Raw genomic sequence first — 144,179 nt, 5'->3', positions numbered from 1 at the left:
TGACGAGAGATGGTATGCTTTTATTCCTGAAATATTTAGCATAGCCATGCCATATTTTTTTCTTTATTTATTTCTTCTTTCTATTTTTTTAAAATCATTTGTAATTTTCAGAAGAAGGCTCTAGGAACGGGAACCTCTGTCGTAATGCCAGATTAGTACTGGAATTTTGTACAATGTTTGATTTACACATACACTTCATTAACGGTTGGATTTAAGATCAATACTTTGTGTTTTCCGTCTGTATTTTTACAAAGTTATTAAAAGGGATATTAAGATTAGTCGCAAGTTATTGCAGCTTATTAAAATACCTCACCCATTCACCCAATTGTTTTAGCATCTAACGTAAAATATCATTATAAATTACATTGTAATGTATCAAGATTGTCCATATATGGTACATAATTGATCGGTTGAGATTATTAGACATTTAGATGCTGCATATTATCTTAATATCTTAAAAAATGATGATGTATAGAAGCATACCATAGCTAGAAAGTGGTTTGTGTTAGAACGCCGCTTTAAGTAATCTGGAAAATCTCCTATTCCGGGAAAACAAATCTCGGATTAAGTAACGAGATCCCGTGCTGAATATTGTGTATATTGGCGATATTGTGTCTCCTAACACACTGCTAACTCGATGTGAGATTAATTGCTGTTGGAGGCAGCCCTTAGTCCCTAGTCATGCAATCAATTCATCAATATCGGCTTCAAGGAGCCGTCCATGGCGAGTTCCTTGGACAGGATCTGTCCGCGATTACTTTCGGAACACTCTATCACCAGCTGAGATGTTCCGATCGACCTCCCTATCTTATAAAATTGTAAAATAATGAGTGACAGAAAGACTGCCCAGACTACCGAGGTTTTGATATAAATGAGGTATATAATATTCTTATATACTCTGAACAATAGTCTGGAAAGTGTATGCAAATTGTGTCCAAATTGACGTCGGTTTTTGTCTATCAATCTAGATTTTTGAAAACCTGCTCTGAACAGACATATTCCAACGTTTTCGGGTTGAAACACTAGCCGGAGAATACCAGAGATGGCAAATGTGGAAATAAACTTAATTGTCACATCTGGCGTTAAGGAAAATGTTATATTATTTTGTCTTACTAGAAAATTTGACTGAAGTCAATATCATTTCCCCAAACTCAGTCTTAATTCAATTCAGATATGTTCTTAAAGATATATAAACAAATACCTTCGATCCAGAAAACAACACCATTGTACATGTGAGTCCAGATATGTATACGGTATCATTAAATGAAGATACATACTGGGTTTTTTTAATTAAAAAATCTAGTTTGATGAACAATTGCCTTTGGAAAATGAAAATCTGTTCTTTACACCGGCTTGTTTACCGAGTTTACCTCCCGTGCACAGCAATTGTCATTTTGAGACGGGGCCTCCCAATACATGTGTAGTAGCTGGTGGCTACCTAACTTAACAATACACATATGCGGAGGGCCTGCCGCATGTTACTCATACCAAATGGGTATATATTGTTTCTTTCCGAAGTTAAACATCGGTTAACATAAGTATGTAGTACACATCGGATTAACGAGATCGCGGTGTACACAACGGGTGAACGAAATTATGGTGTACACATCGGATACACGAGATTATGTTGTAAACATCGGATTAAAGAGATTGCATTGTACAAACCGGATTAGCAAAATTGCGCTGTATACTGTACATTGGATTAATGAGATTGTATTGTACATATCGGATAAACGAGACTGTATGGTTAACACCGAATTAACGAGACAATGTTGTACACTGGATTAACGAGACAATGTTGTACACAACGGATTAACGAGATAATGTTGTACACAACGGATTAACGAGATTATGTTGTACACACCGGATTAACGAGATAATGTTGTATACATCGGATTAACGAGACAATGTTGTACACCGGATTAACGATACAATGTTGTACACCGGATTAACGGGACAATGTTGTACACCGGATTAACGATACAATGTTGTACACCGGATTAACGAGACAATATTGTACACACCGGATTAACGAGACAATGTTGTACACCGGATTAACGAGACAATGTTGTATACATCGGATTAACGATACAATGTCGAACACCGGATTAACGAGACAATGTTGTACACCGGATTAACGAGACAATGTTGTACACCGGATTAACGATACAATGTTGTACACCGGATTAACGAGACAATATTGTACACACCGGATTAACGAGACAATGTTGTATACATCGGATTAACGATACAATGTCGAACACCGGATTAACGAGACAATGTTGTACACCGGATTAACGAGACAATGTTGTACACCGGATTAACGAGACAATGTTGTTCACCGGATTAACGAGACAATGTTGTACACCGGATTAACGAGACAATGTTGTACACACCCGATTAACGAGACAATGTTGTACACACCGGATTAACGAGACAATAAACACTGATTTAACTAGAATAGAACTGATATCCATCCTCAAAAACCAGTTTTATTGTGCACACCTGTTTAGGTCATCATACTGTACACGCACGCGCATTACAGATATTCTGTCTTACATACTGGATTTACAACGTTCTGTCATATACATCGGATTATCGGGAAAATGTAGTACAAATACACTCCGTATGGACGAATTCCACAGTAGGATGCTCTAATCAGCGATAACGAGTACTGTCCCTAACAAGCTTACATGGTCGATGGCGATCCCAGACTGTCAATTTTAGGAAATTAGCTCGCAGTGGTGACAATTATGTATATCTCGTCAGATTATCACGATAAAGGACTGGCTGGTTATATAATCAATACTCATCGATTTTGTTTTTATTAAGATGGATCAGTTCATCAAATCCTATTATGTATACTCGTTACTTTGATTGAATAGATTTTATTACGATTTTTATCTTATTCGAAATAGCCGATTGCCACATGCATGCACTGTAATTATGACTTTTATTAAAATCGGGAATAAGTCATCGCCATACAGGTACAATGTATTCGTGTTTACATATAGGTGATAGTGATCTTGACAGAAGCAATTCTACCACAATAGGTCGTGAAATAACATTTATCATTCAGATTTAATGACAATCTTCTTTTGAAATATGTTTTGTGGTTCTGTACACTGGGAGAGGTGGTACAAAAACCCCGCACGTACGTTGTGCAAAGAATACCGACATAACAACCAAACCATAATTCTAAATCAAAATCGATTAAACGAGGGAAAAAATATAAACAAAAAATGATTGAGATACCAAAAAAATGCATGAAGAATAAGACCAGATGATTCGGTAGGGTAAGCGTCTTCTGTTTCATCGACGACACCCGCCATACAAATCTAGGTCAAGACGACACCCGCCATACAAATATAGGTCACGACGACACCCGCCATACAAATATAGGTCACGACGACACCCGCCATACAAATCTAGGTCACGACGACACCCGCCATACAAATCTAGGTCACGACGACACCCACCATGCAAATCTAGGTCACGACGACACCCGCCATGCAAATCTAGGTCACGACGACACCCACCATGCAAATCTAGGTCACGACGACACCCGACATACTAATCTAGGTCACGACGACACCCGCCATACAAATCTAGGTCATGACGACACCCGACATACAAATATAGGTCACGACGATACCCACCATACAAATGTAGGTCACGACGACACCTACCATACAAATCTAGGTCACGACGACACCCGACATACAAATCTAGGTTAGGACGACACCCGCCATACAAATCTAGGTCACGACGACACCCGCAATACAAATCTAGGTCATGACGACACCCACCATGCAAATCTAGGTCACGACGACACCCGCCATACAAATCTAGGTCACGACGACACCCACCATACAAATCTAGGTCACGACGACACCCGCCATACTAATCTAGGTCACGAAGACACAAATCTAGGTCAAATCTGGGTTAAGTTACAATTTCAAAAGAGAGGGTATTGGCAAATGAACCATTAGGCATATCAACACGCTAACTGAGTATTGGTGAAGCAATACATGTCCCCTACCGAGCCCCGCTAAAAATAGTAACAATAACTTTGACCTTGGCACAAAAAGCTTTAACCTTGAATTCGTCCGAGATATTATGGGCCTTTATCATAGTTTTAAGTTTGATCAAAACCCCACATGGGATGAAGCCACAAGAGCGCTGACAAATTTTGGAGTTACGTATACATACAAAATTGTACATAAGATGTTTGTTTGGTTTGTTTTGGTTTAACGGCCCATCGACGGCTGTGTGTAGGGCCATGATGATTCGTGAACAATCTCATTATGAACAAACATCTGGGAACCGAAGACAAAATCAGATAAAATGTTCATTTTGAAAAGCATTCGAATTGTATACTTAGATCATTAAAATAAGAAAAGGGTTAAAATGATAAAAACATTAACAAACAGATGATGCGGACTATGTGATAAATAAAATGTCACAAGGGGTAAGGTGGGGAAAAGGACATCGGAGTCTATAAAATAGATCGATGTCTTTCAAATAGGTAAATAGTGTCCACGGAACTCACTTAAGAGGTTTTCATATCCGGTTTCGAAATTAGTTATCACGAATGCGTTTAAGATAGGACAATTATATTAAGAAATGCTCCACTGTGTAAATGGGGTGTCACATGCCATTTTGTCACATGCATGGCACGTGAAGACAACTCCTCTCTACGATCTTTCCGATGAGGAATTACGGTTTTAAGTTTCGGTTGTACTTCTTAAAGTTTGTTGCTGGTCTCAAGAGACCAGCGTTGCTGCCACTTAATTTGGAAGGCTGTACCAGTAACAGGGTTGAGATTTGTATATGGTACTTTGATATTTGTTTGCTGGAGATTTGAAGCTTTTTTTGCTTCCCTGTCAACAAGTCCGTTGCCTTTAATGTCGACATGGCTCGGAATCCAAAGACATTTGACATTTCTTTAAGGTACAAGATATTCGAAAAACAAACATTTGTACGAGTGTGTTTTCAGGAGCTCGTAACTGTAAACTTTGAAAGACAGAGAGTCAGAACAAATGATTGCCTTTTAATGCGGTATTCATCGATGTGGTCGAGGGCCAAACCGATGGTATTTGCTTCGGCGGATGAAGGCGGCGTCTAGTAGTCGAACTGACGTGCAAAAAGTAACAGTACAACAGGCTGCAGCTAATTTTCCTCGCCTTCTTTGGAACCATATGTGTAAAGCTCAATCGGAACACCTCGCCTCCGTCTGCGAACGTAGGCTAGTTTCGAAGAAAATGACGAGGAGTTCCGAATAGTGTAAAGCTGTGTATGAGAAGGATGATTTAAAATGCATTCCGAAAGGAGCAATTGTGCTCTTCGAACATTACACGTACATACGTACAGGACTTGCGGAAAGGAAATCTATAGTCCCGCCTGTTCCATCGGCTGGAGATTGCTAACATGCATTAAGCATATCAACTTCATATCGCAAAATGAAATAAAATATTCCCAAATAAGATCACGATGTCGGCCATATAACATTACTATGGTATTCATTAATAAAAAAAAGAACCTTCAATTTTCGACCTGACCACTGCTTTCCAACAGAAACTCTAAACATGTACAATTAAAGAGACTCTCCCTGAACCGAAAGGAACATAGCCTATAATTAAGAAACCATTTCTCTTACTTAATTATTGGGTCCACCATTATTACTAGAAAATACTCCATGTGTACCTAAGCAACCCTTGCTAAATGCACTCGACCAAAATCGCGGTGAAAGGTCACGAGGTCATGGTCAGTTGAACTCTTACAACGGACTCAAATGACATCGAGGTTTCTTCACCCTATCGGTATCGCGCAAGGTGAGTAACACGTACATTTAGCACGTTTAAATTTGAGATTTTGAGATTGGTTATTTTTTTGAATACATGTAAAAATTGTGTCAATCCGACCAACCATCCTCTTTAAAGTCCGCCATAAAAATGTAATTAAACGGGAAATAATTGTGACAATCGAATTTCTTTTCATTTATTTTTAGCATCATTATCATTTACTGAAATCATTATTTGCGAAGACTGAACTTGACGAAAAGAACATTTTCGAATGGTATGAATGTATGCTTAAATAGACTTAAGTTATCTATTTGTTGGCGAATCGATTTCTTGCAAAACTTAATAATTACAGTTTTTCCATTGAAATATCGAAAATTGTTCAATTCTACAAATGTGAGATTTTGACTTTTTTATTTGACCAATCAAAGCTCTGCTTAAAAACGACAATAGGAGAACTTTAAAACTGCCTACATATGTAAGTATATTTTGCTATAAAATGTTATAAATATAATATCTAACAGTATCTTTAGTAATATCGTATATACTGTATTTTACTCGTGTGGCTAACAGTTTGATACGCACTCTTGAAAAATATAAAAAATATTAGCCCCACTCGTGAAATATATTTGGTATTACTGACGACACTGTTAGATATCTTCTATATACATATATAATAAGATATAAAAATAGATCTATAAGTACATATACACTAACCTATGCATCAGTGGAATGGCCGTTTTAATCCCTATTGCCTCTCTCTTGCTGTCAATTCAAACCTTACTCTTCGCGATCGGATTATTGGGGCATGTGCTATCACACATTATCGTAAAGGACTCGTTAGTGTAACATTATACATAGCTAATATAGAGATGAATTCACTTCATTTGAACTAAGAAGTGCAGTGAAGATGTTGACTCTAGCACTGGTGGCGGAGTCCTCGCATTCCGGTTTCAGTATTTCGCCGCGTCTTTCTAAGGGCCCGCGTCTCGTACCGTAAACCACTTAAAGCGGGCATTCTCTACTGTAGAATAATTAGGGTTAATGAATATTTATTATCTTGCTACTTTAGAAGAATGCGTCTCAATACGGTACAGTTGGTGATTCAATTTTACAGAATTCGCGGTCATTAAATACAGCGCGAAAATAGAGATTCTGCTAATATTTATCTACATGTACAAACAAAAATATAGAAGTGTTTAATGTTGCAAAATGTTCACACGGGTTGGTTGTGCGAAATGTCATTCTCGCGAAAAAACGTCCGACTTGAACATTCGCGAAAATATACAATAATAAATCGCTAAAATATCAACATCGCAAACCATCAGGTAGATACAAGATTGAGGGGCAGTGGGAGGGGGTGGGTCGTGGGCTGTGTTTATGAATCGTACAGAAGAGTAGGGGGGGGGGGGGGGGGAGGGGGCTGTATATATATCTATATGAGGAAACGTACAGGGTAAGGTGTGTGTGTGTTGGGGGGTGGGGGGGGGGGGGGGGGGGGGGGGGGACAAAAACAAAAACAAAGCAAAAAGAACAAAAACCAAAAAAATAAAAACAAAATAAAAAAGACTCATCTCAGCTCCTGGAAACTACGGTGGTTGGGACCGGACATTATAAAAATATTGCGCTTGAGCGAAATATAATTTTCGTTCACACGCAAAGATAACTCGTTCACACCCAAAATATCTAATTTGCACGCAATCATATTTCGTTTGAACGAGACGTATTTTATGATGCCCGCTTCCAGTCGATGTACGAAACAGCTTTGATGCTTTATATTCATTATGCGGAATACGTCATATTTGTTGCTGTAATCACGTGTGTGCGATTTGAATAATTCTTTGATGAGTTTTAAACTTATTCTCAACCTTATATAGAGACATGGGCAATATGACAGGACTGGTCGGATGGCGAGGAGGCGAGAGGGTTGTTTAAACTCCAATTCTATGAGAGATATCAATGTACAGCGAGGCTGGGCTGGTCGGATGAAGAGAGGGGCGAGAGACAGTTTAAACTCTCTTCCAGTACATATTTCTTTTTCATGTAGTTATGTAAAGATAATTTCGTTGCGTTTCGAAACGATCTTACCCATGTCGGCATTGCTGGTACAATTGTAAACAGTATTGTTGAGTGCCCGACAGGAATCGAACCCCTGTCTCCGGCGTGAAAAACTACGACTACTGGGTGTAAATATGCGATCTCCGCAGATACCGCCTATCAAACACTGTGTACAAGCCACGCTGACCCTTTCCATTTTCAAAAAAACTGACCAGCCTGTCAGGGCTTTATTACACATAGTCCTGCCATTGTCTAAAATCTACCAAAATTTACTTAAAATCGACACACACTGGGTTTTGCTCATTATTCCACAGAAGGAACCAACTTCCTTTGTATTCAGGTCGGCCATTAGCACTCTTATAAACGAGAGAGTACCAAACCCAACATTGGACATAAGTCGGCTCTGAAGATCATGCAATAATTATCATGAGATTGTCTTCTCTATATGTCGTCTATCTGCATGTTTGATCAACTGTTGGTTTTGGTTTATTTTTTTAACGTCCTATTAAGAGCCATAGTCATTTAAGGACGTGCCGGGTCTTGGAGGTGGATGAAAGCCGGAGCACCCCGAGAAAAACACCGGAGTACGGTCAGTACCAGGCAACTGCCCCGCGTGGGTTTCGAACTCGCGACCAAGAGTTGGAGGGCTAGTGATAAAGTGTCGGGACACCTTAACCATTGGCCATCGCGGCCCCTTTGACTGCCGGAATCCCTCCAATAAACGTCTTTTCTTTTTTTTTAGCATCAGAGTCGCAATTAAGATGAATTATGAACGAAACAATTTGGTTTTATAAATATTATTGTAATGAAATAACATATAGATAAAAAAAATCCTTCATTTTTCAATTTCCTGAACGGACAATTTCCTCTTAAAAATTCCTATGCAACTAACCAAAAGAGTCGTTATAAACAGCTTTTTAAGCAATAAAAATGCTTGTTTCAAGCATGATCAAATACTGCCACTTTAATGGCAATTTACGTTAAAAAGTTCATAAATAGTAGATGCATAATAAAAGACCCATCAAGCACGCTTGTTTGGTGACAGAAAGCGTGATATCTAAAATGTCTACAACATTAACCGATAGCAGGACACTTCCTCGGGGAGGTTACCCAATATACATACACAAATGCACAATTACAACTCCAATCGATCTGTAATTTCCTCGCCATAAGCTCTTGTCTGAACTGAATAATCCTAATTACAACCGCCATTTCCTTCTTTAAGACTCCAATCTCTGTTCATATTACATCAGCGCGCGCTCGCGTGATATTTAGATTCCTAATATTATCTAGAATGGATAAACAGGAGGTAACTGTTTGAAATATCCGGACGGCTGTTAATGGCGGTATTTAAGTATTTGGCAACGGATACACAGACGTTTTGACAAGTATAATTCAGTTATCTTATGAGCTATAAATTGATACAATAATTCTTCTATTTTGAATTAATGTTTGAGGCGCGTAATATATCATCGATCACCGCAAATTATTGATATTTCAACGCTGCTCTGTACAATACTATTCATTATGGCAATGTTTAGGGCTGAACTTAACAATAATCAAGCAAGTCTTAGGCTACTGTTGCAAATACACTGCATGGTTTATTGTACAAGGAATGATATACCTCATAAGCCAACAACATCTGCAGATTTATATATCTCTGGGGGCAAAGAGAAGATGCCAGCCATTTGCAAGGTTCATTCCAACATTTGAGATCGTTGTAGTTTTTTTTCTCTCTGACCTAACCCCCCACCACTCTCATTGCGAAGTAAGGCTCGATGCTATGTTACGCTAAAAGCGATTCCATTGTCACTACCCCGGTTCTTATTTAATGAACACGTGACATTACCTGAATATGACCTAGATCTACATGGCAGGTGTCGAGGACGTAAATACTACCTGAACGCCTGGTCTTACTCTCCATTGCACGTTTTGACTTCGTTAAAGTACTGAGTATAAGCTATCTTACCAGCTCAAGCTAGCGTGAATTTTCCTTTAGCCAAATAGTAGGATGTTTGCTTTGAGAGCCAAAGGTGGCTAGTTTGAGCCCCAGTGACGGTATGGTATTTCCATAACCCCAAGTGAAAGCTATAGGAGATTGAGAGGCTTCCGTGGAGCGAATTAAAGAACTTGGGTTGTAGTTGTCTTCGGGGGCGAAGACTTTGTGAAGGAGGGAGTAGTGTAAAAGTAGAGAGTATAAGGTCACTTTACTAGCCCAAACTAGGGGTAACTTCCCTTTAGTCTAGTGGTAGGATGTTTGCCTTGAAAGCGAAAGGTCGTTAGTTCAAGTCCCGGTGCGGGCTGGGTATTTTTGTTACTCTTTCCCATTACAGAATTACGGTTGCGTTAAAAAGTCGGTAGTGTCTTGTTGTTCAAATGCAATGTTACCGATCGGAGGTTGATAAAACCGTGTCAAGGTTTCGCCAATTTAGACTGTAGTCGCTTTAAAAGACCCTTAAGTGGTATGGCCACGCCATCAGTGGACACTGACGTCATACCTTCTCAGCTTGTCCTAAGGCTGAACAACGATAAAACCCTGAAAGCACGTGTAGTAGTTTTTGATGTTCATTGCGCTGTTTTACTTACAATTAAAGGTTTTCGACATGAAATACGTTTATATTGATTAAAGGCAACGTCCACGTCGTATGCTGAACAAATACGGCTCCTCGTTTGTTTCTAGGAAACTGGTACTTACTCCGTGCAAGAACAGGCAGATAAATTGAAAGTCGAGAAGCAAATCGACGCGAGGCACTTCATTTTCTATATAGATTTTTGACACGTCATACGAATTCACGTTAAAGAACCATATACTCTGGTTAGTTTATCCGGTATACACTTTCCGAGAAATCTTTATTTATTTTCTTAGCTTAGGAACAAAATGGTGTAACCCAAGAGCTATCCATCAACTCGCCCAGTATTCACTAAAACTTTCTATTCGACATCTACACCTGATATCTTAAAGGGTTGTTAATTCAACTGTACTCACGAACCGCGGGAATCAGAAAGGGCCTTTCTCTGTAAACATACAGCCCCTAAAGTAGATCTCGGTATTTAACCTATTCAAATTTATTACCTCACTTATAAGAATAAATCAAATCCGATGATAAATGTAAAGTTACTTATAAACATTCAATAAGTGATTGTCATTTTGCAATATAATGTTAACTATTTCGGAGAAATTACAAGGGTTAAAAGTTGATTTACTGCCACTAGAAAAGCAAGAAGCACTGTGAGTTTTTTTTCTTTTCGTTCTTTCCAGTTTGTTTATGCTTTCTTTCCTTTACTGATATCTCTGTTGCTACAATGTATCTGCTACATATCCACCTTCAAATGACCCTGGCTGTCGTAATAAGTTAAAACTCTACATGTTCATCTTCAAGGTTTATTTGCATTCTGCAGAAAGGACGTTGACGTTCCACAATGTAATATTTCATTTTCTATAGCTCTTGTTTAAAAAAAAAAGTCTGTCTGTGCTATGGAGAAAAACGAAGCTGGCGTCCTAATACAAATTGTAGCTCATTTTCCATTTTATCTAAATAGTTAATGGCAAACACATACAGTCAAACCTCGATGATTCGAACTTCGTTGATTCGAATTTCTCGCTGTATCGAACTTTTTGCTTGGTCCCGAATTTTCTCACTATATAACACTACTAACGAAACTATGTATGATTCGAATTTTTATAAATCGAAGTTTTCGATGTATCGAACTTTTTTCATGACCCGTTAGCTATGATATTATAGGTAATTGACATCTCATGATTCGAACAAAAAATTTACCTGTACTGACCACTGGACAGGTGTTTGTCGTGACCCCTGCGGCAAGATTTCACACCTCTCCCCCAAATGCCCTGACTGACAATAGGGATAACGATAGCGTGTGTTGTCACTCCCGGTCATGGGGTTTATTAATAATCAGATCAAATTGATAGATAAAAAGTGTATTTAGAAGCCATGACATTTAATCGCTCCGGTAAAACATTTCGGTAGTCGTCTCTGATCATCTCCGCCGCCATTGAAATCAGCGTTCGGTGAGTAAATTTTACGGAACTATAAAACAACCGGACCATTTTTAAACACAAACAATTAGCGATGGCTTCACTCATATTCAAAGTGTCACGTTTCAAACTTATACATAAATATCCAAGTAAATCAATTATTTGTCATTCAATCATGCATTCTCCAACCGATCGGCATTCCGTATTTTATATGCACATAACGTAAACGCACGTGTCTTTAGCAGAAAAGCCTAACGACTTACGTAAGTGTGCATTGTACTTCTTTTGTTTTATCTGTTAAACGCGATATAAGTGTTTTGTAACCGATACATATTCTGTTTAATTATCAAGAAAACATCGATCTATTGTCAACCATGAATAATTCGAAGTCCCGCTGTATTGAAGTTTTTCTGTTAGTCCCTTGAACTTCGAAACATCGAAGTTTGACTGTATTTTCTATATACATATTTATGCAAATTCACTAAATATGTTGTTATCCTAGATCCTTAAAGGGTATGTATAGAGACAAAACGCGTGTAACTTCTATCCAAATGTACACAATTATTTGATATTTTGTAATTATAGACTCTGAAATTGTTTATGTGTGTTCTGCCAGATGAATCTATGTTAAGAACACACTATTTGATGCTGTAGATTCATCGACCCAGTTCCCGCCATAATCTGTTCCATTGTTCTATTTACGACATTCTCCATCACCCACGCCGCAAATCAAGGCCAATTTATGGCATAATGTCCCCCACATCAACTCATTCTCCTGTTATCGGGTATTGTAGATTTGCTCGGGAGACCTCACAGAATTTTTACAGCAAATTCTATAATCGTGATGAACTATGTACATTTATTATTGATGAGGCAATGTTCGTATTTTAATGAAGTAGCATTGCAATACAAAGCGCTCTACATCATTAGAACTGGGTCAAAGAGTGTTTGCAAAAATTGAAATATATATCAATAAATCTCTATTACTGTCGATTACAAACACAAATAAATTGCTCTGTGGACAAATTAATTATTGAAAGACATTATCTTAAATTTATTTTCATTTTATAAGTAAATCAAAATATTTAATTGGTTTTTCTCACTGCTTCCTCAGTTTATAATAATATTACAAAGTCACCAAGGAATTGCATTTAATCAAACGAATGATTTACAATATAGCCGATGTCATTGAACACCGCTTGCAGGAAAACTCGCTTAAATACATTGTACGTGTGATTTCTTATCTCCGTGTTAGTAGGTAAGTGATTGTCGGCGCTTTAAAGTGACATTGCTGTCACTGTGCATGAAATAACTGTCTACTTTTCTTTAGATTTTAATTTTGGTATCTAGGAATAAGTATTACATTATCTTGGTGTCAGAATTACGTTGCATACTATATTTCGGGTCATCCCCCTAAAGTTGCGCGATATGATCGTGTTTCAGTAGTGGCGATCATGATGATTGGAAGAGAAAAAATACGGGGATCCATGAAAACTACAAAGAAAATAAGTCTTTACGTTCCAGTTACCAATCTCTTCGTTGTAAAAGTTGTTCGACATATAAAAACGAATATCGCGTTTTCAAAATGTCAATGACTCGAGGTAGCGAAAGCGAAATTATCAGGCATGTTAACTGTCATGGCACGGTATTTTGTCTTCGGAGAAAAATTCGATATTGGGTAGTAAGTCTTTGGTTGTCTCCTGTATCTGTATACACCGGAAATGTAATCATCGTCTTAGCTATGCTAAATCTCGTTAGGTCGATTTTTTACAGGTCCAGATCATCACCCTATGTATCACAGTCTCAGGTTAGGATTACTCCCGTTATGTCGAATTTTTTCAGGGTCCAGATTTTTTCAGGTCCAGATCCAAACCCTGTGTATCTCGATCTTGGTTAGGATTGATTTCGTTATGTCGATTTTTTTTCAGGTCCAGATCACCACCCTGTGTATATCGATCTTGGTTACAATTAATCCCGTTATGTCAATTTGTTCAGGTCCAGATCACCACCCTGTGTATCTCGAACTTGGTTAGGATTAATCCCGTTATGTCGATTTTTTCAGGTCCAGATCACCACCCTGTGTATCTCGAACTTAGTTACGATTAATCCCGTTATGTCGATTTTTTTCAGGTCCAGATCACCACCCTGTGTATCTCGAACTTGGCTACGATTAATCCTGTTATGTCGATTTTTTTTTCCAGGTCCAGATCACCACCTTGTGTATCTCGAACTTGGTTACGATTAATCCCGTTATGTCGATTTTTTTTTCAGGTCCAGATCACCACCCTGTGTATCTCGATCAGCTTGAGTGCTACTGTGGCCCTTCTGTGTCTATTTACACCCAAAATGTATATAATCGTCTTCCAACCAGAGAAGAACGTTCGCCGCCTCACAATGAACTCGGCCAGCTATAACAAGAAGCCTCAGACCACGGCCAGCTCCATTCTCACCAGTAACAATCACGGTATGTCAGCATTTATTGTCGCAAAAAGGATTTTCTAATACGAGTTAATGATTTTGGATGGTTTAAAAAGAAACGATTTGTCAAATCACATATCTGTTGATCGTTTTATTTTTTTGTTAAGTTCGTTGATTCAGGCGACTAATAAATCTGTACTAATATTTAAACTCGCTGAAAACGCTAAAGGGGAGATAGCTCTAGCAATTTTATCCGCATTTGAAATAGAATTCCGAGTCCTATTTTATGATACGCCTCAATACTCTTAAGGAGTTCCACATAAACAAATTATTGATAAGTATTTAAAGATTCCATCGCCGACAAAGGGTCATTATGATCGATTTAAAACAAGAATAGACTGTTGTACAATTTAAACAATACCATAAGTTTCATACTTAACAGTATCACCACCCTCCAAAAGTTACATAATTTACACTATTACCACCCTCCGAAAGTTAATTAGATTATTTCCATGCCGTGTGTGTCATAATAATTAATGCAATTTTGTGACAAGCTGTGTATACGCTGTCGGCGACGTAAAATATTTAACGAAATCTGGTGACATTTCGTTTTCATCCACATTTGATTTGGAAATCGCGCAGAAAGTTGCGCGTAATCAAGTTTGATGGCGGAGCTGGGATTCTTCACAATCGCAACATCTCGGGGAAATTTCCGGCAACACTCGGAAATCTTCTCCGAGTGTTGCCGGAAATTTCCCCGAGATATTGCGATTGGGATTCTTCATTTTGCCATGCAAAAGCACTTTTTGTTAAAACGAGACGAGGACTCTCCATTTGCGATGAAATTTTTATAAATTATATAATCAAATGTTTAACGCAACTATTCAGGTTTAGATTTTACATGCGTTACGTTGTAAAAAAAAAAAAAAAAAAAAGGGAAAATAATAGGTTTTTATGTTTGAAGCGAGCGCGACAGCCGCCATCTTGGGAACTTGCCTGATATTCAATTGCGTCCCATTATGTAATGCCGTACCTATTTGGTATAACTGGTACGAAAGCCGATAAGGGAACGCACGGATCATGTTTTGAATTTTAAAATCGTCGAAATCAATTATCGATAACAGTTGATTTTAAAAGAAAATAATAATGAAGTTTATTGTGTAGCCTAAGCAACATGACCCCGCTGGCTGCAGCAAACACAATTTGCTCAGTAATATGATTATCATAGTACGTTTTTAACATAACTATGTATAATTTTTTACCATTATCAAAATTGATATTGGTAACATTATCCTTCCTAAACAACAAATGACTTTCACGTATTTTACGGTATGAATTTTATCTCAACTCGCCCAAATTTATTGAGTTTATTTAAGCGAAGCTTTTACATAATGTGGCACAGTGTGTCGGATGCAATTGGATAAATCAAATCGAAACCAATATAGATCCTAGCTCTCTGATAACGTTCAACACTCAAATAATTGTAACGGTACATTGGTACTCTATAGAGTCTATTTATTCAGCCCATCATGGTTAAGAGGACATCCCCAATTTAACAACATAAAAAACATTATTACGTTTTTACTATCGGCAGTTGATCTAGATTATAAATGAGCTGAAAAGCTGCATAGTGCTATTAGACCGCTCTTTTTATTGATTTCGTGGTTAAAACAAAAATGCTGCACAAAATCCAGATATTTGTTCTTGTCGGATAAACATCGCCATTTCGTCTCGTAAAGGTTAAACCCACATCATGATCACGTTTAACAACGAGATTACAACGAGATTAAAACAAAGAGTGTGAACACCTTTGATCAAAGCAACTCAATTTACTTCAAATCTTCGCAAACAAACCAGATTCACCAATTTATATAATTTTATCTCTTATCGGGTCAAGGATGTTTGCTATAATTAAACCTCATACTTTGGAAGAAAATGCCAACATGGTCACAATATAAATTTAATTTTCCCTTGAAATTAGACGGAATTTTCCCTTTACGATGAAGCAGAATTTATTGAAGGGTTGTTTTAGGAAGACGATATTTGATCGATGCTTAAAAAATAACATATATACAAAATCGCATTTAGTCGTGATTTGATAATAAAATTAATTAACATGTCATTGATTTCTTAAGAAAAAAAAGTAACAGATACCCCTCTTGAGACTGAATATCTTTATAAATGATCTATAATACGACATATATATATACAATGCATGTAACATTCGAAATTGTATAACAGGGGTCTTTACATTAACTATCATTGATTTCCATTTCTCAATGGTAACATGCCAGCCTTTCCAGCTTGAGTTTACCTACCTTTATTTATGATGTTCTTTTCTTATCAGAGATACTGAAGAAATGTTGTTGTCGTCATCATAGTAGTCTTAGGCCCTCGACCCATGTCATATAATACGTTTTTGGTATCTGTTCATTTCATTTGATCTTTCTTTTTGTCTAAAATATCTCTAAAGTCCTTTGTATCTTAGTCTCCGAATTCTCTCTATATATCACTATTTCTACACAATTCCAACATATTCGTTAAAATGTCCCCATATTAATTTTAAATCAAAACAACTTGTCTTAAACGTCGCAAAAATATTTCAGATATGGCATAAGTCTAATACATACGTTAGCACAGGGCATCAACTGTTTCTATACGAATCTTCAGTAACGCAATGGGATGTACCATTAATATGTGTTTTTTTGACAAAAATAGCTGAAAGGCCGTAAGGCCGTAATAGCGGACGTAAAACCCATAAATAAATAAATAAAGACAAAAAATAGACATGTTTTGACAGGATTATTAAACAAATGTTGGCTAGAATAGCAAAAGACGACAGTCGGAGATTGATCGTGGTAGAGTCCTAAAAAATCGACTTAACTACCAAAGTAAAGTTGGAAGGCATTCAATTTCACAAAATATTCGCAGCTTATTGAAATTTATCAAGCACAAGTGACACATCGCTTAGATCATATATATCTTTTGAAATATACGTAAAACAGTATGTTATTGTACGGCTTAGTGCTGAATAAAATCACAGTGATGGATACGTATTCAAGAATGTTGCTTTCAATTCCACTGTTTTGCTTGTTTTTTTTTTTCAGATGCGTTTTCAGAGAGAATTAAGCTAAGCGTGAATTATGACCAAAGATTCGGTGTTACAACTACAGCCGAGAAGGATGACAAAGAAAAAGATACGCCGGCATCATCTCTTTAAATCACACGGTGATGGTGGCAATTCGGATGAGATATTTCTCGCTTTTCCAAGCTTGGTTTCGTGGAATCTTGAGCAACACACCGATACTATATGTATATTCATTGGCCTTGTGACACGTGTTTTTCTTGTCGTATTTACTAAGAGTCAGTGCACAACAAAATGCAATTCCGAACTGGTGTGGTTCAATTTACCTTGTAGCTTACGTGTGTATATTTTTACTTGTGAACGCATTAGTTTCCAAACTAAGCATCCAAATCATTTATTTTCCCATATACTTCTTGGCAAGTGAAGCTGGTGTTAATGATGATGATGATGATGATGATGATGATGATGACGATGACGACGACGATGATGATGATGATGATGATGATGATGATGACGATGACGACGACGATGATGATCAATGATGATAATGATGATAATGATGATGATGATGATGTGGTTTCTAGAAAGCAATGATTATGATTTAATATTTGGCGAAAATAACACCGGATATGACATATTCTCAATTATTATCGTGACGCAATGTCAGAACTCAAAAAAATACATCGACAAAATTCCATTTACTGTAGTTTTATTTGTCGCAGACAATCTTATTGTCTTTGTCTACGTCAAACAAACTCTTGTCGTGTTAATAAAAACGTATAGCCGTGCATCTTACCTATCAGCAGACCTGATGCCTCTCTGACCAATCACAATATTTCGTTGATTCTCTGATTCCAGCGAATAGCGGTCCAACCATTGCCATTCACGTGAGCCGGAACCGGAAGTCTTTGTTTGAATGTGTTTATGTAATACCATTATTTTCGTATGTGCTGTCATCGTGTAAATAAACAGTGTACATCGTTAAATGGTTTAATGTGAGTTACTATATGATTTAACATAAATATCCATAAGATAGTAATATGTTATGTAGCCGTGTATATAAGTTATATGTTTATATACCTGTGTATATAATATATATGATAAATAGATGTGTAAATAATGATACGACATAACAATGTATATATAATTGTGTATAAACTAATATATCAATAATAGTGAATGTATGTAGTTATATGTCTATAAATAACCATGTATAAGTCATTATCATTATCTTATAAAATTTGATTTATACCCGAAGTGATCATCAAATATCATTACTCAGTATATCAACTTATACTAGAATTATATGAAGTTTATTCACTTAATTATTTTATGACTGACCGCATTTTTTTTTAATAATCTATAATGTGTTACGTACATAAACTCACACATTCATATACATGTACACTTAACAACTATTATCTTAATCAGCTTTTTTTTTTTTTTTTTTGGAAAGAATATGAACGAACACTTATTGTATCTTAACACAGAATGTATACATGCTATTTATTGGTTTTAAACTTAACTAATAGTCAGTATTTATCACTGGGATTGATTTTTTTATATGTCTAAGAGCTAGGAAAGGTGAAAACATTGATAATGTACGGATTTCACCAACTCAAATTTAGCGCGTTATCAAACGTTTTTAATGGCCTCTCTACAATATATATATGATACAAAGCAACATAATTCGCGCAATCGTACAAACATGATTCAGCGGAATATTTTCTGTGCGAAATCACTAAAACCAGATTACCGCTAAAATGTATTCCCTAAAAGTGGTACACTTTCGTAAAAGTGACGTAGTGAAATGAGTACTAAATACTAATCTATTTCTTCTGCAGTGGAAATAAACGGCCGGTCTTCGAGTAACCGTCATTGTTCTTGAAATGAGTGCATTGTGTTCATTTGTCGTGATATTACAATAGCTGTTGACAAATTGTTATTTTGAAAATATGAGCATAAACTTGCCAGAGAAAATGTATCGTTACGTACTCCAACCAAGAACCATTCTAGTGCTTACATATACTCACTATGTTACCACAATATTGTGCCTCTGTATGTCTGTAAGCTTACAAATATTTGCGAGCAATTTATTTTCGCGATGTTCAGCGTAGGAAAATCGTTAAGATTTATCAATGTGAACATTTAAATTGTAAGTGAATTCAATTTCGAGACAATATGTCGCCACAAAATAGTTTGTTTCCTGGTCCATATGAATTTACGAAAAGTGGAAAAAATATTTACCGGTTTTTAATAAACAATTGAGTTAAACAGAATTTATGCTATTTACCTGCAATATATATATATTGGTTTACTGACTAAAATGGTGAACGGTCCCAATGTTTTAGATACTCATCGCGGACTGTTTTATCCGGCTTTTATTTCCGGAAATGATATCTTTGAAGGTATACATAGCTTTCAAGACTGTATTCATATTCAGATAAATGAGTTAAACCCTGTCAACAACAACAACATTAAATAGATAAATGAAGAAAAACAATAGAATAGAACAAAAGATAAATGAATGAATAAAAATTTAAAAAAAAAAAAAAAAAATTCCTGTACCTATTCAAAGACAACAATTTGAAACGACAATGCTTAGAATTGCAATCCTTTATTTGTAGTCCCAAGCTTTAACCTTGCCCCTGTGGTATAGATATTGTATTGAATATCAGATTCAGGCTCATTTCTCAGCTCTACGCTCATACGTATGCTATTTTAGGATTATAAAGCACAGTACATCCACGTACAGTAGTTTTTGAGAATTTGTGTTGCAGGAACTTGAATCTCCTAACAATCACAAGATTCAGCTAATAGTATTACAGAGTTTAGAGTAACATACGTCATAATATACTAATATGATATATCGATTGCCCCAACATATATATGTTTACCTATTCCCTGAGCAAGCATATATATATGTATTCATTCTTGTTTACTAACTACCTACCATTGCTTGTATTTTTTTTATACTGCCCTGCAATATTTTCAGTAGAATTTCGGATTAAACTATATTAACATTTTTTCCAGCTTCTACAGGAAGTAAAAACGAGTTTGTGATGATTAAAGTGTGTATGTAACTAATTAAATCAATCCAGTTATTATCAATTAGAATGATTATAGCGCGAATATCCATGAATATGATATGTGCTATGAACTGAAGTAATAGGTTTGTTGTGTCGGCTGATAAAACATCATGATTTGATTTTATTTTATGCTGATACAAAGCAATTTATATTTTTTAAAGCATAAACCAGTGGGTCGAAAAAAAAAACTACTATATAGCTTCAAATAGATATATATATTTGTGTATCTTAAATGTCGCCATGACCCAGTGTATTTCGAATATAGCCCATACCTAGTATATCTCGATACGTTATTTGAAATATTTCAATACATGTTTATCTCGAATTTAATCAGTACCCCGTGTATGTCGAATATTTCAATTATCTAGATGTCATTTTATAAGTACATTTTGTATTCATAACTGTAAATTCAGCAGGTTAATATTCCGGTTAACGGCAACACACTTAAAACAACAGAGTTTATTAATCGAATATACAAAAGAGGTGATCATATAAATTAAAATCAGTAATATTGATCAAAGTAGTACAAATTATACAGAAAATGCATAATGTTATACAAATCCGTTGGTAGATTTCTTTCCTTTTAAAGGTATTTCGTAGCATGCATGCCCACCGAATGTTTCTACATAAGCAAATATGAGTAGGGATTTCACAATAGTTAACTGATTTTTATACAGTGTTATATAATTTGCGGGTCATGTACTTAGAGATTTCTCAAATAATTAGCATCCCTACATAGATATGTCATTAGCACGAGTTAATATTACTTGAACACGATTTGAAGTTCTCGTGAATATCAACTTACATGGCGACCCATTTCTGAGCTGATCAATTTCGCGTGCGCATCACGTGATCAACATTCATGTACGAGAGTTTATGACACAGTATACATGTCGTTTCAAATTATATTATAGACGTGAAAATAGTTTTATAAAAGCGAAAAGCAGAAATTGAAAACTTTGTATTTCTTGATTTTGTATTTTACAAATTATAAGTATGCATACATATACTACTAACATTGGTGTAGATTTTATTGGTTCTGGTGAATTTTGCGTGGTAATCTTTCTACAATCTGTTTAAAACTTGTATCTTATATAGCAAAGTGTTAGAAAAATAGTTTAAACACACTCTTTCCCGTATAAAGATAAAATACATTCGTAAAACTTTCCACAGATTCCAGCTCGGCTGTACAACATTATTGCCAAGAACTTAGCCCGAGTTTCCTCTGGCCCTGACACCTTCATCAGATATATGGTGTCAGGGCCAGAGGAAACTCGGACTACCAAGAACTTCGAGATACTTCCCCATAAGATAATTTGCTAAGTATTATTTCAGAGAAGACAACCATCACTAGGGTTCCCGTCATATTGGTCAACACGTAATTCGAGACTGATTTTCTGAACGCAAGTTCATTTGACAATAACATAGGTAGTATATTTCAATAAGCTTACTTTATTAGCATGTGCACAATTCCTTTGTCTTAAGACAAAACAATGTTTAAACTCAATCTGTACAATTGTACGGCGAAATTAAAATTTCCATCACATTCTTAGAGATAAGATTTTCACGAGACTCGTGACTTGTAAATTTGTCGTTCATAAATTAGACTTTCAATAATAAAGAAATGCAAAATATAGAAGTAAAATACGGCATAGTCTATCCACAGGCGTCTGTAAGTAATGTAATGTAATGAAAAATAACCCCTACTCCTACTATTAATTGATATAGTAGGAGTAGGGGGCTGATATTTTTCTCTATAAATACTAACCAGAAGCAGACGCCTGTGATCTTTCATATCTAATAGTGATTTAAATCTGCCTGCAAGAACAAAACTACGAAATATACGTTAAAATTTTAATCATCGTTTACCTTGTGTTTAATTATTATCTTAGTATATCTACTTCAGCGTATATAATTTGATATATAATGTAACTCACGTAATTAGTTAATGGATTATTTTGTTTATATTGAAATTACTTTGAATAAACCTTGCGCCTGATAAACCTGTCGGAACTACCATACTACAATTTAACTTCATCAACCCAGCCAGCTTGATTTGTTCAGAGTTTATATGACGTTCGGTGAACAGATAGATAACTAATGTCAATATAAGTGATACATGTCACCAAACACTAACGGGATTATCGGTCAGATTAGTGGTGGCTTAACTGTAGGGTAACCGGGTTAGTGGTTTATCTGTAAACAACCCCATTAGTGGCGACAACCAGGTTTAGTGGTGACAACCAGGTTTAGTGGTGACTGGATAGTGGGACAATCAGATAAGTGGGGACTGGATAGTGGGACAATCAGATTTAGTGGCGACTTGATAGTGGGACAATCAGATTTAGTGGCGACTTGATAGTGGGACAATCAGATTTAGTGGCGACTTGATAGTGGGACAATCAGATAAGTGGTGACTGGATAGTGGGACATCCAGGTTTATTGGTGACTGGATATTGGGACATCCAGGTTTATTAGTGACTGGATATTGGTACATTCAGATTTATTGGTGACTGGATAGTGGGACATTCAGATTTAGTGGTGACTGGATAGTGGGACATTCAGGTTTAGTGGGGACTGGATAGTGGAACATTTACAGCAGTGTTTGTTAGATAGTGGGACAACCAGATCAATTTTGGCTGGGCAGTAGGACATCCAGATGAATGGTGTCTGAATATAGAGTTGGACATAACAGATCAATTGTCCCCAGTATCAAATGGGTGGGTTAAGTGACTAAAAAGTAGGTCAATCGAATGAATGGTAGCTTGATAGTAGTTCAACCGGATTAGTGGTTGCTTTATAGCTAGTCAACTGGATTAGTGGTAGTTTGAAAGTAGGTCAACTGGATTAGTGATACATGTAGCTTGATAGTAGGTCAACCGGATTAGTGGTAGCGTGAAAGTTAGTCAACCGGGTTAGTGGTAGTTTGATAGTAGGTCAACCGGATTAGTGGTAGTTTGATAGTAGGTCAACCGGGTTAGTGGTAGTTTGATAGTAGGTCAACCGGATTAGTGGTAGTTTGATAATAGGTCAACTGGATTAGTGGTAGAGTGAAAGTCAGTCAACCGGATTAGCGGTAGCTTGATAGTAGGTCAATCGGATTAGTGGCTGTTTGATAGTAGGTCAACCGGATTGCTGAATTATGAGTTAACCAGATTAGTAGATTCTGGATAAGTACAGGAGAGCCAGATTAGTGATGGCGGAACTATAGGTTAGATAAAGTATTGCTTACTTTAAAATGGGACATCCATACATCTTGTATAAGACTAATGGTGGCTACATAGTGGGTCAGTCAGCTTAGTTGAGTGGTCTTACGATTGTGTGTCAGCCAGATTAGTGGTGGCTGAATCGTCCGTCAATCGGATACATGCTATTACTGGACTATGTGAAACAATCGGATTTATCGGTGGATGAACTCTACCGAGGCGGAGCTGTATGATAGATATGTATGTATATATTGGGACATTAGCGACATATTTACTGTTTTAGCTGCTCTTTAATTCCTTCGTCAAAAATTCTCACTGTATAACACCTCTAGTACAAAGACGAATGTGTGCTTCATAGCATAAAATAGGATAAAAACACGGCGTTCAGTTCCAACCTGTTAATCATAAAAAAAAAAAAATGAAATCACAGAATCTAAAAAAAAAAAAAAAAAAAAAAATGGAGGGGGGGGGGGGGAGGGGGGGGGGGGAGGGAGGGGGATGGGTATTCCAAGATCCAAGAGCTAGATGTTCTCATTTGTAAATGTAGGTCTATGTAGTTTCTTGACGATAGACTGTGAATTATTTGTTGGTAGTTTATTTATTTTTATTATAAGTATGTGACATGTTTTAGTGCAGCTTATTCTGTTCTTTTGGGCTTCAAATAATTAAATAATTAAGACAAATTGATTTAGAACAAAATTTATAATTTCCTGTGAAAACAATTTTTTGTTGTTTAGTTGATATGGTTTGTGTCGGTATGTAAATAGTATGTTATTTAAAAACGTTTGGTTTCTCATCTCGAATGATCTTAGGTATAGTTTATATTGTGGAAGCATCAACTTATCACTAGCAATATATAAAATATTACATCTTGCACAGTACAAAGTTTTTTAAACTGTCATATCAGCTTGCTTCAAATCATATTTTAAGTTTGATGTAGATATCTACATTTTGTAATATCTTTATCGTGAAATGCTTCAAAATCGCATCGCGTTTTTTTTCTTTTCTTTTTCATATATACGCATAATAATTTCCAAAAGAAGCATATCAATTATGATTGAATTGTGCTGTTACAATTCCTCGGAAAGTGCGTTCTGTATATGTAATACCGGTATACATATAAATATTGCACATCCAAAATATTCAAGCATTGGACATCCGGAAAAAACAACCTTGCTTGAATCAAATATTATTTATGCACGTGTACAAAATTCATTTTCTTCAAACACATATTATATAAATGATTTAATCATAAAATTTGCATATGAAAAACCCAGAATTTTCATTCGAAATATTGTCTTTGTTATAGTTTAGCGTGTCAATTTCAATTTTGAAGTATTTTAATATGATTCAAAATATTTAATTGTGACCCACTGATAATGTTACGTGTGGATATCTTTTGGTTTTCAGTAATTAATTTCTTTTTCTTTTTGCCAAACGGACGTCAAAGAAAGAAAACTTCACCAAATGTGTATTTATATAGACATTTATGAATATACATTGTATGTTTGTATATAAAATGTATATAATAGTTAGTTATAATATATATATATATATATATACCATGACGTAACTGCATGGCGACCATAAACGTATTCCATTGGATGGTCGTATTTGCATTACATTGTATTACATTGTATGTACATTGTATGTGCCGGTATACCTGGACGTGTAAACATGTATTCAACATCATATACTTAATATGTACATGTATGTGTTTTGGAAATCATCATAATAAACATTTGATATTATATAAGTGTTTGAGTTTTGTTTCAGAAAAAAAGACGATATGGAAGACAAAGGGTTTTCGACGATGACAGAAAGTCATATAGTTATATCCTAAAACCCTTCTAAAGACAATCATTTATGAAATATCGTGGATGGATGAACAAATATATGAAATACTCAGAATTGATCTAAGGATATGGCTGCTTATAATAATAATTTGAAGATTTATATACCACTTTATCCTGCAACTGCCACCGCATTGTCGGAATACACCCACCGTATATATTTTTGCTGTATACGGCAGTGACGGAAAACAGCTGTATTTTGGAATCTTAGCACGTGCGTCAGTTCGACTGACCTACTTCAAAGTGAAACTACGTTAAAAGGCGAACATATTTCTGTCATTTTTGACACCGTTTCACTTCAAATGATTATTTTGATGATTATTTTTATGACTGTTGCAGGATAAATAGAATACATGGTCAGTGTCTTAAAATATAAGCTGTATTTTGGCTCGAGACAGAAAGACAAAAGTGGCTCGCCAAGGCTCGCCACTTTTGTCTTTCTTTACCATCGCCAAATACAGCTTATATTTTAAGACACTGACCATGTATTCTCTATATATCACAGCAATATAGACGTCTGAAAGCGGTTCACAAATTATTTCCATGATTATTAGGCCTTTAGCAACCAGCCAATTGATGGCTTTCTCAACTCCCTGGGGAGCATACAGACGGAGCTGCCATCTCCGCGCTAACAGCTTACACACGACATTTCTTACAGCTGAGCCAACTGGAACACAGCGAGGTAAAGAATCTTTTTCAAGGATACAACACAGCGCCGGTGTCTAGACTCATACGTATAATTTCTGTCTGGAATTGACATTACCCGAGTTATCTCTGGCCCTGTCACCATGTCTACACCAGACATGGTGACAGGGCCAGAGAGAACTCGGGCTAGAATAGACACAGCGTACCCAGAGACTCGAAGCTAGACGAGCTAAAATTGAAAATTTTGTGCATTTCTAGTAGGGCCCTATTCTAAGGATGACTCAAATTTACGAAATCAATTCCATTTAATGAAACAGGATACAGAGGTATCAAAACTAGAAAACGGGATACATAACTCCATGAACTCCGTGAAGTTCAGAAAGGCTAATGTCCGGACCGTTTGTTTTTAAAGCTAGAGCCAGTTATGTATAAATAAGTATAAATGTACTGTTAGAGACACATACAGGGTATATCAATCTCTGGTGAGAGACACATACAGGGTATATCAATCTCTGTTGAGAGACACATACAGGGTATATCGATCTCTGGTGAGAGACATATATTGGGTATATCGATCTCTGGTGAGACTCATACAGGGTATATCGATCTCTGGTGAGAGACACATACAGGGTATATCGATCTCTGGTGAGACTCATTCAGGGTATATCGATCTCTGGTGAGACACATACAAGGTATATCGATCTCTGGTGAGAGACACATACAAGGTATATCGATCTTCTGGTAGAGACACATACAGGGTATATCGATCTCTGGTGAGAGACACATACAGGGTATATCGATCTCTAGGTGAGAGACACATACAGGTATATCGATCTCTGGTGAGACACATACAAGGGTATATCGAATCTCTAGGTGAGAGACACATACGTGGTATATCGATCTCTGGTGAGAGACACATACAGGGTATATCGATCTCTGGTGAGAGACACATACAGGGTATATCAATCTCTGGTGAGAGACACATACAGGGTATATCGATCTCTGGTGAGACACATACAAGGTATATCGATCTTTAGTGAGAGACACATACAGGGTATATCGATCTCTGGTGAGAGACACATACAGGGTATATCGATCTCTGGTGAGACACATACAGGGTATATCGATCTCTGGTGAGAGACACATACAGGGTATATCGATCTCTGGTGAGAGACACATACAGGGTATATCGATCTCTAGTGAGAGACACATACAGGGTATATCGATCTCTGGTGAAACACATACAGGATATATCAATCTCTGGTGAGAGACACATATTGGGTATATCGATCTCTGGTGAGACACATACAGGGTATATCGATCTCTGATGTCTCAGACACATATACGGTTTTTCAATCTCTTGTGAGACACATACGGGCTATATCGATCTCTGGTGAGAGACACATGTACCGAGTTTATCGATCTCTGGTGAGAGACACATACAGGGTATATCAATCTCTGGTGAGAGACACATACAGGGTATATCGATCTCTAGTGAGAGACACATATTGGGTATATCGATCTCTGGTGAGAGACACATACAGGGTATATCAATCTCTGGTGAGAGACACATACAGGGTATATCGATCTCTAGTGAGAGACACATATTGGGTATATCGATCTCTGGTGAGACACATACAGGGTATATCGATCTCTGATGTCTCAGACACATATACGGTTTTTCAATCTCTTGTGAGACACATACGAGCTATATCGATCTCTGGTGAGAGACACATGTACCGGGTATATCGATCTCTGGTGAGCGACACATACAGGGTATATCGATCTCTGGTGAGAGACACACAAAGGGTATATCGATCTCTGATGTCTCAGACACATACGGTTTCTTATTCTCTTGTGAGACTCATACAGGGTATATCGATCTCTGGTGAGAGACACATACAGGGTATATCGATCTCTGGTGAGAGACACATACAAGGTATATCGATCTCTTGAGAGACACAAACAGGGTATATCGATCTCTGAGAGACACATACAGGATATATCGATCTCTGGTGAGAGACACATACAGGGTATATCGATCTCTGGTGAGACACATACAGGGTATATCGATCTCTGGTGAGAGACACATACGGGTATATCGATCTCTGGTGAGACACATACAGGGTATATCGATCTTGATGGTAGACATACGGTTCATCTCTGGTGAGACACATACAGGGTATATCGATCTCTGGTGAGACACATACAGGGTATATCAATCTCTAGTGAGAGACACATACAGGGTATATTGATCTCTGTGGAGATACGCATACAGGTATATTGATATCTTGTGAGACACATACAGGGTATATCAATCTCTGGTGAGATACACATACGGGTATATCGATCTCTGGTGAGACACATACAGGGTATATCGATCTCTGGTGAGAGACACATACAGGGTATATCGATCTCTGGTGAGAGACACATACAGGGTATATCAATCTCTGGTGAGATACACATACGGCGTATATCGATCTCTGGTGAGACACATACAGGGTATATCAATCTCTGGTGAGAGACACATACAGGGTATATCGATCTCTGGTGAGAGACACATACGGGGTATATCGGTCTCTGGTGAGACACATACAGGGTAAATCGATCTCTGGTGAGAGACACATACAGGGTATATCGATCTCTAGTGAGAGACACATACAGGGTATATCGATCTCTGGTGAGACACATACAAGGTATATCGATCTTTAGTGAGAGACACGTACAGGGTATATCAATCTCTGGTGAGAGACACATACAGGGTATATCGATCTCTGGTGAGACACATACAGGGTAAATCGATCTCTGGTGAGAGACACATACAGGGTATATCGATCTCTGGTGAGACACATACAGGGTATATCGATCTCTGGTGAGAGACACATACAGGGTATATCGATCTCTAGTGAGAGACACATACAGGATATATCGATCTCTGGTGAAACACATACAGGGTATATCAATCTCTGGTGAGAGACACATATTGGGTATATCGATCTCTGGTGAGACACATACAGGGTATATCGATCTCTGATGTCTCAGACACATATACGGTTTTTCAATCTCTTGTGAGACACAAACGGGCTATATCGATCTCTGGTGAGAGACACATGTACCGAGTATATCGATCTCTGGTGAGAGACACATACAGGGTATATCAATCTCTGTTGAGAGACACATACAGGGTATAACGGTTTCTCATGAGAGACACATACGTGGTATATCAATCTCTGGTGAGAGACACATACAGGGTATATCGATCTCTGGTGAGACACATACAAGGTATATCGATCTTTAGTGAGAGAAACATACAGGGTATATCAATCTCTGGTGAGAGACACATACAGGGTATATCAATCTCTGGTGAGAGACACATACGGGGTATATCGGTCTTTAGTGAGAGACGCATACAGGTATATTGATATATTGTGAGAGAAATAAAGGATAATTATATCGGTTTCTGTTGAGAGACACATACAGGGTATATCAATCTCTGGTGAGAGACACATACAGGGTATATCGATCTCTGGTGAGAGACACATACAGGGTATATCAATCTCTGGTGAGAGACACATACAGGGTATATCGATCTCTGGTGAGAGACACATATTGGGTATATCGATCTCTGGTGAGAGACACATACAGGGTATATCAATCTCTGGTGAGAGACACATATTGGGTATATCGATCTCTGGTGAGACACATACAGGGTATATCGATCTCTGATGTCTCAGACACATATACGGTTTTTCAATCTCTTGTGAGACACATACAGGGTATATCGATCTCTGGTGAGAGACACATGTAACGGGTATATCGATCTCTGGTGAGCGACACATACAGGGTATATCGATCTCTGGTGAGAGACACACAAAGGGTATATCGATCTCTGATGTCTCAGATACATACGGTTTCTTATTCTCTTGTGAGACTCATACAGGGTATATCGATCTCTGGTGAGAGACACAAACAGGGTATATCGATCTCTGGTGAGAGACACATACAGGTAATATCGATCTCTGGTGAGAGACACATACAGGGTATATCGATCGCTGGTGAGACACATACAGGGTATATTGATCTCTGTGGAGACACGTACAGGGTATATCAATCTCTGGTGAGAGACACATACAGGGTATATCGATCTCTGGTGAGACACATACAGGGTAAATCGATCTCTGGTGAGAGACACATACAGGGTATATCGATCTCTGGTGAGACACATACAGGGTATATCGATCTCTGGTGAGAGACACATACAGGGTATATCGATCTCTAGTGAGAGACACATACAGGATATATCGATCTCTGGTGAAACACATACAGGGTATATCAATCTCTTGTGAGAGACACATATTGGGTATATCGATCTCTGGTGAGACACATACAGGGTTTATCGATCTCTGATGTCTCAGACACATATACGGTTTTTCAATCTCTTGTGAGACACAAACGGGCTATATCGATCTCTGGTGAGAGACACATGTACCGAGTTTATCGATCTCTGGTGAGAGACACATACAGGGTATATCAATCTCTGTTGAGAGACACATACAGGGTATAATGGTTTCTCATGAGAGACACATACGGGGTATATCAATCTCTGGTGAGAGACACATACAGGGTATATCGATCTCTGGTGAGACACATACAAGGTATATCGATCTTTAGTGAGAGAAACATACAGGGTATATCAATCTCTGGAGAGAGACACATACAGGGTATATCAATCTCTGGTGAGAGACACATACGGGGTATATCGATCTTTAGTGAGAGACGCATACAGGTATATTGATATCTTGTGAGAGAAATAAAGGATAATTATATCGGTTTCTGTTGAGAGACACATACAGGGTATATCAATCTCTGGTGAGAGACACATACAGGGTATATCGATCTCTGGTGAGAGACACATACAGGGTATATCAATCTCTGGTGAGAGACACATACAGGGTATATCGATCTCTAGTGAGAGACACATATTGGGTATATCGATCTCTGGTGAGAGACACATACAGGGTATATCAATCTCTGGTGAGAGACACATATTGGGTATATCGATCTCTGGTGAGACACATACAGGGTATATCGATCTCTGATGTCTCAGACACATATACGGTTTTTCAATCTCTTGTGAGACACATACAGGGTATATCGATCTCTGGTGAGAGACACATGTAACGGGTATATCGATCTCTGGTGAGCGACACATACAGGGTATATCGATCTCTGGTGAGAGACACACAAAGGGTATATCGATCTCTGATGTCTCAGATACATACGGTTTCTTATTCTCTTGTGAGACTCATACAGGGTATATCGATCTCTGGTGAGAGACACAAACAGGGTATATCGATCTCTGGTGAGAGACACATACAGGTAATATCGATCTCTGGTGAGAGACACATACAGGGTATATCGATCGCTGGTGAGACACATACAGGGTATATTGATCTCTGTGGAGACACATACAGGGTATATTGATCTCTGGTGAGAGACACATACAGGGTATATCGATCTCTGGTGAGAGACACATACAGGGTATATCGATCTCTGGTGAGAGACATACGGGGTATATCGATCTCTGGTGAGACACATACGGGGTATATCGTCTCTGGTGAGACACATACGGGGTATATCGTCTCTGGTATTGCATCAACAAAAAAGTTGGAACATGCATAATTAACACCAGGACCAAAGTAATTCAGATCGAGTGTTTTATTTTCTGATTTTTTTTTTTTTTTTTTTACTCATTTTTGGACAATTAGCTGTTTTTGGTCAAAGCTTGCAGCAAAGATGTTCAGCATGTACTCAACAGTCAAAGATGGATATTAATATATAAGCTGTAACACTACAATTATAATTACGTTTCTTTATATAAGATCTGACATTCAAAGGATTGTTAATCCTGTATACAATGTATATGTTTTATGTATATTGTCAGAATAAATCTGTGTATAATCGACCTTTAACTATTACACATTTCAAACATCTTTGCTGGGATTAAGAGAAATATAATTTTGTGAAAATTGTCCTCATCATTATAAAGCTTTGAGGCAGTTGATTTAAAGTAATATATGTATCTGGAGTGATTTTGTATTGGAATTGGTAGACAAAATCGAGTTCAGTGAAGACAATTATTACCATGCCCTTGGTAAATGTTTTAAAACAAATATGAAAAAAAACAAAAATAAAAAAAAAGATAGATAAATAAATCAAAAAAAAAATTAAAATAAGAACATCAACTCTAAAACAAGAAAAAGTTCATATATTTATTACATTGAATATGAAACTTAACATGATGACAATATCCCTCTTAGACGCTACAATGAATTATGATTATGAACTTGACATACAACCTGTTTTAAATTCATATCTTATAACTCAACTTTAACAAAATGTACAGGCAAAATTGATTAGGAATTCATTTTGGAAAACAAATTATTTTGCATAAACTTTGGTTGATATTCAAATTCTTTGTTCCTATCAAATGTTTTGTCATAGGTGTTAGTTACACAATGAACATACATTAATACCCAAAACTTAATACAGACATTTTCTATCACAGACGTTTTACCTATAATAATATATATATATATATAAATTAGTATACATAATTTTATCATATTTCAAAACAAACCTGAAATGTATTTATATAAATAAAATCATTGCATAAAAGGCATTATCAAAATAAGTTTTTTTGCAAACAATATTAAGAATATATATATATATATAAGTGGTTTGGAAAATTTTAACATGTGACTTCAAAATGGTATACAAGAAATTATTTCATAATTTAACATTTGAATCCTCCAATGTAATATCCAAGATGTCTTTCCATTTTGAAAGTTCATACAAGACTGAATATTGTCCAAGTGTTGTTGATTTTTTTCCAGGACAGTCTGATATATTTCCTCTGCACATTAAAAGCACATGAGAAACAGGCTATTTGACTCTTATGTGCAATAAAATCCACCATCGTGTTTCCGTGAATATCCGCCATTGGTTCCAGCACTGTGAGGACTTTCTGTTTGTGAGAAAAAGTTAGTTGCAAGCTACAGTGTCTGTGCATGGCTCAAAAAGGTACGGAGGCTGACAGGGAATGCAGATAAAGAGGATCGGAGATAAAAAGGACAAGTGAGGAAAAGGAATAAAGGGAGACAACCGTGACAGTGTGTGGAAACTAGCAAGGAAAGTCAGGACATATGTATCATATTTGTAGTTTTAAATACCATTTTTGTATCTCTTCCCCATTTGAAATTATCACATTTCATAACATAAAATAAATTTGTTAGGCTCAAAAATATCAAATTTAATTAACTCAAAACATAAGTATTTCTAATAGCTGAGGTTAATATATAATTAAAGACTAGCTATTAAAATTAATATAAGCATAATATTTGTTTAAATGTTAAATATCATTATACTGGTAGTGATTAAAATTTCAGAAATTTCAATTTCAGTAGAGTTGAAATTAAAGATTTTTCTTATATGTAGTTAAACAATAAAACAGAATGAAAAAGTAAACAAACAAAAGAGCAGATAAAGACGAGTAAGATATAATATCACAGACTATTTAAAAAAAATTTAGCAGCTAGGAAATTGCATAACGTACAAGAGAAAGATGAGATAAGCTAGCAAAATATTTAGTAGTAATTTTGTCAAGGTGCTGTAGAAATGGAATCTATGAAATGCTACCTAGCAGATAGGTAACTTTATCTGCAGAGAAATATATCTATATGTATGTAGATCAAGCTGAGAGAATTGTATCGACAGGGTGATTTTTTATGAGATTATTTAGAGCAGTGAGTATAGTTCCTGGCAGTGAGAAATTAGTATACGAAGAAGCCGCCATCTGGCTTCCGGGAATACCCCCTGTTGGTGGTTTGTGTGTGGTGGCTATCTGAAAATGTGTTAATCAAGAAACAAACGTTTAATATTAGTCACAAGGAAAATCACACTGGCCTCAAATTTAAACATGTTAGATAAAATTTTCATCATTATTATTGAAATATTTAAAATGTTACTTTAACTAATTTAGGGCATTTTCCAAAAAACAAATACTAAAAATCAAAATTAAATTTGACAGATTTTTGTTTTTGTTTTATATTCAATTTTGAAATAAAAGGAATAAATTGTGAGACCTTGAAAATGGTTCATTCAAAAAAAAAAAGAAGATCACATAAGTATACATCACATCAATTTGTTTTCATTTCACAAAGATTTGGGCAACAGGCATGATATAAAGACATTTAGACTATCTCCGAGTCTCTGCATTTATAGACCTCACAGAAGATCTTTGTAAAATCTAGCTTTGACTTAGGTGATCTGATTGTCCTGAATTTTTTTCCAACAAAAAGAATTAAAAAAAACACGTTTTAATTTTATTAGTGAGGTGCTTCAGGAAAAAATCCTATTACATATTTTTGTTGGCAAAATTGTTAACTATTTATTAAATGAAAATAAACTGGTGATCATGTTCAAACACTTTGTTAATTTAACTGTATTTTTGGCTTTAGTAAAAATTAATACATTGACATACACACATATATATCATTGTAACTGCTAATACGTGTATCGTATTGACATTTTACATGTAATGAGGTATTTGTATGTTTTGTGAGAAATTCATTGTGTTGTCAAACAACTAAAAGTGGAATTAATTATCAAAGTGACTTTGAACATATTTTCAATCTGATTAATCAAATTGTTGAAGCTGATATCTTTTTTAATATATATACAATATATATTACTTTGCCAGTTAAATTTTTGGACATTTTTCTTTTTCCTAGTGTAATAGTGCTAATAGCAACTTTTAAATATCCTTTATGTACAACCTTTAATAAATTACAAGAAGCAAAATTTAAAAAAAAAGGTTATTGTTGTATATTATCAAAGAATAGGTACACATTATCATATTGAAAAAAAAAGAAGAAGTTTCTTAAAATAAATATGTTTTTATAGTCACTCTGACACTGGTGCTGTTACTTTAAATTGATTTTTAGATGATCAAATACCACATTATTTTATGCTAGCAGGTAACGTGTAGTTAATATGGGATTGTTTCAAACAGGTTATTATAGAACAAAGAATCCCCCATCTGGTTTTCTGGAATAACCATTGTTTGTTGTTTGTGTGTGGTGTCCGTCTGTAAGTTTTCAGAGAAACAAAGAAAAAAAAAAAAGATATATATATATATATATGGGGAAATAGTACAGTCAGAAACATGCAATTTAAATATCATAATATATTAAATATATATACTAGTACATACGATTGCGTATCAATGTAAATAGACAGCAAATTAAAGATGATGACCTGAGATTTTTAAAAGTAAGGAAACATATTCACCAGTGTTCTGGGAATTATTTTTATGTTTTACCTATTTACAAGTTAAATAGTGACAATGTAGTCACAAGAGAGTTAAAAGAAAAAATGTTTATTAAAATGCTAAAACCAAACTTAAATGCAGAATAAGTTTATTGAATGTACAGTATTCCATCTGTTCCGTCTTTGTTTATTACGTCATGTTATTGAAAACTGATGACGTCATCACAACTGATGATATCATACATATCTAAGCAACGTACAAATAAACAAATGTTCAGTCGGCCTGAAGAAGCCTGAGAGGGCAGAACGGCCTAGTGGCAAAGTCTGTATTTTTGTTTTTTCTTACACTAGTAGTAAGTACATATATATATATAAATAAATGTTAGATTATTAGTACGTCATATATAATATTTATTTCGATAATTTTGATATATATATTCATAGGAATGCCAGACCCATGGGATTTGAATGTACATGAACCCAGAAAGTAAGAAAGCCTGTCCATTTCAAATTTTATTTCTTCTACATATATATCTATATATAAGTAGTGGTGAGTAAAGAGGGTTGTTTGAATTCAAAAGCCATGCAATATATACGGTGGACATTTTTCTTAGCTAACTTGGGAATGGGGATTTGGAATTGTAGTAATAAGGTGGGGATTTTCAGAAACATGCATACACTTTGTTTTTCAAGAGAAGACAATCAAAGTACAGTAACATCTTGAAGACAAAAATAATACTTTTACAATATATTTACATTTGTTTTTGGTATATTTGATATACTTTTAGATATTACAAACTTCTCAAGGTACCAGATCCAATTTCTTTTATTTTGTTATAGAAATCATTGAAAAAAAAATTGATAAATTGATATCTACGGTATATTCCTTTAAATAGATACAGAATTTTTACGTTTAATTTACAGATAGAACTACCAAATTCAACTTTCACATATCAAATTATGTATAAAGGGAAAATACCTTATTGTATTAAATATCTTATATTCATTTCTGTAATGTTATGCAGTAATGGTAATTTATTGATTTGAATCACATGTTTTATGTAAAAGAAAGAGTAATGATGTTATTATATCAGCATACAAACCTATTGCATTTTCTATTGAATGAATGCTCTCCTTCTTCTTCTGAGCGGAGATAGAGAGAGGATGATTTAGGTAAGGCACAGGGTTTAATCACTTCCTTTTCACGATTCTTCAATACACGCCTGGAAAAAGGTTCAAGAGCTTTTTGAAAAAACAAAAAATGCATAAAATGGCACCCACATTATCAAAATTTATTTTAATAACACAAAAAAATAAATAACAGCTAGGCTCCTTTAAATGATCACATAAATGAAACTTACATGTTTAATACAGAGGTCAAGCACAAAAGAAGTTTTTTGGGTTGCAATTTATCGTTTATTTGCTTTAAATTTAAAAGATAAACTTAAGAAAATATTCTCGGAGAGTTGTAATAACATAAAAGTTTATAACTGTATGAAAAAATACTCAATCCTATTTTTTTATCAATCAATCATTATTACACTTTTGTTGGTTGGATATGTGTGTATATAGAGCTCTCTCTCTTTCAGTAAAATTTGGGGTAGGCCCAAAATACTTGTTTAGTCAGTGAAGTCTTACAGATGGCTTTTATTTAGCTCAATCACACTTACTTAGTATACAGATCATGTCTATACAGAGAATGCATGATCTGATTAACTGAGAAAGGCTGTCTTTGTTCATCTTTCTGTCTTTTACACTATGATTCAATTTCATACTCCAATAGTTGTAAACACTAATTTAACATGCAACAACTTCATTTGGCCAAATCTCAACATTTTTTCTCTTTTATCATTCCTTAAGTGTCTGGTTTAAAAAATTCTCTTCAACATCTACATTTATAACGGGTGAGATCACTTCAGATTTAACAAGCCTGAAATATTTTAGAATGTTTTGGCCTTATTAAGACATAATTAATCTGTTAAAAAATTATATTCACCCATGCTCATTTCCAACTGTTTCTGGTTGGTATAGGGTCTCATTGTGGTCTTTCAAGAATGCTTGATGATGATCGTATCTGGATTTTAAAATAAAGTCCAAACTATCCCTTGGAGCTACAGGATCATTGTGATATATCTCGCGGCGTGATGAAGCTAGAGTACAGGTGCTATTGAGTCTGTTCCAGGGATCATCATTCTGGGCTAGATGGGTTGGTTTCTGGTATCCTTCGATCTGCAAACAAATCAAAGCTCAAACATTGAATCATCTGGTCTGGAGCTGCTGGTAGTCTTTTCTACTTCTAACTAAACATTGTTTAATGACAGATTTTGACATCAAGCTTACATTAAACCATTCACTGGGCTTTTCATTTAAGCCAAAAATGCAGTAGAAAGGTCTGTGTCTGACATCAATCCAAGAAATTATACACAGATATCAAGTTCCAACAGACGAGTGATTCATTATGAAAAAGTAGTGGATCGATCTCACTGGTTTGTACATACATTGCATTATATATATACATAGTGTTATTTTAATGTCTCTGTCACTGACTCAGCTGACAGAGCCTGTAAAGCTGCTTCTTTGGCTCAGTTGGTAGAGCCAGGGAAGTATTGTGTATCCTGAACAAATATTCATACCCAGCCTATGTCCATCAATATATATAGTGAAGATGATTATTGCAGCTCTAGGGATTATCATAGGTGTGAGTTTGATTCCTGTTCGGGTTATTTTTCCTGTTCTTTCACAAATGTACATGTTTATGGTATCTGATATATTCAAGGACCCTAACTAAAGTGTTTGTAATTAAATTAGACAGTGTTGGATTAAGAAAACACCAACTTATGGAATAAATGCCAAACAGGAATCATGAATTCTGAATCTCTGGCATCACAATTTATGATTCATGTATCCAGTCAACAGAAAAATCTGTAAACTGAGTGTCATATGTATAGAATGTATTTAACACCTATTAAGTGATGTCAACATGTTCAGAGTTTACACCTATAGCTTCCTGTTCTTTCTTGAGTTTTCTAAATTCTTAAAGCAATTCATTAACATATATGTAAACAGTATTATGTACATGAATATGATATATGTACAACTGCAGAGTTCTCTGTCATAAGCATAAAAGACAAATAAGGGAAATTAAGTCTTCGAATAAATCAATAATAGGGATATACTGAAATTTATTTACCACAAATATAGTACTTCTATTATGTGGATCGATGGAATATTTATTTGATTTTTTAGTAGACGTTTTTTCTTACCCATGATGATAACGAAAATAAACTTTAATTGAATTTTACTTCTTGATTTTAGTGAAGTTACATAAAACAAATGTATGAGACTACAGTCTACTAGCTACAGCTGAAAGTAGTTATAAATTATAATGCAATCATATAACATTAAGAACATAAGCTTAGGCCTAACAAAGAACATAAGCAAAACGGACGGTTATACCATACAACTGACTGTTAATTTAATAGAATACATACATATTACAATGTATACAAAGTGGCAGTATATCGATAATAATTTCTTACCTCAGCTCTAAGTTGACCCATGAAGTTGTCGTCATTTTGATTCCGAGGGAAGGAATAAGGATCCCTGTTAGACATCATTTCTCTTGCAGCCATTGCACTGTTTAGATTTCTGACAGCTGCTGGTCTCAAAATACCGCGGATGTTGGTGACGCTTCTATAGCAACCGTGAGTCTCGCGGGATCTCGGGGTAACGTTGTTTTGCAGTGTAAAGCTAATTTATAATATCCTTCCACTAAAAATATTTCTTTTTTGTTTGAAGTCTTATATTGTGTATGTCTATCTAAATCAATCAAAATTAATTATCAATAATATTAAAACTGTATTTCCGTTCCTTTGCGCATGCCTCTCACATAATTTCCGGTTTTCCGTGGCCAACAACTCACTCATCACCATCTGGCTCAACCTGTCAACTGCATATGTGTGACAGTTTAACAACACACAGCCTGTTGTCGTTTGTGTCTTTGTGGTAGCAGCAACCAGGAACAATGGCCATCTTACCGTTGCTGATATTTTCGATGATTTTGACTGCATATACATCGGCTGAGCTTCTACCAACTTGTCAACCAGTAAGAGATGTTCGTGATGTTGTGGATGCATTGTTGGTTTTGTTTGTTTACCTGTTATGCCTACTGTAATGAATATACAGCATATCAACAACAACAACAACGAAATAGAACATATGATTATCTAAATGACGTGTATAGTACCTCATTAGCACTTTTTAACAGGTTTTTAAAGAGGCAGTCATTGAAAATTTACGTCAGTCTGTCACCGGATTCCATACTGAATATTTTTTGTTTCGAATTTTCTAAAATGATGTCGTTACATGTGTAATTGATTGAAACGACATTTTGACCAAATGTTTGATTTCAGCAGACGGAAAATTCTGAGGATGCGGTATCCTTTGAATGATATAAAGTCAATTAGAAACCTGCTTTAATTTCTAACATGTGTACATGTACTGTTTTGAAGTGTTTTCCTTTTCATCATTTTGAATGAATATGGTAGAAAACATGCGGACCATTAGTGACTGTATGGCCTCCCATACTAAGACTGTGAAATCCAAATTACAAAATATAGCCAATGACTCTGGAATGAATATCTATAAGATATATACAGCATGTGTGTAGAATCACCCAGGATTATGCTGGGTAGCTATAGCCTCAAAAAATCATTAAAATTTCCCCTAAGTCATGATTTGGTATATATCCTGAACCACTTATATTTGATCCACGGATTAGGGCAGTCATCCCTCATAAAAGTCCGGAAAACTCAGACACTTGGCCTGATTATGTAAAGAAAAGACATAAATAATTACAGTAGTTGTCCTGACCTAGGTCAGGCTTGGTGAGAGGATCGTCTGACACCAATAAGGCATGTGTGGTGCCTGTCTGTGTTTTGTGTTTCAACTGTACGTGTGCCTTGGTGGCTTCATTTGACACAGTCAGTTGATTTTGTGATTACAACTAGGGTACATCACTTCAAGAACAAACAAACGCTTATATATTTTTATCATCTTTCAAAAAGATTTACCGTAAAAACTAGTGTAATTTGCGTAGTTTTTTTGTACTAAAATAAAGTTTAAAGTTGGGGGTGCGCAAATTATACAGGTAGAGACGTTTTCAAGTTTTTATTACAGAAAAAAGATTGTCAATTTTCAATGTCTGCCATCTTGGAAAACGATGGTAATTCCTGTTAGGAACTTGAAGATAATAAACATACACACAGCAATTTATTCTTGTTAAATATGTCAGATAATTAATTGATGTATAGATACCTACTATATGTGTTGATATTTGAGTTAATTAGTATGTTGGAATTCAAGTGACTATAGCATTGATGATTCACAAAATGTAGCTTCTCTCTATCAAATTCCTTTTTTTTTTAAGAATCAATATTATTCTTTTTTTTTATCTTTCATTTTTTTTTTTGCATGCTTTTCAATCTACAGTTGTTGTCAAATTTTAATATCAAAATGTTCTTATAAACTGTCAGATAATTTGCACCTTGGCAATTTTTTCCACTTACATTTTCTCCCTCATTTTGGATATGGAATGATTGAGATCTCCTTGCCCTAGCTTATTGGAGGTCTCAGAGGTTGACATGTATGAAACAAAGATGTTGACATTTTGCAAATTATGTACCTGTATACGTATACAATATAATTCACCTGTATGATATATATACAACACAAAAATTAAAACACAACTTGTACAACACAAAAATTAAAACACAACTTGTCAAAAGACAAAACATGCAGTGAGCATTTTCACAATGTTACATAGATCAAACATAGACTCCATAGACTTCAGATCATAGAGTCAAACTCTTAGAGTTAAATATAGAAAAAAAATTACTGGAAAAATGCTTCAGTTTTTAAGGCAATCCAGCTTCTAAATTCGCAAAGTGTAATGAACTATGTGCATTAGGTAAATATATATTGAATCAAATAAGTTAAGAACTGCTTGAATATGTTTTGATCTGATATAATTGTATACTGTATGTCATAAGGGATTCATTCTCTATCCATTATTCTGCAGTGAATTCGAATCTCTGCTGTATGTTTGATTAATTTGCTCTGTTATATATATATATATACTGATGGGCTAAATGCCTAAAGTTTTGAATAAAACTTTAAATACATAGTAGACACAGGGTTTGCATTGAAGCCACCCCAATAGCCTTTTGAAGCATAGAAAATTGATCATGAAAGGACAAAATCATACCTGCAGGTGTATACCATGTATAGTTACTGGAAAATGCTTCAGTTTTTAAGGCAATCCAGCTTCTAAATTCGCAAAGTGATTGAAGGTGAGGATCAAAGTATCGGATATTATACTAGTGATCTAAAGGTGACACAAAATCATACCTGCATATACCATGTATAGTTTGGGAACAGGTACAGGTAGATACAACAGAACAATAAAAAATCACAGGTATATATATACAAAGGATAGACTGCAGATCTTTGCATAGATACACTTTTCTAGTATAACAATGATGTTGTAGAGTTTAACTGTAAAAATGTGGCATGTTATAGGGATCCCATTTCTATTCTCTCCCCACCAATCTTCGTTAAGTGATACATTTATTCAGATGTCATTGATGAAGTCAAATTCAGGTTATTATATATATACTGCGCATAGAATTTGTATGCCCGACGTGACTGGTCCCTTCTCCAGCTGTTGCTGATGTTTTCTATATCAGCTATCCTGTACCTGCCTAAGGCAGCATTATATTCTGACACCACAGATATAGTTGTCCCATGTTTACATTTGTAATGACCGTATGAAGTTGATCGTGTCTAGTTTTTACTTCAGTCTTGTTAGTTTGCATATTCTAATTAAATCAGGGATAAAATTAAATACAAGTCGCCAGATTATATATATAAATTACACGTGATTGATTTATCATGTATAAAGAGATTTAAAATTTAAATTCTGAAATATGTAGATGTACATCATTATCTACACTGAATTGAAGCACTATAAGATATAATACACACTGTACATAGAATTAGAGGATCTGAACATTTTTGTAAACATTACCATGCCCAGGTACTTCTTTACTATGTGTATTTAATTTGTGTAAGGCTATATCCTAGTAGTTAATATATATAATATATACACTTGTAAGCTGTACAATACATGTACCACCAATAGGTAACATATGTTGTTTGATGACACACATGGTATCAGCTTTCTTTTTTGTCAAGATTTGTTAGCTTTATAGCTTCAAATTTGTTCTTGTTTTGAACTTGTATCGTCAAAATGATTTATAATTTTCTAAGAATAAGTATCATGAGTTAGAATGATCAATATTAAATGCAATGTGTACAATTAATTTCTCCGGATCCGTCATCCATTGGGGTAATGGTTGCCGGTGCTTTGCTTCAGTAAAGATATATAGAATGTAGTAAATTTGTGCCATGTACATATACATGTTATATATACATGTCCCGGAATCTGTTTTGTTTGTCCATATATATATATCCTAGCCTGTTCTTCTGTTTATCCATATATGTCTCTGTTTCTGTTTTGTTTGTCCGTCCAGTTCTTCTGACTATCCACGTCCCTGTATCTGTTTTGTTTGTCCGTCCTGTTCTTCTGACTATCCACGTCTCTGTATCTGTTTTGTTTGTCCGTCCTGTTCTTCTGACTATCCACGTCCCTGTATCTGTTTTGTTTGTCCGTCCTGTTCTTCTGACTATCCACGTCTCTGTATCTGTTTTGTTTGGTCTGTCCTGTTCTTCTGACTATCCACGTCTCTGTATCTGTTTTGTTTGGTCTGTCCTGTTCTTCTGACTATCCACGTCCCTGTATCTGTTGTTTGTCCGTCCTGTTCTTCTGACTATCCACATCCCTAGGCCTGTATCTGTTTTGTTTGGTCTGTCCTGTTCTTCTGACTATCCACGTCCCTGTATCTGTTTGTTTGTCCGTCCTGTTCTTCTGACTATCCATGTCCCTGTATCTGTTGTTTGTCCGTCCTGTTCTTCTGACTATCCACATCCCTAGGCCTGTATCTGTTTTGTTTGGTCTGTCCTGTTCTTCTGACTATCCACGTCCCTGTATCTGTTTGTTTGTCCGTCCTGTTCTTCTGACTATCCATGTCCCTGTATCTGTTGTTTGTCCGTCCTGTTCTTCTGACTATCCACATCCCTGTATCTGTTGTTTGTCCGTCCTGTTCTTCTGACTATCCACGTCTCTGTATCTGTTTTGTTTGTCCGTCCTGTTCTTCTGACTATCCACGTCCCTGTATCTGTTGTTTGTCCGTCCTGTTCTTCTGACTATCCACGTCTCTGTATCTGTTTTGTTTGTCTGTCCTGTTCTTCTGACGATCCAAGTCCCTGTATCTGTTTTGTTTGTCCGTCCTGTTCTCCTGACTATCCATGTCCCTAGGCCTGTATCTGTTTTGTTTGTCCGTCCTGTTCTTCTGACTATCCACGTCCCTGCAGTATCTGTTTTGTTTGTCTGTCCTGTTCTTCTGACTATCCACGTCTCTGTATCTGTTTTGTTTGTTCGTCCTGTTCTTCTGACTATCCACGTCTCTGTATCTGTTTTGTTTGTCCGTCCTGTTCTTCTGACTATCCATTTGTTCTGTGAATCCTAAACATTATATATGTCCCTGTTAATTATGTACCTTCTGTTCTGTCAGTCCATCTTAAGTTTGTTCTTCTGTTTGAACAAATGCTCTTGCTGGCATACACCTAAACACAGTCAAAAGTATGTGCACTAATTAAATAAGATTTTCTTTTTTGACAAAATTTTTTATCATGCATCATTGCATTGTTTTGTTGTTCCATAAATGTAGATGACATTTTACAAGATCTTTCAACAAATGCATGCCTGATAGATCTTTTGTAAGCATTATTTGAATATTGTATAATTTTGTAGTTATTAAATTTAAAGAAAAGCTGTCCTCAAATGAATTATTTGTTTTTTGTAGAGTGACTTTCACTATGAGTATACAGAATGTGACAGTGATGGTGGACGATGGCGTGTTTCTGTTCCGGAGCCCAAAAAGTGTGAAGGTGGGGCCCCACCACCCCCTGTCAGGGGCCAAAAGTGCAGTAAGTATCTGTCTTATAACTTCTGACTGCAAAGTTGTTGCAAGTACTGATCATGACTTATTCATTTTAAACTGTGTCTGAAAGAAGACATGTAATTACTGTTTATCTGTAAAAAGCCCAGTATATACGTATACGTAGGCCCAAAACAGGTAAAATTTTGGCTTGAAGAATTTAAGGGTTTAGGTTTTTCGCAGGACATTAATGAATTGCAATAGAAGTATTTTGGTGGCTATGCTACATTATGAAAAATTTGACCCTCTGTATGTTTACACTTTGTCAGACTATAGAAAATGTCAGAAATTAACATCATATTTAATATTTTCAGAATTTACCTGTGAAGCAGGTCAGTATCTGAACATGACTGACCAAGTGTGTAGCCCGTGCCCCCCAGGCACTTATTCCCTAGGGGGTGGGGCACGTTTTGATGAGTGGGACAAAATACCTCAAGGTTTCACAGCAGATGTAGACAGTTTTCTGGATTCTTTCGTTCCTGGGGCAGACCACGCTAACTGTACAGAGTAAGTAGATATTAATTTATCAGGTAAGGTTTAAGAAACAATAGTTCAGGTTCATTTTAGGATCTCATGAACAAGAAATCCCAAAATCAATCGGAAATATTGTTGCTTAAACAAAACTTTGGACATCAGTTTGTATTTGGAAATTCTAGCATAAAAGATACACAGAAGCTTTTTTATGACTCTATGTATGTACTGTATACCTGGTATTTTAGGATCTCATGCACAAGAAATCCCAAAATCAATCTGAAATATTGTTGCTGAAACAAAACTTTGGACGTCATTTTTGTATTTGGGAATTCTAGCATAAAAGATGGACAGAAGCTTTTTTTATGCCTCTATGTTTGTATAATGTATATATAATATGAGGTATTTGGAGCCATATAGCATTACCCTTCATCTGTCCATCCATCCACAAATTTTGTTAAAAAGCTATAAACAGAAATCACTATTAATTCATTAATTGATTGGATGTTGATATTTTACTTGAAAGTACATTCAGGATCTAGTTTGATCATAAAAATGTTATTCCTGTTAAAATAGGAAACGGTATTTAAATGATTCCTGTTAAAATAGGAAAAGGTATTTAAATGATGATCAAATTTAAGTTTTCAGCTGAAAAAATGATACATGTATGCTCAAAGAAAATTATGAGCACAGATTTTTTGGATTTTGACGGCATGAATTTTTGTGACAATGTTTGGAAAGAGATTCACCCATGTACTGCCCTTAGCTAGCCAACTTATGATAATGGAGAGAGATATACTGATTTCCAAGTACTTAATCAATATCCATCAACAAAACAAAATTACTTACCACAATGTTATCTTTGACAGCTCATCTGCATGACCGAAATGTTGTTGAAGCTACATCCGTTTGCACTCTTTACTCGAAAATGAAAGGTAACAGACATTTTGAAAGCTTGCAAACACAGTTTTCAGCAGGTATTCGTGTTTAAGGTAAATGTTTTGTTCTGCCTTACAGCACAGAATGGAAACCAAAAGGAGAATTCATAGCCTCCTATCCAGGTCCCTGTTCATCCAGTCTTGTGTACTCAGTGACCTTGGTCCAACCTGGATCCGTGACCTTTGAGTACCAGTACACAGATTCAGCATCCATGTTCCAGTTTAAGGTACATTCATTTTTAGCTCAAAGTCCAGGGAGGCTGTCGGTGTTGTCAGCATCATCTGCTTCACCCATAGACAGTGTGGTTTAAGTTTTATACCCCCCCCCCCCCCCCCCCCCCCCCCCCCCGCAACGAAGGGGGGGGGGGGGTATACTGGAATCACCTTGTCCGTCCGTCCGTCCGTATGTCACAAAATTTCACTCAAATTTGGGATATAATTAGAAGACCATATGAACTTGTGTCCCCTGCAGTGATTTTGCGATTTAGCCCTTTTTAACAGAGTTATGCCCCTTTTTCTTACAAAATGTGTCCTAATTTTGTCCGGCTATGTATTCACTTAGCTTTTGATGGATTTTCTTGAAACTTTATACAGAGTTGAATGATGGCATGAAGTTGTGTCTCCAGTAACGTCTTCCTTTGAAAAACCCTGTTTACAGAGTTATGCCCCTTTATGTAAAAAATGGTTACTAGCTTGTCCGGCTATGCATTTGCTTTGTTTTCAATGGAATTTCTTGAAACTTTTTACACAGTTGAAGGACTGCATGCACTTGTGCCTCCAGTAAATGCTTTTTCCGAAAAAATGCTTTTTACATAGTTATGCCCCTTTATTTGAAAAATGGTTACTAGCTTGTCCGGCTATGCATTTGCTTTGTTTTCAATGGATTTTACTAAAATTTGGTATGTAGGTAGAGGACCCTATGAGGCTTAGCTCTTATTACCAGTTCTAATAGAGTTATGCCCCTTTTTCTCTAAAAACGAGCAAAATTTTGTTCGGCTATGCATCACTTAGTTCTTGCCTAAACATAGAACATGTTTGATTGGGTTATAGTACCATAAATAGGCAGCTTCAAAGCGGGGGGGGGGGGGGGGGCGGGGGTAATACTTGTCACCCTCTCGGTGACATCTCTTGTTTCGTCAGTTGACCTGTTGTGATCACCTTTTGTCCTGCATGGTGCATTGTAGCAAATTTACATTTTCAACTTCTTCTCCATTCCCAACAGGCCCAGAGACCTGATATTGGGTCTGTAGTATATCACATGGGTCAAATAGGCTAAAATCTTCAAATGGACTCTTTTGAATAACCAAGAGGCCCAGGGACTTGATATTAGTCATGTAGCATGTCGGGGAGAAGGGCTACCAAGTTTGTTCAAATGAATGGCCTTGACCTTCATTCAAGATCACATGGGTCAAATAGGCTGAAATGTTTTAACAACTTCTTCTCAATAACCAAGAGGCCCAGGGACTTGATATTGGGCATGTAGTATACTAGGATGAAGGGCTACTAAGTTTGTTTAAATAAATGACCTTGACCTACATTAAAGGTCACAGGGGTCAAATAGGCTTAAATATTTTAACAACTTCTCAATAATTAAGAGGCCCAGGGACTTGATATTGGGCATGTAGTATACTAGGATGAAGGGCTGCTAAATTTGTTTAAATAAATGACCTTGACCTACATTAAATGTCACAGGGGTCAAATAGGCTTAAATCTTTAAAAAATGATTTTTTGATAGCCAAGAGACAATGAGACCCGATATAAGGTCAATAGTATGCTGGAATGAAGGATTAGCAGAAAATTTATTGACATGAATAAACCTAGCCTACTCTGATATTTGAATAAAATGGTAATCAGCATAGTATCTGCAGAAATGACCTAGATCAACTTCAAAGTTGCTGTAGAGCCAGGTGAGCGATTGTCAATTCAGGCCCATTGGGACTCTTGTATTTATTGTTAATTTGTTCATATACTAATACAATATTGCCGCTTCTGTTTAACATTATCAGAGTTTTTTCTCACTGGTTTTGGGAAGGGGCCTTTTTGTCTCATTTTGGGGGAAAAAATTGATGAATTGGGAAAGATTTTTTCAGGAGAAAAGGGCAAATTTTGGGAATTTGGCTTAAATATGAAACAATTTCTATTGGGAATGGGGCCCATTAACGGCCCCAAAAAGCCTCCAGAAAAAGCCCTGATTATATACATCAAATGAAATGCTGTTCTATCATTCTCTGATTTATTCAAATGTTTCATAAATTACCTCGTTTTTAATTGGACAAAGCTTCTTTGTTGACAGGTACAAAATGACCAGTGCCAGTCTGTTGAAGATGAGGAAGCCAACAATTGGCCTGGACCAACAAAAGATGGCGAATTCAAACAAGTGCATGTATGTACCTGACCACCGGTCATTTTGATGCTTTGGTGTCCACCATACTGGACTAATCATTAATTCTCTGCATACCTATGAAAAAGTTTAATATCTTCGCTATTGTTTTCAGACCTTTCTGGATATGTCATAGAAATAAAACAATTTGTCTGTATTTATTTAAGGAAACAAATGGTAATTTCTGCACTGAACATACACTGATATGGACAAGAAATAAAAGCAAATCATTTTCAACCATTGAAATGCTCTCTTTGACAAATACAAGTTGAAATTATTTGTTCTGTGATATAAAATGTATATTTTGAGTGGATTTTGTTATATTGCAGCTTGTCCTGAAGACCGGACTGAATGTGATTATTTGGAGGACCATGGGACTAAACATCGGAGATTCGAGTGCAAAATATAAACCTGTCATGATCCGTAAGATCGAGGTGACAGGTATGTTTTCAACATTTAGATATACTTGATCGGGGTTCACCCTGGACCCAAAAATCATGGGCCATTTTGACAAGATTTCAGAAATAGTATGGGCCAAAACATAGAAAATTGAAGAAATTTGTGAGTTTTGGTGGGCCATTTTGAAAAAAATGGAGCAAATGGCCCCATGGCCTCCTCCAGAGTTATCCCTGCTTGATCTTAATCTACCAAATCTCTGTGTGGCTGGCAAAAAGATTTTGTTGGTCTGGCAGGACCAAGTGTGTAGTATCCAGTCAAGTTATTCTTTCATGCCAAATTAAACAAAAAATGCATGCTATATGCAAATACTTAATATGGTTATATGCTATACAGATTTAAAAAAAAAATCTTGATGAGTTTAGATGAATTATGATCAGTTAAAAGTTCCTTAAATATCATCAGTATTTAATTTGGTTGCTGAATTCTCACAGGACTTTGGTTGCTGAATTCTCACAGGACTTGGTGTAGTTCCTGGAATCGGACTACATTGTAAAGATTGTAGTTATTATCAGGAATTTTTCTGTTTTTGAGGAGTTAATACAATCAGAAATTATCAGATATCAGAAACGTTAAAAAAAATTGATGGACCGCTTTGTTATTATTTTTTTTATCGTAATTTCTGCAAAAAAGAAATAATTTTTGCTTCAAATTTGTGGTTAACCTGCATATAAAATCTCTTACACTGTATCTGGCCTTGTTTTCCTTGATGCAGAAATGAATTCAATCCACCCTTTCTGTCAACAGGTGTTGCCTATACGTCGGAGTGTACAAAGTGTCGTCCTGGGACTAATAGCCCTGACCCGGGCGCTCATTTCTGTTCCCCATGTGACCTCAACACCTTTTCAGACCGTGGTGCAGCTTCCTGTAGTCCGTGTAACCAAGAAACCCAGTATTCTCGTAAGTAACTGTGACAGACTTGTAGAATCGGTATTCTCGTAAGTAACTGTGACAGACTTGTAGAATCGGTATTCTCGTAAGTAACTGTGACAGACTTGTAGAATCAGTATTCTCGTAAGTAACTCTGACAGACTAGTATAATCGGTATTCTCGTAAGTAACTGTGACAGACTTGTAGAATCGGTATTCTCGTAAATAACTGTGACAGACTTGTAGAATCGGTATTCTCGTAAGTAACTGTGACAGACTTGTAGAATTGGTATTCTTGTAAGTAACTCTGACAGGCTTGTAGAATCTGTATTCTCGTAAGTAGCTCTGACAGACTTGTAGAATCGGTATTCTCGTAAATAACTGTGACAGACTTGTAGAATCGGTATTCTCGTAAGTAACTCTGACAGGCTTGTAGAATCTGTATTCTCGTAAGTAGCTCTGACAGACTTGTAGAATCAGTGCCTGTATGTACAAGACCAATTTGTCTCAGCAAGGGCTGCATTCTCCTAACAAAATCTTGTCACGGGCAAAGCTGAAGTTTCAGAATTTCAGCCGAAACTGATTGAGTTTGAACACCATTGGATTATAAATTCTGTTGTACATCATTTCAGTAATATTAATAAAATATATCAACGTCAGTAATTTTTTATGAAATATAAAATAGCTTCAATTACTGAGTGTAATATTTGTGGCAGAAACACAATTAATTGGATAAGACAAAAAAATGTAGCACTGGGGAGGCATGTCAACTCTGTCATTTTTACAAGATATTCTATCATCATTCCTATCATCTTAAAGGTAGCATTCTATTTATAGATTGGTAAGTTTTCTTTTATGTATTTTTATGCAATTCTTATGGATATTTTTTTCAGGAAAAGGAGCTACTAAATGCCTGGATAGGCCAGTCTGTACTGAAAGGGATTACTATGAGACCCAGGCACCCTGTAATAGTGAAAAAAAGGTAAGAACAGTAGATAAATATCCAACAATATACCTTCAACAAGACTCAGGCACATTGTAACATTAAAAAGAGGTAAGAATAGTAGATAAATATCCAACAATGTACCTTCTACAAGACTCATGATCAGGCACATTATAACATTAAAAAGAGGGAAAAATAGTAGATAAATATCATACAATATTACTTACTTTGAGACCAAGACACACTGTAACAGTGAAAAAAAGGTATTAGTGTCTTATTTGGAAAAAAATGTGTCCTTATATTTTGAAAGTTAACCTCAAACATTTGTCCGATCACCAAATAATGAACAGTTGTTCAATGCTCTGAAATTACCCACATTGTTTGGCAATGGAAACAGACATTTCTGAAAGCTCCGTGACAGAATTTTCAATATTTGTTTTGTGTTTAAGATAAAGATCTTTCGAAATGGTATTTGTATTAACCGGATGTCTTAGGAAGTTTTGTTAAAGTAACCATACTCATTGCATGATGTTTATTAAATTTCATTATTTATCAGACATACACGGAATACAAGTGGATCCTGCCGCAGGTGTGTCGTCAAAATGTTGATGGAGCTGTAAGTCTGCCCCCCGAGGGACCCCCCAGGGACTGTCCACCGTGTAATCCTGGACATGAATATGTTAAGGGAATCTGCCAAGTGTGTCCGGATAACAAGTTCTCGGACGGCTCCAGTTTGTGTAAATTGTGTTCGGCCTCAACTTCCCCCACCTACGGCATTGAATACAAATGGTGGAATGATATGCCTGTCAACATGTCATCCGAATGCATTACATTCACTGGTGAGACAAATTAACAAAGTATCCACTTTAAAATGCCGTATATTGTTATTATAGGTTTTCAATTATCATACTTTATTGTTTCACCTTTAACCCTTTCCTTATTAGAGGCTTTGTTCTAAATCAATATTATACCTTGAGAATCCTTGAACAAATTTATTTTATATTTATATTATAGCTTCATGTTAGTTAAGTTCTCTATATCGGATCATATTCTGATGATCATTGGTCCACTCAAAGGTCACATCTGACCCGTTCTGAATCAAACGCAATGTGTTTCGTCCTGTTCCAAATCAACATCATACCTTAAGAATCCCTCAGCAGATTTTGTTCGTGTTTAAACCATCATTTCGTAACAGCAAATTCTTCTCATAGGATCAGGGACATTGTTGTCTTACAGACATTTTCTAATTTTCTACTTTTATTCAGTTGAGTAGAAGTGCATGAAGCCCTGCTTTGGGTTAAATCTATTTTTTTATTTTTCATTTCTTTAGAGTCTGAATGTGAGTCAGACTCCAGTTGGATGGTAGCAGGGGGCCATATCCACACCCACTATGGCCGCGGTGATGATGCCTACCTCATTCTACTCCTCAAGGTCGGAGGGTTCCGCACCTATGGGACAAGCAATGGAGAGGAGGTTTCTGCTATCGAGTTCGTGTTTGAAACCAATTGTACCGGAAAATGTGAATTCATCTTCTTGTCGGTATGTTCCCAAACCCTTCTTGATTACTATAAATAGCCTGCTGTGATATATACAAACTCTTAATGCCATGTGCAAATTGCAGCCTCAAAGGTTATGTTCAATTTTGCTCTCCACCTGTCTGGAGTGTCTCAGTGCAAAATAGAAGAAACACTACTTCCTATTTGATTGATGTCCGGAAAAAACCTGACCAATCTTTAAGCCCAGTCTGATGTATTTCTTATGAAGTTCTAAGTCAATCAATTTAATGGTATTGCCACATCGAGATTCATTACCTCTATTATGAACTCTGGTTTTAACAGGACGATACTGGTCACAGCACCATTATCAATACCTGGGAGGGGAAGCAGAAGAAAACAAAATACAGGTATTACTAAGTTAAAACAGTCAAATGGCTTGCTTTATGATTAGTCAAAGCTCTTTTGGACTTTCAATTGAAACTAAATTTCATCATTTTCAGTATAATTGTACTCTTCGTAATCTTGTTGACTATTAAGGGTTTGACCTAGATAAATAATTACCAATAACAAATATTCTTTGGAATCTTGTGTAAAGGATGTACATTTAAATATGTGTACTTTTGCTTCATTTGAAAAGATTCCTACAAAACGAAAACAAAATTGAATGCTTATTCATTCAGGCAAGATTGACATTGACAATCATTTAAATGTTTGAAGTCTCTGGTCTAGCTTGTTGTGAAGCAACTTTCAAATTTCTCTGATTATTATTGTAAGAGAAAAGCTATACATACTCAGTAGAGTTGGTGCGATATTGTTCCTGTTCCTTGATGTGTTTACCTGTTTATCACTAGATATGCTATACACTCTGCCGAGCCAATCACGTTCACCTGGGCATTTGAACACTCTGATTGGACAATTCAGGATACATCCGAGTCCAGAGAGAAGTTTGTAAACGATGTCGCTAAAATCTACAGCATCAAAGTGACCAATACACTACAGGGTGGAGCGTCGGGCTGTCAGACTTGTCCGCAGGGTGTAGCTCAGAACGGACAGAGCGGGTTAGTCATATGAGCTACGTGTATACGTAGCTGTAGTGAATCTGTATATTTTGTCACAAGGGTTTTACCCAGTATAGATAGAGCAGATACATTTTGTGTTGCTGTAGTACGTGAAATAGTTTTTTGATGCAGGAATGCCACTAAGATCAGAGAAAAAGACTTGCATTAAGTTTGTAATTATCTATGTTTTGTCAGTGAAGAAAGGGTTTTTCATAATAATGATCTGTTCTTTGAATTCAGTAATAATGGATATTTCTTTAGATTACTAAGTTCTAATATGTTTCCTTAAGATAAGGGTCACTTTCTATACTGCCTCTACTTTAACTGCTCCACTCTATTACAGCTGTGTGCCATGTCCTGATGGCCACTACATTGACACCAATGACACATCATGCAAGCCGTGCCCCCCTAACACTGTCATCCCTAACGGTCACTCTTGGGGTCTGGAATCTTGTGTGACATGTGGGGAAGGGCTTCGTGCAGTCAAGGGAAAACGATGCGAGACCGACTGTACATTCCGTGGCCAAGATGGACGGCAATATGACTTTTCCGCACTCAAAGGGTGAAGCATTTTACATTACAATAGATAACAATGTCATTACTTCTCATATTTTTTGTTTTTATACTCCCTTACAAAAGTGTCTGTGTTTGTATGTCTAAGGTCACATTGTGATAAAAGGTTAAATAATGTTTGGCACCATAACTGCCTACTTATTGAAGGTAGCTTGATAGACCTTTGCAATTCAATGGACATAAATAATACATTCAAAATGTAAGTAGGATACTCTTAAGGTGGTATGTCACCTGAAATTTAAGGGTCATTTTGTCCAAGGTCATTGAGGTCACAATTATTTAAATGTCCTATTCATTGTCCTGGCAATAGGTTATTCAATGGTGGTTAGACAATGAAAAATGAAAGTCAAGGCCACATTGAGGTCTAATTCAAATCATTGTCCAGTGCATTTCTTCTTAATTAATAAAGGTCAAAGACATAATACAAGTTTGACTTTTTTGTCTGGCTAATTGCAATAATTTTTCTTGTGTAATTTGGTTTGAAGATTTATAACTTACAAATTCTATTGTGGTACTTTCAGGCCCAAGATCATCCAGGGAAGCCCGCTGTTCACTGGCACAGGGACACAGTATTTTCATGCTTTCAACATCAGTCTGTGTGGCTCTGAGGACACTTTGGCCGTCTGTCGCAACAATGTCAGCTCTTCTGACAGTAAAGTAGGTCAACACAGGAATATATGGAAATAAGGCTGTGTATGGTACTCCTGTATTTTAAAAGATCATGTCTATTTATGTCTTACTTTCAGTGTGATGCTCTTGATGGATAAAAAAAATCGTTATTTTTATTCTGAGTAAGATCTGAATGAGAAGATTTTTTTAGTTATTACTGTAAAATATTAAGATCTTTTTATATATGCTGTAATGGTTGTTATTTTTGCGAGGGGATCTATTTTTTTCCTATTTTCACAGAAAGATTTAGATTAGGTATAATAGTTAGCATGAAAATAAAATCAATTGAGAAATTTTGGTAGTTCTTTTCTTAATTCCCACCAAAAGCAATTTAAAAAAAATAATAAATTTGTGCTTCAAACTCTTAAAGAAGCAAAAACATAAGAAACCCCTTGCAGTATTTGTGTTCATGACAAAAATTTGTGATATTCAATTTGATGTACTACCTGTGGTTGGTAACCAAGAACATTTTAATTTCTGTTTTGTAGAAAATGAAAACCCGTCAAACCTCAGCAATGGTGTGTAGGACTACACTGGTACCGGACCGTGATAGTGGCACCGTGGTATCTACCCAGCCTGTCAGGTACTTCTGTAACTAGGTCAGGGCTATTATAACCCTGGAGTTGAAATACAGCTAGGTTCTGTATTGGTAGTTACAGTACATGATTACCATGTTTGTCAGATTCTTCTATGTAGAGCTAGGTCATTAAAATATTTTTCCTGCAAGAGGACTCCAGAATTAAGAGTTATACCCATGATCGGCACAAGAGATATTGTGTCTTTTTTAATATCAATATAATCACTTGTCAGACGTTCCTTTTGACAAACCTGCAGTCCTCCTATTGGGTAGATGATTTAATGGGATAGCCCTTAGGCCCAGGAGTGTTATAATCCTTCATTGCGATGAAATACAGCAAGGCTGTGTAGTTTGTCAGTTATTTTCAGCCTCATGGGGAGTTATCCCCTTCAGTTGAGGTGTTGCAGGCCTAGTGTGTTACTATATACTTACACTGCTTCTAGTATTGATATCTATTGCCTTTTTGCCAGTGAAATATAGACATTTATTAAACTAATAAAACTGCAACGATGAGCAGTGAAAATAAAAGATTTTGAAGTGAAAATATAGTTTTGGAGTGAAAATATGTTTTCATTTTTGACCAATCAGAGCAAACCTTTGTATTCACCTCATCAAAATTTGCCGATTTTTCCAATTGAAGCCAAGATAGATAAATTGGTTAATTTGCTGTATTTCTAAGATATTCATACTAGTTTTTGACAAAATACTCATGTTAGCTATTCATGCACAGATTCTCCAATCACAGCAGAAAACGTTTAAATTGTGTTGATCAAGCCTTTTACTATTCAATATGCTCTATATACTGGAGATTCTATGTTTATTACATCATTACCATGTCTTAGAAAATATCTGTGACTCACTGTCTGCTAGTGTTATCAAATTGCCCTGTTGTCTGTGATTCATGTATACATCATCCATCCTTAAGCAATGTCTGTTATCATTTCTCTTTTGTGTGTAGGTTCCCCTTGGTCCTAAGTTATATATGCTTGATTTTGACACTGATTAGGGGAATGAATTGTCAATAGGCAGCCTAAGCTTGTTATGTTTTTTGGGGGTTGAAAAAAGATTCAATGTTTCCATATTTGTTGTAGTATTGGAAACACTCTGTACAAGATCGTCAGTAACGTGTCACTGGATGAGATGTACACCAGAGAAGGATATACAGGTAAGAATTGTATATATAGAGGTTACACAACCAGTGATGGTTGGATATGGAATTTATTTCACACGAGTATGTTATTTTTTAAAAGTTACAAAAGACGCAAGCTTTAGCGAGTGTCTTTTGCAACTTTTGAAAAATAACTTACGAGTGTGAAATAAATTCCATATCCAATATGTCGTGTGACATGTTTCTACCACGATAATATCGGCTTGAATCAAAAGGAAACGTGGCCAAGTATTATTTCGCGTATGCAAATTAAGTGTACCGGTGAAGTCCGGGACCCGGTGATGTGACGTCATTCAATTATTGATGACGTCAATAACAATTGCAGCTTGGGTCAAAGTTCGAATTCTAGACCAATCAAAAGACCGAAAGGTCTTATACCACTAGATAGTGGTATATAACATATATATATCCAACAGTCGGCACATTTATACAATGGCTTGAGAGTGGAATAACACAGCGTATTGTGGTAGAAATAGAGGTACATCTTTGTACCTGTACAAGGTCGTCAGTAATATGTCAGTGGACGATATGTACTCTAGGATATATATATAGGTAGGTAGTTATAGGTACGTCTCTGTACCTGTACAAGGTCGTCAGTAATATGTCACTGGACGATATGTACTCTAGAATATATAGGTAGGTAGTTATAGGTACGTCTCCCTCCTGACCTGTAAGAGGTCGTCAGTAATATGTCACTGGATGATATGTACTTTAGTATATATAGGTAGGTAGCTATAGGTACATCTCCCTCCCGACCTGTAAGAGGTCGTCAGTAATATGTCACTGGATGATATGTACTTTAGTATATATAGGTAGGTAGTTATAGGTACGTCTCCCTCCCGACCTGTAAGAGGTCGTCAGTAATATGTCAGTGGACGATATGTACTCTAGGATATATAGGTAGGTAGTTATAGGTACGTCTCTGTACCTGTACAAGGTCGTCAGTAATATGTCACTGGACGATATGTACTCTAGAATATATAGGTAGGTAGTTATAGGTACGTCTCCCTCCCGACCTGTACAAGGTCGTCGGTAATATGTCACTGGATGATATGTACTTTAGTATATATAGGTAGGTAGTTATAGGTGCATCTCCCTCCCGACCTGTAAGAGGTCGTCAGTAATGTGTCACTGAATGATATGTACTCTAGGATATACAGATAGGTATAGTTATGCCTCTTTACCTGTACAAGGTCGTAAGTAATGTTTCGCTGGATGACATTTTACTTTACAGAAGCATTGTAAGCGTGTCTCTACTGTACAAGGTCATCAGTGGTATGGTTACATGTTAACTTGCCATGCTTTGCCATTTCTGTTGATATATGATATAAATCCATTGTCCATAGTTCACGAGTTGATTATACCATAAATATTCGTGTATAGTGCGCACTCGCGTATAGTGCGCAGGTACGTTTTTGAGATTCATTTTCAAAAAAAAAAAAAAAAAAAAAAAAATTTCAATATTCAACTGAGCGGTAGATGAATTCTAAAGCATAAGATGATAGGAATTTGTAACTTATGAAAGCTTATTTACCACATTTAATTGGAATCACCGGTCAGATTTGACACATTGGATTGACAGGTTGTTTACATTATACCGGGACAGGCCTAGTCAGCTTGCAAATTGTAGCGGTCCCATCTACGCTGTTGTACAAACAAAATAATTAATCCTACCCTCAATTACCTTGTGATTTTCACGTAGGTATGATCTCTTGTGGTATCTGTCCACGAACATACAAAGCTAATTAAGCTCAATTATAACAAGATTGACTAGTAAGCTGACTGCTACGTAATGTAGCACAGGCCGCCATTTTGTAAACAGTACGGAAACAAGTCGGCTGTCGTCGTGCTGGTCACAACTTTTATGTCAATGAATTAACATGTGTAATGGATAAATCTACAGTGCAGACGATAAATAAGAGTACCCCGGTAGTTTTCACAGTCAGATCGTATTTGATATGGCCAAGTTGGTCAGTGACTGCCGCACGAGATCAAGGCATTAGTGTTACCCTTGCCTAATTGCGCAAGCGTGCTGTTACAGCTTTTGTAAATAAACAAGTTGAACGTTATCAGTTTCTGGCAGCACTCTGGATTTATAAGGTGATTAATTTAGAAGTATGAAATAACGAAGTACTGCTATATCATTTCAAGTTTTGTTTGATGTTAATTGAGATGTTATACATCGTTTTGGACCTGAATACGGGAACATGCTCAAGTGAGATCGTATGTGCACGGAACGTGTTGCTCACGATCGACTTAGATAAATCCACGTAATTGCTGATAAATACACAATTTCAAGGAATTAAACATCAAAATAACTATTCATTTCTTTGATTATTTGTTAACTATTACTTTCTAAATGCTTTATATGTGTTATACATATAAGTATTAAATCAATCCTGCTGTGAAAGGAAACGATCACAAATCTCAGTCAAATCACATTCATTCTGACTGGGAAAAGGCTTGTACTTGCGTATAGTGCGCAGTGGTCTTTTTCACTTGTCAATTTTTGAAAAAAAGTGCGCACTATACGCGAATATTTACGGTAATGATGGATTTTGTTGTTTGTACTAAAATTGATAACAATGTTTTATGATTACGAATTCAAAATCTTACTCTACTTTTTCATTTATTAGGATATATTAGGATAATTAATGGATGCAGGCTGGAAGCCTCTATATCCATATCAACAATATATGTACATAAAATAAATAAATGATTGATTTCCAGTATATCAATTGCTATGTTTCCTCAATATATCTAAAATGTTAAACTTTAAAATGAATATTTTTCCAGTGTTTATCTAGCATTACTTCAAAGTTGTATACAGTATCTGCATCTATAATGTGTTGCGGCAAATTATTCCATACATCTATTATTCTGTTACTGAAGAACATCTATTATTCTGTTACTGAAGAAATTCTTTCTTAATTCTAGATTACAACGTTTCTTAAAAATTTTCTCAGAGTGACCTCTCGTCCTACTAGAACTGTCCATTTGGAAAAAGTTCTCAGTTACTCTATAATCATAAAGTTTTTTTAACTATTTTAAAAACATTGATAATGTCCCCTGTAGTTCTCCGATGTTGTAAAGTTGGAAGATTTAGTCTCTCTAGACGTTCCTCATATGTAAGGTTTTTGAGTCCCTGAATAAGTTGTGATGCCCTTCTTTGAACGTTCTCGATCAGGTCGATATCTGCTACTCGATATGGGTTCCATACACTTGCCGCGTATTCCAGGTGTGGTCTGACGAGAGCTTTAAATAATAACTTGAACATTGACTCATCAAGATATACAAACGATCTTCGTATTAGTCCAACTATGCTGTTCGCTTTGTTTACAATGTTATGCAGGTGAGTTTTGAATTCAGGTCCTCATCGATGGTAACCCCAATGTCCTTTTCGTGTGTGATATTTTCCAGCTGAATCCTCTCTCCTTCCTGTCCATTCATATAGTAATGTCTTTTCTTGGAAGCTTTTATTGATATTACTTTACATTTGTTGGGGTGGAATTTGAGTAACCATTTGTTCGACCAAATTTGGAGTTTATCCAGGTCCTCCTGGAGGATTCTCACATCTTCCTCGTTCCTTATCCATCTGTATAACTTTGTGTCATCTGCAAATAGCAGATAATCACTGCTTAATTCTTTACACTTTTTTTTACAGGATCAGAAAAGGATATTCACTTTTACTACAAATCTGAAAAGTAAGTATTAAACCATGGGCATATCTGTAATTATGGAAGAATTTTGCAAGACAGGTTTTTAAATAGAAGTAATTTTAACAAACTGCATTTATTAGAATTTGAAATACATACAACAGTATTTAAATACTAATTTAAAAGTACGTGGTAGCTCTTTCAAATTGTAGAATATCTTCAGGGAAGTGTGGTTTAGTGTTTTATTGTTCTCTATTTTGATATAATAGCCTGATGCTGATCAACATTGTCAAAACAATTTTTACAGATCCACTGCCGCATGCATGTTAGGTCGCCAGACAATTATCTCCCTTCGATGTGACCCGTCCCAGTCCGGAGCCGGAACCTTAGAGGTGCCACCAAAGTGTGCTGACGGAACATGTGATGGCTGTAACTTCCACTTCCTGTGGAAAACACAGTCTGCATGTGCTGTGTGTCGAAAAGAGGACTCTGAGAAAATTATTGGAGAATGTCAGAATGGGGAACAACTTATACATTTCACTCCACCTCCGTAAGTTATACTTCTCTCCACCTCAATAAGTTACACTTCACTCCACCTCCATAAGTTACACTTCTCTCCACCTCAGTAAGTTACACTTCACTCCACCTCTGTAAGTTACACTTCACTCCACCTCTGTAAGTTACACTTCACTCCACCTCTGTAAGTTACACTTCACTCCACCTCTGTAAATTACACTTCTCTCCACCTCTGTAAGTTACACTTCACTCCACCTCTGTAAGTTACACTTCACTCCACCTCTGTAAGTTACACTTCACTCCACCTCTGTAAGTTACACTTCACTCCACCTCTGTAAGTTACACTTCACTCCACCTCTGTAAGTTACACTTCTCTCCACCTCTGTAAGTTACACTTCACTCCACCTCTGTAAGTTACACTTCACTCCACCTCCGTAAGTTACACTTCACTCCACCTCCGTAAATTACACTTCTCTCCACCTCTGTAAGTTACACTTCACTCCACCTCTGTAAGTTACACTTCACTCCACCTCTGTCAGTTACACTTCTCTCCACCTCTGTAAGTTACACTTCACTCCATCTCTGTAAGTTACACTTCACTCCACCTCTGTAAGTTACACTTCTCTCCACCTCTGTAAGTTACACTTCACTCCACCTCCGTAAGTTACACTTCACTCCACCTCAGTAAGTTACACTTCACTCCACCTCTGTAAATGACACTTCACTCCACCTCTGTAAGTTACACTTCACTCCACCTCTGTAAGTTACAGTTCACTCCACCTCTGTAAGTTACACTTCACTCCACCTCTGTAAGTTACACTTCACTCCACCTCTGTAAATGACACTTCACTCCACCTCTGTAAGTTACACTTCATTCCACCTCTGTAAGTTACACTTCACTCCACCTCCATAAGTTACACTTCACTCCACCTCCAAACGTTACACTTTACTCCACCTCAGTAAGTTACACTTCTCTCCACCTCAGTAAATTACACTTCTCTCCACCTCTGTAAGTTACACTTCACTCCACCTCCAAACGTTACACTTCACTCCACCTCAGTAAGTTACACTTCACTCCACCTCTGTAAGTTACACTTCACTCCACCTCTGTAAGTTACACTTCACTCCACCTCTGTAAGTTACACTTCACTCCACCTCTGTAAATTACACTTCTCTCCACCTCTGTAAGTTACACTTCACTCCACCTCTGTAAGTTACACTTCACTCCACCTCTGTAAGTTACACTTCACTCCACCTCTGTAAGTTACACTTCACTCCACCTCTGTAAGTTACACTTCACTCCACCTCTGTAAGTTACACTTCTCTCCACCTCTGTAAGTTACACTTCACTCCACCTCTGTAAGTTACACTTCACTCCACCTCCGTAAGTTACACTTCACTCCACCTCCGTAAATTACACTTCTCTCCACCTCTGTAAGTTACACTTCACTCCACCTCTGTAAGTTACACTTCACTCCACCTCTGTAAGTTACACTTCACTCCACCTCCGTAAGTTACACTTCACGTCACCTCTGTAAGTTACACTTCACTCCACCTCTGTAAGTTACAATTATCTCCACCTCCATATGTCATACTTAATTCCAACTCTATAATTATAAGCTATACTTAACTCTGCCTACATAAAAGATCCCTATACTTAACTCTGCCTACATAAAAGATCCCAGCTAAGAGCATTTGATGTTTCTTTAAAAAATTGAATAAAAAGACCCTTAGTTATAAGTTGATAATATGACCCTCCAGTGCTGTCTGTTTTTATCTCATTAAACTAAGTATAACAGCAGTAATTTTTAATTTTTTTTTAATTTTCAGAAACTGTGTATTAAAATCCAAGCTTGAGCCAGAAAAGCAGACATGTACAGTGAAGTTGTCTTCACTTCCATTTGCTGTAAGTAGACTTTTCTATTTAGTCCCTGACTTGTAATTGTTAAATCTGTAGTTAACCTTTGATCTGTACATGTATTGTAGTTATGTATTACTTCACAAGTGTGGTATGTAATAAAATGTTAATTTTTGGTTTACAGCTCCAAGTAGCCATACCTGTTGCAGCTGGTGTGAGTCTTTTACTGGTCCTTGTCGTAATGTACTGCTGGCACAAAAATAGAAGGTAATTACTCACAATCTTCTAGCCAAGTTCCTGTCATGGAATAGATTATCATGAAATTGAAGCTAAGGTTGGCTTTATAGATATACCAGTTTCTCTTCTATATTTTTATAGCATCAAGTCCTTTTTTCTGATGGCACAAATCTTATGTCTTTATGTCTGTAATATCCTTAGCTTGGAAGTGAAGTACATGAAGCTGGCCGAGAACTCTGACCGTAATTACGATGGTGAGCTGCCTGGTGTGGACTCTTGTGCCTTGGAGGATGGTGAAGATGACCAGTATGACTCGGTGACGTTCAAGGAAAGCCGTGGCGCCAGGTTCTTCAAGAAACTTCGTGGCAAGAGAGGAAAGGTAGGCTGACGATACACCACAGTTAGGCATTAGGCATGAGACAACAGTTAGGCACTGAGATAGGGACTCTAGGATCTTCATACCACTGTAACTAATTAGGCATTTCAGGCATTATGCATGAGACAACAGTTAGGCACTTAGAATATTCATACGACAGTTAGGCACAGAGGCGATTGTGATCACAGTTAGGCACTGAGATAGGGACTCTAGGGTCTTGATACCACTGTAACTAATTAGGCACTTTACATTTTAGGACATCAATTTTGATCATGTGCTAAAAGATGTAGGAAAAATATATATATCAGAAATAGTCATTGTTAACAAATTAAAGAAATGTTTGCATTGCTGTTGCAGAAACAAAAAACCAAAAGAAGCACACAACTCCAAAACATCAAACAAATTAATGAGGGCACTCCTTGCATTATCACACACGAACACACAGCGTACACCATTCCTAGTGGAAATACACCTCGGACACAGGCTCTACCCAAGGTCATACAAACTTAACACACAAAATATATACATACTACAACATATACATACTACAACATGTACATACTACAACATATACATACTACAACATATACATACTACAACATATACATACTACAACATGGGGTGTTACTGTTAGTCCAACACAAACATGTACTTAACACATACTACAACACGGGGTGTTACTGTTAGTCCAACACAAACATGCACTAACCACAAACTACAACATGGAGTGTTACTGTGTAGTCCAACACAAACATGCACTAACCACAAACTACAACATGGGGTGTTACTGTGTAGTCCAACACAAACATGTACTAACCACAAACTACAACACGGGGTGCTACTGTGTAGTCCAACACAACTATGTACTAACCACAAACTACAACATGGGGTGTTACTGTGTAGTCCAACACAAACATGTACTAACCACAAACTACAACATGGGGTGTTACTGTGTAGTCCAACACAAACATGTACTAACCACAAACTACAACATGGGGTGTTACTGTGTAGTCCAACACAAGCATGTACTAACCACAAACTACAACATGGGGTGTTACTGTGTAGTCCAACACAACTATGTACTAACCACAAACTACAACACGGGGTGTTACTGTGTAGTCCAACACAAACATGTACTAACCACAAACTACAACACAGGGTATTACTGTGTAGTCCATCACAACTATGTACTAACCACAAACTACAACACAGGGTGCTACTGTGTAGTCCAACACAAACATGTACTAACCACAAACTACAACATGGGGTGTTACTGTGTAGTCCATCACAAACATGTACTAACCACAAACTAAAACATGGGGTGTTACTGTGTAGTCCAACACAAATATGTACTAACCACAAGCTACAACATGGGGTCTTACTGTGTAGTCCAACACAAACATGTACTAACCACAAACTACAACACGGGGTGTTACTGTGTAGTCCAACACACACATGTACTTAACCACAAACTACAACATGGGGTGTTACTGTGTAGTCCAACACAAACATGTACTAACCATAAGCTACAACACGTGGTGTTACTGTGTTATCCAACATGTACTAACCACAAACTACAACAAGGGGTGTTACTGTGTAGTCCAACACAAACATGTACTAACCACAAACTACAACATGGGGTGCTACTGTGTAGTCCAACACAACAACTATGTAGTAACCACAAACTACAACACAGGGTGCTACTGTGTAGTCCAACACAAACATGTACTAACCACAAACTACAACATGAGGTCTTACTGTGTAGTCCAACACAAACATGTACTAACCACAAACTACAACATGGGGTGTTACTGTTTAGTCCAACACAAACATGTACTAACCACAAACTACAACATGGGGTGTTACTGTGTAGTCCAACACAAACATGTACTAACCACAAACTACAACACGGGGTGTTACTGTGTAGTCCAACACAAACATGTACTTACTGTGTAGTCCAACACAAACATGTACTAGCCACAAACTACAACATGAGGTCTTACTGTGTAGTCCAACACAAACATGTACTAACCACAAACTACAACATGAGGTCTTACTGTGTAGTCCAACACAAACATGTACTAACCACAAACTACAACATTGGGTGTTACTGTTTAGTCCAACACAAACATGTACTAACCACAAACTACAACATGGGGTGTTACTGTGTAGTCCAACACAAACATGTACTAACCACAAACTACAACACGGGGTGTTACTGTGTAGTCCAACACAAACATGTACTAACCACAAACTACAACATGGGGTGTTACTGTGTAGTCCAACACAAACATGTACTAACCACAAACTACAACATGGGGTGTTACTGTGTAGTCCAACACAAACATGTACTAACCACAAACTACAACACGGAGTCTTACTGTGTAGTCCAACACACACATGTACTAACCACAAACTACAACATTGGGTGTTACTGTGTAGTCCAACACACACATGTACTAACCACAAACTACAACACCGGGTGTTACTGTGTAGTCCAACACACACATGTACTAACCACAAACTACAACATTGGGTGTTACTGTGTAGTCCAACACACACATGTACTAACCACAAACTACAACATGGGGTGTTATTGTGTAGTCCAACACAAGCATGTATTGAAGAATTACTTACAAAAGCATGGGGTGAAGTTTGAAAAATGTCATCAATGAAAACCGGTTTCGTTCCTCAATAGGTTAAAAACCAATTTATGTTGTGTGTAAATGATATAGAATGGTTATTTGATGCAACCACTGTGTCCTGTGTCTGAATTATTTTAGTGAACAGCCATTAAAATCAGTATTCTCTAGATTATGAGATACATGACTTACATTAATTTCTCTAGAATATCATTGACTGACAGCATATTAATGAGGTTATAGGGTGTTAAGGTTAACCCTGAGGCATGCATTTCATCTCATTTTTGTGCAAATAACAGAGCAGCATATAGGTATTACTATGTCCGCATCGGTGGTGCATCTCTGCAATAACTCAAGCTCCCACTGGCTGATCAAACTCAAACATCATGTACATATCTATTCCCATAAGTGCTCGCGATTGCTTGGGATTGCTTTTCAGGTCCGAAGGTTGAAGGTCAAGGTCACTGACTGAAATAGAAAATTTGTTACTAAAAATAGAAAATGTGTTTCCTTATATTATGATAACACAAGTTTCTTGTGCCCATCAAACTCAATTTTCATATAATTTTTGTTTGCAAGGGATTGTTGTTTTTTTACTAGTCCAAAGGTCAAAGGTCAAGGTTACTGTTGCTGTGAAAAGAAAATCTGTTTACATGCAATAACTCTTGTAATCACCGATCTTTCTGTGCAGGTGACACGTACATTCACTTCCATGGAATTCTTGTAATTATATACAAATATCTATAATTTTGTATAATAAAAGATATGTATTAGGTTTATTTCAGTAAAATATGTATCCTACTAGAAGATTCCAGAAAAAAATATCTATGCATGGTGGGTGCTGGAGAAAAGGCAGCTTTCAATATTGAAATAATCAAATTAAATCTCTTCTGTAGGTAGTCCCTGCTTGACAAACCATGAGCCCTCTCGTGTGGTAGATATTTTACTGGAATAGGCCATAACACTTGTTTTTTTGTATGTGCATTAATATAACTGATCTGTGTTCGTGGTTGAGCCCAATATTTGATGTTTCTTCATGAATTATGGTACATGCAGGTGTTGTTTTAAACCATTTTGTTAAAACTATATGATATTTCCCACATTGTCACACAGACCAGTGCCGATTTCTTTTCTGTAAGTAATGATCCAGCTGATGAGTGGTAGCCATGGTGACGGGTTTACATCTACCACCCTTGTGTTCTGGAGTAGGTGGGAGTTTTTATTTCATTTAAAGCGATGTGACATTTAGCTTCCTTGATATATATATATAGATAATCATCATATGTATCTGATGCTACAGTCTCCCATTGCACCAATGTAAATCTCGGCAGCATCTATGAGCAGATAAAGATGCAGTCAAGATCACATGACGTTGTGACCAACATCATGGAGATGCTTCACTATGTCCTACACATCAATCAAATGCAGTGAGGATTCAGATTGAGAACAATTAGATTACAAATCATATGATGTCATTTTAGCGCTATGTTGATCACGGTCACACCAAGGCTTTGTACTGTGTGTCAGATTGGTTGTGAATCAGTCACAGAAAGGAATTTGATTTAAAGTTGCCATTCTTTCAAATGAACATACAGGGGGAATAGGTGAAAATAGAGAATGTATTTATTGAAAAAAGACAGAATTAACATAATGTTATAATACAACAATTAAACTTGGGCCGTTATTTTTATCTGTCCCCCAGATCAGATTTATAGTGACAATAAATTTATTGTAAAAAAGACAGCATTTTAGCATTTCAAATTTTACACCTGAACAGGTCCTGATTTAGCTGTTATTAATAAATTTGCTGTATTTACAAAATGCTGTAACGATTAATTGATTTAATCCGTGATTATATAATTAGACATTTAACTTTTGATTTTGAACCAAATAATCATGATTTTCTATGATTAATCATGGTTGAATTTATATATGAAAAAGAAATTTTCAAAAGTTATTTAAATTTACAGCATACTTATTAATAAATGAACAATATAATATCATAATGCATTTAAACAATCTTTGGTAACATATATATGTAACCCTTGTAAATACTAGCCGCAATATACCGTTTGACTAGCTGCATGAGATCTTCCCTTTAGCTCGCGATCGATCGGTTGAGCGTAAGACTAGTAAGCCAGAGGTCCCTGGTTGCGGTCCTTAGCGGAGACAGTGATTTAGATTTAATTAATCCTGCACTTTGTTACATATACAATGTACCTTATACATATCCTTGTACATATTCCCCCATTTTGGTGAATGTATTTGTAGACATTTCCCTTTCTGTTTATGGCCGATCAGTAACAGATCATGAAATTTTTTAGGAATTGTTTTGATCAGTTATGACCTTGAAGTGATTCCCGTCATTAAAATAATAATCCTGAATGCTTCCTTTCTGCAAAGATCTTTTTTCACATGGCCATTGTATTTGAATTATTATAGAATCCAGGTGCCTGAACATGCCTGCATGATGAGTTCATTATTATAGTAACTTAGAGATCGCAAACATGTCGGTACATGTACCTATTATAAATTCTGGTTTAGGTGCTTAATGCTATTTTATAATAAATGCATGTGGATGGTGGTATTATTCTCCTTATTTAATGCTTGGGTATAAACTAATACTTAATTCAGTAATTATTTCTATATCTCACACAATCAAATTAATTTTACATCCAAACATCTGCAACAGCACAATGTTGTACTTGTTCCTCTAAATTGTACTATTAAGACTTTTCTATAGTTTAGCTGGGTGAAAGCTTTCTTTTTCAGTCTGGAAGGTTAATATAAACTACAAATATACTTTAATTAATTAATTAATTTATAATAACTTCTTTCTTTAAGCAATGCATCTAAAGTTAAACTATTTATGAAAACATTAAGGAGCCTTTATTGAATTTTGTTCCTTTAGAAATTACCAATATTTGCCGACACAATGACATACAACTTGCTATACATATACATTTTCATTCTATTGTACATTTGCACCTGGTTTGTGTCTTAAAATTAATTCCACTTATCATTTATGCCATTAATTAAAGACTGTTATTGTTTGTAACTTGATTCCACTTATCATTTATGCCATTAATTAACACTGTATTATTGTTTGGGATTTAATTCCAGATATCATTTAAGCCATTAAGACTGTTATTGGTTCGGCATATTTCAGATACTCTCTTAGCCATTAAGACTGTTATTGGTTTGGACTAATTTCAGATATCCTCTTAGCCATTAAGACTGTTATTGGTTGGGACAACCGAGTAATTTCAGATATCCTCTTAGCCATTAAGACTGTTATTGGTTGGGACTAATTTCAGATAATTATCCTCTTAGCCATTAAGACTGTGTTATAGTTTAAATGTTAAATGTTAAATCTTCAAACACAGCACTGCTATCAATAAGTTCCTAGCTTTACTTGAACATCTTAATCGTCTGCTTTGTAACCCTCTCCTGTTTTTATTTTAGGATGACGAAAATCCATTTGAACCATCTAATGGTGAAAAAATCCCACTGACGTAACGAAAGAATCAGACATGTCTGTTCTGATGGGAAAGATCAACAGACAAATTGGGACCAAAGGATGTTTCACACATACAAGACTCTCTGCACCCCAAAAAGATTTTGCAGAGCTTGTTTAATGCACATAAAGGGAGACAACTTCTCTACCATTTAAATCAGGGTAGAGAGACAAAATCTCTACAGTGGTAAAACATCAGCTACAGTCACTAACTTCAACATCCATATGATATATAGTTGTGTTTCATGTTTGTCTTTCATATTGAATCATTTCAGAATATGTCGTTTATTGCTTTGTCACTTTTGTTAATTGTTAGCGAAATATTTTCATCATTTTTTTACACACTCCTACCAAGAAGTAGTAAGAGGCATAAAGGGTTAGCGTCCTCTGTCTGTCCTTTCACAAATCTGGCTTAGAAGTTTCTTAAACTTCACTGTTCATTAATTAATTGTTATATAATGTTGGATAAATTTACTTGAAAAATCTAAAAGGACCGAATGCCACTGTTGTGCGAAATTGTTAAGTAAACTTTAAGTTTTGCATTGAAAGCATATCATCTTGTCTTTCATGAAAATAACATTTCCAATTTTTACAAAGAGACTGATATTCAAATTTGCATTGCAAATAAGAAATTTCAATTTTAGAACACCGAGCCAACATAAGATTTCATTTGAAAGAATATCCACAAAATAAAAAATTATATTTTCTAAAAGCTAATAGATCAGGGTTTACATTTTGAGTCCTAAATGTATTTATAAGATAGGAGATGCAGAACTGGATTTTTGTTGTGTTTTTTTTCTTCTCAATTTTTATGTTCTGTATACTTTTCAAGTTTTGAATTTATAAGTTGTTGAGGTTGTGTAATATCTCCAGTAGATCTGTGTTATATTTTTAACATGAGATAGTGATCTCTGTAACACATGTTTGTTACTGGAATTCCAGTAGAAGTCTAGTATCAGAACATCCACATAAGATGTTCGACTTTTGAGATAAGGAGTCCAAGATTGCTGACCTTGGTAGAGCTGAAATGTTACATTTCCCTATGGATTCACATTTTCATAACAAGAGGGTGTTAAATATTTTGAAATTCACGATCTTATTCTTAATGTTGTGATTAATATGAATTTTATAGTAAATAATGACATATTTCATTTGTCCACAATTTCATGAAGCATGCCACCAATTCAATCTAAATTTTTTTGATTTTATTTTTTGTCTGTTATTTACCTTCTTAAATTGTTTTTTCACTACTTCCAGTACCTAATATACAATGGTGGATCTGTTTCACTATTTATACAATATAAAGTTATTTGCCTCATAATACATACATATATATCTTTTGGTGATACCCTGTAACAGTTAGACAAAAAGCACAGAACATTCATTAAGGATATATGCTACCCATTTTTTCTCAGGCATGTGATTTATGATTATTATCTCCCCTTAGGGAATATGCTTCAACTAATAACTTCAACTTTTTTTCTGCAAATTTCGACTATTTATCCACTTTAACGATATTTACTATATTACACACACCTTGATTTATACTTCAGTTGTAAAGATGATACATTTTATCACATTTTATCACATGCCTGCAATTTATGCTTGTTATCTCCCTTAAGGATGTATCTGCTATATTTTACACCAAGGCCGTCATAAACCTTAAGGGTGTATGCTACATTTCACCCCATGCCTGTGTGTTGAGGCAATTACATTATGTAATATTCATTCAATGTAAAAAAGTTGTGACAGCATGCCCACCAACACAAACGGGTCATACATGATCACATGGCTCACCATAACTGTTATTTGATGATTATAAGTACATGCCATTTGTGTTCCTTTCATATCATCAAAGTCCAGGCGAATATCCTTCCTATCAGAGGAATAGCTTGTCCGTAATATATTCCAGGGTTGAGGGAAGGGGGGGGGGGGGGAAGGGCAGGAGGAGGATGTTGTAACTTTTCCTTGCTCAGATTAAGTGATTTTGGGATGAGATTTGGAGAAATCTAACTTCATTTGGTGAAATTTCATCAGTATACTTTATCAAACAGAAATAAAAAAAACTAATTTTCTTTGAAAAAAACTCACTTTCTTTAAAACCCTGAAGTTCTCCCCTGATATTTATCATCTTGAATTGTCCCTACAAGAGTACAGATTTTAATACAATGTATATAGTGTGGATACATTTTCCACAGTTCTATTTATTGTTTTGATTAATGGTAACACCTCTCGACAGCTTTTCATGCTTGTAAGCATGCTCTATTAATTCATAATATTACCAAGATTGATGAATTATGGCAAATTCAATTAAATTGATTTCATATTTCTCCAGTTTTCCTCTTGATTGATATTTTTGTGTTGTGTTAAAACTCTCTTAGTAACTCCGCTTTCCTTTTAAAAACCTTAGAAAATAGTTACAAATTTCAATATTTATTTTGAGAAATAGAAAACATATTGAAGCACTGTGATTCTTCAAATTAAGTCTTGCTTGTGAGACCGTCAATATGTGGGAAAGAGATAGTGTTTAGACTCTACTGGTACAAATCAATGTGATTTCCTCAGCATATGTAAAGGGTAATAATTGTCTGCAATATTTGGTGATAAATAAAAGTGACCATGTGTATAGTCTTCTTACTATAGGGGTTTAACAATATTCTTTGGTAACAATACATACAATATTCCTTTTACCGTCTCAGTCTGCAGCTCTATATTGATATCTGCACAATTCTAACAGAGAAGGATAAACTTTTTTTTACTTAATCGTGTTATACAATATTTACTTTTTTTTCCGTTCACATTTTATTTATATTTAGGCAAGACAATATCCTCTTGAGTATCAGTATTGTCTAGATATACTTGCTTACCTCTATTTATTTGATTATTTCATCATGAAAGTTGGAAAGGAAATTGTATGACATGTTTTATTCCTACCTTTACATATACTGTCAAAAAGCCACGAGACTCTGCTCTTGGAGTCTGCATCATCGGAAACTCAATAGTCAAGATTGCTTTATCATTCAAGTACAAGAACAGAGTCTTGTGGCTTTCTGGCGATGACTTTTGTATGATGCAAGTGTATTGTTACTCCCCTGATACAAGTATATGCTGTCCTGCCAGCTGGTTAACTTGTGCTGTGATTGGCCTGTATCTTTTTTCAGCTGTTCGTTACATATATATTTATGTATATGATGACATATTTCCATTTTATGTATACAATATGAAATCCAAGCACTGTTGTCAAGTTTCTGATATTATATACCACCTTTTGTTTATTTATAACATGAACGCTACCTGTATACCTGTAAGTGAGTTGTGTATTTGCCATAAATTATATACTTTGATCAGCTGTACTGTAAATATATGTTGATGTTGCATTTAAGAGTCTTATAATCCTTATAGTGGTTATTGTGAGAATTACAGGCAGGGCTTGCTGGGGGAGAAAATGGGGTCTTGGGAGAATACTGTTAACTTGGGGAAGCATTCCGTTTCAAGAGAGGACAGGAAATATAGGATCTTGGGAATCTCACAAGAGTACAGGAAATATGGGGTCTCAGGAGAGGACAGGAAATATTGGGTCCTGGGGGAGGACAGGAAATCTAGGGTCCTGGGGGAGGACAGGAAATCTAGGGTCCTGGGGGAGGACAGGAAATCTAGGGTCCCGGGAGTCTCACAAGAGTACAGGAAATCTGGGGTCTCGGGAGATGATAGGAAATCTGGGGTCTCGGGAGATGATAGGAAATCTGGGGTCTCGGGAGATGATAGGAAATCTGGGGTCTCGGGAGATGATAGGAAATCTGGAGTCTCTGGAGATGATAGGAAATCTGGGGACTCATAAGAGGACTGGAAGTCTGGGTCTCAGAAGATGACAGGAAATCTGGGATCCTGGGAGAGGACAGGAAATCAGGGGTCCCAGGAAAGGACAAGAAATCTCGGGTCCCAGGAGAGGACAAGAAATCTCGGGTCCCAGGAGAGGATAGGAAATATTGGGTCCTGGGAGAGGACAGGAAATCTTGGGTCACAGAAAAGGACAGGAAATTTGGGGTCCCCGGAGAGGATAGGAAATTGGGGGTACCTGGAGAGGACAGGAAATTAGGGGTCCCCGGAGAGGACAGGAAATTGGGGGTCCCCGGAGAGGATCAGTGACATTGATATTGGGTCTCGGGAGAGGACTGGAAATGTTGTGTGTTGGGAGAGGATAGGAAATAATGGGTCTCCAGAGAGAACATGAAACTTGTGTCTTAGGGAAAGAATACGAAATATTGTTTCTTATCTTCTTAATAAAGTATCTAGAAATATATATAATGGTATTGGATTTGAGTAGAAGTAGGTAGATTTTGTAAGATTTAGTTTTAGTTAGAATTGAATCATTTATTGAGCAGTTGTTATATCTTAACACTATGGTGCTTAAAAAGTTCCTTCTTCTTTTTACGGTATGTACGTCCTGTTGTGTATCCTGATTTTGAAGCTTAATTTTTTTAATCAAATAAACTTTTTTGGGCTGCCCTGACAATATCATTTCCCACCATCATGAATATTTTTATCACTAAATATACATGATTCTAAACTTTGTAGTCGCATTGCATATTAAGGAATTTCAAAATTTCTTTCTTATCATGGTCAATTTGCATAGAACTGCTTTTAATGAAAATATACCAATAATATATACAGCATCAGAAATCTATTTTAGATATGCTTGATAATCATATGCTACCATTTCTTGCGACCCCTGAAATGAGGAGACTACTACGCAGAAATGGGAAGGTTTTTTTTCCCATGGGTTTTCACTTGACGGTTTGTTATTCATCATTTACGAGTTTGTATTGTAAAATATTTACATGAAATCCAAATTTCTGTCACTTGACGTATATTGATTTCATACATCAGTGGATTGTTATTGTTGGTTTTAAAAGCCTTCCTCATCTGAAATAGCTGTAAAGTGATACTGTTCAAATATACATGTTTTGTGTTTATAACGAATTCAATTCCATTAGCTGTTGTGTAATTAGAAATTAATGTATGTCTTCTTTGGTGAATTTTTCATCATGAAATGGTATCTTCATAAAATTTCACTTGCAATCAAACAAAATAACGTATAAAACAAAAATGGGTCAAACCTATTTATTTTCTGATTTTAAATATATTGATTTCAACAGCCTTGAGCGTAGTTTAAGAAAAATAGATTGTGAACTTTGTTTTCTGTTTGAATCCATTAGCTGTTGTGTAATTATAAATTACATCATGAAATGGTATCTTAATAAAAATTCCACTTGCAATCAAACAAAATAACGTATAAACAAAAATTGGTCAAACCTATTTATTTTCTGATTTTAAATGTATTGATTTCAACAGCCTTGAGCGTAGTTTAAGAAAAATAGTTTGTGAATTTTTTCTGTTTGAAAACCTTCTAGTAGGTAATTATACTGTTCACTAAGGACTCAGCAAGCTTATAATTAATATCGCCTCAGCATTGTCTCCACATTTAAGTGCAATATATGAGAAAAACCTGTAGTTGTAGATATCAGTAATCAATAATATTAATGAATTGGAAAATATTTTGCATTGATATATCTTTGACCACTGAATATCATATTATGGTCAGCAATGATTGACAGTTGTGTGATATCAATATGTTACATTTGATTTTTAGTTACTGGATATATCAACTGCAAATTATTTGTAGAAAAAAAGTCTAATTTCAATTTTAGTTGTTATATTTATTTCCAAGTGTATTTATTCATTGAATACCGTATTTATCCTGTAGGAAGCCCATGGGACCCACATAGAACCTCTGATCAATCCTGGTGGTGGGCTTACTACAGGACAATGCAGTCGCATTTACTGAACGTACAGCAATAGATATGATGGGCTTAAATTAACCTAAGGCGTGGGCTTATTGCTTGATAAATAGGGTATATATATTAGACAAGCGTATGTCCTGAGTAGGTTGTAATTTGATACAGACTTCAGTATATATATATATGGTTGTGGTGTTTAGTGATAATGGTTGTGTTTGGCATTTAATGCCGTTGTCCAGACTATAATGATATATAATAGCACATTTGATAGAAACCATGTATGCATGTTCTATTTGAAGTTAAGGTTGTATTTTGTAGGTTTGGTGTCTGAAGCAGAGATCTCAAAACCCTAAGTTACAGAAATTTTGTATAATTTTGTATGTAAAATCACTGCATAGTTTCAGTTGCCACGGCAAACTAAAGTATAAAAGTTCAGTCTCGGTCAAAAATTAAATCACATTATTATTTAAATTCTGTTGTCAGTTTGTGTTGTGATATAACTGTTTTTGTCTCATTTAAGGAAAATTATTGATATCTAGAAATCCCGTTGAATCCTTTATTACCAACTAATATAACATATAATTAATTATATGAACCAGTATAATTTGTGTAAGATTACCAGCAAGGGGACATAACTCTTGGTAGCTGAAGTTGCACAAGTCCATAGTTTTAGTTTATTATTTTGTAGTCACTTCTTTATACATACTTAGACAATTAGCTGATCATTTATATTCCTTTTGTGGTACTGGGTTTAGATTTTGTTTTCAGCATGATTTTGTATATTGTCTGTTCTCAACGTTGTACTTTGAAAACATTTTTTTGTCAACATTAATTATACGAAACATATATGCCAGCCCTCCGTAGTTTTTCGTTAATTTTTGTTAAGTGAATTATCAGTAATTCTTTTCTAATCCACAATTTCAGAATTCCAATTAGTCCACAAGGAAGAACAATTTCAAATCAAATACATTGTTTTAAGGTTTTCAAGAGAGGATCTATGAATGTTCTGAGAGGCTGCCTACAGACAATCTCCGTATGGAAATAAAAAACATAGTTCATGTATCTTATACATGTCTGTTTTCAAGAATGATCCCAGAGTCTTATGAAGTAAATATTTGATTGTCATGATTTATTATTAAACTTAGTGACAATTTGTGTGACAAGTTTCTCTTTATAAGTGCAATAATACAATTAATTAGCTAATTTGTGATTTAAGTTATTTGTATTGTCACGTTTATGACATTGTATACGAGAGAATTGATGCTGTTTATATGGAATTGTTTGAAGGTTACCTGGTAGCAGAACTGAATTTTACCTCTATGGCTACTGTAAATAATCTGATAAGCAAGAACTATCTAAAGCGAATCTATACCGTTAAGAGAATCTCCCACCACAGTCAGCTTGTTCTGTGATGTCACAGGTTTATTTTACGAAGTTGTGTATGAGGTGCATTTCTAACCCTATTGAAAGTTTGGCTTGGCTTATAGAGTGTCTGGATTGTACAAGTTCCAATTTAAACAAGTTAAATCACAATAACACAGAAAATCTTTTCAAAGTGTTTGTTTTTAGATATCCAGGAGATGTTTTTTGTTAAGTGCAAGAATCTTTTTTTTAATTATCTTTTCATGTGCTCATAGTACAATGTACACAGCTGTATTATTGAACTTTTATATGGTTTTGGTCCTTATATTATTTGAATTAATTGAATTTAGTTTTGATTTTCATTGGTAAAAAAGTAATATTATAACATTTTGTTTAATTTTTTTTGATCACAGGGTATGATTTATATTGGGTTGTGTACCTGTTTACATTTTTGATTTCTTGTAGTTGTTTTTTTCTGAAGAAAGATTTGTGTAGTGTTTAATCAATTTACATTAAGTATCATAAAATATCAAATAACTCTTTCATAAACAAATGTCTATGTTTTCAGTTTCCTGTTTGTGTTGACCTGGTATTTTTTCGGTATAACCGATTATCACTGTAAAATGTTACGTAAAATGTAGCATCATATACAGGACAGCAAATCTGTCCTGAATTTTGAACAGCTAAAATCTTGTGTTATGAGATCGTTCTTAAAAAAACCACACCAACTATCTATAAACTAAAAATTGCAGTCTCCAGTAATTTCCAGGTACTAATATCTCACTAATATTTCGTTTAAATTGTAAGAACAATCTCATTGAAAATTAATCTTAGGTTGATAAGCGAGGTCATATGTTGAGGTGATAGGGTACACCTTGAGGATAATGGAATACATAATTAAATAAATCTTAACTATTTACTGTCAATGATCTTTGGGAAAAGTTACTATTTAAATGATGAATTATATACATTTTCAGGGCTTCAAATGTTTACACTCTAGGGTAACAAGTCTTTATTAGTTTTGCTTTGTTATATCATTAAGAAATCTTGAGAACAGAATTCTGTAGGATCATCTTGTGTACATGTATATGATCAGTTGTTTCATATTCAATTTAAGGTGTTTATACATTCTGTAGGGTTCTGCTTAGACAGGTAAAACTGGATAAAATTAGCAACGACATAATTAACGCAATATCTGCCTAAGTGCTTTTCATTCTGTATTGTGTTTGTTTCATAATTAAATTCATATTGAGAAGTGATAAAATTATTTATACATTTTTTCTGACATGTTTCTACTTTTTTTTTCTGGCAAATGAGGGAAGGAAATGTTCTGTTGATATTGTTCGGGTTACTCCTGTTAATGTAATGTTCATTCAGGGTTACTCCTGTTAATGTAATGTTCATTCAGGTTCACTCCTGTTAATGTAATGTTCATTCAGGGTTATGCCTGTTAATGTACTGTTCATTCAGTGTAACTCCTGTTAATGTAATGTTCATTCAGGTTCACTCCTGTTAATGTAATGTTCATTCAGGGTTACACCTGTTAATGTAATGTTCATTCAGGGTTACTCCTGTTAATGTTATGTTCATTCAGGGCTACTCCTGTTAATGTAATGTTCATTCAGGGTTATGCCTGTTAATGTAATGTTCATTCAGTGTAACTCCTGTTAATGTAATGTTCATTCAGGGTTACTCCCGTTAATGTAATGTTCATTCAGGTTCACTCCTGTTAATGTAATGTTCATTCAGGTTCACTCCTGTTAATGTAATGTTCATTCAGGGTTACTCCTATTATTACAATGTTCATTCCATGATAACTTTTGTATAATATGTAATGTTCATTCGAGGAGGATTTTGAATGTAACAATAATTTTATTGTTCTTTATGAAGATTGTTCATTTCAGATTCATTCAGGGGATATCTCTTAATATCATGCTCATTCCAAGGTTGCTTCTTTTAATGTTATGGTTATTCAAGAGCTACTTTTTAATGTAATGTTAAATATAAGTCCGGAATATTCCAGTTATTATACTATTCATTCAAATCTTTCTCTGGTTAAATGCCATGTTCATTATAGGTTCTTACCTGTTAATGTCATGATGATCAAAGGTTTATACCTGCTAATGTCATGGTCATCATAGGTTTTTACCTGTTAATGTCATGTTCATTATAGGTTTATACCTGTTAATGTCATGATCGTTATAGGTTTATACCTGTTAATGTCATGTTCATTATAAGTTTATTCATGTACCTGTTACTGTCATGTTATGCTACACAATTGATTTGAAAACATTAATGTACATTAATATTACGTATGCTCAAGTTAAGAATTATTTACCTTGGAAATATATTTAGCGTTCTGGTTTAATAGTAAAAAATTGAATTTCCTTTGTCTATGAAAATGTGAAGTAAGGGGTACATCAAGGGGAGAACTCAAAAAGTTCTAAGCTAGATAACCATCATGTGCTATTAACATCATTTTGTATACATACATATTTATGTGTATATTGGCCATTGGTTTTGTTGTAATTGTTAATTTTGAAAAGTACAATATTGTTCACGCCTAGCTGTTGATGATGCTGAAGCTTAAAAATGTATGAAGTTTCTGTTACAGGTGAATCTCATGTTATCGGTGAACATTCCTTTTCTAAACGTTTTTGCCTGGTTTATCAAATATATAATAAATATTTTATATGTCTCAATTAATTTCCATCTTATTATTTGGTGTATATCAATAAGATATCAATAAAAGGCCCATCTACTAAGTGGGGATAACCAGGGTACGTAGATGTACAACTGATTTGTTTCGTTCTACACCTGATCCAAGTCAAAAGAGGATATTGTAATGCTGCAGTTCATCTGCATCACCAATTCTGCAAATACTTCCAGTTCAAACGGACCAATCAAGCTCAAAAACACTTACGACATTCTATCAGAAGTGCTTGCTGCTATTAAATGTAGAAGTAACGGGGTCTAAGGTCATATATGTTTTTAAGGAGTAAACGTGCCATTATAGCTGAAAGAATGACGAATTCTGTTTAATCAAGGAACGATAACTTTGTTACTTTGTTTGATAATCATAAGATCATGTTTATGGTAGTTATAGCATGGTACAGCAGAAAACAAAGTTATTTCACGGAAACCGCAGAAAACGACGTTTTTAGTTGACCAAGGACCATAACTCCGTCAAATAAAATCCGGCAAAAGTGGCAATCATAGTTGCCCGAGCCCTGAAGGCAATTCACCTTGTAATCAAGTTTGAAGAAACTCCGTTTACATTTATTGCAGTAATTTCACGGAAACGACAGAAAACGACGTTTTCATTTAATTTAAGGTGCCATAACTCCGTCAAATGAAATCCGGCAATCGAATTTGACCTAGTCACGTTTTGTCTTTTTCTCCTTATAATTTTTAACATTTGAGTCGCTTGAAGGATTTAACCTTGTTACCAAGTTAGATAAAGATCCGTTAACAATTGTCGCAGGTTTTGCACGGAAACGAAGCGTGGCAGACCGTGACCGGACGGACAGACACCAAATTAATTTACGGTGAAAGCTGGGGATAGAAACCAAAACACGACTATTTATTTCATGATCCCGATGTTAACACACCCAACTTACCGATCTATGCATTAGGCTTTGTCTGCAGATAATGTATCTAATAACTCGATCCTCACCTTCAAACCGAAATGCATTTCTTGTTTCAAAAAAAGAGCTAGGCGACACTTTGTGTTCTTGGAAAAATTCTACGAAGCTCAATATATACCAGCTACATGTAGCAAGATTGCAACACTTCGAAATAATAAATGGTTTGCACTATCACGAGTATTCTAAAGAATACACTAATGAGTCGTATTCCAATAGGGCTCACGTTTTTAAATACTGATATTTTCGTAAATCTGTTGAAATCGTAGCAATAAAACTTATTTTTTGGTTTAGTCTCTCCAATACACAAGTCTGGAGTATAAATACATTTTTCCATATCGTAAAACGCGTACCTGTACTACAATTAATGACTTCCGATCATCTATCACAGCATCCCGGCCATTCCCGTTAAGTCTCGGAATCTGCCTTGACGGAATTAGCAGAGCCTTTGCTAAAACAATGTCCGGAAGTTCCTGTTTCGAATCCCGTTGTGTCCTCGTTCCATTTTCCATTTCTGTCACACGTTCACGGGATGTAAATATACTTTTCTTCTGATTGTAAACACACTTCTTGGATTGTAAATGCATTTCCCCGGACGTTGCTCAGATTGCTGTTTGCAAGTGCTACTCTTTCATGAAAAATATACAAAGCTGTTCTTGATTTATTGCTTTTATTATTAATTATCAAAACACAAAAACCTATGAATTTCTGTTGTGAAATCATATGACAAATTTGAATTATAAAGTTTTATTATGAGCTAGTAACACAAAATGATACAACCATACGTACTAGAGAAAACAGTTGATTATTTGTTTTGTATAAATTGAAACACCAATTGTATCGAAAATATATACCAGTATTTCACATATTTTTAGAAAACATACATAAAAACGACTGAACAGAAATTACAAGAATATTTTAAAAGGCATGTCCCTACAAATGTCTGCCACAAATGACAGTTAAATGCATTAAGACACAAGAGAATTATGATAAATAATATGTTTGTATGAATTTTAGGCACGGCTAGTTTATTATACCAGTACTAGATTGACGAGTTTATTAGATACGATAGATGTTATGATACCAAACACTGAAGATTATTCCATCGCTTCACTTAGTACCTATTTCCGGTGTCGCTTTTAGATAATACAATACAGTATGAAATTCCCGTGATGAATATATAGGATTATATCGGAGGTGTAAGTATTGTTTTTCGGCTTCGTATGATCTTCGGTATGTCTCCGTCAGATGCTGAATTACAAAATAAAATCTCTACAAAACAAGAACTGGCGATAACATGACCCGTGTGGTTTTATAATATAGCATGCGATGCGAATGAACTATACATAGAAAACGAGCGAGGTCTACACAAAACATATGGACGGGATATTCAGCTTATTGGTTGTATCCTCGTTGTTTTTTTTTGTGTGTTTTTTGTTTGTTTTTTGTTGTTGGTTTTTTTTTGTGTTTTTTTTTTAACTTTTCTTTATGACCAGAGTAACATGAATTACGTCCCCTTAAATTTGTAATCGCATATTGACCAAACCAATTTTCACCTAATGATAATTTTGTATACACACGATGAACAACAAATTACTTGATCATACGCATGCGTTGCTTTTATTTTATCTTCTGATATGATTTTTTTCTTTAATGCCACTTATTTAAATCGTTCACATGAGCGAGAAACCTACGCTTGCGTGTCGTAGTACAGGTATGTCAACTTCAAACTGATTATGTTCTAAAACTATGGACTTTTACTGAAAGTTTCATTTCAACAATATCATTTATCCACAGGAATCGTTAAGATCAATTGAAATAGAATCAGAAAAATGCTAAAACCGGTTAAAAAAAACCTGGTCATTAAGAAGCTTATACAAACGCATGTGCTTCGTCAGAATATCTCTCATTGAATGTGGAAAGGCACATATGTATACATGAATGCACTTCTGTCACTAGATCTAGCCATGGCTAAAGCATACTTAACATTGAATTACTTTAAGACACAGCTATATATATATTGTACAAAACATCTTTGATGAGCTTGAAATATATCATTTATCTTAAGACTGCCATTGTCACATCATTTAAAGAGCCATTTGTACATCTTTTATGGTCAGATAAAAATGTTTATTTACAACGAAAAAGATGTATATTTATATCGACCAGAAATATGTGATATCTAATAGGGATATATTGTACCTCTAAAGCAACTTACATTATTGTAATTTGTCTTTAAAACAGTTAAAATGTATTACTATTCTATTAAGTTATGTACACCTAAGTTTCGTGTATCTTGATTATTACGTTTAAAGAAATATTACGTTTTAAAAGCGAGATCTTTAAATGAAATATACAATATGCAAAAGACGTAACTTTACGAATGAAATAATAGGCCTATGCCATAACGATATTTTTCTCGGTGAAATAATTGACATATTATCTCAAATAAATAATGATATCTTCCCTTAGATTGAAGGTTGGCTTGCCCCACGTTCCCCTGACCCCAACACCAGACAATTCCCACACTAAATATGAACCCTTTAGTTATTTTACAACAACTAGCTGCGAAAAAAGCTATTGCAATTTACCCAGAGTACCCCGCGAAGACCCACGTGGTCGGATAGATGACCCCCATACCTTTTCATGTCGGGGAATCGAACCCTCGCCGCCAAGTTGAAAGGCGAGAGTATTACCACAGTGCTACCCTACTACACTAAACCTAATGTCTGTCAAAAATGTCTAACGTCTGGTATTGGGATCATAGGAAACACGGACGACTTTATTAAGGCACAGAAAAAACCTGACAACTGTATAAGTATACAGTAGTATACAAAAGGCATTAAGGACGGAGGGGAGGGGAGGGAGATCCCTGGGGGAGGTGGTAATTACCGACTTCGGAGATAGAATATCATGTTGTTGTCCAATTACATTTACATTTTTTGAGGGGTGGGATAGGTGACCATATGCCGACACGACCAAGAAGGAAATCAGTAGATCGGTAGATTCGATTTAGAAATATTAGAAAGATTATGAATTTCAAAGACCACGGCATATTATTCATGTATACTAAGTATTACTATCTATATCCAGAAACTATGGATCATTTTTCCACAGAAAAAAAACTCCCGTGTCATGAATGTGATGGAAATTTACCGGCTCATATTTAAATCCTTCTGTGCATTGTACACTAGAATTCCGGGGTCATGTTGAGATCCATGTTGTCTATCGCCAGAGTGGAAATTTCGCTTTGGAAATCACCGGTTCACAAAACTGTTAAAACAAGGATTTCCGAGAGTCGCTATACATCCCCCTCGGGTCACGATACAGGGGGTGTGGTATGTGCAGGGTCGTAGTTGTCGACGGTACTAATCCCAGTGCTTGTCCGACCACTCAGTGCGGAGTAGGGAGGAGGGGGAGGGAGAGCAGGCTCGTAGGCCGGGGGAAGGGGAGGCTTCACGCTCGGCACATTATTTTCTGAGTAAGGCACGTATCCTTCATAACCTGCCACGGCACTTTGTATTCCTCGTCTACCTCGCCCTGAAAATAACAACAAACAAATACTGTACATATATAAATATATTTCAATTGAAACATGTTTCTTTGTTTTATTGAATTTATCTCCCCGTGAACAGCCAGGGGCATTTTGAGAGACGGCGTCTCCTTGTAGTAGATGGTGGCTACTTCACTCAATAGAACACTGCCGACTACTCGCTTGCTTTCGTCAAACTGTTGTTCTGAACGCGCGACACAACAATCTGGCCAGCTGTCTAGTATAATAGGGCCCTTAGACTGAGTTGACCCGAATCACACAAACGACCATTTCATATCCCCCGTTTTGTGTTCTGTTGTTTGACGTCTACCTTTAATAAGAAACTGTTTCAGACAAGTCTTCCTTGATCGAGATTCATGTTTGTTTGTTTGTTAATTAGGGGTTTAACGTCCTCGCCACAGTCAGGGTCATATGAGGACGGGTGTCAAGGGGAACACCAACAGCCAGGGTCATATGAGGACGTGTGTCAAGGGGAACACCAACAGCCAGGGTCATATGAGGACGTGTGTCAAGGGGAACACCAACAGCCAGGGTCATATGAGGACGTGTGTCAAGGGGAACACCAACAGCCAGGGTCATATGAGGACGTGTGTCAAGGGGAACACCAACAGCCAGGGTCATATGAGGACGTGTGTCAAGGGGAACACCAACAGCCAGGGTCATATGAGGACGGGTGTCAAGAGGAACACCAACAGCCAGGGTCATATAAGGACGTGTGTCAAGGGGAACACCAACAGCCAGGGTCATATGAGGACATGTGTCAAGGGGAACACCAACAGCCAGGGTCATACGAGGACATGTGTCAAGGAGACACCAACAGCCAGGGTCATATGGGGGCGTGTGTCAAGAGGAACACCAACAGCCAGTGTCATATGAGGACATGTGTCAAGGGAAACACCAAGAGCCAGGGTCATACGAGGACATGTGTCAAGGAGACACCAACAGCCAGGGTCATATGGGGACGTGTGTCAAGGAGACACCAACAGCCAGGGTCATATGAGGACGTGTGTCAAGGAGACACCTATAGAGAAAAGCACAGAAAGATAAAACAGTGAGGAAAGAGAGGAAAGGTCTAAGATCCCAAGTGTTGTAATGGGGCAGAACGATAGTCACGCAGAATCTATGAATGTTTAAATTCCCACGCTTACACTGAACGCACCACTGCATAGATTTTTCGTGGTAATTAACGAAGAATACAATTAACAATAAATATTTGATAGTGGTTTTTCTTGATTATTTGAATCTCTCATCAGAATGTAAATTTGATACAATACCGACATCACTCTGTCAAGATATATCGACCATTTCTGATCGAACTTTTGAAACACGAGTCAGCGACATTTTATTTAAAAGGCTGTGTTATTGATTGAAGTATGTGATGATATTTTTGTTGATTTTTAATCATTTTAGTCAAGACATTAGTTTGTTTCATAACACTTTATAAGAGGATAGATGTAACATATATCTACTGTGAATAAAGTTGATGTCGTCCATCAGTTCTTTGGTAATTGGTATACGTAGCAATGTAATCTCGCACATATCCTTTACAATTGATTTCCCTACTTTGAAGTTAGCACAAACAGAATCAATATTAGGGTCACATCAGGTATTGGACCTCTTGCATTGAATCTGTTTTTTGTTTTTTTGTTTTTATTTTTTTAATTTTTAACGAGTACAAAAAGCTTCGAGCTCCCAATTGTCTTTCAAATAAGACGAACTGAAAAATTAACAGCGTCCCTCAATAGGCGGCGTAAATATGACATGGAATGCTTCCATACAAAAGCTTTCGTAAGAAAATATGTAAAAACGACCTAGATTGAATACCCGTGTAATTTTTTTTAATATATATATTTTTTAAGAAACTATAGCCATTTTTGTAAATAATGCTATGCGAAGTAGACAATGTTCATGGAAATGTTACCTGCATGATCGGGACATCTTGCATTTTGCATATCTATATTTCTATTATTTTTAATCCATTTTGATTAATTTTTTTATTTTAACACATATAGTAAGACTTACACAAGTCAAAACATTAGAAAGCATTATTCCCAACAATCGACCAGCTTTGTGCCAAACCTTAGACCTGTAAATTACAATATATTTATAGAAAGGTGGTAGCTTTCAGAGGACCAAAAATGGCGGAATTATTCATGTCATCATACTATGAACTGTGAACGTTTATATTATTTAGTTATATTTCTGTGATTTTAGGAATGCATCACAATTATTTGGCAATGCCAGCTTTCAGACGACACCTTATTTCTCCTAAAGTGTAAGATATGTTCCCCTATGCCCCCTGGGAGACATTTAGTCGACATCCAATCTACCCCAGAGTGCGTATCACGGTCTCCAACACAGCAAGGAATCATGGGAAAAATTAATTCAACAGACAATAGAATCTTTGTAGCGATTCATTGAACATCCAATATTTTCCCATGGTGCATTATGGTCTTTTGTATAGCAATGAATCCTGGGAGAGATTGAAACAACATCCGCTCTTTCCCAGAGTGCATTGCGATCACCTACACATTAAGACAAAACCTCCCTCAAACGCCCAAACTGCATTGCGGTCACAACAAGGAACCATGGGAGATATTGAGTCAACACCAAATATCTCCCAGACTGCATTGCGGCCCCTATACAACAGGAAACCCATGGCATGGGAGAGCTGTATGAGACACCCCCATGACACAAACCGTAATTATACGTACCTGCGTTATAACAATGGGTTGTCTGTATCACAGTGAGACGGCCGGGCTGTCGTCGCTGTACCACCCCCTGGTCATGGCTAGGAGCAGATCTGTTGGACCCACAGGGGAATATGGAGCCTGGTCGTCCCCTCTTTTTAATATAGCAGTAGATTAGTCCTGCGATGAAGCCGATGAAGAGGGCAACACCAATTACTATACCAACTATGGTTCCGGCAAAAGAGCAGCACCTTTCTTTCCGGTAGTCACCACAGCACCCGTATTCACACGTGAATTTATCATGGAGGTTGGTACACACATCGGTGTTGTTGCACCAGACAACTACCAACAAGCAAAACGTGAAACAGTCATGAAAATATAAAAACAAACAAACAACAACAACAACAAAAAAGTTAAAAAAAAAAATTAAAAAAACAACAAAAAACAAGCCTATTATTAAGTGAAATCGTGATTCTAATTTGATGCAGATATAGGAGTCGTTTCATACATAAACCGGACGGATTTTCGCCAATAACGTACGCTATGAATGCATTTTTGTAGGTGATTTTTCCAGCTTTTTAAAATCATCTCGTGTTAGATTCGGAAAATATAGAATGTACGGCAGATACCATGTGGTAACTGGTAATCATTTACTTTTAATTTATAAACTATCAATATCAAATATAAACGAGTTATAACACATTAAATCATTCACTTCTCTTAACTGTGATGGAAACGCAAAGGTTTGTATAATGTAATGTAGCATGGGGGGGGGGGGGGGGGGGGGGGGGGGGGGGGGGGAGAGTAGTACCAAGAGGAAACCCTTGTGTATTAATTTAGATGATATATTACATGTACGGTATTGACAGGATTTTTTCTAATATCATTTACAGAGTTTGAACACACCTGGTGTGCTCGATCACCAGATTGAATCATTTGTCAATGACTATATTATCATGAATGCAATGTGGGTGGCATATACATGTACTAGAACGATGCCCAGGATGTCATTATTATTTATTGTTGCCCATACTGCGGAAATATTGACAATAATTAAAGTCCGATGACCGATCAATAGATTTATTTGCTTTTCATTGATAACCTTCAATTAATTCCCACTAACAACACGCATCAGGCCGTATCTTTATTTGCTGGAACAGCTTCATAATCACCAAAATGATTTAATGTATTTTACGTGCAAAGCGTTGACGTAACGTAGAAACACTAATGATTTATAATCATAATCATCTTAGTGATTGGTACAGTGGTATAACTAATGTTATCTGAGGCGACGTGCAAAGCTTTGACGTAACGTAGATAAACATTTTGTTTCTGTGAATTTTAATATCCTTAACCTGAAGTTTTCCGAGACCTGAATATAGGCCTACTGATGTGGATATTTTAAAGTTCATTTAAGCTTAACATATTGAACGATTTTGGATTTTATGAATTTATGAAAGTGTTAACAGCGAGAGCACTTGATGATAATGTTTTAAATGATGTAAACCTTTTATTTGTCAGAGTGAAGGGAATGGGAGTAAATGTTGTCCAAATGCCGATCTGAGGGTGGGTCGGAAAAATTGCTCATTCTCTGTATGCAAGAAGTTCTGACGTATCTACGTAGTAAGATCGTCAGAACTTTGAAACTTAGCAGAAGCTTAAAATTGCTTAAAAAATCAAAGACCCATTCTTTCATTTGTATCTTCATCTCTTTTACATGTACAAATGTAGTTTTATTGATTTGGGATGGTTTATGTAACGCAATTTCCTAAAGTAAGCGTTTAAAAATAGAGAAACCCGATCACATTGTAACACTATAGCTTACCTACCAGTAACAACACGGTAGAGTAGTAAAAAAACAAACTGTTAAAATATCGCCGATCGATACATAACAGAGATAAGCAAATTGTCGCTTCAAGTACCCAATATTTCCAGGAGTAAAATGAAACAGCATAATACACAATCAACACAATGCCGACGTAGAGAACTAATGTACCCAGGGTTCACTGTTCAGAATAAACACGTTGATTATATCGCCGTTTTTCCAGGCTCGTTATCGATACTACTGGGAGGAATATACAGAGTTGTATAGAAAAGCAAACAATGGTTTCGCCGGATCCAAACATGGCCTAGAAGTTGTGAGGAACTGCCGTTTACATGTTTAGAATTCTATTTTATGTAAATCTTTTGCGATCGATACGTCCAATATAAAATGTACATACTGAGTATATACTAGTCTATCAGAAAATTACCACCTGACGTCATTGCTACATCAATATATTATGAAAGTGTGAGTTATCTGATTTCGTTTGAGATACATCACAAGCAATGAGTTTCATAAATTATACACATGTATACTTTATTGCCAATTATTGGTTTGCTCAAAGACTGCCTCATGATAAGATAATGTCATATAGAGGCGGTTGTCTTTTGTAGTAGCTGGTGGCTATCTCATTGCCAATATTGGCGTCTTATCTTATCAATGAAAATGTTACCATTGTGACGTCATGATTCCGTCATTTGACCAGTGTTGCCATACAATTAATCTACATTGTAATTTAAAAAAATCATATCTCATATCTCCCTTCCGTCATACATGGTTACCCAAAGAAATTCAGTTGGAGTCACTATTTTGATGACCGAAGGTCAACGATTTATTTACCAATAAAAATTGCGCTGCTAGATTTTAGAATATAGAATTAGGATGCTTTCGCCCAAAACCATATGCTTCAGCAATCGGAACACCTCGCCCCCGTCTGCTTGTTTCGGAGAAAATGACGAGGGCTCCGATTGATGCTTCAGAGGATCGACGAACGGACGTTGCCATATAATCCAATATGGTGGCAACCATGTTGCTAATGTCAACACCAATGGAAACATGTAGTACTTTCGATACCGCATGTATAATTTACAGGTTTAATTTTCTGAAGAAAAAAAAATGAAATTTTGGAAGAAGTTTACAGGGAAATTTCCTACAGCTGTGGTTCGCTAGTAAAAGACAAGCCAAAATTTGACATATTAGGCCTATACACGGCCGGCTGGGTGACAGCCTCATAGCCTCGTCAAATTGAAATTAGTTCAACAACACGATATGCCGAATAGTTAATTATGTATGTTACTATCTATGTGATGAAAGTAACTCTGATTTCCACATCCACTTAATGTGTAAATATAAAATTTAATAGTCACGGTGATATTTATGGTACAAGTCTCTAGTGCCTGGTGGAAAGTACACTATGTATCGATCCCAATGTGTCACAGGACCATGTTAGCTGTGAAATATTTATAAGTCTTCTTATACCAATTACTCTTGATCAATTATGTTGTTTGGTGCGTGACGGCTTTGCAATAAAAGTAAGATATTTAATACTGATGGTTAGAGCTTAAGAAAATTAGATAGGGAAACAAAGAGATAAAATGATACAAATAAGGTTTTGACTCCTCAGCGTCCATTGAGCAGACGACACACAAAAGAAAACATTTGATTGAATAAAAATGATCTGGAAGGTTTTGAGATTTGTTTTGTTGACACCTAGCCCATGTGTGCATGCGTGCAATTGTTTGTTTGTTTTTCTTTCCTTTTTATAGACCAATGACACCCGTCCTCATATGGCATGACTGTTGTGAAAGCATTAAACATAAGTTGGCTTCTAAGGACACCGACAGCCAGGGTCATACAGTTGTATTAGCATAGATGTGTAGGGAGACACCGACAGTCAGGGTCGTATGAGGACGGATATTTAGCTTATGGGATCATACGGTGTCAAGGAGACACCAACAGCCAGATTCAGGCGAAAACAAGTATCCAGAAAGCTAAATTCATAAGAGGCCAGGTGCCCAGGGGACGTCACCAGCCAGAATCTAACTGTAAAAGTAAATATCCAAGCAAGCAAACAAAATACAGAAAGAGCACAAACAAGTGTTCCAAGGATATTATAGCAATTTCGGTTTCATTAGTGTCATTTCAATAGTAAAGAAGTTATAAAAGATGTTTTTAAAACAAACTTCCGTTTCCATTGAAAATTACTTGATTGAGGAACTTCACAAATAGGATCCAATTAAAATTAAATCACGTTCTAATTAATTAGCATCCATTACGTGTTACGCGGATTGTCCTTGTGCTGAATTGGAAATTGATTTAAACATATTGCCATGACCATGACGACTTAAAGCTCTTGTCAAGTCGCTGCTGGGAAACACAAAGCAACTTATACACGTACTCGAATCTAGAATTGACTAGCGCCCTTTAATTCATAAGTTACGGCCAGAACATGCCCAATGAAAACAGATAATACAGCTATAACAACGAAACCACAATTTCAACTCAATATCAATTAAATGGAGCCAAATATGGCATTGAACAAATTACAAGTAGAGATCCCGAGTTCTGAAAGGGTAAGCGTCTTTGTCATCGACAATACCCGCCATACAAATCTAGGTCACGGCGACACTCGCCATACAAATCTAGGTCACGGTGACACTCACCATACAAATCTAGGTCACGGCGACACTCGCCATACAAATGTAACAGAGCGCATGATTAATTCAATTTAAATCACTGCCTCCGCTTGGGATCGAACCCGGGACCTCTGGCTTACTAGTCTTATGCTCAACCGATCGAGCTAAAGAGAAGATCTCTCTAGCCGAGCGGTATATTGCGGCTAGTATTTACCAGGGTTACACAAATCTATGTCAAATCCGGGTTGAGTCACATAAAATTGAGAACTAAGGTGATGACAATACGACCACTAGGAAGATCAACAAGCATCGACCATGTTTGACTTCATAACTTAATTACAAGGAATTAAAAAGAATTATCACGATGTCGACCATATAAACTTCTCCGTTGTCTTCATCAACCGGTATCTCTCGAAACCTTGTGTTGTTATCTTAAAGGAAATGATGATAAAGGGAACAAGTCCTTGTATATCGAATCAACAAGGACATGTAAACGGCACACATAATATGTAGGTAGGGGAAGCATGGATGTAACTATCAAGAAATGGAAAAATAACAATAGGGTAACTGAAGTCATTACACTTATTATAAAAAGTAGTTGTAAGCCGAAACTGTTAGGCCTAGTTACGGCGTAAGTGTCGAGGTGATCGACAGATGTTGAAGAGTCTAAAGTGTCTTGATTTCAAGTACTTTAGACATTATCAATGTTCATTTTACTTCCTTTTAACAGTTGAATCCCAACGTACACGATGTTAAGCGATTGGGTGCCCTCCCAGAATCTACCGTTATATAAAAGAACCATAGTACTGAAGCATTCCATGGACACTTCATTCCGTCACCAACAACGCAATTGCAAGTCCGCAAGTGCTTGTGATAATTCTCTGCTTAATTCACATTCAATGAGTTCCGAATGCGTTCTTACATAATGCATGTTACAGTGGTTGCTGAGGGGTAACGAATGTTATGAGGCATCCCCTTGTGTCGTTTGTGTCGGTACATCTCTCTAGTTGCAGTTCTCGGGGGACCTTCAGAGCAAAAAAGTATCCTGAGCATCATGCATGACAAATAGCATACAAAAAGGTTCACACAGAACAAAGGTCTTATATATACAGCTATCAAACAAATAATGACTGGAATTAAAACCCAGGTGATGCATCAATAATGTACACAATGAAAGATATTGGCATTTCTCCAAATAACCATATCAGTACTCTACGATCAGCATATGTGACAGAAAGTGTCATAGCCTATAAGAGTTAATTCTACCTACAATCCATACCTATATGGAAAAGGTCGATCCGGTTACCTAAAGCTGTAACGTATATATACGAAAAACACTGTATTAAATTATTCACTGATGCAGACGATCTATCATGTTTCAGCCTACTGATGAGCTTGGAACCGAGATATTATCGACACCCCAGCCTTTCACCAGTGTTATTTTCCCAAAACGTAATTAACGGATCCACGTTTATCATTGTGTGATATTCGGGTAATAAATAGACGCCTCGATGGATTACAGACTGGTTATATAAGTAATAACACGTGAAAACTAATTGAATCTAGCGATTATCAACCTTCATACAATAATGATGGCTGAACACATCTGTAGACGCAGCAGCCTACTCTTATATTTTTCATTTGAATACTATTGTTATCGTAAGAGATGCAGCCTATTGATTGGATAGAAAGAAATGGTCGTCATCTTGTTCTCATTAAAAGCACACGAGAGTGTGGATGTTGCACGAGGATGTATTCTGTAGGAATCAATGTAGCATAGCACATGATTAATTTAATTTAAATCACTACCTCCGCTAGGGATCGAACCCGTGACCTCTTGCTTACTAGTCTTACGCTCAACCGGTCGAGCTAATGAGAAATTATCTCTAGCCGAGCGTTATATTGCGGCTAGTATTTACCAGGATTACAAACGTAATTATGACGTGGAATACACACTGTGGTAGCGATCCACGTATACGAACATCCTAATATTTGATGAAGACTCCGGATTAAAACTAATCAGGAAAAATGCAATGGCATATTTGTCGACAGAATGCTTCTAGGTAGTTCTGTGATAATCATGTTTCTCTTATCGAAACATGAAAATAATATTTTCCTCTTCATTGACTTCCTCCGTATTGGGCGTTCAACACAATTGTTGTAAATTGCAACACATCCAAGAGAACATAACACATCCTATTAACCAACACAACTCATCCAAACCAACACAACACATCATAACCAACACAACACAACACATCCTAACCAACACAACACATCCTAACCAACACAACACATCCTAACCAACACACCACATCCTAACCAACACAACACATCCTAACCAACACAACACATCCTAACCAACACAACACAACCATCCACACCAACCAACACACATCCTAACCAACACAACACACCACATCCTTACCAACACACACATCCTAACCAACACAACACAACACATCCTAACCAACACACCACACCACCACACACATCCAACCAACACAACACTCCAACCAAACAACAACCAACCCAACACACCACATCCTAACCAACACAACACAACACCAACAAAAACACACACCTAACCAACACAACACCACCAAACCAACCCAACAACACACACACCACCAACACAAAACAGCCAACCAAACACAACACACCAACCAACACAACACAGACACAACCAACCAAAACCAACACAAACCAACAAAACAGCGAAACCAACACACAAACAGCCGAACCAACACAACCAAGCCGAACCAAACACAAAACAGCAGAACCAAAAACACAACAACAGCCAGAAACCAACACAACACAGCCGAACCAACACAAACACAGCCGAACCAACACAACACAACAACACAGCCGAACCAACACAACACAGCCGAACCAACACACACAGCCCGAACACAACACAAACACAGCGAACCAAACACACCAAACAAACAACAACCAACACAACACACCGAACCAACACAAACACACCAACCAACACAACACACCACATCCTAACCAACACAACACACCAACCAACACAACCAGCAACCAAACAAAACAATAACCAAACACAACACAACCAAACCACACAACCACCACCACCAACCAACACAAACAGCCTAACCAAACACACACAAATCAACAAACAAAACACACCGAACAAAAACAACAGTCCAAACCAACCACAACACATCCGAACACAAACACACACAAGCAACCACACAAACCACAACACAACAAACAAGCAACCAACACACACAGCCTAACCAACACAAACACAACAACCACACAGCGACCAACACAACACAACACACACAAACAAACACAGCCAAACCAACACAAAACACACCAACCAACACAACACAATCACACCAACCAACACACCACACCAACCAACAACCAACATCCAACAACACACACACCAACCAACCACAACACATCCGAACCAACACAACAACAGCCGAACAACAAACACAAACACCCTAACCAACACAACACATCAGAACCAACACAACACAGCCAACCAAACAACACCGAACAACAAACAACACACAACAACAAGAAACCAACAAAAACACATACCAACACGACCAACACATCAACTAACCAACACAACACAATCCTAACAACACAACACATCCTGAACCAAAACACAAAAGCCTAAACAACAAACAACCAACCAAACCAACACAGACACTAACCAACACAACACATCCTAACCAACACAACACACCACATCCTCACCAACACAACACATCATAACCAACACAACACATCCTAACCAACACAACAGCCAACCAAACACACCACCAGCCGAACCAACACAGCAGACGAACCCAAAAAACACATCCTAACCAACACAACACATCCTAACCAACACAACACATCCTAACCAACACACCACATCCTAACCAACACAATACATCCTAACCAACACAACACATCCTAACCAACACAACACATCCTAACCAACACAACACATCCTAACCAACACACCACATCCTAACCAACACAATACATCCTAACCAACACAACACATCCTAACCAACACAACACATCCTAACCAACACAATACATCCTAACCAACACAACACATCCTAACTAACACACCACATCCTAACCAACACAACACATGATCATTGTTACCAGTATCTGTTGTACTCGACCATTATAACTATTACAAGCATAAGTTGTCTTAAATTGTGATTATTATTACCAGTATATGTTGTATTAAACCATGATAATTATTACTGGTATATCTTTTATTAACTAATGATCATTATTACCAGTATCTGTTGTATTAAGCCATGATCAGTATTACCAGTATCTGTAGTATTAAACCATGATAATTATAACCAGTATCTGTTGTATTAAACCGTGATCATTATTACCAGTATATGTTGTATTAAACCATGCTCATTATTACCAGTATATGTTGTATTCAACCAAGATCACTATTACTGGTACATTTTTGTATATGTTTTATTAACTAATGATCATTACTACTAATATCTGGGGTATTATTCCATTTTCATTACCATTAGTATATGTTGTATTAGACCATGGTCATTATAGCCTTTCCTATGATTAATGATTTTGACACAGACAGTCATGATCAACACAATCTATCAAAACTCATGTGGCGATCACAGACAGAAACACATGAAATCAACTCCAGCCATTAACGGCATCACCTAAACCGGATATCACAAAGGTACATAGATACAATGTACAAAATAATGGTTTCGGGTTGATATAGAAACAGGTGGCACCATTACATTAGTGGTAGGACAGAGAGAGAGAGAGAGAGAGAGAGAGAGAGAGAGAGAGGGGGAGAGAGAGAGAGAGAGAAAGAGGGGAGAGAGAGAGAAGAGACATTGAAGTCTTTGGCCGTGCAATGAAGAAAACTTACCTGTAATGAATTGGATAAAAACGACCAAAAACACCTCCATGGGACAAAACGAGGAATTCATCAACAGCACTTGATAATTCTGTCATGGATTAAGTCAATGCCATTGTCCCTGAAGCCGAAATTCAGCTAGCAGATCATGTCCTATGTCTACCCAGGATATACTGAAGTGTCGTTAACACAGAAACTGTACTATAACACACGTCAAAATATCGATATTGAAATATTTACTTCAGGTATCCCTACATAGTGAAAGCTAGGCAGCATATTCACAGATCAATTTTTTCAGTAGTGTCGCGATTCCATAGACTAGTGTGGCAACCACTGTGTGGGATACTGATGGTGTACCCGGTGTCACTGTATGAGAGGGTGGATATATACCCAGTGTCACTGTTTGGGAGCGTGGATATCTGCCCTTTGTCACTGTATGGGAGGGTGGGTATCTACCCGGCGCTATTGTAATGGAGGGTGGATATCTACCCGGTGTCACTGTATGGGAGGGTGGATATCTACCTGGTGTCACTGTATGAGAGGGTGGATATATACTCGGTGTCACTGTATGGGAGGGTGGATATCTACCCTTTGTCACTTTATTGGAGGGTGGATATCTGCCTGGCGTCACTGTATGGGAGGGTGGATATCTACCTGGTGTCACTGTATGGGAGGGTGGATATATACCCGTTGTCACTGTATGGTAGGGTGGATATATATCCGGTGTCAATGTATGGGAATGTGGATATATACCCGTTGTCACTGTATGGGAGGGAAGATATATACCCGTTGTCACTGTATGGGAGGGTGGATGTCTATCCGGTGTCACTGTTTGGGAGGGTGGATATATACCCGGTGTCACTGTATGAGAGGGTGGATATCTACCCGGTGTCACTTTATTGGAGGGTGGGTATATACCCGGTGTCACTATATTGGAGGGTGGATATCTACCCTTTGTCAGTGTATTGGAGGGTGGATATCTACCCGTTGTCACTGTATGGGATATTGATGGTTTACCCGGTGTCACTGTGTATGGTAGGGGGAAGGGGATGTTTCTACCCAGGATTACACTATGGGAGAGTTTCAATTATAAGTTTAAATGCAATTAGGATAAAAATTGACAGTAAAATCGTCATCAGTTCCGTGCTATCACAAGGAGGATACACTAACTTAATGCATGTCATGAATCTTATTTCGTATTTAAATATTTTGCGGATAGCTTTGGTGCCGCATTCCGTAAATGAAAACGTACATTTGGTACGTATTTCTCACATAGACACATACAAATGTATCGGCGAGACCTGTCAGCATTAGATAGGTCAGAAGCCAGCTTTAACTTCTTGAATTTGTCCAAAAATGGGATGTTTGGTTTCAATGTTTGTGCATAACTGATTGAGGACACGGCCTAGATAACCGACATGATGACATAATATTAGCTACGCATATGGAGAGACTTGCCAGACTGCCATCTAAATGAACGTAGGAGCTGAAGTTTGTTGGTGGAATATGGCCTTAGCGTCCTGCATACAACATTTGATGAGATATCGTGAGTGTGGCCAGGTTTACTGTAACTAGTTCCTGTAACAGATGGATCACGTGGAGCTCATTTCGTGGAATGAACGTTCTGGTGATCATGGGTGACCATTCGCAAACACTGCTATGCTGAAACTAAACATTGTATATAATCATCAGTGTCACCATGGGTGTTTCTGTGTGAAAATAGTGTGCTGTAAGAAAGATATGTATTATAATTTTTGTTATATGTATATATTTTGTGTAAATAGTTGTATATATTGTATACGATGTAAATTTTTGTGTGAAAAAATACGTGATGTAATTGTACTAGATCTGAATATGTCAGTGTAATTTTTGTGTAAAAACGTGTATGCATTGTAATGCGAATGTCAGTTCTCTCACACTGCAATAATTGGTGGCAGCGGTGGGATGTTTCATTGATCTTGTGTTGTACAGACAGGTGGATTATCACTTTATATGTTTGTGTCAAGATAGTTGTTATGATCGTAGACCCAATTTCTCTAAAGATTGTAGAAAACACAAATAAGATATTAGCACCTTTCACATTTTTCTCTTAACTATCAATTCTTACTTAAATGTCTACATGTACTTCAAGTTAAGGAAGTATGATTACAAGCTATGTAATAATTGCTCCTCTTATTTACATGACTTTATTTGGAAGCCAGGTACTGTGTTTAAGTAACCCCTTACTGCTGCGTGACTCTTTTGGTAAGATGGTAATACAACAGGACCTACATCTGTTTGGTTAATAAATGGAAGAGATGGCTTACAGAGATAGGTGAGTAAACATCGCCTGTGTAGCGAACAAATAGAAAGGAGGCAAGAACAGACCAACAGGCTTAGACAGGAGGCAATAACAGGACAATAAGCTTAGAAAGCGGGCAAGAACAGACCAGTAGACTTAGAAAGGAGACAAGAACAGACCAGTAGGCTTAGAAAGGAGGCAAGAGTAGACCAGTAGGCTTAGAAAGGAGACAAGAGCAGACTGGTAGGCTTAGAAAGGAGACATAAGCAGATCAGTAGGCTCAGGAAGGAGGCAAGGACAGACCAGTAGGCTTAGAAAGGAGACAAGAGCAGACCAGTAGGCTTAAAAAGGAGACAAGAGCAGATCAGTAGGCTTAGAAAGGAAACAAGAGCAGACCGGTAGGCTTAGATAGGAGGCAAGAGTAGACCGGTAGGCTTAGATAGGAGGCAAGAACAGACCAGTAGGCTTAGAAAGGAGACAAGAACAGACCAGTAGGCTTAGAAAGGAGGCAAGAACAGACCGGTAGGCTTAGAAAGGAGACAAGAACAGACCAGTAGACTTAGAAAGGAGACAAGAACAGACCAGTAGGCTTAGAAAGGAGACAAGAACAGACCAGAAGACTTAGAAAGGAGGCAAGAACAGACCAGAAGACTTAGAAAGGAGACAAGAACAGACCAGTAGACTTAGAAAGGAGACAAGAACAGACCAGTAGGCTTAGAAAGGAGACAAGAACAGACCAGTAGGCTTAGAAAGGAGACAAGAGCAGACCGGTAGGCTTAGAAAGGAGGCAATAACAGGACAATAAGCTTAGAAAGCGGGCAAGAACAGACCAGTAGGCTTAGAAAGGAGGCAAGAGCAGACCAGTAGACTTAGAAAGGAGGCAAGAACAGACCAGTAGACTTAGAAAGGAGACAAGAACAGACCAGAAGACTTAGAAAGGAGACAAGAACAGACCAGTAGACTTAGAAAGGAGACAAGAACAGACCAGTAGGCTTAGAAAGGAGGCAAGAGCAGACCAGTAGACTTCGAAAGGAGACAAGAACAGACCAGTAGGCTTAGAAAGGAGACAAGAGCAGACCGGTAGGCTTAGAAAGGAGGCAAGAACAGACCAGTAGGCTTAGAAAGGAGACAAGAACAGACCAGTAGGCTTAGAAAGGAGGCAAGAACAGACCGAGAGGCAGATAGGAGGCAAGAAAAGACCAGTAGGCTTAGAAAGAAGACAAGAACAGACCGGTAGGCTGAGAAAGGAGGCAAGAGTAGACCGGTAGGCTTAGAAAGGAGGCAAGAACAGACCGGTAGGCTTAGAAAGGAGGCAAGAGCAGACCGTTAGGCTTAGAAGGAGGCGTATTGAAGGATTTGAATTTTGCCGCGTGGTAATCCCCTTCAGTATCTATATAATTTTGCCAGTGGTGTTAAAGGGCCTCAATGCCAGTTTTATAGAACACCTTTTCGTGGCTGTTCAGAAAGTTATACACTGCATGTTAGGGTTAGGGTTAGGATGCCTGAATAAGCTGTTTTGAAAATAGATGAAAGTCTGATGGAGCGAGATCAATTTAAAGCCACAATCGTGAATGGCAGCCATGGCAATGACAGACTCTTTCACCCTAACCCTAACCGATTTTGTCCATTCTGCAAAAGCCGCTTGTCTTGTTTACTTTAGAGTGCTACCTCGTCGAATAAACTAACCAAATGAGACCTGTCCTTGGGTACACGGCCCTATATAGTCAGAGAATAGTAGGACTTAAATAGAAAACATCCTTGAGTACCTCCTTCAATATGAGGCTGACAACCTATTAATCAGCCCTCGTACCTTTACTTAACGTACCATTGTTTTTTACCGACTTAAGTGTAGAATCTTGATTTTATATTAAATATTTTATTCGGGGATTTGACCATACTTATCCCTGCTGCCTCCCTCCAACCCTTCATACTAGCAAAGTCATCAAGACATTCTAAAAAAGTAGTCTTTAACGGAAACCTGATAACGTTGATGGGCGGCTTTAATTTACATAGCAAGAAGAGCTAAAACAAAGATACGATTAACTTGGCGCGGAACAGGTGTGCTGATGAAAAGTATATTTGTTGTCACTATCCTAATAACCATTCGAGATTTTGACGGGTGTCCTCGATTTGACCTGGATCTCTATGGCGGGTGTCCTCGATTTGACCTGGATCTCTATGACGCCTCGATTTGACCTGGATCTCTATGGCGGGTGTCCTCGATGAAGCAGAAGACGCTTACTCTACCGGAACATCTGGTCTTATCATTGTACTTTTCAGGAGTCGCCATACAACATTTATATTTTTTTTTGAGTTTGAAATATGGTTTTCGTTATTATGTCGGTATTCTATTCTTTGTTGTTCACATAATCAAAGCTGAGACATGGTGTTTTTCAAATATATTTTAATTTTTAGCATAATTTACACCTTTTCATTGTGTCATATATTAATAGAGTATGTCCAATTGCAAGATATTAAATTATATTATTCTGTTTTGTTTAAGATTCATACATAAAAAGGGAAAATATCACAGAAAACATTACATTGCATTAGTGTCTGTTGTCAAAGAAACTAGTTTTGATAATTCAACATCACAGTCTACTAATTCAATAGTTTAACATCAAACTACGCGTAACGTAACCGATATTTCGTTTTGATTATGCCAGGTATAATATATCATATATATTTTTGAAGAACCGTGAAAGTTTAAAATATCAACTTTCATCAAAAAAAACTAATTTTTCATATTACCAACAGAAATAGTAACGAATTTTGTTTATCAGACAAATATATATAAATATACAAGCTTAATATTACACGTATGAATTGTAGAATACCTGAGTGGTAATTGGCAACAGGAAGACAAATCAAAACACCATACAGAATGGCTATAGGAACCAAAACTATTATTATGAAAAAGATACTGAAATGTCGATTTGACTAAAAACATTTATATAAATTTGAAGCAATCGAGAAGTACAATCGATTAAGAGCAGCAGTATTATTAATTCTGTATTAAATTTTGATAATATTATCTGCAATATACTGTATACAAGCAATATATATACATGTATATAGCTGTCTCGAATCCGCAATTACCCGTAATAGCTGTCAACAGCTATACATGGCATACAGCTAAACACAGCTCAGTCCTACCAAAATGACTGCGACAGTGATGGGATTCAAACTAGCAACCCTTTTATAACAAATCCATCGCAACATAATACAACAAGACCACTGCGTCTCCATATAGAAAATATACAGAACAAATCTAGTACCAAGCAAGGCTTTTTGTTTGAAAACATGATCAGGTAAAAATATGTAAATCAGGCCAGACCTTAAAATAGAATCCTTGAATTGCCTTCCTTTTCTGCTTCAGATATTCTGAAATGACTTAATATTGCTTGTAACAAGCATGTTCATTGGCACAAAAATGTATTTATCAGTCCATAACGTCAAAATAGGTTCACCGCTTGAAACGTCGCTTTTGACTCGCTGAAAGAGCGGCTTAATAACTTCTAAGAAAAAAGAGTCCATACATGAATGTTGATTTCAACAGGGATTATGTATATTAAATTGAATTATAAGTGTTGACTTCATAATACCGGTAGTTTTATGTTACGGGGCTACAGCACAAAAAATACTGGCGAGTGCACTCTCATCATAAATTACATAACAGTTTGTGTTGAAGCTCCATCACATCAACATATATCTAAAATAAATATTACATATTGAACAATGTGAAACTTGTAGTTTCCTTTTTTAATTTTTCTATTGAGTTTTGTATTGCTGTATTTTCAATTTTTATGATTCATAAAACATTAGCGAATCCAATGTAACAATACAATATACTGTACGCCATAAATGACTGAATCTAGAAAATAAACTTAATTTTATCAATTGTACATGCAGAATGTTGTCATACTTATTCCCCCAAAATTCCCTGTATACATTATTCTTTTAAGGATAATCATTATATATTTCTACCTTTTGGTCGGTGAGCTAATAGCATATATACAAAATGTATCACGGTTTGAAAAACTTTACCAAAATTTGTCAATTACTTTCATGTGCATACATCACAAAGTTCTCAACATTCAATACTGCTTAAAAATAAAACACAAATGAAAAAGTTATCAATTTGACATGTGTGACCTTGAATATGGGTCAAGGTTGCTGCGATATTGAAGCTCTGGACGAAGGACGGATGATTTCTGACAGCTGGCCTGACAGAGAGCAGTGTATTTATTCTTAGTTTAATGTAATTTGCTTTCAAAAACTCCAGTCTCACCTACCAGCTAAAAATATGATTTCAGCCATTTTAGTCTTTGCGAAGTTTTTTAATGACAGACACCACACCACAGAAGCTCCCTTGCCATTATCTAAAGGATGGTTGACTAATACCACAACTAAGATAAAAAAAGAAATAGCGTAATAGCAATCAAATCAGTAAGTGTAAACTGAAGTAACTACGTTTCGAAATTTTGTTGACAACTGTTAATTCTGTCTAAAAATGCAGAGAAGAGGCATAACTCTTATAGGGACCAACAAACCAATTGTTTTTCCATAGACTTTAGTGTTAACGTTTTGGAGTATATCATTAAAATTCTTGAATTCAATTTAGCAATTATGGTTTATAACAAAAGTTTAGGGTGTCATATAACACGTAATCAAAAAAAAAGTTGGGTCCTTCAGCTCAATTTTTTTCCAGGGTAGCCATTTTGAAAATGGGTGAATTTCGCAGTAAAAATTCTCAAAAATCTGAAATGTTTACCTGTTAATTATTATGACCTGAACTTTTGGGAAAAAATTCAATCGGGCTTACGAAATTTATATCACCATTTCTTATGGACAGTTACCTATCAGGCCACCTATCTATTTTGTTACTTCATAAGATATTGACCAATCAGTGGCTGCCAGACATTTTATCCCTGTCTCAACTTTCTATACACAGGGGATATACACAGGGGATGTTTCAAAAATCTATTTTTTCAATTGGTTGGTTGTTCCCTATACAGTAATGCAGCTTCACAACATCATTGTGTGAAGACTGCATCCACTAAGTTTAAATAAAACTGTAGGAGGCGTTGTCTATAAAAGGGGCAAAACAACAATAAAAATACACATATCAAACTACATTTTCAGAAATGTGCGAGGATGGCTGACTAATACCCTACTCCAACGATGTTACAGGATTACACGGCGGAAAAACTTATGACGAGCGCCATGTAAATTATTTTGTGGCAAATCATTACAAGGCGTGAATTAGTGATCCGATTGTTTAAATGGGATATATAATACACAAACTGTAAGTACACACCGTTGTCGCCAAGTTTAGAGTTGTAAATACTGATATTATTATGATTTTCTTTACACTCTGAAATCAGGGCGGAACTTGCGCAGTGTCAAATAGGGTTCGATTGCTAAAGGTCGGTTGGCGTCAGAACCAAAAAATACCCATAGACCTTTAGCTAGCTGAAGAAACTAAAACCCCTCACTTCCGATAAACCCTGATCCCACATTCACCCAGCCCTGACATAGCTGTTGCTATGATTTTGTTTTTGTCTTGCATACATTTCCATACTTTGGGTGCCATTTTTTTCATATTTTTTTTTCTATGAAAGATTGTATGTGTCATTGCAGCTATTATCAGAGGATTATAACCCGATCTCAAATCTTGTAATGCCACTCACAGATATACTATACATCTTTGATAGAAATGTAGAGTATAGGAGTGAAATTAATTATCAGGGCCCAGTTGTTCAAATGATGATTAGCTGAATCACTTGATTAGTGAAAAATCTCATTTCTTATTTACTTCAAAATCAGTGTTTGTATATACATTAAAATACGTCGGTATGAAGAGACTGGTGAGTGATACAGAATTTCATAAAATTATGTCAAGTTAATTTTACCAGAAATTATTTTATCAGGATTTGAAAACTGTTGTTAAAACTGTGATTAGCCTAATCACCTTTTAAACAACTGTGCCCTGGTTTTACTCAGACTGGTATCTGCTGTCTTGTAATTAAAGACAAGAAATATCAACCAAATTATGATGGTGAACCATAACATAATAAAATATTAAATTAGAATACAAAAATGTAACGTAACCACGATAAAAAAATATGCATGAGAGTTATATCTCCTAAAAAACTTTCCAAATTATCACAACATAATAAATATACGTATACATATTACGTAGTACATGTAACATACAAAGCAACCATTTCTTCTAATTCTCAACAAAAATAATATATGTATACATCATGTATATAATTTTGATTTTATAAACAAGTGAAAATATTTATAATTCATTTTCCTTGTACATATTAGACCATAACAAAAAATTAATGCTCGTTTGAATATATATCTTTTTAAAATATCTAATGAAATCATATACGTGCAAATATGTTTGTGTTTGGGTGTAAAGAGCCATTAAAAGAGCTTGTAAATAATGAAATATACATCCAATGGAAAGTTAAAATACAAACCAGAAAATATGAAAATCACAGAAGTTCTTGTTTATACTTCTTTGTTTGAAATGGAACTCAATACTGTATACGTTTTTATCAATGTGACCAACTGTAACCAAAGTCATGACCTACATTTTAAGTGACTACTTATAACGACATATCACATAATAGCCTATTTATAGAAAATAACAAATAAAAAAAATACAGCCATTGAGATTTAGTACAACATAAATAAAAGTACAGGAGAGGCCCCTTGAATGGGTATACAAATTATGAATTGCTCATAGAAATACCTTACATAGACCAATAGCAAATAGTCCTTTAGGAATTTTTTGAACAGTTGTAAATAGAGGTTACACAACGAGTGGTTGCATGGAATTTATTTCAACAGAGTAAGTTATTTTTTTAGAGTTACAAAAGACACGAGATTTAGCGAGTGTCTTTTGTTACTTAAAAAAACAACTTACGAGTGTAAAATAAATTCCATATGCAAAAACCACCAGTCGTGTGACCTGATTCTACGACATGATATCGGCTTGAATCATAGGGGAACGTGGCCAAGTTTAATTTTGCGTATGCAATTAAGGTGTAAAATTGACGGCCGGCACCCGGTGATGTGACGTCATTCGATTATTGATGACGTTAATAACAATTGCAATTCGGGTCGAAGGTCACTGCGTCAACCAATTAAAACGCGTTTAGGGTTTATTCCACGTGTGGTATAAACTGAATGTTATTCAACAGTTGTAATGATTATTCCATGCCTTGAGAGTTGAATAACACCCACCTATTGTGGTAGATATAGAGGTTACACAACGAGTGGTTGTTGGATATAGAATTTATTTCACACGAGTAAGTTATTTTTTAAAAGTTACAAAAGACACAAGCTTTAGCGAGTGTTTTTTGCAACTTTCAAAAAATAACTTACTCGTGTGAAATAAATTCCATATCCAACAATTTCGAGTCGTGTGATCTGTTTCTACCACAATAATATCGGGTTAAATCAAATGGAAACGTGGCCAAGTATAATTTCGCGTATGCAAATAAAGTGTACCGGTGACGTCCGGGACCCGGTGATGTGACATCATTAGATTATTGATGACGTCAATAACAATTGCAGCTTTGGTCAAAGTTCACCGTGTTAGCCAATCAAAATGCGTACAGATTGTTAATCAACAGCTGTAATGATTAACTGATGGTCTGAGAGTTGATTAACATGGGGTATTGTGGTAGAAATGGCCCTTACCTACAATCGGCCTTCTCAATCCTTATAAATAAGCAAAAAATAAAGTCTTACATAATTTCTTTCGGAATACCAAATATATGTATAGTTGTAAGATCGCACAACACACCATTTTATTTTTATTTTTCTGCTTTGTCCACACATCATGAGTATGTCTGCATATACCAAAGATATAAAGTATATTAGTGTGAATATTTGCAACACAAATGAATAATTAGTTTGCGTGTTTTGTTAAGTTGATCAATATAATTGTGGATTGAAAATAAAGAAAAAAAGAACATTTTGTTGGTGTGGATTTTGCAGTTGGTTAATCAATACAAAACTGTGGATTGAAAACTACAGAAAACTAAATCAATAGAGATTTATACAGCTGTATCATCTCTGCTTGCCAAGGTTAGATGAAGGTATTGGATTATAAGCCCTTGGTAAGAGAGGATGTAACTGTGTCAGTGTCGATTGGTACGTACTTATAAGGTCGTTAGTAATTTCAAAAGTTCTTCAAAACTAAATAAATATTTTCAATAATTTGAATCCATGAAAATGAAAGAAAAAAATAATTAAATTTTCACATTCTACAGAATGGAGGGATGACAATTATGAGTCTTTATTCTGTAGCGTCAAAAAATATGTTATGGCAGAAAGGATGGCAGACTTTTGATTATCAAGATCGACACTTATAAGATCTGACAAATAGGACTCAGAGAGCGTTATTTCTCTGTCCTAATCAAGTTTTAGTCTCGACCCGACAGCAGACATATCCTTGTATCTACCCGCCGATGTAAGATCCATTGGCACTTTTGGGTGCATTATGGGGTCCTCATCTTTCGTATGGCCATTAGGGAGAGGGAAGTCAAAGACAATAGCAGGGTTAACGGGTCTGTATCTCGTTGTACATGTGGCAGCATTGATAAATGTTGTGCATCCATCTGTTGACATTCCATAACCTGTAAAATCAAATAATCTTGGAAGATAGGTTTGGTTTTGCATTGTTCAAAGTCCTATCAACAGCTATATATATATATGGTCATTTAAGGACGGCTCCATGTGTGCAAGCTGCATACATGTTTGTTTTGGCAGGCTGCAATATGTTTGTTTTTGTCAGTTTAATAGCAAGAAACTGATGCTAACTTAATTAACAAATTGCCCTGCGTCCATGGTCCATCCGTCCGCCCGTAAAAAATTCTTGTTATCGCTATTTCTCATAAAGTGCTGAAGGGATATTTCTCAAATTTCTAAGGTAGGTTCCTCTTGGTCTCTAGTTATGAGTAATGAGAGAATTTTTCTGAAATTTGATATGTTTCTCTTAGTCAATAGTTTTGCATATTCCATTAGGGGACTGATCGGAAAACAACATGGCCGACAAGCGGCCATCTTTGATTTTAATAACTGAAGTTTGTTATCACTATTTCTCAGAAAGTACCAAAGGGATCTTTCTCAAATTTCATATGTAAGTTTCCCTTGGTCCCTAGTTATGCCTATGACATTTTGGGACCGATCGGAAAACAACATGGCTGAATGAAGGAACAAGAAGAGAAAAGATCAGTCTTTCATTTGACTGATATAGATCATTCAATAGTGGACACAAAGATCCCTCAGGGATCTTTTGTAGTGCTATTTCATTGAAACACACTGCCAAAGAAACGGAATACAAAATTCTTCCTCACATGGGCAAGTGCTCAACGAAAGGCAAAAAATGAGGCAGTGTCAAGGGAGACATTAGGGAAAAGAAAGAAAAGAGAAAATAACAAAGTTTGAATGATCAAGGTTTGACTCAGCAATTTGATCGAAGTAATGGAAATCAATTTGGCTTTGGTAATTGATTATTACATATATGATCAAGCAACTGACAATTATAACTTGTTTTATTAATTAATTCAAGAATAAAAACTTCACCCTAGCCCTTCACTCCAGCATGCTACAGACCCAATATTAACTCCATGGGACTCTTGGTTATTGAGAAGAAGTCGTTTCAAGATTTTAGCCTTTTTGACTCCTGTGACCTTGAATGAAGGTCAAGGTCATTCATTTGAACAAACTTGGTAGCCCTTTACCCCAGCATTTTACAGACCCAATATCAACTCCCTGGGACTCTTGGTTATTGAGAAGAAGTCGTTTAAAGATTTTAGCCTTTTTGACTCCTGTGACCTTGAATGAAGGTCAAGGTCATTCATTTGAACAAACTTGACAGCCCTTCACCCCAGCATGCTACAGGCCAAATATTAGGTCTCTGGGACTGTTGGTTATTGAGAAGAAGTCGTTTAAAGATTTTAGCCTTTTTGACTCCTGTGACCTTGAATGAAGGTCAAGGTCATTCATTTGAACAAACTTGACAGCCCTTCACCCCAGCATGCTACAGGCCAAATATTAGGTCTCTGGGACTGTTGGTTATTGAGAAGAAGTCGTTTAAAGATTTTAGCCTTTTTGACTCCTGTGACCTTGAATGAAGGTCAAGGTCATTCATTTGAACAAACTTGGTAGCCCTTTACCGCAGCATGCTACAGACCCAATATCAACTCCCTGGGACTCTTGGCTATTGAGAAGAAGTCGTTTAAAGATTTTAGCCTTTTTGACTCCTGTGACCTTGAATGAAGGTCAAGGTCATTCATTTGAACAAACTTGACAGCCCTTCACCCCAGCATGCTACAGGCCAAATATTAGGTCTCTGGGACTGTTGGTTATTGAGAAGAAGTCGTTTAAAGATTTTAGCCTTTTTGACCCCTGTGACCTTGAATGAAGGTCAACGTTATTCATTTGAACAAACTTGGTAGCCCTTTACCGCAGCATGCTACAGACCCAATATCAACTCCCTGGGACTCTTGGCTATTGAGAAGAAGTCGTTTAAAGATATTAGCCTTTTTGACTCCTGTGACCTTGAATGAAGGTCAAGGTCATTCATTTGAACAAACTTGACAGCCCTTCACCCCAGCATGCTACAGACCCAATATCAAGTCCCTGTGTCTTTTGGCTATTTAGAAGAAGTCGTTTAATTTTTTTTAAGCATATTTGACCCCTGTGACCTTGAATGAAAGTCAAGGTCATTCATTTGAACAAACTTGGTAGCCCTTCACCCCAGCATGCTACAGACCCAATATCAACTCCCTGGAACTCTTGGTTATTGAGAAGAAGTCGTTTAAAGATTTTAGCCTTTTTGACCCCTGTGACCTTGAATGAAGGTCAACGTTATTCATTTGAACAAACTTGGTAGCCCTTTACCGCAGCATGCTACAGGCCCAATATTAGGTCTCTGGGCCTTTTGGTTATTGAGAAGAAGTTGCTTGAATGGAAAAGTTGACGCCGGACGGACGGACGACGGACGCCGGGCCACGGCATAAGCTCACTTGCCCTTCGGGCAGGTGAGCTAAAAAATAACACTGAATAACATTTTTATAACTACAGTTATTTGGTGAATTTATAGATATTGAATAGAAATGCACAATTAACGGCTTTCTGGTCTGTGAGTCTTCATATGAAAGATAATAATTATACTCCTCACAACGAAGTTAAGGGGGTATACTGGAATCAAGTTGTCTGTCCGTCGGTCAGTCCGTCCGTTTGTAGACACAACGATCTGCCGGCCACTCCTCCTAAACTACTGAGGGGATTTCAACAAAACTTGCTAGCAATAATCTTTAAACATTGTAGACGTGCATAATCAATATAGGGTTTCCGAATAAGTCAGTCAAGATGGCCACCACAACCGCTGATTGGCTAAAAACCTAATTCGCTAATAACTCTTTACTTTTAAATAGAAATCAATAAAACTTTGTGGGAGGGACGTTTACAAAATGTCTTCAAATTCAATGAAAATTGGTTTATAGAGGTATTACGAGACTATGTATTCAACTAAATGGGTTTTGTTGCTAAAGCAACCACACTGAGAATGTTGGATGGCAGTGCTAATTATTTGTTTGAGCACATGCCCGGTTATTACTATACCTATATACTAATATACTATACCTTCATGAATGTGTCCAAACACATGGTATTTTGGTTTCACTAACTTCTGTACAACATTTAGAAGCTCGACACACCCAACATGATTACCTCCCTTTGCTTCATCTCCATAACCTGTAAAATAGATATAGTGGATTTTCAACCTTTAATTAATATCTAAAGACAAGAAATTCTGATTCTCACAATAAGGCAAATTACAGCAGAATTAGGAAGCAATTGCCTTGTAATATAGAAACAAAAGTCTAATTATATAATTATAAAGACAATGGCAGCCTACTGTAATCAACCAGCATTAAGTTTGCTTTTTTTTTTTTTGCTGGGTTAATCACTGATCACTCTGTGAACAGCCAAGGTCATTGGGGGGTGGGGTGGGGGGGGGGGGGGGGGGGGGTGTCTCATTGTAGCAGTTGGTGACTACCTCATTAAACAATATAATGGAGGCTGTCACATGCCATCAAGAGCGATTCAGGAAAGTGTCTTCCCAAGGACACAATCATGACGTTGACACAGACTGAGCCTCTTCTTCTTCTTCACCAAAAAACACGGGAAGGGAGAGTCAAACCATGCACCTGGGATCTTCACCTTGAGGTTATGTCACTGGCGCTTTAACAATTGAGCTATTGCGGCCCCTTATCTCCAGCAATAAGCCTTCTCCCCCACTTTACCCATTGAAGAAATTAAAGAAATCTATAGGGAAAGAGGCTTATTACTGAGCATCCTGCTTGTTCCAAAAAAAGTAATTTTGAGGCCAAATGACAGACTTATTTTTAGGACAATGGCAGAAGGTTCTTACAAAGCGTAATCTCAGTAGCCATATGACACAATAGATTGGGGAAAACTTACCCACAGGAGGGCCATGTGTTATCAGTATGTCTGTGTTGGTTGGAATATGCTTCCATTTCTGCAGGAGTGGTTCTCCTCTACAAAGATTAAAACCCCATCGCCCAGAGGCATATGTCGGCTGCCTGTAAACAATCAAGTTAGTACAACATAACAGGTGCTTTACAGCACAGGGGGTAGGCGCGGACCTATGTCACAAAAAATAATTGTCAGATAAAAAATAATCCTCTCCCAAGTATTGGTCCATCCCATGACTACATATTCTTGATCAGGATCGGGTCAATATTCAGGAGAGGCAATTTTTTTATCTGACAATTATTGTGTTGTGATGTAGGTCCGCGCCTAACTCCTGTGCTTTACAGGTACAATATCAAACTATCAAGTTTGTAAATATGTATAAGTTTTAGTTATTCAATGATCAAGTTTATCACATAAATGGGACAACTGGCCAATAATCTAGCATGTCATAAAGCTATACATATCATAAGTAATTGTATCATATGACACATGTGTAATAACACTATTTGACATAGCGGAGTGCATATATGATTCAAAACAGATTTGGGAAACTCACACAGATCAATGCAGAATGTTCTGAGAAACAGCTGTTATTAAACCAAGATGGTCGCTTATATGTTAATTTTCAGATCTCTCTCAAAATTGATCATGTAAAAACTACTAAAAAAGAAAATGTTGTTACACATATGACTCATGTTTGACCCTTTCACCCTTGTTTTCAAAGGTCATGACCTGATTTTTCAAAATGAGAGGTTGGCAACACTGAGCTAGGGGAACCAACACTGAAATTCGAGAAAAATTCTTCCAGTGTGCCTGAAAAATTAACAATAACAAGAATTGTTTATTTATGTACTGTGGCCTACAGAATATTGACAAAGGCTAATTGGAACTGCCAACAATATATGATGATGGTATGCTCAAAATATGAAAAAAAAATCTGTAATATTTGGGTGTATATTCTAAACTTACCATGGTGACCCATAGATATTGATCCCATACAGACTGACCATAGCATCTTCTAGGTATATACAATTCGTCATTAAATCTCTCACACATTTAACTCCTAAACTTTTCATCTGATCCCTGTATTTTTGCATGGACCCCAACATAGGGTCTAAGGAAGTTTTGCTCATAATGAAGTCATCAAATGAAATGTCATGGTTCCCAGCAATCACTATTTTATGTTTATGAGGTAATTGACCTAAAAAAGAAAAAAAATAATGAACAAGGTATATATATTTTTTATAGTTTTTAAGCTGCAGACACATAAAAATATTTAAAAGTTTGTCAATTAAGAATTAAGCTTCTGCCTCTATGGAAATATATATTTTTTTTATTATTATAACCTTATTAAACAAACCATTGAAGAAATTATTGATTCAGAATATAACATATTATATTCAAGTGATTGACTTTTCAAAGTACAGTGTATACTTAAAATCAAGTGTTTAATTTTGTCTTTTTTCTTCTGGTTAAACTTGAAATCAAACTACATGTATTTAGAAAAAATATCCCACTTGTGTCAAGAATCCACATTTGTTATGCCTTTTTTAATACAGTGAATTGTTGTAATTAAAGCATAACATGTTTAAAGTTGACAAAGAAATTCCAGGTTGGTCGGAGAACAGGAAACACATATTTTCATATAAGAACTAATTAATATATTGGTAATAAAAATGAAGGGAGAGAACTCTCAGATAAACGAACAAGGTATGGTTCTTTGGTCAAAATAAAACTTCTTCTCAAATTTTTTATTCGTTAATAGCAATAAATTTTATTCCTTTAATAATAAAATTTAAAAAATCCTCTCAAATTTTCTATACCTATCATTTAAATGAGTAACTGTATTCATTAATTTATCAATTAAATAAAGTGAATATAAGTACCCATTATTTTCTACATCGATGATTTATAATGATTACTGTTGTATTATTTAAATGATCAATTGAATAAAGCATATAAAATTATCTTTTATTTTCTACATCAATCATTTTAAACAAATACCTGGATAAATTAATATAAATTATTGATCAATTAAATAAGTAAATTGAATTATCCATTATTTTCTACATCAATCATTTATAAAGAGTACCTGTATGAATTAATGGACTGATAAATTACTTTAATTAATTGATTCATTGATTAAATAAAACAAAAAGAATTATTGATTAATTGATTGAATAACAAAAATAGAATTATCCATGGATTCATCAATTTAGATACAAACCTAAAAATTTGTTGAATGTATTAACAGCATTTGGTTCTCCCTTCATGGTGAAGTCCCCAGCATGTAGTAAAATGTCGCCATGCGGAATCATTTCAGGATCCTTCATTTCTACTTTAGAATGAGTATCTGATATACAAACAACTCGCACAGAGTCAGGTTTCACTGGAGTACTTGGGTCTAGGCGTTCATCAGGCTTTATATATTCATATTTTGACTTGACTTGTATATGTTCCCAAGCCTTGCTTGGAAAAATAGTATATTTGTCAACTTTTATCAGACAGTCTGGGTCAGTGTCTGTGGTATCCTTTGTAGCCATCTTGCCAAATGTCTTTAATAGTCATAAAATGTACCATACATTTCTATTGTAGTCTCTCCACTTGAAAAAAAAAAAAATTATTACGAAATCTTGGTAAAAAAAAATCTCATGACATTCTGTCTGCAGGAAATCAAATATATGTTTGTGTACTCTGGATCGAGATCTTAAAGTGTATTAAGACTACAATTGTAGTGATTCCATTAAAAAACTGTTAAATAATATTCTTATTGAAATCTCATTACAATTCTTTCAACATCATAATATTATGTCTTAAACAAATATAAAGGAGACATAGAATCTAGTCTTTATAGATATTTCTGACTAATTTTTTATATAAGACTAGACATGCCCCTGTGCTACAACATTATACTCCATCCTAATAATAAGACTTCTAACCAAATAGAATATGGTCTCATAAATAATAATGTATATAATTTTATGTTTGAACATTTTATATGGTATACATACATGATATAAATATATCTTTCACACAAACAACACATGAAGAAATTAAATCAAGACACGAAAGAAGACAAAAACATCTAAGACGTGTTTTATTAAATTTTAAATATGAAATGAAAACTCAATAGGCCTACACCGCTACTGCCAATACGAGTTATCTCCCCTCGATCATAATGTGTACACAAAAACATGTACAAACGATTTATTTTTTCTCGGATAACTAGCAAACATAAATACAGGCCGATTGTTATTTAATTTTCTGAGGGTCAATTACAATATATCGTCATACAATTCTTAGTATAAAAGACAGGCCAAAGACCTATTTACTATCCCTTAATCACAGATAAAGTTCTACAGTTGTGTAGGTCCTATAGGCTAAATAAAGGCTACGTTATAACTTTCCGATTCAGGTTTAGATATATGCGCCCGGTGCATTACAGGGAAATGACGTTATTTCTTAAAATCTATACTTTACCCGAAATCTTTAATACCAGCACATCAAGTTCCCGTCGTCAACCTCCTCCTGACCAGGCATGTAAACAGAAAAAAACTACCGTTAGCTGTCATATTTCTAAATGTAGCACTTACTACTCTGCCTTGTAAATCCATAGTTTACAAACATCCGTTTGACACAGACTGACGCTGGCGTGCTTACCATTATGAAAATATCACGATATGACGCGATGAGACGTAATGCTGGTATTTGTCCAGGGCGATTTTAATACACTTGTAGCTTTAAGCGATATCAAAATATCTGTTGTGTATTGAACTTGTAAACATAATTTAATAAAGATTGAAAATTCTTAATAATATCATGTATACATATTGCACGTGTTGCAAGCACTAAACAACAGTGTGGATTAGTAATAATTGACGATAATGAAGTCGTATTGGTGTTTACTAAACCGTTACACAGGACATAAAATAAATATAATGCTATCTGTTATTTAACTGTTATTACTTGGTATTGTGCGCAGGTCTATCATGAGAATATTGATATTCGATTCCCCATTTTACTTTTTTGGGGATTTGTGATAGGCAAAGTGTAATTATATTGTTCAGACATAACAATAGATGTAATACACAATAATCATTTTTTCTTTGTTTTCATGGTAAATACTCAAATGTGATTAGTCGAAATTTTTTTTTCATTCTTCTATATTTACATTTCCACTGTGTGTTCTCTATATGAAGGTACTAACAAAATTAGCGTTCATAATTACTCGAATCTTCCCGACCTTCTCCAGAGGTTTTGCACAACTTTGGCGATTTTTATATTGTCAGCTGAGGAAATATTCGTGTAACCATTGCAAAGTACATCTACATTAACAGGACCATACCAGGTTAAATCAGCAATAAGAGTTCCTCTTAAGTTATTGTACAGGGGGGACAGTCAAGGAAAAAATGATGGGAATCTTCACAGGGATGTCCACATTGACAAGCAGGTGAATCAACGAGATTGGCTCTAAAAAGATCATAGCTTAGTGCACTTGCTCGATTTCTTATTCTGATGTGCAGAATATTTAGTTTTCGAGGACCATAGCTGATAAAATGCTTGTCATATATACTGTTTACTGTAATAGATATTTTTAGATTATATCTGAAGGAACTCAAAGTAGGCGAGTCATTTCGTGACTAGTATACCAAAACCAATTCAATGTGTTAGTTTGCTGTGGAGCTTTATATCATTATTCAGTGGGCGTGTCAGGTATATCTTAAACTTGTGTATGTACAATGTAGATGTTAAGTGAAACTGTACGTGTTTGTAATGTAAATTAAATATGCGGAAGCTAGGTGAATTTCGACCTGATGCACTTTCCTAATATGCTAACATAAAATGAAAAACATGTAATGACAAATATCTGGAATCTCGACATCACAACTTAAACGATATTTCAATATCTAACAACATTTCTATTTTTTATATTTACAGTAAAGTTTCCATCAAAATCTCTTGTGAATATTTGCATTTTAATTGGACTAAGGACATTGATAGACTTTGCCTTTGCACAGGGTTTAGAGTACATGTATTTATCTGTAAACTTTATTTATTTTACATTGCGAATCATGCTTGTTGGAACAGATATAACCGCGCGAGGGGTCTTACTGTGGGAGGAATTCGGAGTACTCGGGTAAAGTTCACATGGTCGGGCAGATCACCTCATACCTTTTCACGTATATAAATGCGACGAGTTATTTCTATACACTGATGTCTCAAGGACTCCCCCGGTCAAGCGTCCAGGCCAGTGGTCATTTTAATGTTGATAGAGTGTGAATGAGCATCTTGGATTGCCATTAATACATGTGTGCAACTAGAATTTTAGGTTGTTCGGGAGTAAGTGGCTTTAAAGATGTCCGAGTATACGTAGGACACTAAAATTTTGAATGGTAAATATCTCTTGAGATTAGTCATTAGTGATGCATAAAACAACTACATGATTTACATGTCTTTGAAGTTTATCTAAATGAATCTCTCCAGCAGCTTTGCTGCATTTTCTTGTTTTGTATCCCTTGTTTCTTCTTCACAACCCTGTCAATCGAAAGGAAAAAATGAAAAACAAAGAAAACATTATTTCCTTTTAACGGAATACAAGGGAACTGCTGAAATCGTTTTAATATAGTTTATAATCCAGTTATCTCCCTTGATTATAATGCTGGAAATGTTCCACACAATTACTTTTTATATCTGAAACAAGGGACGGTCTAAATTTAAAGAAACTAGACCACTAACAATAGTCTCATGACTGTAAATCACTTAGATTTCGCGAGTACTTTATTTCGCGAGCTAACCTCTTACAACATATTCGCGAATACATGATTTCGCCAGCGGTGATCTAGAATGATGAGTTGTAAGACTCCTATAGCGACCGACAACTTGACCGCCATATTAAAGTGTTATTTTTATACAAATAATTGCGAAGGGTTTTTGACTCTCCTAACGTATCAACGCGAAAATAAATCCCACACGAAATATAAGTGATTTACAGAATTTTGTCTACTTAATTCAGTTATCTCCCTTGACTATAATACAGATAATGTTTCATAAGATCACACTATGTGTTTGAAACAACGAAAATTTGAGTTCTTCTATTGTCGTTTAAATTTCAACTAAATAAATAGTTAATTGCATATCGAAAAAATCCGTTGGCAGTCGGATGGACACTTCGTTGTCGGGTGGCACAGAGGTAACAAGCGTACCTTTCACATTGGAGGACCACGTGGGTTTTCTTCAGGCCCTCCGGTTTTCTCCCACAGTAAAACCCCCGGGCGCCTCCATCCAGGCCAACAAGAGTGATTAGCATAAGTTGACAAAACCGATTTCGCAATTGTTGTAAAATACATCAAGTTTATTTTTACACTTGGACACATCCTGTACATATTAATTAAGGCTAATGATATGTAAAGGTATTTATGTTTTACATCCGCTATCCCGATATCTACAATGACAAAACACCAAACCCGGAGCTGGCCTCCTCACTCCAGCATGATATAAAAAGGTCCAAGACTCAGCGGAGTAATAAACACAACATGAAGAAACGTGCTCGTCAACTTTTTTTTACAAAAGAAATTCATGAACTAGAAGATCAATTATCTTCTGTAACGCGGGACGAGCCTCAGCTTGGTTATTCCAGAAATCAACACAAGGAATCTTACATCATGATCATATATACAAATTTATTTACACAGAATCGCAAAAAAAAAAAAAAAAAAAATACAAACTCATTCACTCTCCCAATCACACTCACACATGTATCTATTCCTAAATCAGCGAAACTAAAATCTCTCCACACGACAGGAATGTCGTTCACTTTCCCAAGCGCTTGTGACGATTGGTGTCACGATCAGTTCACCTCAGCAATGTTAGTCAAACAAATCATTTCATGTTTCACGGTGAAACAGATCAGAAAAACAATAAACAGCATCCGCAGCATCCGACAAACGGATTACAATAATGGTCATCTACTGGCGAGGATATAAACATTGCACAGCAACCACCTCTCCTTTTGAACCGTTAAATTGCCTTAGACCTGTCTTCCTGGCAGTTGACCTCAACCTCTGGTCGGCCCCGATATTGCATCACTGAAGACCTGTTGTCCATTCAGGTTGACCCATGTTTACGTCTGGCGATCATGTGCTCGTCATGTGAAGCTTTAACAAATGTAAAAAAAACTACTAAACATCCATTCTTTCATACTCATAATCGACATATATTAAAAACCTAAGACGTTATCTACAGTTTACCAATACGTAATTAATTATTGTAAAGTACCAATAATTATGCCTTAAATGTCAATGCAATACAATATAATAATACAAAAATCGAATGTAATATCTACGGTGCGTGATGAAATTCTACATAAAACATTACTTAAATAACGAATAAGTAAAGCGAGCCTTATACGACGTCCATGAGCTTCCGTAGAATTTTCACCTGCGCGCACTCACACCAGTACACCTGCTCACGACTACCACTCATGGCTTCCATACATAATTAGCATGAACAAAATCACGTTACTGAGTTCAATTATCAGTTTTACAACAGTTAAACTACCAATATATTAGCTGACATACATGTACAATACATTAGCTTATCTATAAACAACGAAAATATAACTATTTTATCAAAATAAAACACCTGTATTCGATTACACAAATAGTCACGGATGAATGGCACGCACCGATAACTAGATGGCTTGACTTACAATAAGTACACGATAAATACATTTATATGGCAATAAATAACGATATAACACAAGCAAAAACACAATTCAAGAAAGATAGCAAGACTACTTTTCTCTGGGTACTCCGGCTTTCCTCCACCTCCAAAACCTGGCACGTCCTTAAATGACCCTGGCTGTTAATAGGACGTTAAACAAAAACAAACCAAACTTACCCCAATCCGATGTATGGGCTTCTTCAACAAATAAATCTTGCGCCATAAACACGGCGAACAGGTAACATTCGTAAATGGACACCCCCACGTGACCAATATAATACAAAGATATACGTAAACATACAGGCGACCGTGACATCTTCTATATTGAATTTATTCCTACCCTTAAAGACCCTGCTGGAGGTAACAGTGCAAAATATGAATGTGACAAAGCTAACTTTTTTTAATAATTATTTTTGTTCAATTGCCAATGTTGATGACAGCAATACTGAAACTGTTCAAGAGCTGAAAGCTGTAAAATATCATTTTTTACGAGTAAATTCACAAATTTCGTAAATTATTGATAATCTTCAAATTCTGAAACTAGGTAAAGCTTCTGGTCATGATGGAATAACTCATGATATGCTAAAGTATACTTCTCAGTCAGTTTCCAAGCCACTCAAGTTACTCTTTAACTGGGCACTTTGGTCTGGTCTCTACCCAGATTTGGGGAAAAAAGGGTGATAGAAATTTACACTCAAATTACAGGCCAATATCTTCGTTATCTGCGGTAGGCAAGGTTTTCAAAACGAATTATCTCTAAAAACAATTAGAATTATTTTACTTTAAGTACCAATCAGGGTTTATGCCAGGTCACTCTACGACACATCAATTGTTAAAAAATTACCATAATATCTATTTAGCGTTCGAAGAGAGAAAGCAGTATTTTGTCACATATTAAAGGCGTTTGATCGAGTTTGGCACAAGAGACTGCTCATTAAACAAATCTTATAGTGTATTAGGTGAATTGCAAATATGGTAAGAATTAATTAAAGCAGGTGTCCCACAGGGTTCTATACTTGGTCCCCTATTGTTTTTGATTCATATAAATAATGTTGCTGATGTTCTACGTTTGAACAGAGTCTCGACTTTTTACTGACGATACGTCACTTATGAGGGTATCGTCCTCTTGTAACGAGATAGAAACGTGCATCAACCATGACTTAAAATCGTTGAATAATTGGGTAAAAATGGTTGGTCTATCCTCGTAAAACAAAAGTAAGTTATTTCAAAAACAGTCGAATTAGATGAATTGAAATTTGACAACGAGTTTCTAAACTTTGCTAATTGTATTAGGTATTTAGGGGTTACTTTCAATGCTAAAGGGAAATAGAGCGACCTTATTAAAATTTTATAACGTATATCTTACCTGTATTGGAATATGCTAGTGAAATATGAGATAGTTGTAGTGTGTTTGAATATCATTTATTAGAAAAAACCCAACGTGAAGCTGCTTGGATCATAACTGGTTTATCCTCATACGTAAGTAGTGATTCTCTGTACATTGTATTTGGAAACCGGATTAGAAACACTTTCTGGTAGACGTAAGAAAAGAAAATTACAGTTACTTTATAAGATGAAACACGGTTTAACACCAGATTTTCTTAATGTTATTCTACCCCATACAGTTGGACAAAATGCCCCATATCATCTTAGAAATAGAAATGATTTTGATATTCCAAACTACAGACTTTCTAATACAAATTCGTCCGTCCTGTTTTCTCTCAATCATTCGTTTATGGACTTGCCTAGATATAAGCTCTAAATCTATACCTTCCATTGAAATATTCAAAACGTCTATTGCACCACATTTAAGTAAGATGTAACCTCCAAAGTATTATATCTTTGATGATAGGAAAATTAATTGTGTACATGTACATACAAAGTTGCGTAACCAAAATAATTCTCTCAGATACGCTTCGTTCGTATTTTTCTTGTAGAAACACCAGAATGTTTAAGTGGTAACCCTTGTGAAAAAACATATCATTTTTCTTTGATAGCCGTCGTTTTGATTTTGAGAGGTGTTAACTTTTTCACAATCTCAGTGATATATAATCATCAACATTAATTTACTTCTTTTTGGATACAAAAATCTGTCCATGGACTCAAATATTACGATTTTTAGAAATGTGTCTCATTTCATTAAAAGCAACCGAATTTGGGAGAGGGCGTCGACAATGTTGCAATAACTTGTGACCAATCATATTTCTTTTCCTTGTGGTATCAAAATATTTTAAATAGAATAAACCCGGATTGGCTATATTTATGAATAAGTCATAAATATTAACTTTAAAGGTACAAATGTACATAGGTATACCACCATGTAATGAGATGGGTTATGATCCCATTATAAATGGCCTAATGACTTACCCAAACATATCTTTAGTCAGACATCCCTAGCCTGGTAAAATCCTGTTTACGTTGATATAATCGAGTAGCTTCATTTGAACAACGTCAAATGCTGATTTTTATCGTTTAATGTGCAATTCTGCTTTTAAAAGTTCATATTTTTATACAGATATGTTTGTTTGATGATGGCTAAAGATTATCTGGTAGGGAAATGATGTATATACAAATTTATCTTCAAATGGTATGTTTTTTTTCATTTAAAAGCAAAACATTCTTCATTTACGCCGTTTGGAAGGACTTCCTGGCTTGGTTCATCTTCATATCCAAATATTCAGGTTTTTACATGAGGTGATAAGAAATTTTGAAAATCATTTTATCTAATGTGTACTTGGAACGAAAATTGATATACACTTAAGGTTATTCTATTTGTTTTTCAAAGAATCTTTCCTGATTGTTACGTCACATGTTCAACCACCGGCAGGTAGTATCCATGATAGAAAGTGATAGATGTACGGGGTTAGATTGCAAGCTGAAAGCGGGTTGGAGGAATTTTGTTATGGTCAAGATGATTGAAATGTTTTACAATTATAGCTTAAATCATATAGAACACCATGCGTGCTTAATATTATATTTACACCAGAAATGCGTTATAGATACGCGTGTCAGTCATGGTTCGCCTTAGATGGGTATGCCGTATGGGTTTACTGTTAAATTATCGTATATCAATGAAAACAATATCATAGCGTTACTGATAGACAATTCTTCTGCTATTGTTAGTTTTGAATTGGTTTTGGTGTTCGTTATTTATCACTGTTAGCTGCATGTCATCCATATTTAATCTATTAATCAATTAGTGTCATTTTTTAAGTTATTTTGGCTGTGTATGCGACTATGAAGACGAATTTTGTTACATGAACACACATGATAATATATAATTTATAGAAGCCTTCGGTCACTTCAACCACAATCTGTTGAACCCTGCTTGAATTCTACTTTAAAAAAAAGACTAATTATCTGCCTGGTTGCGACCTTGTGTAGAACATTGACGCACGTGTAAAACTTACTAAACACCCACGTGTATTGATTACAAAGCAAGGCACATATGACACCTGTACAGTTACATATCGCTTATTTGGACAGAGGTCAGCCAAGCACCTTTCTTTTCATGTTAAAATTAATAGTTTTTTCAGATCATATACGTTGTACATTATGTATATTCAAACACTTGTTCAATTTCCTTCGTCAAAATAGTCTTACTACTAGCTGACAATCGAGGTCAACATCTGTTGACTCTACTATAAATCAATACTCAGTACATCTAACGACTTTGGTAAAGCTCTAGACTCGGGCAAAGAAATTCGTGAAGTAGTCCTATTTTGCGACAGCAGTAAAGCTTTCGATCGTGTCTGACACCGAAACTTCAAAAATTTGGCACTATGTGGAAAGTTACTGTATACCTGATAATTTCGCCCCAGGTTATTTTCGCCCTTGACCAACACAAAACATGTTCGCCCCATTTTAAATTCGCCCTAAATGATTTTCAAGAAATGTCCTTTTCCGCGTTTGTAAAATCGAAATATTCCATTCGGAATTCTCATTACAGTTGCACGGAACACTCGGGATTTATAACTTGTCCCCAAATGTCTTACCAGCATAAGATGTAATGTAACCAGGTTTGAAATATAGAACGTTTACCTGTGCTCAGATTTGCTTTAGTTCTTACTGATTCAAGTAGTATCGGGTATACATAGGTGATTTTAAGCAAACACGAACAATTGGTAGTTCACCGCGCCGTGACTAATGACTGACCAGTGTTTTCTCTTGTTCATATTACCTGTACATGAATGGAAGCCACAATTAAACGACGGTGAATTCATATATACTCAGGTATACAGTATTATACTGGCTTAAAAATTATCTTCTTGACAGAAAACAGAAAGTAAATTTAAACAATTTTGGTTCTAATTGGGTATCTATTAATGCCGGAGTACCCCAAGGCTCTATCCTTGGGCCTCTGCTATTCTTAGTGTATATTGATGACATAATAATAATGACTGATATAAATTCAATAATAAAACTGTTTGCCGACGATACGTCTTTGTATATGGTTGTAGAAAACCTATAACGACACACGAAATACTAGAATCGGACTTGGAAAAATAAATACATGGTCACGTCAGTGGCTTGTAGTTCTTAACCCTAATAAATCAGAAACCATCACCATAAGTAGGAAGAGATACCCTCCAAATCACCCTATACTTCATCTGAACCAATTTCTTATAAATAATGTATCTTTCCATCAGCACATCGGAGTCTTTTTCTCTTCCAAGGTAGTTTGAAAGACCATGTCAACATTATCATTAAAACATATACCTTAACCCAACTTCATGCTAACATTAAATTCCAATTTGATAGAAACACTAACACTTTATAAACAATCTATTTTTCATTTATTTAAGCATTGAACTGTTTTTGTATGGTAAATACCACACAAAAACAGTTCAACGCTTATATTTACATTACTTTTACTTTTTTCATTTTTTAAATGCTATAATTCATATTTAAAATTCATAATTCCTGCCTTACCGACAGTCAGCAGATTTTTTGGCAGTCGTTGGAACAGCCGGAACATGGTCGCGTGCTTTTTGGCAAACAAAATAGTTCATGGAAAATTAAAAAAAAAACTAAATTTTGTTTATCATTTTATCATCAACGTAATGCGGAAATGGCATATTTTTTATAACAAATAAAGTAGACAAAATAATTAGTCGTTAAACTTAATTATAAACAATGTTTATTCGATATTGTAGTTCCGGTTTGTGTTGTATTAATACGCTGATAAGTGTAGCGCGTGATGGATGGCATTTAAACGTAAATCAATGCCAGAGCTCTCAAACATACTATATAGTGACAATGCCAGACAAATATAGATATAAGACCTTTACTTGAGTTTGGAGATATATTGTGTGGGGAAATATACAGTATGAACTAGGGAAACTAAACATCTCTGATTCTGAAAGTGGCTCTATTGAATATTGAAGCCGTCCGAATTGTAACAGGTGCAACTAAATTAGTAAGCATTGAAAAACGTTTTATAGAATCAGTCTTAGTCAGTTCCATAAAATGTTTGGTGAATATACACCAGAGTATCTATATAACCTTATCCCGAGTACTGTGTCTGAAGGTCATCGGTATGATACCAGGAACTCGGACCATACTTTTATTACACCAATATTGTGCAATACTGTGTTATAGAAAAGTGGGATAGTCTTCCACAAAATGTCAAATCCGTCTACTGCTGCTTTAAAATCTTTTCTTGATAAGCAATGCACTCAGAAAATGCCCATCTATTATAGTTTTGGAACCCGTAAGGGTCAAATATATCATGCACGACTACGAATGGAGTGTAGTTCTTTTAAATGGTAATTTATTTGCAAAAAAAAAAAAAAAAAAAAAAATCCCTATCTCCGTTATGTATATGCGTTGAAGTCAACAAGCATTTTTTTATTAGATTATAGAGGACACGATCAAATAAGAAGACACTACCTACATTGTTTCCGTTATGATGTTAATCTAGAATTACTACTTTTTGGAGACCAATCTTTTTCTTTATCTGATAATAAAATAATATTTCTAGCTGTACATAATTATATACTTAAAACTGGCAGGTTTTCTTCAATAGATTAATATGACATGGAAACATGTAGAATATGATTATATTTCACCCCAAAACTTTACTTTAAGTTTAAACTAGTGATGTTGCATTTAACCATTGGTAAGCACATTTGCGAGTGAGTGTTTGCTGATGAATGGTGTTATCATGTACTGACGTTATAAGTTGCTGTTTAGTAATGGTGATAGGTTTACATAAGTGTCTGTGACACGTGTTCCTTTTTCCAAGTGTAATCTTGTATTATATGATGTATCATTATGCTTGAAATGAAATAAAAGAAAGTTTAAACTATCATAATACGCTTTTTTTTTGGTCTATAAGGGCACACGTGATCACATGTAAAAAGTGGTAATATGTTATGAAAAACAAATAAAACTTAATTATCGCATGTATCGGCTAATGCCTGGTTTTAACAACCTCGACCTAACACTCTCGGTTAATATTGCTTACAATTGGGTTGATAAAATCATTAATTGACCTCAATCAATATGCTGTAATTGTATGATATTAGATAGGTTTCTGCTTTCTGCAACTCTCATTGGCGAAAACATGATAATGTGGAGGTTAATATTTTGAGATATTACCATGAGTTTTCTATTTTTAAGAAACACAGAGTTAAAATTACGTTTTTGGCGTCATAACCATTTACTCAATGCCCCAATGCAATCTTAATTTATATATTCCGGTTTTTCCTTTGGAAACAAGTTTCATATTAACCCTGGACTTCGTCTTCGATTACTACTTGTTTGGTATAACCCCATATTAACCTAACTAAAATTCCATAAATATACATTGTACCACTGCATACTATTGTAATAGGAAGGGGTAATGAAAAATGCCCTGCCCGTGCCGAGCTTCAAACTAGCGACTTTTCGCTGTCAAGGCAAACATCCTACCACTAGGCTAAAGGGAAATTCCCGCTTGTCTGAGCTAGGAAAATGACCTTATACTCTCTACTTTTACACTGTAATAAAAGTTTAACATAACACAACAGATAACATATACTGTGGAACTTCGTTAACTCGAACTCGGAAAACTCGAATACCCCGCTTAATTCGAAGTACCTCGTCAGTCCCGGCCGAATTCTCTCTTTATCTTAGTAAAGAAAACTCGAAAAACTCGAACCCGGAAAACTCGAAAAACTCGGATAATACGAAGTGAAAATTTGGTCCCAACAATCAAAATCCTATTTGAAATGATCGAATAACTCGAAGTATAATTTTCGTGTCCAACAACGATCGGTGGTAAACGCCGACATTTTTTAACAGCTAACTTCCGTTTGTAATACGGAATATATCGGCACTACAAACCTACATGCTATTATAAGTGTTTCATAAATTCATTAAAGAAATCGTCGGTGGAATCTTATAAAAACAACTCTTGGTGATAAAAGTACTGCTTTACTTACATCAGGTAATTTCCTAAGGCGGTCACCGATATTAGTACACACGATAGTCAACAACTCATCTACCCGCTCGCTCAAGCGGAACTAATCTCTGACACACCGCCACCGGTAGATCTACTCGGCTGATGTTTTTACAGGTGTAGAAATGAAACAGTCCCCGGTGCCTGCTAAATCTTTAAACTACTGAAACAATAGCGTAATTACTGCCGAGGTGTTCAGAGTACGACTGTAACGGTCAGCGCTGTCTATTAATCGGATATAATGCCAACTCAGTAACAGTAACATTTTATATGCACATGCGCAGCCCAACTTCCGGTGCTAATACACATGGAAATTACGTGGTTATCAATAAAACGTAAGTAGGCCTATCAAACAGCATTTTATATGTCCAATATAAGGTAATGGTTCTGTTACGTTTTACATACGATCTTTGTTAAACTTAAACGGTTATTTGATTTGACATGAATAAATTGTTATTCTGTCAAATTCCGTTTTATCGTTATTCCTTTTGCAAACATGACTTGCACATCATCAGATCGTTATTGAAGTGACTAAGTGAAAGAAACTTTATTGTGACTGTATATCGGCAAAACTACACCAAAGTACAAGTGACAGAACGAAACATTACATATATATTTACATGTATTGACCAGTCTTCACGCTAAACTGATGAGCGACAGAGCGGAGTTATAATGATTATATAATGTTGACAAATATTGACCAAACTTTTCACCAAAAATGACAACTCGCTTAATTCGAACACTCGGATAACTCGAAGTTTTTTTCGTGGTCCCGTCGACTTCGAGTTAACGAAGTTCCACTGTAGTTACGAAGAAACAAGATACAATACAATCATGCATTAATGATAATGACAATGGCAATGAACTCACGGCTCCGAGGCGACAGTGTGGTTTCAGGTATATATTATACGTGATCAAGCAGTGTGTTTGCTGTCGACACTGTAGCATCACTAATGACATGATACTCAATGAAATAGATGTTGTATTGTTTAAGTCATTATCTTATGTCACCGTTTACCCCTAAACAAATCGTTTTAGTTAAAATATGGGTTTAAGGGATAAATCAAGTTTCTCACTGGTTTCCGAGACCAGGTCTAAGACATGGACATATCGCTTTATTATACCGATATAGACCGTATATATATATTTGAACACAATGTATAGAATACTTTGGTTTGTTTTTGTTTAACGTCCTATTAACAGCCAGGGTCATTTAATGACGTGCCAGGTTTTGGAGGTGGAGGAAAGCCGGAGTACCCGGAGAAAAGCCACCGGCCTACGGTCAGTACCTGGCAACTGCCCCACGTAGGTTTCGAACTCGCAACCCAGTGGTGGAGGGCTAGTGATAAAGTGTCGGGACACCTTAACCACTCGGCCACCGCGGCACCTCGTATAGAATACGTGTATACAAAGTCGTTTGATAATAACTTGGTAACTTGTTCGAAGAAAGCTCCGTTGTAAACCATACCCTGTTTACTTTGTTCGTGTATTTAGACGAACCTGTTCGTTGATACTTATGTTTGACACTTCGGGCCGTTGCAGGCATCGAAAGTCGTATTTAAGGCTCATCCGACAGCAAAATGATAATACAATTAGTTATATGTTTGTTGATATGCCTACTGATTCTATTGTCACAACCCTACTTCTCATTTTGAGAATATGACTTAACCCGGTTTTAACCTAGATTTGCATGATGGGTGCCTACGATAAAGCAAATTACGCTTATTCCCCTGAAACACCTGGTCTTATTCTGATTGTACTTTTTCAGAGGTCTCCATGCAAGTCTGTATTTTTGATACGTATCATGTATGTAACTCCCCGCCCTCGGTTAATAATTTCCCTCCAGTTCGATAACAACACATCATTAACCGAAATCAAAGGTATTTTATTAGGGATTTCCATTTCGGAAATCCCTATTGTTTTCGTTATGTTCTTTCTTCTTGTGAACGCTTTTACTCAAAAACGAAAACAGATAAATCGTTCATATTAAGTACATGATGTTGAACATCGAGTTGATGATAAATGAACAATTTTATGATCATATGTTCTAAGGTCAAGGTCATTGATCTAAACATAGATTTTTAGAAAACGTTTTTTGAAGTTTCAAGGTCAAATCACCAAAAATAATGCAGAAACGACACTTAGAAAAACATTTTCCCTCCAAAATTCAAAGTTATCATCAAATTGCACTTTAAATTCTTTTCTTCCGACACATATAGACTTGATAACAAGCAAATCTGTAGCATGGATGGCTGGCTACAAAAGGTATGCATATCGTTGACCTTGAACTTTTAAAGATCAAGGTCATAGTAGTCTTAAGACTGGTCAGAGAATGGAAGGGAAGAAAAAACGAAGGCAAAACGTATTAAAGCGATTGTCAGAACGATAACAGGTCTACGCATTTCCTGGATCGAAATTCCGTGTTTTGATCCTGATCAAATCTAGTTTGTATATATATATATATTAGCAAGGCAATAATTCGAATCATTGGTACAAGTATTTACAATGTGTATAGCGGAACATTTAGACCAATAAAAGTTAAATTGATTTCATTAACGAAAAATATGTCATCACATTTTGCCATTCGAGGTTGTCAATATATGTTTGATATGTTGGTGTAAGTTGTGTCTCAGGGTCCGTTCTAAATTTAGAAATATCCAATCAGAACAAGAGAAATATGACATATGAAATATTCTTTATTAATTTGCATTTCTTTTTTCACCATATATGGAATCATAATTCTTGTATACACAATCTGTATAACACGTCAATAAATATAAATATATACTTCCGCCCCTATATAGAAACTGTCGAACATATCCTAAAGATAACATCAATAGAATTATTTACCCTCGAATCATCTTAAGAAGATCAGCCCGTTTTGATGTCGTCATACAAGCCTGGCGACCAATAAACAAATACATATTTAGCAAAATCTCATTAACCATTGATTGTCGTAATGGTTAATTATTTTCGTCAATTTTGAAGATTTGTAATTGTGAGAAAAAAAATCACCTTCGTAATAAGGATATCAAAGATGTTTTCTGAAGAAATAAACTTGCTTCAAACTTTTTGTAAAAAGACTGGATGAACTTGAACGGTCAAAAACAAAACAACCTTCAGTATATCCTGTTGTGTTTTGTAGGAATACTAGTATACATATGTAGACATCATTATTGTTTTCAAGCACCGGTATATAATTGTACAATAGCAAAAATGCTAAAACTAAAACTATAAAATGATTTCATTTATAAAAAGTCATAAAACGCAAACAAATATTACATTAAAATGCATTGAACAAGTACATAATTAACAGGACATGCGATAAATATTATTGCGACAGAAACTCATGTTGTGTGATTATATTAAGACAAGTATTGTGTACGTTTGAGATAACTGCATAAAGAACAGTTATTTGTTCTTTCCATCATCGACTGGAAGCCTTCTTGACAGATCAATTACAGAGTCAACAATATGAATATATTGATATCAAATATATAATTTGTAGCAAGATGCCCTGTTCTATACAAAGTAAAGGATCGTTCATATCACATGCAGGTTATGGAGAAGGAGTGGAGTTGTGTATCTAGGATATGTAATATAACAAAGTATGGAACTCACAGAAATTCCAGATTAACAAGATACGCCAGTTATGTAAAGTGTGTCAATCCAAACCATTGCTGATCACGTGATAAACTTTTTTTTCCTGATCTATTAATCACGTGACGAGTCATTCAAATTACGTCGTTGATCACGAAATGACCTGCTTTAATTCGTCTTCTTTCAGCGCAATAGTAAGCATGATCCCAGAGCCTACGCCGATTCCCAGCATGGTGAAGACAAGGTGACGCAGAGGGTTCTTACTAGGGCTGCTACTTATTTCCGGAAGCTAAAATGGAAAAAAAAAAAAAAATATGATTAGTGCGTATTTAACTGATGTTTCCATATTTATTGGGGTTTTTTTTTTATAAAAGAATAATTATAATGATAAATCTTCATAACAATTGTTGTTTTGTTGTTTTGAGTATTATTACATACATGTATTGTCATTGTCATGTAGGTCACTGGATTTAAGATTTCTGTGTTTCGTTTGATCTTTTGTACTCATTATAAATGTATGTAAGTATATAAGTAGTTTACATATTTCATACACAGATCAATTCAATATTTACAGTTAGAAACATTTGTTATTATAGCTGTAATTGATTTATTTACGAAATTTATTTTATTTTCACACCTAATGGAACTTTTTGAACTGTATTCATTTTTGTAAAAAAATATTATTATTTTATACGTTTGTTTGTTTGTAGTCTTCAACATCTGCTATATATGTATATTTGACTATCATTACAAAATTAATCGTAAGTTGACGATTATTCGTGGAGACAGAGTGTTTTGGAACTTTTGTTTATCAGAATTTTTCATGATTATTTGTCTTTTTTCCAGTTTTGCTTTTTTTAATTGACTTTCGCTCATGACAGACGTTTTCACCTGTATTTCTGCAGTTCTAAATATTTTTCATATATATTTAAGAAATAATTAACGATGATTCGTGTATAATTGCAAGATATACAACGAGGACGAGGCTATTTTGCAATTAAATTAATAACGAAGGCCGCAGGCCTGAGTTATTAATTAAAATAGCAAAATATCCGAGTCCGAGTTGTATATCCTGCAACAATATACGAGTCAAAGTTGATTATTTCTATTCTACCATGTACTGTTTAGTTCTTAGATCGACCTCTTTCTAATAGAAAAACAGCAAAGAAACCCCGAGAAAACCTTGTGATTTATTTCTTGAGTATTACATTATTTGTTGATGAAATATACAGGCAGTACAGTACTACGATCAAGAGCATCTTTCATATGGCATTGATTTTGAAAATAAAAAAAAAGGATTAAAAAAAAGAAAAAAAAAGTGGGCCTCCGTAGGATTCGAACTCGCGTCGTGATAAAAATTAATGAAAGACTAACCAATTTTTTTTTATCTTAAAACTAAAATTTTAATATCCCATACATAGGGCCTCAGGGGTAAAGACTAACCCATTAGCCCACTAGGCTATGGTGACCTTAAAGAAAACGGGTGAATATTAGATATATAAAATTGTTACAGCCGTGACTCCCGACCGTGTATTATTGGAATGAGCGTGTATTATTGGCACGAGCGTGGGTTATTGGAAAATAATACATGGTTTTAAACCAATCAAAACTGGCGTTGCATAGCAAACATGGTAGAATAGTGTTTATAAATTAGGTCTACGTTTATCAAATCATTATTACCAGAAACATTTTGTGAATTTTGTGTGGTTGTCTAAAAGCATTTTATTTCAATTTCAAATAAATTTACCATTTACAATTTTTTACACATTGTTAACGCTGTATAATCGTCTGTATTCATACATTAAATTAATGCTATCATGCATCATTTATTGCCTTTCTCTATTATTATCAAGATCGCCAGGTCTAGGATAACGATATACAACTGTTATGCAATCTTCCTACAACCATCTCAACTATATTTTAACTACATTTAATTAACTTATATAAGAATATTTTATTCAAGACATTTATAAGTCGTTTACATCCACGAAAGAAAAAAAATATGAATTTAACTTTTAAGATAATCACCATGTCAACAAGGGAGATGTAAATGAACATCCCAGCTACACAGACCAGGATGTATAATTTGATGCTTGAGATGTTGCCCATGGCGACTCCCGCCAAAACGCCAATCATTGAAAGGACAGACGACAGGCAGTTGAAACCTAACGCTTTTTTGACTGACATCCCTTTCTTTAGGAGAACGGCAAAATCACCTACGGAAGAAACAACAAGATAGAATACCACTATCATTTGTAAATAAGATGCATGTGTAAATATGGAAGCTTCATTTTGCCATAAAGACATTGTCTGAAAATTAAAAAAAAAACCCGTTAAAACATATATTGGATAGCTGCAGAAATGATAAGTATCAAGGAAATGTTTAACTTCTCGAATCCCCACCTCCAAATACCAAAGCAAAACAGGGTTACCTTTCCAGTCTCGCCCAAGACAGTTATGGTTATATATTCTTTATATAGACTGGGCTTTATTATGGTAAATAATACTGAATTTGTGTTTGTTTTGTTTCGGTTCCTCCTATGTTCCAGTTGATGTCTTCCTCAGTTAAATAGTGTTTGTGGTGTTTGTGTTTTGTTAATCTGTTTTTTCTATTTTTCAGAATTTATTGACTTAACGCTGAACATTGAATACTAAACCGGTCATTTAGACGAGAATATATTTCTTTGGCATTATTTCTTTCGATCTTTCTTTCATTTCTAGTGGAGGATGACATATATATAAGATATTATTAGAACGAGAAGAAAATGAAAACAATTGGAAAATAATCAGGTTAATTTTACTTAATCTATTATACATGTACCCCAACGATATTCCCCCTTTTTTCGAAACACAATTCTCGCATTTCAACCAACATTGCATATTTTACTTTGGGTTTGTATTCTTACAAATGTATATGGAAAGTTTGTGAAAACGTATGTGAGGGTTGTCATTAATATTCCCTACTTTAAAATTAACCTACTCATCATAAAGTCTCTGTATTTCATAATAGCAATGAGTGACTTTACTACCTATTTCATGTGGCAGTTCGTGGCACAGCACTGCTATGGCCGTGCTCAGACCGCTAGTTACACTGTCCGCGAACGCAACCCCGATAGCCAGTCCATCACTGAAGTTGTGGATCCCGTCCCCTATAATCACGCGCCATATCATGGCCCCAGTGGACACAAGCTCCCCGTCGTGACCATGTGAATGACCATGTGAGTTGCCACAATGTTCCTCATCAGCTTCCTCTCTTTTGACGGTCGCAATCCTCTCCATTACCATGTTGCCTTCCTCATCTAGAAGAGAGACGGTGATGACGAAAGTCACATTAATCTTATAAGTAAAACCTATGTGGTAGAGCAGTTCAAAAATGATATGGTAAGTAACGAATGTCTATGATGTAGGTCTAGTATATATTTTAATTATCTATTAGGTGAAATTTGAAGTTGTCGATGGACCGTAAACAATATAAAAGCCACTTATTATTCGGCTAGTTTCGGTTTTAAAAGGCCATAATCATCACAGTGGTAAATTAGCATTACCACAGGCCATGTTTACAAACATTCTGATGACTTAGTCTCTGTTGATGATATCATTAAAGATCAGGGTCACACTATTAAGTACGGAAGTGTATATATATATATATATACTCACCTGGAGATCTGATTACCATGGTTACTCCAACTGATTCCAGATCTGCCAACTTTTCCTTTCTTCTTCTCTGTGAGATTTAAATCATTTACTGGGGTTACTAGATAAACTCGATACGCGTCTTTCTTACGATTCCTTCCAGGTTTCAAATACATTACATGCAATATAATCCATACTCTTTCAGGTAAAATCAATTACGGATAAAATAATCGGATACATTATGCAAATAAAGTTTTGAAAAAGAACCATCTTTATTATCGGCTATGTAATAAGCTCACCTTCATTTTTCTTATACTGGCTATGTTCTGGATCCTCCCAAAGAGAAAGAAGAAATAAAAAATCGCCAGTCCCGCCAAACCTTTGTAAACATTTGCTAGGTCATGTCCCTCGCCGGAACTATGGTCATGGGCATGGCCATCTGACGAGGTCAGCGCCTAAATGTCCAGTGGTATATGTATAAAAATGTATAAAGATTTATGAGCTAGAAAGTACTCATTCGCGAGAGATAACATAATGGTGGAATGGTTATAGTTACATACTTTTGCATAATGTATCGTATTAAAGTTTACCCCTTTTCAGATGACGATAACAAATGATACGCCCCACCTAATAAATACACCAATATGGTCGTCACAGTTGCTTCCAACCTGATTTTATCATTTAGTCTGATCAAAGGTTTTTATATTTAATTGTAATGGTATTAGAAGAGCCTCCGGCATCCTTTCACGAATACATATTTCTTTCTCGATATAGCCCACAACAAACAGAAGTTTATCATATTCTTATTTTGTGTTATTCGGTTCAAGTTACCGGATATGATGTGGGACCTCTGAATGGTTTGTTAAAATTATAACTTAAAATAAAGTTAATTAAGTTAATTTGGTTTTCTATTCCGTGAAATATTAAAAAATATTTGACTCACGTGGGGTAGAAGATGAAGCATGGCGTCTCCGGTCAACGCCCCTACTGCCATCGCCACCAAGAAGTGGAGGAAGTTCTCGACAAACATGTGATGGAGCAGGGAAAGAATGGCAACACAGATCAGGCCCGAAAAACTGATCACCACATTGGCTCCAAAAGCATATAACCATGCTATAGATAATGAAAAAGACGGAAAGCAACATTGTAAGCAGAGAAATACAGATTTATTTAATTGTTATTAGAGAGACTTTCAATGTGTAACAGTGTGAACAGCCATTGTAATTCAGGTACATGTACCTGTGTACAACATGTTTATCATATGAATAAACATCGAATTGTCCATAGATTGTTAGTTCGCTCATTTGTTTCACCCTGTTTCTCATTATGAGAGCATCACATTATCCGGATTTGACCTAACTTACATTTTTATGTGGCGAATATTACAAAACGTTTTTAAATATATTTTTGAGTTACCTCAGTCGCCACCTAGGTACAGTAACAACAGTACTTTGGCCGTTAGCATCATTGACGAGTCAAAGAAGGACGGAACAGATGTAAGATGTAGTTTTATGTATCTTTGACTCGTTTCTAAATTTGTATTGAAGGCGATTTATATCGTTTTACAAAATCTTCCGAGACTGCGATATACATTGTAACACGGAATATCTGGGCTTGCATGGTGGGTGTCGTCGATGACGCAGAAAACGTTTAGCCTTCCGGAATACGTTGTCTTAATCTGCTTATAAATCACCAAAGGTCTAAATGAAAATTTTTTTTTTTACATATCCAAGTTGATTCGATATTCAAGGACGTGTTACCATGATCACAATTTCCGTAACAGGTGTCGCCTACTGACGGATGAATCAACAACAAAAGATTTTGAGAGACGTTTGCTGTTATTCATAGTTGTTCCATATTCAACATCTTTGTTCTCACTTTGAGGATGTGATACAACCTTGATTTGACCTAGATTTGTATGGTTGGTGTTGCCGAGACCTAGATTTGTATGGCGGGTGTCGTGGTGACCTAGATTTGTATGGCGGGTGTCGTGGTGACCTATATTTGTATGGTGGGTGTCGTCGTGACCTAGATTTGTACGGTGGGTGTCGTTGTGACCTAGATTTGTACGGTGGGTGTCTTCGTGACCTAGATTTGTATGACAGGTGTCGTGGTGACCTATATTTGTATGACAGGTGTTGTGGTAACCTAGATTTGTACGGTGGGTGTCTTCGTGACCTAGATTTGTATGACAGGTGTCGTGGTGACCTATATTTGTATGACAGGTGTTGTGGTAACCTAGATTTGTACGGTGGGTGTCGCCGTGAGCTAGATTTGTATGGCGGGTGTCGTGGTGACCTAGATTTGTATGGTGGGTGTCGTGGTGACCTAGATTTGTACGGTGGGTGTCGTGGTGACCTAGATTTGTACGGTGGGTGTCGTGGTGACCTAGATTTGTATGGCGGGTGTCGTGGCGACCTATATTTGTATGGCGGGTATCGTGGTGACCTAGATTTGTATGGCGGGTGTCGTTGTGACCTAGATTTGTACGGTGGGTGTCTTCGTGACCTAGATTTGTATGACAGGTGTCGTGGTGACCTATATTTGTATGACAGGTGTTGTGGTAACCTAGATTTGTACGGTGGGTGTCTTCGTGACCTAGATTTGTATGACAGGTGTCGTGGTGACCTATATTTGTATGACAGGTGTTGTGGTAACCTAGATTTGTACGGTGGGTGTCGCCGTGAGCTAGATTTGTATGGCGGGTGTCGTGGTGACCTAGATTTGTATGGTGGGTGTCGTGGTGACCTAGATTTGTACGGTGGGTGTCGTGGTGACCTAGATTTGTATGGCGGGTGTCGTGGCGACCTATATTTGTATGGCGGGTATCGTGGTGACCTAGATTTGTATGGCGGATGTCGTGGTGACCTAGATTTGAATGATGGGTGTCGTGGTGACCTAGATTTGTATGGCGAGTGTCGTGGTGACCTATATTTGTATGACAGGTGTTGTGGTAACCTAGATTTGTACGGTGGGTGTCTTCGTGACCTAGATTTGTATGACAGGTGTCGTGGTGAACTATATTTGTATGACAGGTGTTGTGGTAACCTAGATTTATACGGTGGGTGTCGTCGTGAGCTAGATTTGTATGGCGGGTGTCGTGGTGACCTAGATTTGTATGGTGGGTGTCGTGGTGACCTAGATTTGTACGGTGGGTGTCGTGGTGACATAGATTTGTACGGTTGGTGTCGTGGTGACCTAGATTTGTACGGTGGGTGTCGTGGTGACCTAGATTTGTATGGCGGGTGTCGTGGCGACCTGTATTTGTATGGCGGGTGTCGTGGTGACCTAGATTTGTACGTTGGGTGTCATCGTGACCTGATTTGTATGGCGGGTGTCGTGGTGACCTAGATTTGTATGGCGGGTGTCGTGGTGACCTAGATTTGTACGGTGGGTGTCGTCGTGACCTGATTTGTATGGCGGGTGTCGTCATTAAGAAGAAGACGCTTACCCTTTCGGAACTCCATTTTTCTAATGCTTGCATTTCCCATTGTTTATTACTACTTTTTACCTGGACTACAGCTTGACTGTTGTTTCAATAAACTTTTCCAATGAAAAGAAAATATTTTTATGGTTATTATTGGTTTTATTATTTTTTAAAATGTTTTATTTGTTTATAAAAAAGGTAATATGTAAACAGTACCTAAGGATAATGTAGACTTGAAAAACATTGCCCGTTTAATGATATCCGCTTAAAGTACATCGATTATATTTCAAAAGAATAGTTTGAACGCGAAAATGTTACTATCAACGCAAACAATCTTAACAAGGCGTATACACACCAAATGCACTATGTAATTTACATGTACTTCTCTCACTAAATAGTACATGTAATTCATGAGAGACGATCTTTTTAAGAAACTGGTTCAAAACTTCAGCTTTACTATCACAGGTACACGGCTCATCGGTAAATATACCCAAGATATACTATATATTCAAGGATTATATATTTGGTGTGCTAATAGACGAGACGAGTACCTGTGATATGATAAACCTGGGTACTTGCATGTATCCTTGATGAGGATGTAAGCTTTACAATAGTTTATATAGGAAAAACACATTTATTGGTGTGTCTTGTGTAATATCCATCGGAAATAATTCCTACTTAATTATAAATTAACAGTATAAGATGACAGCTTGATGTCACAACTACAAATTGATCCTGGCTGACCTCCTTATTGAGTGAATGTTTTAACAATCTTCAGAAGAAGATAACAAATATTTTCCTTAATTGAAAAGGTTCTTTATCTCAATTTTAAATGACATATCATTCGTGTTCGCGCCTGGGTGAGAAGGTGAAATATAAAGGATTACTTTTGAGTTGATTTTGTTAATTTTCCATTCGAAACACTTTAAAAGAGATGTTACTTGTTAAGGTCCCTAGGCCTCTGGCCACATATTGATGTGATGATACAAGTGATAAAAACATACAATGTACTTGTCGTTGTAGGTATGTTTCATCAGCCAGAGGGAAGTATGAAGGAAAGTCAGTACAATAACCATAGACGTATAGCATGATTACTATGGAAGCGAAAAGCGTTATAACGTGACACTTACGTCTTGTAACCGAAAGCAAGATATCGTTATTTAAGGATTATCGATTCATGGTTAATATGTCCAGAAAGCCAATGTTGTTATTTAAGCAATGGACAGCGGTTTAAATGTTGTTATAGTCGATATGGCAGCAAGATGTATGGTGGGCAAATGGCATGGGAACCCGACCCGTTAGGGTTCCCATGCTACATTTGCCCACCATACATCTTGCTGCCATATCGACTATAACAACATTAAAACCACTGTTCAATAATTATATTTACATTGTCTTACCATTTCCGCCAACTTTGATAAAAACTGAACCAACAAAAAAAATCCCGCTTTTTTTACTGTCAAATGACCCACTGGGTGTTATAGGCGTATGGTGGCAACTGTCTCTTAGCATTGTATCAATGGGGAAATGCGGAGCAAATGTAAATATAACCTCATTAATGTTAAAAAAATAAATTTCATTCCTTATATTTACATTATGGTTATGTTCTTTTTTAATCTGTTAAAGACCCAAATAATTAAAAAAATTGCAGTTTTCGGGTTTTACCGGGGGTAACGTCAGAGAGAGAACAGCCGTTTTCAGACGGTTCTAAATTCATAAAAACAAACATCAAAATGTAGTTCTATCTACGACACTCAATCTGTGAGATTTTTGGAGGGGATAACGCGGTATTTAGTCGTTTCGTTTAGTCGGCAAACTAAGCTACGTGTATAAATGTTTGCTTTATAGATTTGTGTCATGTTACGGAGCAGGAATAATAAGCTACTTTAAGTTATCATATTGATGGACGCATATATATATAAAAAAAAAAACTACTTGTAATGTAATTTGATTCCTGTAAGTGTTTCTAGATGAACCAGATCGCGAATCAACTCCAAACTCGATCACGTGACTTATTTTAGGAATTACAGAATCGCCCGCTATTTTCAATAAAAATCTTTTTATGTCAAACGATCAAACCAAACGATATCTAAAATTACCAAAACGTGAGAATATTTGTTTTCTCCTTAAAACAACTTTTATCTTTCACCCCGGAACACGTACCATCCGACCTGCTTCAATAAGCCGGATATATTCTTCAAAAGTGCATTTCCTTGCTTCAGTCGACGGAGCATGAAATTGATTTTTTTTTTTATCTTTGATGAATAAATGTACTTGTATAATTGATCATATAGTAATAACGTGTAACGAAACATGAATATATTTTGTTGATTATATCATTACTTATGTACTGTAAGTACGTTCTACATTTAGGAACGTTCGAATAGTTAGTTGTTATTTTAGGGCGAAGTCTCGAAGTTATCTGTCCGATAACTACATAATTGGAATATTTACCAAGCCTAATTGTTTGTAGCTCGGCTTCGTGCTGAGGACTCAAATACATTGAAAGCCCCTTAAGTGTGAAATAGCGCTAATACCCAAATAAAGTACACTTTTTAATCGCTACCAATCAGAATTGAAATATATCTGAAGGAAAAAAGTAATTCATGTCAAGGGTTTTAAACAATTGGGATGAAGATGCCCCCAACAGCTGTCCGAAGGTTTTGGCTTTGCCGACACCGACGGCAACCTTATCCATTCGCACTGTTATATAATTACCGTATAAACAATGAGAAAAGTCGTGTAATAAACCGCAATTCAAACTCAAAATCTATCAAAGGGGAACACGTAATCACGCACTGTGTTCCTTTATTGGGTTCGTACCAGTTCAACTGAATAGGTATACGGTACCATATAATGGAACACAATTGAATCTCAAGTGAGGTCCCAAGATGGCGGGGGTCTCTACAAAATATACGCTTCAAACATAAAAAAGCGATTATTTTTCTTTTTACAATGTAACGGATATAAAATCATTACCTGAATAGTTCCGTCATATATTTCCACGTATAGTTTATATACAATGTCATCGCAAATGAGGATTTCTCGTCTCGTTTTGAACAAAAGATATATTACATATGACAAATGAAGCATCACAGTTCCGCCATTTTGGATCCAAGTGGTACGTCTCAAGAAACAAACCACGTGAACCGGTTCGGTTCTGCTGGTACTCCGCGTTCCATTACGAATACAGTAGACTCGTAACGGTAAAACTGGTACGAACCCGTGAAAGGGACGCGCGGATATTCCGATTCATCTATGACATTCACACCCCATTTGCAAATCTATATCAAATTAATTAAGTTTAGTAATGCTAACAGCGATAACGACAATAAATCGTCCAGGTATAAGCCCCTGCAGTCCTGCTGTCTCCATTGCATGATTCGTGAGGGACAACTAACTTTAAACTCCTGACTTTTCTCTTCTTTCTAAGCATCTTCCTCCTCATGTTTGCCTTGATACTGCATTATACGGTGGCTGATTTGTGCCATTTCGTCCTTTCGGCTTTTCGCCCCGAAAAGACAAAAATCAAATACTTAATTCTAGTCCTTTTCGTAAGAAAAGACGAAAGTTAACAAACCTTCAATTTCGTCTTTTCAGGGGCGAAAAGACTATTTTTAAGTTTTCTTAATTTCGTCTTTTCGGGGCGGAAAGTCAAAAAGACGAAATTAAAGGTTTGTCATTTTTTGTCTTTTTGTGGCGTCTCCCGAAACACACAGTCACTCACCTGACCACGTATTTCGTACGTTAAACAGAATAAAACCAAACCTACATCGTACATATATATCATTGTTCTAGTTTTCATCTGTAATTCTTACGTAGGAATTGTTGAAGTCCTGAAGGAATAGCAGATGAATGAATCTAGGATGGAATAAACGTTAAATCATAGAACGCGAGTTGCGTCAATCTGTAAGTAAAATTGCCACTTACTTTTGGTATTGACAATGTTTTCCTCATTTTCGTGATCATGCGCATGCGCATGACGAGGTCGATGTAATGGGTGACAACGGTGGCCGTCTAGCTGTACGATAAGCAGTGGACACAACTGTATAAACTGTTCCCTCGTTAGATTTCGGCCAGTGAATCTCATTACCTGCAGAATCTCCAATGGCTTCAAACACTGCATAATATATAAACAGGATTTATATATCGTTTATGATTAAAAAACACACTATGTAATAATCGGCAAAATATGTTTAAGTGTACCCTTCATCAATATATTCTAGAATAAATAATAACATGGAAATAAACAATAAAAACTGTATTTCAAGGTAAAATTTTAATTAGATTCAAAAAGACACTATGTAATAATCGGCAAAATATGTTTAAGTGTACCCTTCATCAATATATTCAAGAATAAATAACAACATGAAAATAAACAATACAAACTTTATTTCAAGGTAAAATTTAATGTAATAGAAAAATGAAAAACGACGAAAGAAAAATCCATTGTATTTCGACACTTGATTAATCTGCTGCACATATATATATTCATATAGTTACTCTACATACTACCATAATGCCTAACACTCATACAATTGTTATATTGTTACAATGTATATTATCTTTGTATTATTCTTTTATTTAATACTTTTATCCTTACTCTAAAGTAGGAGCCGTCACGCGTTCAATTATAAAATGTTCAGGAAAAGAGGAATGCACAAATGACGTAAGAGGACGTCCCCATCTCATGTATGAGAATTTCCTGAGCAAGCGTGTCCCCTTTACAATATGTCAGACCTTTTGCTACATCGCCAACATTGTGTATAATGCTTCTCACAAAATTTCATGAAATTACACCCACTAGTAAACACCTAGTTTTAAAACGACAAAAACGTCAAATGAATAATAACAACACCTAAATAATGATTGCCTTTAAGACCCGACCATATGGAATAAAGAAGCAGATCACGATTTATTTATATATTGTAGCAGTTTCCCCGAAAATCATACTTTCTTCATTTTTGGCACAAAAAGGGCGCTTTATTTTTACATTATGTACATATTTGGAATTGAATGCCTGTTTGTAAACGTAGGACTATGGAAGCAACCAACAACACATATACAAGCTATCTTAAGTTCTTCTAAGACCATATTGAAACCCCTCCTTTAAAAGGGTTACACGAGAGAAGAGCCACCTTACATATGATAATAACTAAATTTGGGTTTGCATAAAAAACTGTATAACAGTTTATTCTTGTATTTTATCGTTTATATTTACTATTCGTTTGAGAAAAAAATTATTCTTATTGTTCTTTAAAAATATGAATTATCATTGTTTATATTTTCTGTAATTTGGTCCTATTTCTGTGAAAGTGATATTGATAAGGTACGGAACCATAAGCTGAACTTACCTTGGTGCGAAAGTCAATTTCAGTCAGAGATTTGGCCAGACTTCGTTTACTGTGATTATTACCACTTTTGTCAAAGTGTTCGGTGTTGTTACCATGGTTACTGTGATCACTATTATCACCATGATTAGTATGGTCAATACGGTCAGTATGGCCAATAAGGTCAGTATGACCAGTATGATTATTGTGGTCAGTATGATCACTGTTGTCAGTATGGTTACCACGATTACTGTGGTCAGTATGATCACTGTCATCAGCATGGTCAGTATGTTCAGTATTATCACTGTGGTCACTGTGGTCAGTATGGTCTCTTTGGTCAGTATGGTCGTTATGGTCAGTATGATCACTGTGATTAGTATGGTCAGTATGGTCAGTATGGTCAGTATGGTCATCAAGATCACTTCGGTCAGTATTGTCAGCATGGTCACTGGGGTCAGTATGGTCATTGTGGTCACTGTGGTCAGTATGGTCAGTATGATCACTATGATCACTATGGTCACCAAGATCACTTCGGTCAGTATTGTCAGCATGGTCACTGTGGTCAGTATGATCTTTATGGTCAGCATGGTCAGTATGATCAGTATGATCACTGTGATCAGTATGGTCAGTATGATCAATGTGATCGTCATGGTCAGTACGATCTTTATGGTCAGTATGGTCAGTATGATCAGTATGATCACTGTGATTAGTATTGTCAGTATGGTCAGTATGGTCATCAAGATCACTTCGGTCAGTATTGTCAGCATGGTCACTGGGGTCAGTATGGTCATTGTGGTCACTGTGGTCAGTATGGTCAGTATGATCACTATGGTCACTATGGTCACCAAGATCACCTCGGTTAGTATTGTCAGCATGGTCACTGTGGTCAGTATGATCTTTATGGTCAGCATGGTCAGTATGATCAGTATGATCACTGTGATCAGTATGGTCAGTATGATCACTGTGATCAGTATGGTCAGTATGATCAATGTGATCGTCATGGTCAGTATGATCTTTATGGTCAGTATGGTCATTGTGGTCACTGTGGTCAGTATGGTCAGTATGGTCACCAAGATCACTTCGGTCAGTATTTTCAGCATGGTCACTGTGGTCAGTATGATCTTTATGGTCAGCATGGTCAGTATGATCAGTATGATCACTGTGATCAGTATGGTCAGTATGGTCACCGTAGTCTAAATGGTCACTATGGTATCTATGATCACTGTGGTCAGTCGGTCCAGCTTCCGGCTGATGAATGTGATCTTCATCATGACCATTATATATCACACCCAGCTCTAAATTTTCCAACAATTGTTCATATCCTTCGAACGATAAAACACTGTCGACGGTTGAATATTTTCTTATTATGAAGTCCACAAGAGTGTCAGCAGTTATGTTGTTGAGCATTTCGAAGTGCCGTTCGTTCAGTTTTGGCATTTGTTGTGATGCTGCGTTGCTTCTAGATACAAGGATATGCGCCATTACAACCACTACAACAAGGTGAAGAATCATTCTGACCAATCCTACCAAACAAGAAAAAATAACCTTAGTATTGATTTAGTGAAACTTTAAAATAATCAGATAGAATAATGAACTCAAATGATTTCTTTTATTCACTTCTGCAAGAGAATTTACAAATCTATATAATATATATACACAAGATGCACTATTCCAAATTAACTTAAGATACGAGTCCAAATTAAGATACTCGTGTCCAACATGAAATTCATGAGAATCTCAACGCGAGAAGGAATAGCTTCAATGGTAAACACGAGGTTTGCCGTCAGTCATTTAGAAACTTTTCGCCGACACTGTCATACGTAAGAAACTTGCCACCATAGGAGTCACGTCATCATTTCGTACGTGAAACGCCCTTAGCGGTTTATATATATATATAAAAAAAACATGTTAAAAAGTAAACATTGACTCGTAACAAATGTTAATACAAAGTCTCTATGTATTCTCTATTGATGACAAATGAATACTCTTGCCCTAAATGTTCTGGGATAAATGAAATTCCACCTCCATATAAGGCACTTGTATTTGATGAATTTAACATGGGTCTGTTCCGTGGGCAGGGTTATCTCAACCCGTGCGAAGAGTTTTGCTGTCTAACACTCTGTAGTCCTGATCCATATCGCTAACCTGTGTGCCCAACCCCTGGGAGTGTACACAGAATGGAAGCATCAGAGGACGACCATATTTCCGTAACTTTGATGAACTGTGAATAATTCTGGATATGTTTTAGACAATATTTAAGTGCTGGAATTAGTTAAGTGGATTCCCTATGGTTGAAAACTGAATATATTTTATTTTATTTCAGCTTTGCTCGGAGATTTTCGTAAAACCAACTTGTTCTTTTCATCTGGATGCTTGAAATAACACTTAAAGTTACACTACGTTAACTTGTAAGAGTAACGTCTCGTCATTTTGAAAGTTAATCTAGTTGGCTATCAGTGATTTTTAATTAGGTGGGTAAGAAATAGTGTATATAGTTTATGATTATAACTTTATAGATGTTTTACCAGTATTTGTGATTATTTTTGGTAGAATCACATGTTTGATATACAAAATGTTTGCACACACAATACACTAGGCGATTTGTATGCCTATAAGTAATGGACTAATCGTATATTCTGAATCAGACATAGAAGGAAGTCTTACAAGTGTGGACACAAAAATAAAGCCCGGGTACTTAAATTAACCGTTTACGACTGACATCAAGTCCGTCTGATAGGACTTAAATTGGTGTCCCGTGTGAGAATGTCTAACTTGCACGATAAAGATCCCACGGCGGTCTTTTGG

General features: G+C 36.1%; 7 protein-coding genes across 10 annotated transcripts in view; 3 read left to right on the top strand and 4 right to left on the bottom strand.

Moving 5' to 3' along the window:
- The window catches only part of LOC117330813 (metabotropic glutamate receptor-like), a 19,140-nt gene extending 1,308 nt beyond the window's left edge, over window positions 1-17,832 (top strand). Inside the window, exons 2-3 of the mRNA XM_033889314.1 lie at window positions 14,128-14,320; window positions 17,382-17,832. Coding sequence (XP_033745205.1) covers window positions 14,128-14,320; window positions 17,382-17,494 — 306 coding nt within the window. The 3' untranslated portion in view covers window positions 17,495-17,832. The remainder of the gene's footprint in view (window positions 1-14,127; window positions 14,321-17,381) is intronic.
- Window positions 17,833-32,405: 14,573 nt separating this feature from the next.
- Window positions 32,406-39,209, bottom strand: LOC117330782 (uncharacterized protein C1orf194 homolog). The gene is given in 5 exon segments (XM_033889265.1): window positions 32,406-33,179; window positions 36,586-36,643; window positions 36,645-36,705; window positions 37,479-37,711; window positions 39,022-39,209. Coding segments are annotated over 5 exon segments (516 nt in total). The 5' UTR covers window positions 39,115-39,209; the 3' UTR covers window positions 32,406-33,108.
- A 160-nt stretch (window positions 39,210-39,369) lies between these two features.
- Window positions 39,370-78,863, top strand: LOC117330780 (UPF0577 protein KIAA1324-like homolog). 3 transcript variants are annotated; one of them, XM_033889262.1, is made up of 23 exons: window positions 39,370-39,587; window positions 44,467-44,590; window positions 44,916-45,108; window positions 46,090-46,237; window positions 48,304-48,393; window positions 48,720-48,831; window positions 49,594-49,746; window positions 50,609-50,697; window positions 51,215-51,497; window positions 51,989-52,197; window positions 52,497-52,561; window positions 53,006-53,212; window positions 53,556-53,774; window positions 54,307-54,442; window positions 54,943-55,037; window positions 56,123-56,196; window positions 59,864-59,903; window positions 60,163-60,405; window positions 62,202-62,277; window positions 62,414-62,496; window positions 62,668-62,845; window positions 66,598-66,618; window positions 68,950-78,863. In XM_033889262.1, the coding sequence occupies exons 1-23, from the start codon at window positions 39,507-39,509 to the stop codon at window positions 69,001-69,003; spliced, it is 2,973 nt and encodes a 990-aa protein (XP_033745153.1). In that variant the 5' UTR covers window positions 39,370-39,506; the 3' UTR covers window positions 69,004-78,863. The 3 variants fall into 3 exon arrangements, with proteins under 3 accessions (XP_033745153.1, XP_033745155.1, XP_033745154.1); XM_033889264.1 differs by having other exon boundaries at window positions 66,598-66,689; XM_033889263.1 differs by lacking the exon at window positions 66,598-66,618.
- On the top strand, window positions 72,547-72,870 carry LOC117331208 (MARCO-like protein). Its single transcript, XM_033889805.1, has one exon. The coding sequence runs from the start codon at window positions 72,547-72,549 to the stop codon at window positions 72,868-72,870; it is 324 nt and encodes a 107-aa protein (XP_033745696.1).
- Window positions 78,864-82,093: 3,230 nt separating the features above from the next.
- On the bottom strand, window positions 82,094-95,664 carry LOC117330779. The gene is made up of 3 exons (XM_033889261.1): window positions 95,419-95,664; window positions 86,073-86,390; window positions 82,094-83,345 (listed from the first exon to the last, which is right to left on the bottom strand). The coding sequence occupies exons 1-3, from the start codon at window positions 95,477-95,479 to the stop codon at window positions 83,125-83,127; spliced, it is 600 nt and encodes a 199-aa protein (XP_033745152.1). The 5' UTR covers window positions 95,480-95,664; the 3' UTR covers window positions 82,094-83,124.
- Window positions 95,665-105,824: 10,160 nt separating this feature from the next.
- Window positions 105,825-113,805, bottom strand: LOC117330778 (metallophosphoesterase MPPED2-like). 2 transcript variants are annotated; one of them, XM_033889259.1, is made up of 6 exons: window positions 113,699-113,805; window positions 112,446-112,821; window positions 111,188-111,419; window positions 110,204-110,325; window positions 109,364-109,474; window positions 105,825-106,350 (listed from the first exon to the last, which is right to left on the bottom strand). In XM_033889259.1, the coding sequence occupies exons 2-6, from the start codon at window positions 112,759-112,761 to the stop codon at window positions 106,127-106,129; spliced, it is 1,005 nt and encodes a 334-aa protein (XP_033745150.1). In that variant the 5' UTR covers window positions 112,762-112,821; window positions 113,699-113,805; the 3' UTR covers window positions 105,825-106,126. The 2 variants fall into 2 exon arrangements, with proteins under 2 accessions (XP_033745150.1, XP_033745151.1); XM_033889260.1 differs by lacking the exon at window positions 113,699-113,805 and having other exon boundaries at window positions 112,446-113,681.
- Window positions 113,806-128,062: 14,257 nt separating this feature from the next.
- Window positions 128,063-142,888, bottom strand: LOC117330777 (zinc transporter ZIP10-like). Its single transcript, XM_033889258.1, has 8 exons — window positions 141,399-142,888; window positions 139,975-140,164; window positions 133,561-133,730; window positions 132,917-133,072; window positions 132,642-132,708; window positions 132,014-132,283; window positions 131,013-131,200; window positions 128,063-129,273 (listed from the first exon to the last, which is right to left on the bottom strand). The coding sequence occupies exons 1-8, from the start codon at window positions 142,884-142,886 to the stop codon at window positions 129,136-129,138; spliced, it is 2,667 nt and encodes an 888-aa protein (XP_033745149.1). The 5' UTR covers window positions 142,887-142,888; the 3' UTR covers window positions 128,063-129,135.
- Window positions 142,889-144,179: the final 1,291 nt, after the last annotated feature.

This window comes from Pecten maximus, chromosome 7 (genome assembly GCF_902652985.1).
Source record: "Pecten maximus chromosome 7, xPecMax1.1, whole genome shotgun sequence".
Lineage (NCBI taxonomy): Eukaryota > Metazoa > Mollusca > Bivalvia > Pectinida > Pectinidae > Pecten > Pecten maximus.
Note: the sequence above shows the minus strand (reverse complement) of the source record. Positions and strands in the feature narration are given on the sequence as shown.

Coding starts and splice junctions, on each gene's coding strand:
- LOC117330778 (XM_033889259.1), bottom strand. CDS start 112,761: ATGGCTACAAAGGATACCACAGACACTGACCCAGACTGTCTGATAAAA. Junction 109,475..110,203: donor AACACATGGCCCTCCTGTGG/GTAAGTTTTCCC, acceptor TCTATTTTACAG/GTTATGGAGATGAAGCAAAG. Junction 106,351..109,363: donor GTTTGGACACATTCATGAAG/GTATAGTATATT, acceptor TTGATTTTACAG/GTTATGGAATGTCAACAGAT.
- LOC117330780 (XM_033889262.1), top strand. CDS start 39,507: ATGGCCATCTTACCGTTGCTGATATTTTCGATGATTTTGACTGCATAT. Junction 46,238..48,303: donor CATCCATGTTCCAGTTTAAG/GTACATTCATTT, acceptor CTTTGTTGACAG/GTACAAAATGACCAGTGCCA. Junction 62,278..62,413: donor TGTCTTCACTTCCATTTGCT/GTAAGTAGACTT, acceptor TTTGGTTTACAG/CTCCAAGTAGCCATACCTGT.
- LOC117330779 (XM_033889261.1), bottom strand. CDS start 95,479: ATGAATTCCTCGTTTTGTCCCATGGAGGTGTTTTTGGTCGTTTTTATC. Junction 86,391..95,418: donor TTTTATCCAATTCATTACAG/GTAAGTTTTCTT, acceptor GCTTGTTGGTAG/TTGTCTGGTGCAACAACACC. Junction 83,346..86,072: donor AACCCATTGTTATAACGCAG/GTACGTATAATT, acceptor TGTTATTTTCAG/GGCGAGGTAGACGAGGAATA.
- LOC117331208 (XM_033889805.1), top strand. CDS start 72,547: ATGGGGTCTCAGGAGAGGACAGGAAATATTGGGTCCTGGGGGAGGACA.
- LOC117330777 (XM_033889258.1), bottom strand. CDS start 142,886: ATGATTCTTCACCTTGTTGTAGTGGTTGTAATGGCGCATATCCTTGTA. Junction 140,165..141,398: donor AAATTGACTTTCGCACCAAG/GTAAGTTCAGCT, acceptor TATATTATGCAG/TGTTTGAAGCCATTGGAGAT. Junction 133,731..139,974: donor AAACATTGTCAATACCAAAA/GTAAGTGGCAAT, acceptor CATTATCTATAG/CATGGTTATATGCTTTTGGA.